At 49.7% G+C, this 138254-nt stretch overlaps 3 protein-coding genes across 4 annotated transcripts; 1 reads left to right on the forward strand and 2 right to left on the reverse strand.

Annotated features, from left to right (window-relative positions):
- The first annotated feature begins 4703 nt into the window (after positions 1 to 4703).
- Kif21b (kinesin family member 21B) lies at positions 4704 to 51339 on the forward strand. Its single transcript, XM_051147488.1, has 35 exons — positions 4704 to 4832; positions 19132 to 19354; positions 19674 to 19856; positions 21850 to 21999; positions 22092 to 22226; positions 22574 to 22744; positions 23034 to 23149; positions 24072 to 24267; positions 26191 to 26380; positions 27321 to 27384; positions 27479 to 27697; positions 28092 to 28173; positions 28554 to 28671; positions 29392 to 29583; positions 31584 to 31783; positions 34140 to 34247; positions 34841 to 34909; positions 35761 to 35993; positions 36163 to 36310; positions 36550 to 36744; positions 36862 to 36963; positions 38021 to 38186; positions 38369 to 38420; positions 38606 to 38663; positions 38954 to 39159; positions 39240 to 39317; positions 41601 to 41714; positions 43694 to 43732; positions 45781 to 45917; positions 46837 to 47017; positions 48090 to 48254; positions 48505 to 48622; positions 49238 to 49408; positions 49818 to 50017; positions 51036 to 51339. Exons 1-35 carry the CDS (start codon positions 4792 to 4794, stop codon positions 51088 to 51090), a joined length of 4875 nt encoding a protein of 1624 aa, XP_051003445.1. The 5' UTR covers positions 4704 to 4791; the 3' UTR covers positions 51091 to 51339.
- A 5831-nt stretch (positions 51340 to 57170) lies between these two features.
- Positions 57171 to 94483, reverse strand: LOC127190953 (maestro heat-like repeat-containing protein family member 7). Its single transcript, XM_051148212.1, has 22 exons — positions 94396 to 94483; positions 90852 to 90916; positions 90368 to 90490; positions 90176 to 90255; positions 89680 to 89809; positions 88887 to 88973; positions 82709 to 82816; positions 82111 to 82246; positions 81128 to 81216; positions 79840 to 79989; positions 76092 to 76246; positions 66673 to 66817; positions 66046 to 66209; positions 65503 to 65649; positions 65308 to 65422; positions 62628 to 62768; positions 61904 to 62080; positions 61410 to 61568; positions 60247 to 60348; positions 58650 to 58752; positions 58082 to 58141; positions 57171 to 57442 (listed from the first exon to the last, which is right to left on the reverse strand). Exons 1-22 carry the CDS (start codon positions 94481 to 94483, stop codon positions 57291 to 57293), a joined length of 2676 nt encoding a protein of 891 aa, XP_051004169.1. The 3' UTR covers positions 57171 to 57290.
- A 3636-nt stretch (positions 94484 to 98119) lies between these two features.
- On the reverse strand, positions 98120 to 117971 carry Inava (innate immunity activator). 2 transcript variants are annotated; one of them, XM_051147489.1, is made up of 10 exons: positions 117773 to 117971; positions 111396 to 111547; positions 110672 to 110796; positions 109817 to 109933; positions 108765 to 108987; positions 104450 to 104503; positions 103446 to 103656; positions 103029 to 103202; positions 99505 to 100189; positions 98120 to 98283 (listed from the first exon to the last, which is right to left on the reverse strand). In XM_051147489.1, exons 1-10 carry the CDS (start codon positions 117931 to 117933, stop codon positions 98191 to 98193), a joined length of 1995 nt encoding a protein of 664 aa, XP_051003446.1. In that variant the 5' UTR covers positions 117934 to 117971; the 3' UTR covers positions 98120 to 98190. The 2 variants fall into 2 exon arrangements, with proteins under 2 accessions (XP_051003446.1, XP_051003447.1); XM_051147490.1 differs by lacking the exon at positions 117773 to 117971 and adding an exon at positions 114068 to 114217.
- Between the last annotated feature and the right edge of the window lie 20283 nt (positions 117972 to 138254).

A 138254-nucleotide genomic window follows, 5' to 3' on the forward strand; every position in this document is an offset into this window, starting at 1 on the left:
TGACAATTCAGCCTCAGACCAAAGTCCTGTCAGGACTATAAGCTCATGACAGTCTAATTGCAGATGTTTAGCCTTGGGGTCTTTATCACGCTGCCTTGTAGCCTACCCCAGGACAGCACAGCAACCAATATCCAATCTTGCAACTCAGCTACTACTTTACTGTACTATGCAACTTTGGACAAGGCTCTTTACCTCTCGAGGCCTCAGATTCTTCACTTGAAAATAAGATGGCTGAACAATGTGACCCCAGGATTCTTTTTAAGTCTAGGACTTAGTGACATAGAGAATTGCCACATCAATACTGTTAGAAGGCACAGCAAAATAGAAGGGTCATCGTGTTTAAGACCCAAGTACAAGCCAGGTGCAATGGTGCACATGTGTTATCCCAGCACTTGGGAAGCAGAGGCAGACGGATCTCTGTGAATTCAAGGCCAGCCTGATCTATGAAGTGGGTTCAGGACAGCCAAGACTTACACAAGGAAACCCTGTCTCAAAAAACAAAAACAAAATAAAACAAAGCAAAGCAAAACAAAACAAAACAAAAAACATGTGCAATCAGGTAATGATGGCACACACCTTGAATCCCAGGACTCAGAAGGCAGAGGCAGGTGGATCTCTGAGTTCAGGGCCAACTTGGTCTACATAGTGAGTTCCAGAACAGCCCAGGCTCCACAGAGAAATTCTGTCTCCAAACAACAACAACAAACAAACAAACCATGTACATTGGGGTGTGCTGTAATCTCAGTGCTCTGGAGGCTGAGGCAGGGGTATCATGACTTTTAATGCTAGCCTGTGCTTCATGGAAAGACTGTTTTTAAAAAAAAGAAAGAAAAACAGAAACACGTCTGAGATTATGTAGAGCATTAATTAAATCCTAATTATTATCTGAAGCAAAAAACAGAGTGTGTTTTAAGACTGATGGATGTTTGAAAGCCACGGGCAGCTCTCTGCCTTCCTTGCTATTTATAACAGACTGGGGTTTCCTCTGCGGCTGAGTCTGTCTCCTCCTAAACACAGGAAGTGAGGTTCAGTCCATGCTTGCACTCAGATCTCTTGAGTCTGCAGCTCAGTGGACCTTTCCTGGGGGCCTGGGCTTCCTGCTGGTGGTGAGGCCTGGGTCCTGTCTCTGGCTGGACACTGGAGGCTGTAGCTGGACATCTGCTGAAGGACAGGCCTGCTCCCATGGAAGCAAGCACAGGCGCTGGGGTGGGCCTCAGGTCTTTTGCTTACGCACCATCTTCATTTACACACAGGCTTGTTTAGATTGTGTGATGCTGTCACCCAGAGCCAACCCTGAAGGAGGTGGGGGTTTGGGGGGGAGGGGGTAAGACTCAAGTTCAGACCACCTTTGGGGACATTCCTGGGTAACTACAGGGATCCCTTCAGTATTTTTTATTTGTTTCTGGAGCATGGCTGTTAAAAAGTGGAATGTGTCTAAGAGAGCTCAGGCCAGATGGCTGCCCTAAGTCACTGCTGGAGTATTTTAACTACAGTTGCGTGGGAGCTTCCTGACTTGGAGGGGGCTCCCCACACCCCCCTTAGGTTCCCATCTGCCCAGACGCCCACAGCTCCTGTCAGAAGACATGATGGAGGACTTAAGACTCTGGAGGGAAGGAGCTCAGCTCAGAATAGGAGTTGGAGCTTACGCTGCAGTCCAGTTAGGGGCTCAGGGCCAACTCTCCCTTCTCTCTCTCTCTCTCTCTCTCTCTCTCTCTCTCTCTCTCTCTCTCTCTCTCTCTCTCTCTCTCTGTATGTGTGTGTGTGTGTGCATACATCATTGAGGGGCTGCATGTGTGTGTGTGTGTGTGTGTGTGTGTGTGTGTGAAGCATGGAGGGCTGCATATAGTAGCTGATCCCCAGAAATGTTATGGGTGTGTACCAGCTGTGTGTGTGTGTGTGTGTGTGTGTGTGTGTGTGTGTGTGTGTGTAAAGCATTGAGGGACTGAATATACCTACAGTAGCTTATTCTCAAAAACATCATGGGTGTGTACCAGCTGTGTGTGTGTGTGTGTGTATGTGTGAAGCATGGAGGGCTGCATATAGTAGCTGATCCTCAGAAATGTCATGGGTGTGTACCAGCTGTGTGTGTGTGAAGCATGGGGGGGCTGCATACAGTAGCTGATCCTGAGAAACGTCAGGGTTTAGGAAGGAGAGAAGAAAAGGGGAGCAGCTGGGAAGAGGTAGGAGGTGGAAACACAGCAAAGAAACAGCAGTCGCTGACGCTGGATAGAGCTCAGAGGGGAAGAGATTGTCTTAGGCTTTCTGTGACCTAATCTAAATCTCTCCAAACTGCAGCTTAAGCCTCGTTCTCACCTTGGATCCCCAGATGACCTCAGCCCAGTTAGTCTCTCACTGCTGAACAGCAGAGCCTAGGAGCCTGGACCTCAGCCACCCAGCTGCTATTTGGTGGTCCAGGAGGGAGCTGCTGAAGAGGGTGGGATAACTAGAACCCTGAAACCCTAATGGTTAGGAGGCTGGGGTCTGCAGCCTGTGTGCCTTCTTGCTCACCCCAGCTGGACACCCTGCACGCACGTCAGGGGATGCAGAGGGGACAGCTCTGGAGGCATTTCCCAGCAATGGAAGTATGAGTCAGAAAGGTCACCTTCTGTTGGAAGTCTGAGCAGACTTATGGCAAACAGGAAACCCGAGTTAAGTACCAAAGAAGTCCAGGGATGGGTAGGAGGGACAGCGTTTTGGTAAAATGCAGAACATTATCATCCAGGAGGGCTAAGCTCCTGTGGCACCTTCAGGCAAAGTGGGGCCAGTCCGGCTCCCTTCCCCACAGGCACTCCCTTAGAGATGATGGGAAGGCGCACGGTGAGTTCAGATCCTTTGCCTGTTGCCTAAGAGACTAGTTCCCCATTGCAAAATTGAAAAAGAACACTAGAGCCTCGCTCCTAAGGTTAGGAAGGTGAGCAAGAACATAAACGTAACACACCTGCTAGCACCACTCACCTCTCCACATCCTACTCATTGTTGGAAGACAGGGAGGGTCTCGATTCCTCAACATCCTGCCTCTGGCTCGAAGAGTTGTGATTCACTGGCTTCCGGTTTCAGATATTAATATTGATAAACTATGTAGAATCCCATCAGGAGCCACCAATCACTCTGGGGACATGGCTCTCCTCCAGTTTGCTATGAGGGTAGAACCCATGTATTGACACGACTTTGAAATTTTCTTTACAAATTATCCCAGAGGTCTGGGCTCCTGGGTGGAGCAGTCACAGATGAGGGGGGGGGGCAGGGAATGACGGCACCAAGAACTGGATCCTCAAGACCCTAACACACACCCTTGCCAAAATCTCTCACATGGTTTCATCATCTGAGGCTGATGCAAGAAGCCCGGAGTCACACTCCCCTGCCTCCCCCTCCCCCAGAGGTCTCTCCATCCACATCTTGAGCTGCAGCTGGGTCCTCCTCTTGGGCCTTTTCCAGAGGAAGGAGCTGGGTGAAGCCAGTGAAGGGAGGGCAGCTGGTGAGGGGCCCTGTGAATGGCCCTAATGTTGGGAGTTTGGGGGGCAAGGAGGAGTGGGGGATCAGAAGCAGGGGTGCGGGGGGTGGGGGGGAAAGCTGGGGTGAACTGGTCTCCTCCTGTCTCAAGGCCCTGTGTTGAAGTCTCCAGGGCTAGCCCTTCTCCTTTATATAAATTTGTGATGGAAGCTGCTGGGTTTCTCCTTCTCCTTCCCACGTTGCTATCCAGCCTCTCCCAGGTGTCTTCATTCCCAGGTGCCCCTTTGTTCCTAGTATTTCCGAGACAACTGTGGCCTCCCACATTGACCCTCTGCCCACACTGTCACAAAGCAGCATGTGAACCAGGCCCAGTGGGTCACCTGTGGGTCATAAAGGTCAGTGGGATCCTTATCTAGTAGGGAAAGACTGAGCTGGTCAGCCATCAAAGCAAAAGACAATGGAGGTGGGGAAATTTACTTAGACATTAACAAGAATCCCCTTCAATAAAGGTTGGCGGGTTTACAGGAATAAATGCAGAAGGGATACTTTCCTGGCTTTTTCAAATTGCAAATCGCTCATCTCTGTGGGATGCTCTGAGGTGCAGCACACTGTCCGGAGGCCAGGGTTCTTACCCATGCCTACCCACAGATTCGCTGTGTGACCTTGGACTGTTCCTCTTCGGTCCCATTCCTCATTTAGGAAAGGAAGGTCCCACTGAGACTGAGGTACCATGACTTCGAGGGCCGTAGTTCCCGAATGCTGTATTTCCCAGCGACAGTCCACCATGCCACTCCCGCCTTCACCCACTAGCCCTCCAATCCTACCCGCCCCTCCCAGCAACCCGATGGACGTGAGCCAAGAGGTCCCTTTAAAGGCTCAAGTCCCGCCTCTGCTGTTCGTTGGGGCTTTTTATTGGCGGCTTCATGGAGGGGCGGGACCCTGAGCGGCTTCGAGGGGCTGGGGGTGGGTCGTGAGACGGCTCGGCCCCCGCCCCCTTTGTTCGCGCTGCGGCGGGAGGTGGCGGCCCCGGGTGGGAGGTGTGTGCGCGCGTGTGCCGCGCTGTAGGGAGCTGCGGGTCTCACCGCCTGCTGTCAGCTAGCTCAGCACCTCCGCGCGATGGCTGGAGGCCACTCGCGGGACCAGCCCTGTGGGGCCGGCCGCGGGTGAGCCCCTCTGCCGCCTTCTGCGAGCATGTCACCTCCAGCCTGCGAGGTCGCTTTTGCTAGCCTTGCCTGTGCCTCCGCCTCCCGCAGCCGCAGCCGCAGCCGCAGCCGCTGCCTGGAGCAGTGGCCCCCGGACCCCCGCCCCTGATCTGCGCTCAGACCCTGGTGCCAGAGGACCATGGCTGGCCAGGGCGACTGCTGCGTCAAAGTGGCCGTCAGGTGAGGGCCGATGGTGGGGAAGGGGAGTGCGAGGAGGGGACTCGAGCTTTGTCTCGCGTGGACTCCGGGCGGGGGGCGCGGGCACTGCTCGAACTGGAGCCTGCAGTCCAGGAGGAGGGGCGACGCGCGCTGGCCCGGCTGCCGCAGGGGAGAGGCGGCCCGGCGGACTGATGGAAGGTGGCTTTGTTTGGGTGGTAATTTCTAGCCCCTCTTGGGAGCCCTTAATGATCAGAATATCGAATAAACAAGGAAATCCGGTATTTCACACCCAGCCCTGGCCCAGGCCGGAGCGTCTGTGTGTTTCCTCTTCGCCTCCCCCATGAGGTCGCTGTCTCATTCTGGGGTATAGGAGGGAATCCTCCCCCACCCCCACCATCTACCCTAGTTAGCTAGTTCTGTGCTCTTGATCCAGCTCACCATCCTGGCAGCGGGTACTACAGACAAAGATCGGTTGTGGGACCCGTGAAAGGGTTGGAATGGTGCCTTGGCCTTCCACAGGGTGCCAATGGCTTTTGGAGAGAACCCCGCTAGTCCTGCCCCCAAAAGGAGACAGAGCTAGGGGAGGGAGGAAAAGGTGTATCTGAGAGACTAACCCCGAAGGGGTGTCAGGGTGTGACATGACCTGGATGCTACATTCACAGGCACAGAGGTGAAACTGAGCGAAGGGGAAGGGCCCCTAGGTTTATCTGGGTCCCCTTGCTGGTATCTGTAAGCACTAGAAGTGATCTGGCAGACACTAGGAGGGGAGAGGACATGACTGGGTGGCTTCTTTTTCCAGGAGCACACAGGTGCAGGGACAGGAAATGCTATGCTACAAAGTTAAGCAAACCTCTGTTCTTTGTGGTGGGTGGAGGTGCCATCCATTGGTTCTCCTGATTTGGTTCTGGGGTTTTCTCTTTGAAAAAGACTTACTGGGAGAGTACCAGTGTAGGAGCCGGTCGCCACCTTGGGGATGCACAGAGGACCGTACATCTCTGTTCCAGCCTTGTGGAGCAGGGGAAGGCCCAGTCAAAGTCTAGGGTGGGTCTCCGAGACAAATGTCAAAATCCCCTGGGTCAGAGATGACCCAGATTCCAGGGATCCTGGGAAGTGGATTCTAGACAAGATCAGAGAAATCAATCGATGGAATAGGTCCCCTCTTCCTACCCCAGGGCGGATGCACCCTGCCCCCACCTGACCAACTGTGCAACCCAGAGAGAAAGCATTGAGATTTAAGTATATGGCTCAGGTGTAGAGGGAGAGAGCATGAGGGCCGCCAGCCCAGCATCTCCTACAGCACTGAGCACAGCACTTGTGCATGCTCTCCCTGGCACGGAGCAGCCTGAGACAAAGAGGAGCCCTCCTGCAGGTGCCTGGTGGGCTGGTGGGGGCGGAGCCGACCTGCTACTGAGGCTGACATTGCAGCGGGAACCCTTGGAGGTCGAGGGGGGAGCGGGGAAGAGCATGGTGGGGGTGGGAGGGAGTGAGATATGTAAATATGGCATCTACAGCAGATGGGGAGAGGACAGCTACCTACCATAAAAAGAAAACAGAGCTCTAACCCTCAAACCAGTGTGAACCAGGACTGACAGGGCAGATGGGGTACCCTATCCATGGGGGGGGGCTTTCCCTTAGACTCCATTTTGCAAGAGCCAAACAAAAGGCTTTCCCCTCGATTCAGACTCTCCAGTCTGGGCCTGGCGTGGTAAAGTATGGGATTCCCACTCCAAGATCTTAGGGGCATGGGCACCTAGAGTAAGGGGAATGCTGGTGTTCCTTTCCTGCAATCACCGTCAGGAGGGCCCCCTATCACAGAGAAGGGATGCTGCCTGCCCTCTGCACCCGGGTCTTTGGGGGTGTTCGTCCCAATCAGAGTCACCTGTGTAGATGAAGTTGCGGGAGAAATTGAACATCTGAAGAACTAGCCTTTCCAAGGGCTCCAAGAAGGTGACAGCCCCGCCCACTCACCCGGGTCTGGCTCTTGATCAGCCTGCCCCGGCACACGCCAGACCTCAATGGGCAGCAGGCCGCGCAAGGCAGACAATGCCTGGCCAGAACCCAGGTTCTAATCAGAGAGCTGAGGGTGGGACTGGACTGGGAAAGGGAGCAGATGGTGCCAGGGATGTGCTTTAAGGGGAATTCTCCTTGGTTTAGGATCTCTTTCCATACCCCACCTCCAGAAATCACTGGTGCCACTGAAGTGACTGGGTTTGGGGCTACAATCAATGGCTTAGGTATGAAGAGCAAGGGTTTGGGAGCTGTCTTCCTGACTGCCTGGAAGGCCTTTCCTGTCTTGTCTGCTTTCTGAAGTCCCATGAGAATCACTTAGGGTGAGCGCTGGGATCTGGCCCTGTGGACAGGGAGTGAGACAGAGCTCATCAGGGGTGTGTATTGGAAGAGGCCCCACAATGCTAGAAAGGGGGGAGGGGGGGCTCATGGCTTGTAACCAGGATGGAGATAAAGCTGCCAGTGTACAGTGCTGCTTGGAGGCCTGGACTCCTAGGGTCAGAAAGAGGGAACTTTCAGCATGTGGGGGACAAGGTCAGGTGTGAGCAAGGCCCCTAAATCCTCACTGTGGTCTCCCCCCCCCCCCCCCCGCCACTAGGTAGAGTCAGACCCATCTGTCCCTGAACCCAGGCCAGCCAACCTCACAGTAAAGATTCCCAATCAGCCCCTCCGCCTGCTGATCCTTTTAGCCATTAATCTCTGTGCTCTAAAGGCTGGACCGGCCTTTACCTGGGGTAAGGGAAAAAGGTGTCCAATGAAGCCAGAGAGGGAGGAGGCTGAGCTGTAAGCACCATGCAGCAGAAACAGAGGGCTGACAAGTGGAGGACATAGGAGGAGGAGCCAAAAAAAAAAAAAAAAATGCAAGTTGGCAAAGTTGAAACTGGGGAAGGAAGCCAAGCCACTCGGAGAGTTTATTCAAGACCCTTTGGAGCCCCCAGCTCTGAGCCCCACCATAAGGAGAGTCTTTGCTGTTGCTGAGCCCCTTCCCTTTATCTCTGCCTGACTTTGCTCAGCTTCCTTCCTTTAGAGTGCTGGGGAGGGGGAGGTGCCTTGGCCAGCCCCACAACCAGCCAGGGACCCAGGGGACGATGCTAGATTCTACCCCTGCCCTCTTCTAGCTGGTATCTCTCTCTCTCCAGCTGCTTCCCAAGTATTAGGCTTCTCTTAAATCTTGGTCAACGACGGCCTAAAATTTTAATCAAGACTTGGTCAGGAAGGGTAGGGAATAAAGACTGAAGAAGCGGTGGTGTGGCTATGTTGAGGGGGGTGGCAATGTCGGGGTGCCTTCAGGGTTCCAAAGCCTTGAGCAGTGCTTAGTTCACCGCCAGCTGTGTCCTGTGCTGTGCCAATTTATAGATCTGGAAAACTGAGCCCTCTATGGGCTGCGTGGAGACTTGAGAATCTTGGTAGTGGCCTCCTGTTTCAGAAACAGGGCCTATAACATCAGAAGGAAGTGGAGTGTAGTAACCACAGGCCCCGGAAGTCGGCCCCCTCCGCTACCCAGCCAGCCTGCTTGATTGGACCTTAGCTTTTGAAAACAGCCCAAGCAGAGGTAGGGTGGGGCTGGAGCCAGGACACTAACAGAAGTGACACAAACCTGACGCCTTTACTCTTAAAGCTCTGGGGACAAAGGGCAGGGCTAAGCCCCTGTAATTGTCTACCAGGTGGGTCATGTGGCCCCTTCCCTTGGCTCTTTCTGGACCCCATTTTACCCACTGGAGAATGAGAACACTTGGCTGGTTCTGATCTGCTCCTTGTGCAGCGAAGTGCTGAACATAAGGCCCTTGCAGGGAACAAAATGCAACAAGGCTCCTGGGGCAACCCAAATCCCTATGTTAAGTGCGCTTAAGAGATGCCTCTCTAGTTTAAGTGATAGTAACTATTTAGTAAAAATGAATTCATTTCAGCCCATCTATTCATCGCGGAAGCATGCTGTAGTGGAAAAGAAAACTGTGACCAAATACCATAATTGCTTGAATTTTTGCTTAGTGCTGGGCACTGTGCCTGTGCTCAGCTGACCAAATAATTGATGCTACTCTCATGAGCACACACAGGGGAGCAGGGATGGGAAAGACTGGATTCTGAACTCAGGGCGCCCTCCTCCCAAAGCACGTGTTTACCAGACATCCCTAATCTGCCCCCTTCTCGGTCCAGCTGCTAACTGGCTGAGCGCGGTGGTCTCTGGCCTTCAGTTTCTTCGGATGCTTTATTGCCCTGGCCTGTTGTGGCGGTGAAAGGGGGTGTGGGAGATACGTACAGTGCCGTGCAGATGTGTGGCATGGCGAAGGGTGACTGTTCTCCAAGTTTTTGCCTTAGCAGTTGCTGGGCGTAGCTGCCTGTCACCACCTTGGCCAGAGCTCCCAGGTTCTTGCTGTTTTCTTTTGTGTGGGAGAAGCTCCTGTTCCCCTATTCTTAGGTCCCTGAGGCTGCCTGCCACCTGCCTGAGCCCCACCTTGCCACTCTCAAGGCAAGGATGTTCTTGCAGTGGTTCCTAATGTTGCAACCTGTTAAGACAGTCCCTCGTGTGGTGGTGAACCCCCAATCATAAATTTACTTTCATTGCTACTCCATTAACTTGCCACTGTTATGAATGGTATTGTAAGTGTGTGTTTTCTGGTGATTTGTGTGTGTGTGTGTGTGTCTGGGGGTGGGGTGGGGGGAGGGGGTTGTGACCCATAGGTTGAGAACCACTATGGGCTAGCCAGTCAAGTCAAAGGCAGGGCCCCAGGTGTCCTGAGTCTCCAGGCTTCTCGCACTATCCTCTGGACATCCGTGCCTTAAGGACATTAGGAAAGCTGTGTCTCCTGCCCGCCACCTTGGAACAGCTGGAGCTAACTCTGCCAATTAGCTGCCTCAGCTCAGATTGGGGGATGGGAGGCTCTGAGGGGCTGTGAAGCCATAGAGCAGGTGGGAGCCTAGTGGCTGCATTGTCCTGGTCTTTGGTGTGGGCTCTCTCTCTCTCTCTCTCTCTCTCTCTCTCTCTCTCTCTCTCTCTCTCTCCCCCCCCCCCCCGCCGCCCCTGTCTCCCTCCCTCCCTCCCTCTCTCCCCCTCCTCCTTCTCTTTTGGTTTTTCAAGACAGGGTTTCTCTGTGTAGCCTTGGCTGTCCTGGATTTGCTTTGTAGACCAGACTAGCCTGGAACTCCCAGAGACCCGCCTCTGCCTCCCCAAGTGCTGGGATTACAGACGTTTTCTTTTACCTCCAGCTTCTCTAGGGTACGGAAAGGAGATAGGGCTATGGTCCCTATCTCCGAATGCCTGGCTTTCTGCCTTGGTGGCATGGCAGTAGGACAAACTACCTGTCCTTTCTCTAGTCTGAGCTGCCCTATTTCTGTGAGGTGCACCCCATCAAAGAGCCAGCTGCCTGCAGGCTTGCAATAGGGAATGGCAACATGGCCAGTGTGGCGGAGGGAGCCCCACCGCCCTCCATCCCAGCCAGCCAGCCAGCTGCCTGTTGCTTGGCATTCCTCAGCTGGGGAGTGTCCCCTGGGCCCAGCCCCTACTGAGCTCCCCACCACCACCAGATGCAGATGCCGGCACAGCTCTGGGATCTGGGCTAAGCCTGATGCTACAGTGTCTCTTGTCTCTTGGGAGGTCATGGAAAACCCCTACCAGATGCCCAAAGATGGGGGTGGGACAGAGAAAGCTGAGATGAGCTGCATTTCGCTGAGCTGGCCTTGCCCTTTCTCACAGGCTCCAAAAACAGAGGAGTCAGACCCAGTCCCATCTCAGGAAGCGCCTGGGCCTTCTCACAGCCTGGCAGCTTGGGGTTCCCTCCCCCAGACAGGGCTAGCCTTCTCCCAGGCTCCTGCTCTCTGGCTTCTGACATCTCACTCATCGGCTTGCTGCCTCCACCCCTGCCTTCTGTCAGTTCTTCTGGGGTGGGCTCCTGATGCTGAGGACATGGACAAGGTTCTCCTCAGGTGCCTCAGAGCAGGTGCCTTCCCCTGTTTCTGCCTCTGAGTGTGACTCAGAACTCAGTGGCTCTGGGATTAACTGAAAGTAATGCTGAGGACATCCCCCTTGGAGGGGGTGGGGCTTGAGTCCTAGACACCCCCAGTGCCCCCTTAGGATTGTGTGGAGGTCGTGCCCCTCCCCATAATTTCAGAGGCAGAAGTCAGGCAGTGTTGACCCTTTTCACCAGGTCTTCATAAACCCATGCCCTTTGGCCCCACAATACAAAGCCTTCTTGTTTGAGGGTGCAGAGCCAGCCTGATCTTCTTCCAGAGGGCAACCACAGGAGGGCTGGCCTTCAGAAGACTATGAAGAGCCAGAGGAGGTTCCTATAGGCAAATTGTTATCTACTGGTTGTCATTGGGTCCTGGTGACTCTGCTCCTACTTCTGCTGGGCTTTCCCTCGCTCTGCTGAAAAGTCAGTATCCTGAATTAGATCTTGCCACCCTGGCGGAGAGAAGACCAGATCCTGTGGGAAGATGCCCTCGTCTGGCCTAAGTCAGCTAAAAGCCCAGGGCGTCTGAAAGCCAGACTCCCCTGAGAGAGCAAGGATTTTTCCTTCTTCCCCAGAGCTGGCAGGTTGCCAGGCTGCCTGGGGGGGGGGGGTAGGTGGGGAGAAAGAGAGAGAGAGAGAGAGAGAGAGTTGGGAGGGTGTGCTACAAAGGGCAAAGGAAGCCTGCTTTCTACAAATGGCCCAGCTCAGCCTCCTTAGCTACAAAGTAGTGAGAATGCCTTCCCTGAAGGCAGGTAGGCAGCTGCTGGTGGGATCAGCAGGGATTCTAAAGGGATCCTGTCCCTCCAGCCTGACCCCTCTGGCCCTGTCTAGGGGTGGCCTGGTGACTGTAGCAGGATTGGGCACAAATGAGGCTCATTTGAATTTTGTCTGCATCGTTATAGATTGTGGGAGTCTGGGTTTGTGAAATGTCACCTTCAGAGTTTCAGTAAAGTGGGACATGTGTCCCCTGCTTCATAGTGTTGTCACAACATATTACCTGTGCTTAAGCGCACTTGGCGCCCAGGTTTACCGTTTCAGTAGAGTCCTCAGATGAGGCTAGGGCGTGGGAGAAGGCAGGAAGGATGGCAAGCCTGCTACCCCCAAGGAATGATTTCCGACTCTCTCAGGCTTGCCTTTCCAGGATTTAATAATCTTTACAGGCAGGAAGTCCTTTCTTTTTGCTAGCTTATCTAGATCCCTCCGGCTGTAGCTGAGTTCCTCTTTGATCTTGCCCAGTCACTGATGAGGAAGAGCTGGTCCTTGGTAGTTCACATGGCATAGTACAGTGGCTCTGTATGAAGGGCTGACTGGAGACCATGAGGCTCCTGTGTCCTGTCTGTGCCCCTTGCATACATACACACAGCATGGAGGTGAGCATGGCAGCTGGGTCATCACTCTGCCTCACCACCTGTGGTTGGGACTAGGCATTCAGGTTCAGGCTGGGCATGAGGAGGGAGCCAGTGGGTCTAAGGGGCCTTTGGTTTTTACCAATCTTGGATACAGCACTGCCAGAGGCTGGTGATAGGCTCCTATATAGCTCCTCTGGAGCTCTCCCACCAGCCCCCAAGGGTGCTTTTCCAAGGTCTGAGAAAGGACGTCTTATAACAAAACAGGCATGCTTTTAGCCCCCATGAAACTCCTACGAAAGGATGTTAATTATTTTGGCCCTCTGAGGGGGGTATCTCTAGTTCTGAGGCTTGGGAGTAGGTCTGGGGAGAGAGTGTCTCTTGGTCTAGAAGTTCCTCAGGTGCAAATCTTATACAAGTGGGTGTTTGTGTGCATGCTAATTTGCTCAAGCCTCTGGAAAAGATGGTCTTGTTCCTTATTAGCCAAATGACCTTGAGCCTAGTGGATAGGATAGAGATAAAACTGCCCCATCGTAAACTGAATGATATAATTTGACCACCTACCATGTGCAGCGTGACTGATGGCATCCAGCAAGAAGCTGTCTTGCCCCTAGGTGGGTGGTTAGTCCTTTACTGAAGTTTAGTACTGGGTGAAATGGGGTCCAGGTAAAAGGCCCAGCAATCAGGAGTCAGACTCAGTCTCATCTTTCTGAAGCTTCTAAGGACCAGAGGAGAAGGCTCAGCTTGTAAAAGTGCTTGCTGCCAAGCCTGATAAATTCAATCCCCAGACCCGCATAATGGAAGAAATAAAATGATTCCGGTGGCTTTCACATGTGCACCCTGCCATACATGCACCTACACCCATGTATACTACATGCATGCATGCATACATACACACACAAACATAAATGTTAATTTCTTTTTTCTTGTTGTTGTTAGTGTTTGTGTTTTGTTTTTTCGAGACAGGGTCTCTTTGTGTAGCCTTGGCTGTCCTGGGCTCGCTTTGTAGACCAGGCTGGCCTCGAACTCACAGCGATCCGCCTGCTTCTGCCTGGGATTAAAGGCCTGCACCACCACAGCCTGGCTTTTGTATTTTCTTTTTTCTTTTTTTTTTTAATTTAAAGTTTCTGAGCCTGGAACGGCTCTTGGTTATTTTAATGTCACCTCTTGTTACTTCTTATCAGCAAAAAGTCTTTTTAAGTGTAAAAAGTTAAACCTTTGGGAGGCCTTGGCTGAAGACTTGGGAAAAGAGTAGGTTAAGAACTCTGGGAGATTCCTAGCCTCTAGCTGAAGTCAAGGGACTAGTTTTTAAAAAAAAAAAAAAAAAAAAGCACAGCCGACTCCTAGGAGCCCAAGGTCACTGGGTGGAGCTTCCGGGAGGGGTGGTGGTTGGCCGCCATTGTATGATGTCACTAGAAGCCCTAGGGTGAGGCTCCTCCTAAATTTTGAGGGTGGCTCTGGGGTCCCAGGCACGTGCCCGATTCACCTAGGTATTACCCTTTGCATTGAGCGTGTTTTGCCCCGGGGCAATCTCTCTGCACCTCCCCCACCCCAGTTTGCCCCTACGTTGCGTCCTCTGCCCTTCGCTTCCGCCCTGTCCTGCTCCTGATGAGCCAAGGAACCGCTGAGCTCAGCTCTTCCCGAGGCCCTGGGCTCCGGCTGTCTGCCTTTGTCCCGCCTCGCCCGCCTTTAAGTCTCTCTGCTGCGGCTCAGCTCTGCGGGGGTGGGGACAGCCGCCCACATCACGCCAGCCACTGCTCGTTTGTGAGCGGAGGAAGTGCAGCGACCTCAACCACCGTGCCAGATCCTGCCTCTGAAAAGCCTTGGCTGCACCGCCCTGCCTGCCATTTGCCAAATGGCGAATAGGCTGGCTCTGTTCTGCGAGATTCCGGGGGCTTTTCGGAGAATGGCCCGCGGACCTCCCTCCCTACAGGGCGGAGAGAAAGGAAGGAGAAATGGTCTGCAGTGAGATTCACACTGTCCCTGGGCAGAAATGTCACATGATCATTAGGCTGCAAGCCTTTATTGATAATAATAGGCAACCGGGCTGCAGGGCATAGTTTGCCAATTTAATTGTTTTAAATGTTGCATTTTTCCACTCCCAGATTTTTTTTTATCTTTGGATATATTCTAATCATACAGTAATGGGTTTCACTAAGCCTGTCTCGTGTACTTTGATCTTACACCCACCTCTTTTTCATGCTTCTGTTTCCTCCAGAATTCTGGTCTCCTCTTCCCTTCAAGTCTTATTTTTAAGTTCAAATACTACATATACAGGAAAACGTGATTAGGGTTTCCTGGGCCCAACTTAGCAACTCTTGGATCTTTCAGCCCATTTCCTGCGAATGACATGATTCATTCTTGGCAATGACACAATAGTATTTCATTGTGTATATGTACATTTTCTTTTAGCTGTTGATCTACTGATGAGCACCTAGGCTGATTGCCATAACTTGGCCATTCTGAAAAGCTCTGTAGTAAACATGGATGTGCAGGCATCTCTGTGGTCTGCATTTGATTCCTTCTGGAATATACCTAGGAGTGGCATATCCAGATTGTAAGCTAGTCTGTCTTGATCAACTGAGTTTTTTAAAAAATTCTTCTTCTTCTTCTTCTTCTTCTTCTTATTATTATTATTTTTATTTATTTATTCATTTTTAGATACCAATTGTAGCCCCCTCCCTCCTCTCCTCCTGGTCCCACATTCCCTCCCTCTTTCCATATGCCCATTCCCCTACCCCTCAGAAAAGGGGAGCCCCCCTACTCATCCCAGCACATCAAGTCTCATCAGGACTGGGCATATCCTCTACCACCCCTGCCAGGGGGAAGTGATCAAAAAGCAGGCAAGAAAGTCCTTGTGAGGAACAGCCCCCACTCCCTTTACTAGGGGACCCACATGAAGACCAAGCTGCCCATCCAGTACATATGAGTAGGGGGTCCTAGGTCCAGTCCATTCATGGTCTTTGGTTGGTGTTTCAGTCTCCACAAGTCCCCACCCCTGAGCCCTGGGCCCAGGTTAGTTGGCTCGTCAACTGAATCCTTCTTGCCTTCACATGTGCTTAGGGTACACACCCCACTTGCCTCTCTCCAGTCCTGGCCTGGCTGGTAGCTCCCAGGGCCCATGGTACAGTTGGAAAACCTGGCCACTGACCCCTCTTTCATGCCGCTGGGAAGACTACAGTTTTTAGCGGTTTCCATCTGTGCCCACACTGCTATAAAGAGAAGCTTCTCTCTTCTGCAGGTCGCTGCTACTTTGAGGACAATCCACAGAAGGGACATCATACAGAATGGGACCAGTGGAAGAAGGTGCTAGAAGGGAGGGTAATGCTGTTCTTAAAAAGCTAAAACTTTATAGATCTATATAACCCAAGTGTAGGCTGAGCCTTGGGCATTGAGAGGCAAGAAAGAGTCTCCTGTCTCTGGCCTGTTAGGCTGAGGGTTCAAAATCTCCACCAGGCACCAGAGATGAGCTCAGCTGTCACAGGACAGTGTGCCCTCTAGGGCAGGGCAGCCCAGTTCCTGGGTTGGCACTGCCTGGACATGTGGCACTCAGTCCAGCTTTGACAGTGGGAGGAAGTCGCTAGCAATGTGGGGGGTGGAGTTTAGGGGGCAGAGGAAGCAGCGAGAGAGGTAGGAGAGTGCCAGAGCGCCTGTGGCCTCAACCTGACCAGAGACCAATGACAGCCTTGTTGTGACTTAGCTGTGGTTCCTGCTGGGAAGTGGGAATCCATATCCTAGCTCATCTACCACAAAGGTAAAGTAATGGTGGGTGTTGGCTGGCCCACTACCCACACATGGGAACATCTGTGAGATCCTCATTCTTGGCTTGCACCCACAGCAGCTCATTATCCACACACACTCTCCCTTGTCCAGATCATTTGTTCTAAGAGTTAGTGACTCACCCAGAGCCTATGTCTTCTGTCTCCCGTCCCCCTCCCCTCTCCCCACCCCCCACCCCTGAGTGAATCTCCTCACAAATTGCATCCTGGTGTTTTGAATAGACTACAAGAGGCTAGATGACTTTCTGATACAGAACCCCTCATATCAGAATGTGTGGGACCAAAAGAAGAATCCCAGGGAGACCCTTATAACTCGTGGTACCTAAAGCCCTAGCTGACCCTCTGTACCCCATCCTAAACTGCTCTCTTCCCCCCCCCCCCCCCCCCCCCCCCCCCCCCCCGTCTCTCTCAGGTGGATTTTTATTTGTTTGTTTTTCGAGACAGCGTTTCTCTGTGTAACCTTGGCTGTCCTGGACTTACTTTGTAGACCAGGCTGGCCGTGAACTCACAGCGATCCGCCTGCCTCTGCCTCCACCTCCCGAGTGCTGGGATTAAAGGCGTGCGCCACCACCCCACCACCTGGTCACTCTCTTCTTTTTTTATTTAAATTTAAACTATTTATATAAAACCCCATCTGCATATCTGTCTATCTGTCTGTCTGTCTGTCTATGTGGAGGTGTCAGAACGTCTGGAACTGGAATTACAGACAGTTATGAGCTGCATTGTGGGTGCTGGGGATTGAGCCTCAGTCCTCTGGAAGAGCAGCAAGTGCTTCTTTTAACCACTAAGCCATCTCTCCAGCCCCTTCCACCCTCTCCTCTGCTGCCCCCTTAGAAGCTCTGGGGACTGGCTACTGAAGACTTGGGAGGGCTCTGACAGGAGGCCTGCTCCCTCTGTCTCCAGGGATGTTGATTCAATCTTCTCCAATCGCCGGCATTGCCATCTGCCTGCAGTAATTAAATGGTATTTGAACTGGATCCAGAAATCCCATCACGGGCTGCCACGTGGTGGGAGGGTGTCTTCAGGAGCTCATACTTGTCTACATAGTTGAAGGGTCCTCCTAGGCTGCTGCAATGTGCACTCACGTGCTCTGGGAGGAAGCATCCAGTTTTAGGCCGCACAGGCCCAGGGCAGAGCCAAAGCTACAATTCCTATGCTATGCCATGCCTCACTCTCTGCAGCTGCCTGTGCTCTCTCCCGGGGTGTCTGAGACTTTCCTCCACTCCCCAAACCCTGGTCCTTAGAAGCAGTGCGTGTACTGCTGGGCTATGGAAGGGCTAGTGCATTTAGCCTGCCTGGGCTTGGAATAGCTCCTTATTGTCTGAGTCTCTGATGACACCATCCCAGTCTCCTTATCTGTCAATAGAAAGACCCCCTGGGGCTTGTTGTGGGGTCAGGAGTTAAGATGCGTCAGTGCACAGGCATTACCTGACATGCCATGAGTTCTGTGTGTGTCAGCTGCCATGGTGGTTAGGGCGGAAGTGGTAGTCAGGGTAAGGAGCCTGCTGGCCCTGAAATCTGAGGTGTGGGGAGTGTGGGGAGAAGTTTCTGGTCTAGAGGTCCAGAGAGAACAAATAAGAATTAGTTTGCCGTTTCTGTCAGGAACCAGTTCAGGAACAGGTGACAGACTGGGAAGCTGGGCTCTCATCTTGGTATGGCTCTCCCCACCCCCACCCCCAAAACAAGGTTTCTCTGTGTAACCTTGGCTGTCCTGGACTTGCTTTGTAGACCAGGCTGGCCTTGAACTCCCAGAGATCAGCCTGCCTCTCTGCCTCCCGAGTGCTGGGATTAAAGGCATGCGCCATCAGGCCCAGCTTGGTATAGCTCTTAACAGAGAGCCACTCACTAAAATGACTGTTTGCTCCTCCAAGAAAACACTCCTAAAGAAAGCCAGACCCCCACATATGGGTAGAGACTGAGTGCCCGCCCCCCACACACCTGCCTGTCCCCAGTCCTTGTGTCCATAGCAGAGTTACAGCAACAGGCTTGGGAGCTCCTCACTCAGCTGAGAGCTCTGAGTAGGTCTTCGGGGGTTGAGTCAACTGGGACAAGGACAAGATGGTGATTACAGGCACTGGGCTCTGCAGCTAGGTGCCTCTAGGTCTTCAGTGGGTGCTGGCCCCTCTTCTTCCTTTCTTCTCTTGGTAAATGTTGGCTGAGGAAGAGGGGCTTGACAAGTAGCTCATTGTAAGTGCACAGCCTATTGGGCCACTTGTGTGAGCCCATGGCAGTAGAGCCTACCCCCGCTCTTCTTTAGGATGGATATTAGAAGGGCGCTTTCTACCAGTCTCTGCACGCACATGCTTACCAGTTCAGGCTTGGTTGCCATGGCAACCTCATCATGGTGATGCAGCTTAGAGAAGGGAATGGGGTGGGGGTGGGGGTGGGGGGGGGTGGCTGGATGGAGACAGTTCTGCCCATGGCTGGCTCCCCACTCGATACTGACACCACTTCTCCCTCTACATAGGGATCCCTCCCCTAAGCCAGGATCTGGGATGTGAGTCAAACCCGTGGCTGGCTCCATGTCCCCTCTCACTGCCTTGGCAGGGTACTTTTCACTTGACCTAGGCTGCCCTGGTTGTATTTGGTTTTGGCCTCTCAGTCTTGGAAAGAACCAAAACTTGGGTCTGAGAGTGACACCAGGCCCTGGCACCTAGGCTGGTGCATTGAAGACCTTCACAGCCTCCACAGGCCATAGCAGAGGTTCTGGACTTCTCCCAGAGGATTGTGGTCCAGAGCTGTGGAGAGTTACCTGGCCTGCCCTCTCCCCAACCTTGGCCCTAAGCTTTATCGCTCCAGAGTAGATACTGACTTCTGGGCCTCTAGGGGCGGGGCTGAGGGGGAAGTGCCTTCGCTCAGGGTTGGCCCCTTCACTCTCCTCTGTGCAACTTTGGGCTAGCCACTGACACATTCTCAGCCCCATCTGTACAACCAGCCAACAGATACCCTGAAGGTTTACAGTGAAGATCCCATGAATTAGTTTAGTTTATATAGAACGTACTTAACATACATTCTGGGCACCAAGAGCCCAATCAATGTTAGCAACTACTGGTTTGGGCAATACTCATGCACATTATTGAAACTGTTCCCTGGGGCTTCCTACCTTCCTTCTTTCCTTCCTTCCTTCCTTCCTTCCTTCCTTCCTTCCTTCCTTCCTTCCTTTCCTGGCTTGTGGAGTAAAGAGAAACAAGGCTGATCCACCCACGTGGACCTGACGCAGGGCTCTCTCCACCCTGGGCAGGATCCGGCCCCAGCTATCAAAGGAGAAGATTGAAGGCTGTCACATCTGCACCTCCGTTACCCCTGGGGAGCCCCAGGTCCTGCTGGGGAAGGACAAGGCCTTCACCTATGACTTTGTCTTTGACCTGGACACCTGGCAGGAGCAGATCTATTCGACCTGTGTGAGCAAGCTCATCGAAGGCTGCTTCGAGGGCTATAACGCCACAGTACTGGCCTATGGACAGGTAAGCCACCCCTACCCCCAACCGGTGAGCCTCTCAGCCTCAGTCCTCCCTGCACCCAGGCCAGGAGATAAGCCCAACAGAGAGAGAGGGCAGTTAGACAACTGGCAGTTAGTCAAAACAGCTGGGCTGTTTTGTCTGGCACCTGAGTTGTGGCTGCATGGCTGGTTAGCATTCTCATCGAACTCTGCAGAGTATGGCTCTGGGGTAGAAAAGGGTAACTGGAATGGGGGTGATGGGTGACAGGATTTGGTCCAGCCAAGACTTGCTGGCTCCCCAGAGGGTACTGGTTACCCCCTGCACTCTGTCTTTGTCAATGCAGACAGGGGCTGGGAAGACATATACTATGGGCACTGGCTTCGACACAGTGACATCAGAAGAGGAGCAGGGCATCATCCCAAGAGCCATTGCACACCTCTTCAGGGGCATTGACGAACGCAAGCGGCGGGCACAGGAGCAGGGTGTGACTGGGCCTGAGTTCAAAGTCAGCGCCCAATTCCTGGAGGTACCGTGGCCTTGGAGGGTGGTCGGGAGGAAATTATGTTGGACCATAGGACCATGAAAGCTGGAACCCCCACTAGTCCAAAAAAAAAGAACCGTGGGAACTCTGGAGACAGCTATAGGAGATGAACTCCCTGCTGCTGGGAGTATCCAAGCAAGGGCTAGAGGAACACTTGGTGAGGGTAGCTGAAGTGTTTCCTGCTTCAGAGGGGGCTTAAGATTTCCTCAGACTGTCTGATTCTGGCTCTGACCTAGGGCAGATCATGTCACCACTCTGAACTTCTTCTGCAAAGTGGGCTTGACATCTCTCTTTCCTTAGGGGTTAGTGAGTCTGGCCTGGAAGCCTGTACCTGGCACATGGTAGGAACCCTGCCTCTGTCTCTGACCTCTGGCCCTCATCAGGCCCTTCCTCTGTCACCATGCATCTACCTGTATCTTTTGTATTGAGATATGTCCTGGCCTTTCAGTATAACAGGGTCTCCAGCAGGGGCTTTCCTTCATCTCTGGTCCTCCAGCTTTGAGAGGAACCAGCCTATGCTGTGCATCCATGAGCTTTGGGGAGTACATGATGGGACCTATTCCTATAAATATATGCTCTACCCTGGAGATGGCCTTCCTGGGGGAACGGTCCAGGAAGGTGGTCCACTTTGGTACTCACAGGAACCTGACTAGGCTCTTCTGGAACGTGTGGCTGGGCAGTTCAGATTTCCAACATCTAGTGTCCTCTACCAAGGAGCCCCACTCTGGTGGTGTGTTTCATGAGTTTGGAGCCACCTGCTCTCTTACCTCCTGACCTTGATGCTTTTTCTGGATCTTGTTGGTCCTCATAGGGATGGATGGGGCTGGGCTTGTCCCTGTGTGCCGCCCCAGTGTCTTTCCTGTGCACCCATGGCTGCTGCTTTCCCTATAAGGGATCCATATGTTAGTCCTTCAGGTTACACCTGTGTATATGTGCACATGTGTATATACATGTATGATTGTGTACATGTGCGTGAGTATGCGTGTGTGTACACGAATGTGTGCATGTGTGTGTATATATGCTTGTGTGCATGAGCGTATGTGTTTCTAGCTGTCTGTGCATCATTGAGCTTTTCTGTGTTTTCTTCCCTTTGCCATCCTGTTGCCATGGAGAACTTCAAAGAGCATGCTAGTAAATCCAGGCCAAAGGGGGAAGCACAAGGGGTTAACTGATGCAGTGTGTCTACACCAATACAAGACATACAGACACCATGGCACTGTCTCCACCATCTCTTCCTTCTGTTTCCTCTTCCCCTTCCTGTGAGGTATTTTTGTCCTCTTAAGGCCATCAAAGCCTCGGATGTCTGAGGAGGGCTGCAGTGCCCCTCTTCCTGACTCCGTAGGACTCTTTTGGCTGCCCTTCTGCCACTCTGCCCGCCCTCCAGCCTTTGACAACACAGCCTCTCACCAGTTGAATTTTCCTACAGTTCCAATCTTCTAATCATGGGAATCCCCTTGGCAGACACCATCTGAAATGGGCTGGCCACTCCTTGCCACAGTACCCATTCTTGCTCCCCCTGCTCCTGAGCATGGAGCAAGGCATGCAGCCATTCTTCCCCCATCTGAAGATGCCATCCCTTCTATGTCAGGTGCCACAGTGGTCAGAGCAACAGAGCTCAGGGCACGGTCTCTCTGGTCTCTTAGAGATTTACCTTCCTTCATAGCTTTGTGCCATCCCTTCTAGCTTGGCAATATAACAAGATCCTCCCAATGCAGGCTCATGGCTTCCCCATCCATTAACACCTGGGACCTGCATCCCTTTGACCTTGTCCTCAGCCTCCCTTTGGTGCTGAGAGATGCTGGATACTGTTTCTCGGGGAGTAGAACAGCATGTGCAGCCTCAGGGTGGCACTGCCGAGGAGGATCAGGGCTCAGCAAGTTAAACTCCAGGGCTTGTTCCCACTTTATCAAATTGAGAAGTCCTCGGGCCTCTGGGCCATGTACCGCATGAACCCAGCCATGGTTTTCTTCCATCCCAGCTCTACAATGAAGAGATCCTTGACCTGTTTGACAGCACCCGTGACCCCGATGCTCGCCATCGCAGGTCTAACATCAAGATCCACGAGGATGCCAATGGTGGCATCTATACCACAGGTGTCACTTCTCGCCTCATCAACTCCCAGGAGGAGGTGAGCATCTTTTATACATGGGCATCCTTCCTTAAAGGCCAGAGCCCTACAGCGCCTGCATCCTGACTCCTTTCCTCTGCACTTGTTCCCAGCTGACTCAGTGCCTGAAGCAGGGAGCCCTGTCACGCACCACAGCCAGCACCCAGATGAATGTACAGAGCTCCCGGTCCCATGCCATCTTCACCATCCACCTGTGCCAGATGCGCGTGTGTGCCCAGCCTGACCTGGTGAGGTGCTCTTGGGGGCCCAAGAGCTACATGCTCTAGGGGTATCCTAGGGACGGGATGAGTGAATGGAGGGGGGCTAAGCTAGAGCTCCAGAGGTGGGGCCTGCCTCTACCACTCAATTTTCCTTTATTTTTCTTCAGCCCCTCACCCCATCTCCGCAATGGGGTAATGGTCATTGATCATGTATGCGCGAGTACAGTGTTTGCCCTCGGGTGCACTGCCCACATGAGGGGTTGCTACTGTGAAGCCTATCCTCCCTCTTGGGGATGGTAGTGCTGTGAGGTGGGAGGCTAGCAGAGGAAGAGGAGGCAGGGCATGGATGAGCCAGATGTTACCTTCTACTGCAGGTGACTGAGACGGTGACCGGGCTTCCAGATGGAGCAGCCCCCACAAGCACTGAGTATGAAACCCTCACTGCTAAGTTCCACTTTGTGGACTTGGCAGGCTCCGAGCGGCTGAAGCGGACAGGGGCCACCGGCGAACGGGCCAAAGAGGGCATCTCCATCAACTGTGGTCTGGTAGGCACACTGGAGAGTCACCAGCCTCAGGAACCAGTCAGCAAGGCCCAGACAGGCTATATGCTTCAATGACCACCTTTGGGGTTCTTCTAGGTGCTGACTGGAGCACCCAGAGTCACTCCTGTTGGCTCCTCCCTCCTTCCTTCACCCTCGGGCCTCAGTTTATCATATCAGTCTCTAAACCCACCCAGGGGCCTGAGTGCTGCTGGTGAAAAGGGTATAGATGGCTGGGGACTGTGGCCACTGCCTTCTGCGTATGACTCTTGAGCGCAGGCTCTTTCTCCCACAGCTGGCCTTGGGCAATGTGATCAGCGCCTTGGGGGACCAAAGCAAGAAAGTAGTGCATGTGCCCTACAGGGACTCCAAGCTCACCCGGCTGCTCCAGGACTCTCTTGGGGGCAACAGGTATCTGATGACCAATGTCCAGGAGGGGTGGGGAAGTTCCTGGATGGAGAATGCTGACCTGAGCTTAGGGCCTGAGTCCCCAGGAAAGCGGGGGATGGGGGGGCTTCTTAGCCTAGGCTGCAGACTCTGTTTGTAAGCAATCAGGAGCCACTGACTTCCTTTGCCAACTCAGAGCACAGACAATTAGACTGAAGGCAAGGAAGTGAGGAACCTTGAGGGGTTCAGTGACTTGTGGCTAGGTAGACTCAATTTTATTGTTCCTCAGCAGTGAGAGACAATCCTAGAGGAAGCCATATAGCCCAATGAGACAAGAAATGGGAAATGCCAGGCCAACAGAGAGGTCATACTTCTCTGCCATACTTTCATCTCCAGGCAGAGTATTCTGCAGCTAGGCATCTCCCCTTATTGACTGATTTCAAGAGTTTCCCTCTGGGCTGGAGAGATGGCTCAGAGGTTAAGAGCACTGACTGCTGTTCTAATGGTCCTGAGTTCAATTCCCAGCAACCACATGGTGGCTCATAACCATCTATTATGAGATCCAGTGCCCTCTTTTGGCCTTCGGGTATATGTGTAGGCAGAACATTGTACACATAATACATGAATAAATATTTTTAAAAATTTTTTTATTAATTTATTCTTGTTACATCTCAATGGTTATCCCATCCCTTGTATCCTCCCATTCTTCCCTCCCTCCCATGAATAAATCTTAAAAAAAAAAAAAAAAGTTTCCCTCTGTTATTATAGAAGCTCTTAGCCAGGTGGTCCAGCATCCTACATTCCAGTTTCTAGGTGCTTTAAGCATTAAATTGCATGGGGCTCGGGGCAGGGGGCTCGGAAGAAGGTCAGCATGAAACAAACCCCCTGCTTTGGAACAGTGCCCTGGGTCTGGCTTTGTCCTCACTCAGCCTGGTTGCACTCTTAGCCAGACCATCATGATCGCCTGTGTGAGCCCCTCGGATCGGGACTTCATGGAGACGCTTAACACGCTCAAATATGCCAACCGGGCTCGCAACATTAAAAACAAGGTGGTGGTGAACCAGGACAAGACCAGCCAGCAGATCAGTGCACTGCGAGCTGAGATTGCACGCCTTCAGATGGAATTGATGGAGTACAAAGCGGTGAGCACTGCCAAACTCCCTCAGGCACTCCAATGAGGAGCTGACGCCCTGCTCCACACCCTGCCCTATAGCATCCCGCGACCAGGTCCTGAGTGGGCCTCCCACCTTCCCAGCACCCAACCATCCCCATGTCTTCTAGACATTACTGTGCATCAGATGTGGTTCCCAGTGCTGAGGTTTTTTTTGCCAAATCCAGTTCAGGCTAAGCTGTCTAGGTTTAAAATGCAAAGTCTAAGAATTAGAACACCCTGGCTTTCCAGCATGTGTGTTTGATCAAGGGAAGGTGCCTCCTGGGGCCTTTTATGTCCACTGAATGTACTGTGTTGGACTGGGTGAGATCATTCCACTATGGTGGAGTCACTGACAGTGGGAACACATGAGTTGCCCAGCGTGCTCCACGGCTGAGGAGTCAGCCCACTTGTTTGGGTGGTCAGGTAGGGAGGGCTTCACACAAGGGGCCATTCTTTTGGATTTTGAAAAACAAATGGGATATCAGCAGAAGGAGGCTGGCCGGCAGGCATTCTGGGTAGATAGTAAGCCGTAGAAAATAAAACAGAAAGGAGAAAAACAGGTGGTTTGAGGGGCATGTCTAATTCTGAATAGCCAAGGCGGACGTCACCCACTGGTGGCCCATAGTCTGAATCTGGCACACAGATGGGTGGGTTTGTACTTGGTTTCAGAAGAATGCAACTTATTTGACAAGTCTTCTGAGTGTCAAGAAGGAAGTCTCAACTTGTGTGGAAAAATTTGTCTCTACCAACAACTGGCAGGAGTGAGTAGCAATGTCATGGTTTATAACATGAAGAAATTTCGTAATTCAAACACAAACGAACTGCACATTTATAGTCACATTCTGTTTGTAAGCAATCAGGAGCCACTGACTTCCTTTGCCAACTCAGAACACAGACAATTAGACTGAAGGCAAGGAAGTGAAGGCAAACTGCACTGCTGAGACTTTACCCTTATAACAGTCTCTCTTCTTTGACTAAGCAGGGACTATAGCAACATCTGTGGGCAAAAATCGAGGAAGATTTAAAAAGGTGAAATTCATTAGTTTGCAATATTTAACTTTTTATTTATACGTCAGACAACTCTGTAAGCCCAGTGTCTTGGTGATGGTTCCCAGTTTTTTTTTTTTCAGCTTTAAGGTAGACAGTTTTGCTTTGTTTTGTTTTTTGGTTTTTCAAGACAGGGTTTCTCTGTGTAGCCTTGGATGTCCTGGGCTCACTTTGTAGACCAGGCTGGCCTCGAACTCACAGCAATCCACCTGCCTCTGCCTCCCGAGTGCTGGGATTAAAGGCGTGGGCTACCACTGTCTGGGTTAAGGTAGACAGTTAAACACTGCAGAACTATCAAGCACAGAGAAGCCCTGTCTTGGAAAAAAAAAAAAAGTGGTGTTCTTTTTTAGACTATCTGTGGCTTTTCTCCACTCCACTCCCCACCACTCCCTGTTGTCTTACACCCATGTATGCTGATTACCAGGCCCAGGTAGGGCTTTGTCACTTGGTTAGCACTCCAGGACAATGAAAGTGATTGATGGAAAGGTAAGTCAAAAATTTGGACTTTTATTTTTGTTATTGTCAGGGAGCGAATGGTTTTATATGTTTGTTTTTGTTTTGTTTTTGAGAGGAGACTTATTGTGTGGTCCAGGTTGGCCTGGAGCTTACTTTGCCCAGGCTGACCTTGGATTTGTGACCCTCGTGCATCAAACTTCCAGGCACTCAGATTATAAGCAGTGAGCCCGCAGCGGGCCCTCAGCCAGCCCCCATGTCCAGAGCTGTGTAAGGTGTTTGAGCCTTATAAGGAAACCTAGAGAAAGAGAGAGACCAGAAGTGCCACCGTGCCCCGGAAGAGGATTGTCACTGTTCCCCTTCTGTGAGATTTAGCACCTGACCACTGCCCCCCTGCCTGTCTCCATGCCAGGGCAAGCGGGTAATTGGGGAGGACGGTGCGGAGGGCTACAGTGACCTGTTTCGGGAGAATGCCATGCTACAGAAGGAGAATGGGGCACTGCGGCTCCGAGTGAAGGCCATGCAGGAGGCCATTGATGCCATCAACAACCGGGTCACGCAGCTCATGAGCCAGGAGGCTAACCTGCTTCTGGCCAAGGCTGGTAAGTTGGAGTACAGCCGATTAGCTTGGAGCAACAGCATATCTCCTTCCCCTTGGTGTTAAGCAGCTTCTAGCAGCCAGCCAATGTACAGATTAGTTTGTTTCTGCATTTCCCCAACAATTTAGCATGACACACACACACAGCCTCCTTCTTAGGCATGTAAGAGACACACAGTACATTAGGCAGTGGGTGAAAATCCCCTCAGCAGGCTCTCCACTCACATCCTCTCTGCTTCCAGAAGGGTCCTTTCTGAGCAGCCGAGTGTGTGTTTTCCCACACTCTCTCAGTACATTTGTTTCGGCCATAAACACATTTGGATATATCATGTGTACGTGTGTGAATATGCATTGCATTTTCTGTATATGAGATCATACTTTCTATTTTATGACTTCCTTTTTCTCATTTAGCATCGTGTCTTATAAATCTCTGTATTCAAAACCACTTAATTTTTAAACAACTACACGCTGCTCCATATGTGATGCTGAATAATTTATTGAACAGCTTTTATTGATGGGTGTTTACATTGTTTCCAATTTCACGTCATTACCTAACCATGCTTGGATATAATAACCATGATTAGGTTCAAGTATTTCCTTCACATAAATTTCCTTATGTAAAGCCCTGGGTGAGCAACCACTCTGGAAGCACATGCAAGGCCACCAGTCTTAGAGCCGTGGCCCCAGTCCGTGTTGCTGTCACATTTTTAAAATTATTTATTTATTTATTATGTATACAGTGCTCTGCCTGCTTGTACCCCTGCAGGCCAGAAGAGAGCATCAGATAAAATTGTAGATGGTTATGAACCATCATGTGGTTGCTGGGAATTGAACTCAGGACCTCTGCAAGAGCAGACAGTGCTTTTAACCTCTGAGTCATCTCTCCAGCCCTGTCACGTTTTTTTGTTGTTCTTTTTTTGTACCTGTCTGTCTTCTCCGTCCAGGTGATAGCAATGAGGCCATTGGTACTCTGCTCCAGAACTACATCCGGGAGATTGAGGAGCTGCGGTAAGCCTTGTTACAAGTGAGAAGTCAGGATAGCTTTGGCCATGCCCATTTTACGTGCCTCACCTGACCCCGCCCACTCACTTTGTCCACACAGAACCAAGCTCCTGGAGAGTGAGGCCATGAATGAGTCCCTCCGCAGAAGCCTCTCGAGGGCTTCAGCTCGGAATCCCTACTCCCTGGGAGCATCTCCCGCAGGTCCAGCCTTCGGGGGCAGCCCGGGCAGCACCATGGAAGATGCTTCTGAAGTGATCCGCAGGGCCAAACAGGACCTGGAGCGGCTGAAAAAGAAAGAGGTCAGGCAGCGGAGAAAGAGGTGAGTGCAGTGTCACCACCTCCCGGCTATAGCCAGAACATTCCAAGGTGGATACCCTCCAACACCCATCATCTGGGAAGACTACCCCCCCCAACCCCCATGTTCAGGGAGGACTGCCCCTGGGCCATCACCAGTAATGTCTGGGAATTTCTCAAGTATTTACTCAATCTGGAGGAAAGATACTTATCCTACCTTCTCTTGTGTGCTTTTCGGGCAAGGTTAATCCCAGGAGATAGAGCAGGAGTCGGGGTGGGGTGGGGTAGGGTGGGGTGGGGTACAGGGTGGATGCTGGAGAAGAATCGCTGGTTCTCAACAAAATAGGAACCTAGTCCTACCACCACTGCCACCCTGTAGTGTTGGTCCCTAATCTGGCTCATTTTCATTCCATGAGCAGCCCAGACAAAGAAGCCTTCAAGAAGCGGGCAAAACTCCAACAGGAAAACAGTGAGGAGACTGATGAAAATGAGGCTGAGGAGGTGAGGACCTCCCCTGGCCTTCCTCACCTTGGGTTCACCAGCATGTCCCTGTTGGGGTAGAGACCCCATCAATGTTATAGGGGGGATGGGAAGCAGGAGTTGCTTTTTAATTGGTCCTTGAGTTTCTTGATAATGCTTACTTGTTACCATGGTGATCTCCATCCCTAGGGCCTTTGCCTCATCCTAAATGGATGCCAGTTAGACTGAGCATCTTCTACAAGGGCTGTGCCCAGGCTACTAGGAGTGGTCTTCCCAGAGGGGAGGGTACAGTTGGCCCCCACCCCTGCTGACACCCCTAAGGTCTTGCATATGGCCCCGTCTCTGCATCGGGGCTCCCATCTCACTAGGCAGGTACAGTCCTAATGGTGCTTTCTGCCTAGGAGGAGGAAGAGCGAGATGAGAGCGGCTGTGAGGAGGAGGAAGGGCGTGAGGATGAGGATGAAGACTCAGGCAGTGAAGAGAGCCTGGTAGACTCAGACTCCGACCCTGAGGAAAAGGGTACGTTGGCTAGGGCTGGCCAGATGAGTTGCTGTGGCCAGTCCCCATGGTGGGACTGTCGATCAGAACTGGGCTCCCAAGAAGCAATTCAAATGGATCTGGGTGGGGTCAGACTGCCTGTCTAGGCATGGCTGAGTCCTGTAGGAGAAGCCAACAAAAATAACAGTAATGACAAATGGTAGGAAGCTCTTAGCTCTCCTTATGCACCCACCACTGTGCTTAGTTTGACCCTTCACAAGGCTTGATGGACCCAGTGCTCACTATTACCTTATGCAAAGCCATTAGGTTCCCCTGAGTCAGCACTGACCATGTTCAGAGCGGTTCCCGGCCCACTTTGGGGGATTCGGAGACAGGTGTTGAATGACTTTGGCTGGTGCCAAGACCCTCTTCTCTGTGTGGAGACATCTGTCATCTCTGCCCTGTTGTCATCTCTCACCCACAGCCCTACAAGGTGTTCTGAGGCGCTTTACCCTCCTCCACCCGAGCAGGGTCCCATGCCAGCAGGCATGGTGATGGAGGTTTATAGACACGCTCCTGAGCCCCACTGTGCATTTCTGAGGCTGCTCATTAAAAGTATGGCCTCACCTGGCAGCACTCCGCCTACCTTCCTGGTCACTGCTGACCAAAGGATGCCCCCAGCCCTGCCCCCGAACCGGCCAGTCTGCTCCTTAGCCCCTGCACCTGGCATGGGGCTGAGTCTGGCTCTGTCTGGCCCCACAGAAGTGAACTTCCAGGCGGACCTGGCGGACCTGACCTGCGAGATTGAGATCAAACAGAAACTGATTGACGAGCTGGAAAACAGCCAGCGGCGGCTGCAGACGCTCAAGCACCAGTACGAGGAGAAGCTCATCCTGCTCCAGAACAAGATCCGGGACACACAGCTGGAGCGCGACCGTGTGCTGCAGAACCTCAGTGAGGCCTGCGCCATGGTGCATCTCTGTCTTGACCCCGTGTCCCGTCAAAAGACACCGTAGTTCTGATAACGCCTGACCTCCTGTGCAGGGACTTCTGAGGGACACGCTGTGGCCTTTGGCCTATAGTTAAAAAGTTCTTGTGTCTAACCCATTTTCTCTGCTACTTTTGCTTTCAAATGACATTTAGGGTGTGTGTATGTGTGTGTGTGCATGTGTGTATATGTGTGTGCGTGTGTGTGTGTGTGCGTGTGTGTGTGTGTGTGTGTGTGTGTGTATGCACTCATGTGACATAGATCTCATGTAGAGGTCGGAGGACAACTTGCAGAAGAATTCTGTTCTCTCCACCATCTGGGTGCCAGGGATTGAGTGTTGATCGTCAGGTTTGGCAGCGAGTGCCTTTATCTGATGAGCCGTCTTGACAGCTCCCCCAGCCCTTTTATGAGACAGAGACAGAGTCTTGCTGTGTAGCCTGGGCTGGCCTCAAACTCGTGCCAGTCTTTCTGCCCCAGCCTCCCTAGTGGATAGACAGGGGTGCCACTATGCCTCTCTCTCTCTCTCTCTCTCTCTCTCTCTCTCTCTCTCTCTCTCTCTCTTTCTCTCTCTCTCTGTGTGTGTGTGTGTCTGTCTCCCCCCCTTCATCTTATAGATTAAAATCTTTAATCTTTATCCTTTGTCTCCCTGGGTAAGTGACTAAGATATCCGCTTCCCACTATATTCAGTTTCTAAGACTTCTCAAAATGTGCCTCCTCCTCCTGCTCTGTAGCCTACTCAGCCAGTGATTCATTTCCTCATCCACTTACTCAGCAAATGTTAGCTGAGTGTCTTTTAGAGAGCAGGTGTTATTCCAGGGACTAGAGTTGTTTTTAGTGTATAAAGTCCCTCTCTTGGAGTGCACACTCTCGGGGCGAGGTGGCAGAATGAAGTACGCAGAATTGCTAGTAGGGATGGAACCCCTAAGTTGATTTTTTGTTTTTGTTTTTTGTTTTGTTTTTTAATACAGCAAGGAAAGGAAATAGGAAGCCTAGGGTGGGGGCAGACTGGGGAGGGCACTGAAGGCTATATAGACAAGGTGACTTTGGAGTAAGGCTTGAAAGAGGTGGTGCATCACAAGAGCAGAACTAGCAATGGAAAGAACATTCCAGACAGAGGGAATGAAAGCTGTTAAGGCCCTGAGGCAACCACGTGCCCAGCACCTTGGGTGGAACAACATCTAGACTAGTCACAGAAGGGTCATGTCTCTCAGGGAATGGTGTGTGCCTGCTGTTGTGATATGCTGCCTTTTTGTTGTTGTTGTTGTTGTTTTTGAGACAGGGTTTCTCTGTGTAGCCTTGACTGTCCTGGACTCGCTTTGTAGACCAGGCTGGCCTTGAACTCACAGAGATCTGCCTGCCTCTCCCTCCCAAGTGCTGGGATTAAAGGTGTGCACCACCACTGCCACCCTGCTTGAAATCATTTTTAAAACATCGTTTTTGCTATTGTATGGGAGGATGAATGTGGAAGCTAGACCACTTAGGGGGCAGATTGCATGGGTGGTAAGCTGTGGTCAGGGTCAGGTACCCAAGATGATGTGTAGACAGGAGCCATCGAGGATACAGGAGCCGTGTCTCAGGATGGGAGCCTCTGGACCGGAGGTGGAGTAAGAGGTTCAAGTCAGCTTGGTCTCGGACCTGCTCAGTGGGGATGTCTGTTCGCAGTTCAGGTGGGAAGCGTCTGGGTGAGGGGCCAGCGTATGCCTTCTGCTGCACACATCTGGCACCACCTTTCCAGAAAAACCAAAGTCTCAGTCTGAAAACACGATTGAGCGATTGAATGTGCGAGCAGGAAAGGACCTAGGGCAGCGGCTGAACCCACATCCTCATTGTTCAAGTGAAGAAGTAGGCTCAGGTGTGGGGTCAGCTGTAAAATCAGAACCCAGCACCTGTCCTCCCAGTGAGCCCGCATTGAGTGGGGGCCATGTGGCACGTGCCTCTCTCTGACACGGCTTTTTGCTGTTCTCAGGCACTATGGAGTGCTACACGGAAGAGAAGGCCAACAAGATAAAGGCAGATTATGAGAAGAGGCTGCGGGAGATGAACCGGGACCTACAGAAGCTACAGGCTGCTCAAAAGGAACATGCCAGGCTGCTCAAGAACCAGTCCCGCTACGAAAGAGAGCTGAAGAAGCTGCAGGCAGAGGTAGCTGAGATGAAAAAGGCCAAGGTAGGCAAAGGGTATGTGGAGTGCGGACTAGGGGCCTATGCTGTGTCTTAGAACCCATATTCTGAGTAAATACTATCACTGCCATCAAGTGTGCATCTTCCACTGATCACACAGTATCCCCCTGTCCCAGCCATGCACATCTGCCTAGTAACCTTATCCTGGTACTGGGTTCATTGCAGGTACCATGCTCAATGCTGCCCCCTGTGTTGAGAAGCTGTACTACACAAGGAAGCCTTGAAGCCTCGTTTGGTAGAGCCCTTGCCTCTAATCATAGTTATAATTATACATATAATCATGGCCAGCTCTTAGCTAGGCATATTACATGATTGGTTACATAGGAAAGGAGAGTGCCATTCCTGTTGTGTTCCTGGAGATTTGAGGGTAGGAGAAGGCAATTCCTGCTGCTAGGACGTATTACTGGGATGCAAATTCTGCCTTTGGTGTGTGTTCCTGGTGGCTATGGGCTTTTCTACCTTGCCATAACCCACAGGGCACAGTCTGCAAAATCTGAGCGCTCACTCTCCCCCCCCCCCTCGATCTCTCGTTTTTCGAGACAGGGTTTCTCTGTGTAGCCTTGGCTGTCCTGGACTCATTTTGTAGACCAGGCTGGCCTCTAACTCACAGCGATCTGCCTGCCTCTGCCTCCTGAGTGCTGGGATTAAAGGTGTGCGCCACCGCGCCTGGCCAGGATCTGCTCTCTTGATGTCAGTGGCTCGGGTCTGAAACTTTTGGTATCTGGTTTCTGTAGAACCTTGCTCTGTGTATATACTCCATCACCTTTGGACCTTCCGGCCACGGTCCTTAGCGTCTGGTATCTCCCAGCTCTCCACAGCCCTGGCCTAATCTCTGGGCTAGCCCCCTAACAAAGCCTGGCAAAGGTGGTAGCCCCAGCAAGCTGAGTCCCTTGGGGATGGAAAAGGAGCCATTAGTAACTATGTCTTTACTGTTGTCCATTGATGCTAACCATTGAACACAGGAAAGAGGCACAGGAAATGGAACTGTACCTGGGCAGGCTCTGTCCCCAAGCAGGTCCAGGGCCTCCATCCACTGATGAAGAAGTCCCCTACTTGCTGTGATCAGTCCAGCATGGCCCCAGAGAGCCCCATTTTCACTTTCTACTTCAGTGCCTCCACTCTGTAAGACATGATGCCATTGACAGTAACCAGACATGGGATTCAAACACCCACAGAATCCCCTGGGCCCCTGGAACCCTTTGGTAATGCAAAGAGAGGGCCCAGCTGTCTGTAATTCACTGTGACCCCCGGGGCTTCTACAGGTACTACTGAGGCAACCTTGACACACTTGCCTTTGTTTGTCCCCTATTGTCCATCTGTCTATGCACCGCCCCCCAACTTCTTCCTGGTGCCTCTTGTGAGTAGTCCTGACCTCTCCTTAGCCAGCCCCTCATCTCAAGGGGCTATGACAGTGGAAAACCTCACAAGGGAACACTCTCATGGGGTTCTGAAACTTGGAAAAAGAGCCAAAATCCCAAGACGTGGTCCAAAAGGCCGAGGAATCTATAGCTGTGCATGCTGTTCCCCTTAGACTCGGAGGCCCTTCTTCTAGGGCCAAGTCTGTCTACTGGACAGCACTCTTGTGAAGAACCTGGGGTTATCCCAGGGGTGCCCTAGCAGGGCTAGAAAGAGGATCCGCTAAACTGCAAACAGAGTCTGTGTCATGCGGATCTTAACAGGATGAGGGCCACAGCTTCAGGGTCCCCTGGCAGGGCAATGGTGTCTCAGTACTGAGGCCCATTTCAGCCTCAGTCCTGTGCCTAGAGTGCACTCACTCACCGCCCCGGAAGGATGGATGCAGCGACAGGTGCAGGTTAAACAGATGGGCCTGGAGCTGGGCGTGAGATGACCCGGGCTCCGAGTCTCAGAACTGCAGAGCATTTCTAGCCATTCTAGCTGCAGCATTGCTGCCAGCCATTCCCAGCTCTGAGACTGCTAGTCATTTTGTCTCAAAGTCTCATTCTTTTTTTTTTTTTAATTTTTATTTTTTATAAATTAGAAGAGATGTCTTTCTCATAAGAGCGTCATAAGGACAGAGCCTGCCATGCATTGTGTCACTGTCACTATGAGATTGGCCCTGGAACCTCAGCCAGGCTAAGGATGGTGGCTTTTAGTAGGCCTGGGGTAGACTTTAAGTGGTAAGGCCACTTCTTTAACAACTTGTCAAGGTATGGTAGCTCCTGAGGATGAGTGGGAAGGAAACTGTATCTTTCCGACCTCCAAAGTCAGTGCTGCCTAGAAGGCTGCACCCTCGACCTGTGTCCTCACAACCAGCCTGAGAAGAGGCACATGGGCCGCTCCTGCCCAGCCCTCCTCACTGCCAGTTGCCTCTGCCATCCCAGGTGGCCCTCATGAAGCAGATGCGTGAGGAACAGCAGCGGCGACGCCTGGTGGAGACCAAGAGGAACAGGGAGATTGCCCAGCTCAAGAAGGAGCAACGGAGGCAGGAGGTGAGAGCCCTGTGGAGCTTCCAGGCCTTCCCCCATCACCTACCCCCCTTCCTCCAGTTCCTCCTGTTCCAAGTGACTACAGCCATGCTTGGAGCAGAGTGCAGCCTATTAGAAAGGCAGAGCCATGGAAATAACTTGCATCCAGAGAAGGGCATGAATTTGGCCAAGGTCACTAGGAAAACCAAACACATGGAACTTCAGGCCCAGGAATAGCCTAGGAAAACTGAGCATCATAGACCTGGTTTGTGTTCATGATAGAAGAGAAGAGAAGGCCAAGAGGATGTCCTTGTGGGTACCATCTTACTTACAGTTTGACTGGGTGAGACTTACCCCACACAAGAAAATCTTGGGCTTTTGGCTTCAGAGCTGCCCAGCCTGTCCCCAGTCCTGTCTGGACAGAAAGTGGTGATGCACACCTTTACTCCAGGCACTCAGGAGGCAGAGGCAGGTGGATCTCTGAGCTCAAAGCCAACCTGGTCTACAGAGTGAGTTCCAGGACAGCCAGGGATATACAGAGAAACCCTGTCTTTAACCTCCACCTCCAAAAAAGAGTGTTCGTGGTGGCTGGATGTGGCCCAACACCTTTCTTTCAGTTTCAGATACGGGCCCTGGAGTCTCAGAAACGCCAGCAGGAAATGGTCCTGAGGAGGAAAACCCAGGAGGTGAGTGCTCTCAGCGGGCAGGCTGGATGTAGGGCTTGCCCTGGCTCCAAGTTGCTCTGGAGAAAGGGGAGGGGGTGGGGGGAACAATAGCAGCCCATGCCACTTGTGGCCTGGCCCTCTTTTCATTCAGTAAGCACAGCTGTGCCAATTTTTGTAGCAGCCTGTGAGAAATGACTTCTCAAACAGGGAGCCCAGCCTAAAAGGCAGAATAATAATCCTATCTTTAGTGCCTAGCTAGTTATTTTTTAAAAAAGAGCAAAATCGAGCCAAAAAAAAAAAAAAAAAAAAAAAAGAGCAAAATCGAGCAAAAAAAAAAAAAAAGAGCAAAAAGGGCTAGAGAGGTGGCCCAGTCAGTAAATTACCCCCTACATAAACATGAAGACCTGTGTTTGAAGCCCCAGAACCCACATTAAAAACTAGGGCATGGGAGAGACAGGTGGATCCCAGAGCTTGCCGGCAGCCAGTCTTAACTAATTGGTGGGCTCTAGGGTAATTGAAAGACAGAATGTCAAGGGGAAAGTAGTAGAGCACAGTGCTTGATGTTCACCTCTGACCTCCACACACTTGGGAACACGTGTACATGCATAGCCAGATGCATACATGCATACACACCCATAAAATACGTGAGAGGGGGGTCAGGGGGGAGAGACATGGACAGAGACAGAGAGTCATGTTTATTTTACATTGTAGACTTCTTAGCCCTTGACAGCCCTAAGCTCAGGCCTGCACAGATCTGCCTCTATTCTCCCCCACCACCCTCAAGCCACGTTTTCCTGACTCTCTGGGCTTTCTTGCTCACTGGGTCCCCCTCTTCTCATCCTCACTTCCCCTCCACCCCGACCCCCACCCAGGTTTCTGCACTGAGACGCTTGGCAAAGCCCATGTCTGAGCGAGTGGCCGGGCGTGTAGGATTGAAACCCCCCAATTTGGATTCTGGGGCTGAGGTGTCTGCCAGCACCACCTCGTCGGAGGCTGAATCGGGAGCTCGCTCTGTCTCCAGCATAGTGCGTCAGTGGAACCGAAAAATCAACCACTTCCTGGGGGACCATCCTGCAGCCACTGTCAATGGCACTCGCCCAGCCAGGTGAGCAGTATGAGTGGTGTGGGTGGGCAGGACCAGAGTGAGGGAGGTGTGAAGGTTAAGGAAGCTTCTCTGCTGCCTGGGCTGTCTGAGTCAGGCTCCGTGAGGGAGCTCAGTAGAACTGCAGAGGTTCAGAGTAGTCACCCAGAGCCCCTTTGCCTCTGCCTCCCAGGAAGAAGTTCCAAAAGAAAGGAGCCAGCCAAAGCTTCAGTAAGGCAGCAAGACTCAAATGGCAGTCCCTGGAACGGAGGATCATCGACATCGTCATGCAGAGGATGACCATTGTCAACCTGGAGGCTGATATGGAGCGCCTCATAAAGGTGCGACCTCCCTGCCCATCTCTCCCACCCAGCTCTCCACATGTCCAGTCACTGCCCACATCTCTGGCTCCTCCCTCTTTCCCCTATCTCCAACCCTCCGCTCCGCATGCGTGTTCTGACCTCTGGCCGATCCCGCACAGGTGGGTGGCTTGGTGTAGATGCTGTGGGCCTGTGCCTGAGATGCTTCCTCCATCACTCTCCTCCTAACCCAATTCCTGTCCCCACCCCACCCCCACCAGAAAAGGGAGGAGCTCTTCCTCCTACAGGAGACACTGCGGAGAAAGCGGGAGCGCCTGCAGGCTGAGAGCCCAGAGGAGGAGAAGGGACTGCAGGAGCTGTCTGAGGAGATCGAAGTGTTGGCAGCCAATATCGACTACATCAATGACAGCATCACTGACTGCCAAGCTACCATCGTGCAGCTGGAAGAAACCAAGGTGCCCACAGGACCCAGCCTGCCTGGCTGGGGGGGGGGGGGGGTAGCAATGAGCGGGCTTTCGCAGCCCTGTGTGATTGGGTTTCTGTTTTTTTTTTTTTTTTTCGGTCTCCTAAAGGAGGAGCTGGACTCAACGGACACGTCGGTGGTCATTAGCTCCTGCTCTCTGGCTGAAGCCCGCCTCTTGCTGGACAACTTCCTCAAAGCATCCATTGACAAGGTGAGCTGGCAGCTCCCCTGGGACAGGGCACGTATCACATACCCTTGGAGGGTGAAGCCCATGGGTTTGGCTCCTTCCCTCCTGCGTCATTCACAGGCTGGGACAAGCTACTGAACCTGCAAGCCTCAGGTTCTGTGGCTATAAAACCAGACCGTTGACAATACAGGGCCTGTAGCTGGTTGTGTGGAATGCTGCACGTTAAGGGGCTTGGTGTACTACAGAGCTTCAATTAAAGGAGGACCAGGCCCAGGCCCATCCACAGCAGGACTAGGCTTGGGTCTGTTGGTGGTAGAGGGAGAAGTGTGTGTCCATCAGGGATTGGGGAGCAGGAACAACGTTACATTCCACCCCACTCCACCCCTTACCTACTAGAACACCTGGAGTCTTTGGGCCCCCTCCTTAATCAGTGGCCGAAGAATATGTTTCCTTCTGTCCTGGAGTCTGATCTCTGGGATAGACACCAGCCAGTGTACATATAATTAACTGGAAAGAGGTTGGGAGGCCACCCTGCCCGACTCTTAGCTAGACCCCAAGTGGCTTCTCAGTGTCGCTTTGTGTCTTAGGGGACTGTATTAGTGTGTGATGGTTGCCATGGCAAAATGTTGCAGACTGGGCGGCTGATGCAACAGGGATTTACCAAGTCTAAGATCCAGGCATCAGCAGTGTGTTTTTTTTTCTGAATCCTCTCTCCATGGTAGTGTCCTTCCCATGTCTTCAAATGCTCTTCCCTCTATGTGGCTTGTCATGATCTATTATTATAAGGACATCAGTCATATTGTATTAGGGGCCATCCTTATGGCCTCATGTCACCCTGATTCCCACTCTAAAGGACCTGTCTCCTAGTAGAGTCACATTTTGAGGTAACATGGATTGGGATTTCTACATATGAATGAGGGATCATAACATGGGTTGGGGCTTCTGCATATGAGTGAAGAGTCGCAAGTCCACCCATAACAGAGCATACGCTAAGTCACTAATATGTGTATAGGAGTCTATGGGCTACAGCATCAACTGCAGGCCAGGAAGGGTAAACCCAAGCCTTGCTCTTTGCCTCCAGGGACTACAGGTAGCACAGAAGGAAGCCCAGATTCGACTGCTGGAAGGACGCCTAAAGCAAACAGACATGACAGGCGCTGCCCAGAACCACCTGCTCCTGGATGCTTTGCGTGAGAAGGCTGAGGCACACCCTGAGCTGCAGGCCCTCATCTACAATGTGCAGCATGGTATGCCTAGGTGTGGGGAAGGCCCTCTGGGCTCCCAAAGCTCCCCTGCCTCAGGCTCCTCTCAGAAGCCTTGGTCTGATCCTAGTGGGTGAGATGCTAGAGACTGGCTGTGTCCCCTTTCCCCATACTCTGATAGGAACTCTCAACCTCCTTCTTCCTTCTTTCTTCACTCCCTCTCTCAGAGAATGGCTATGCGAGCACAGATGAGGAAGTTTCAGAGTTCTCTGAGGGGAGGTGAGTTTTCAAGTAGGGAGTCAGTGGCTGCCTCACAGCATGTGCCTGAGGGGTGGAGGAGGGGTTGCCACAGGGCCCCAGGGCTGAGCTTGGGTTTGCAGGCTCTTTGGGGACTCATCTGTCTAAGTTCTAGAGAGATCCAGTTTAATTATCAGGGTCCTAAGTATTCTTGCCTTCCTCCTCAGCTTTTCGCAGCCATTTACCATGAAAGGTTCCACTAGCCATGATGACTTCAAGTTCAAGGTAAGCTCTGCTGGAAAGCGGGCTTAGCAGGGCCAGCCTCTCACAGCCTGATCCCTATAACTGTAGTTCTCCCCCCCTTGCCCATCCCAAATGGAGTTGCCAAGAAGGATCTTGCCTGGAATCCGGGGGTGGTGGGAACTGGAATTTGCTATGTAGACCAGGCTTTCTTTTTTGCTTGAATCTCAGGCTCCTGTGGGCCTAGGGTTGCACGTCTGTGTCATTAGGCCCAACTCTCACTTTCCATTTATGGTCAGTCCATCGGTTGGGCAGATTGGTTCTTTGTTTCCTAGGGTGAGCCCAGGCTATCTGCACAAATGAAGGCTGTGTCTGCGGAGTGTCTGGGACCCCCACTGGATAGCTCCACCAAAAACATCACCAAGTCCCTGGCCTCCCTCGTTGAGATCAAAGAGGATGGAGTGGGCTTCTCTATCCGGGACCCCTACTACCGCGACAAGGTCTCGCGCACCGTCAGCCTGCCCACCCGGGGCAGCACTTTGTAAGGAGTGGGATCCAGGTGCATGGGGCTAAGAGGGGCAGAAAGTTAGGTCTCAGATTCACTGGACCCTTCTTTTCTAGCCCTCGGCAGTCTCGAGGTGGCACAGACACATCCCCTCTCACCCGAAGGAAGTCTTATGACCGGGGACAGCCCATGAGGTAAGAACGTCTTTTAGAGTCTGCTCCGGAGTTACTGCCAGCCCAGGCCACACGTGCATGAATGGCTGTGAGATTCCTCTCTGTGGACCATCATACACACTTGCAAATATGGCCTAGTTGGCCTCAATCATTCAGCTTTGCCATGAGCCCTCGCCTACGCCATCTCCACGAGGCTCCTGAAAGCATATAGCTAAGCCATGAGCTGAAAACTCCCAACATTGCACTTCACCTAGATGGCTGGCAGCAGCTTTGACTGGTGTTGTCCTAATGTGCCTTGGCCCTTTTTGTGACTTCAAATCCTTGGTAGTTTCCACTCTTTCAAAGGCTTCCTCCTATGAAGGGAGATGGAACTATCATGTAGACATCTCCTGCTAGTCAGACACACAGGGACCCAGCTCTGTAGAGTTCCCACATATATGACCCTTTATGGCCCCATGGTCATACACTTAACCTTAAGAGGTTTGGTGGTCTTCCCAGCTAAATAATGAGGCATTTGGGGCCTCAGAGTGACCATCACAGCCTGCTTTGGTGAGAGGCAAGAAAAAAGCCTGCTCTTGAGCCCCCGCCTTCCCTCGTCACCAAAGCAGATGCCCATAGCACTGGCTTGCATGTGGTCAATGGAGAGGAGTTGAGGGGACGAACGCCTGTACACTTGTACCCTGATGGACTTATCTGTGAACTCAGAGAACATGCTGAAGCTGTGGTCTGAGGATTTAGCTAAACTCATGGTACTGACCCGTGAGGCAAGTGTAATGGCAGCTTTCCAAAGAGAGGAGTGAGCAGGCTGTCAAGGTCATAGACTCTTCCTCAAAGGAACTGTCCATTCCCATGGCTCACAGGTGCATGTTCTGAACACTGAATCGGTGAATCAGAGCCACTGGTCTTAGGGAAGATGGATGCCCAGGTTCCTGTGACGAGCTGGTCATGTTTTAAATGACGTCAGCATCACCTTGTTTTATGTCTGTCTCTATTTAAAGACACCTTGGTCATTGTATACCATTGATTGTTAGTATTGAGCGCAACCACAGCAATGTAACTCAGGCTCCAACAAGGCTTGTCTGATCTTCCCCAGTTTTCTAAGGCTTAGCAGCATCGGAGAGCACTGTCGCACTATGCTACAATTAGGCACGGTAGCCAGAAATAGAAGCAGAAGGGTCATTGCAAAGTCGAGGCCAGCCTGATCTACATAGTGAGTTCTGGGTCAGCCAGGGCTACACAGTGAGATCATGGGTCAGAACAAACAGAGGTCAAAACCATCGTTAACAAGCCCAATGACACAGTAATAAGTAAAGGCAGGGAGAAAGGCATCCACAGGGCACTTGATTCCAAGACCAGGGTGGAAACGGCCTCAGCTGGTAGCACGCATTTGCGTTACTCAAACTCTTCATAGCTCGATGTAAGCCCGAGGATCACACAGAAAATGACCAGGAGCAGTGATTGTGGGGTGACAGACAAATTTCAAAGTAGGTAGATCTCCAAATACACTGTGAGGATGTGATTTTTTTTTTTTGCGGGAGAGGGATTGGTTTGGTTTGGTTTTTCCTTTTGTTTTGTTTTTTTTTTCTAGACAAGGTCTCTCTGTGTTAGCCTTGGCTGTCCTGGACTTTGTTTGTAGACCAGGCTGGCCTCGAACTCACAGTGATCCACCTGCCTCTGCTTCCCAAGGGCTGGGATTAAAGGTGTGCGCCACCACGCCCAGTTGGTTTGGTTTTTCAAGACAGGGTTTCCCTGTGTAGCCTTGGCTGTCCTGGACTCGCTTTGTAGACCAGGCTGGCCTCGAATTCACAGAAATCCTCCTGCTGCCCTGCCTCCCCGAGTGCTGGGATTACAGGAATGTGCCACCGCACCTGGCTATGAGGATGTAATTGTAAGAAGAACATCTGTGGGGTGAAGAGATGGCTCTGGGGTTAAGAACACTGGCTGCTCTTCAGTGGACCTGGGTTCAACTCCCAGCTCTCACAGGGGCTCACAACTCCCTGTAACTCCTGTTCTAGGGTGTTTGATTTCCTCTTCTGGCCTCCTCAGGCACTGCACACACATTGTACACTGATGTAAATGCAGGCAGAGCGCCCACACACATAAAATAATAAAATACATTTTTAAAAGAGCAGCTTCTAGGATCTTGACTTGGGAAGGAATTCTAAGGTCACTATGCAGCAGGCCCTGTCCTCTCGGGTTGGGGGGGCAGGGCAGGGGGAGGGGTTCAGAAGCTGGAAGCTCAGGACTAGGTGCACTTAGGAGCACGGGTGTCATCACTGATGACTCTCTGTCCTTGTTTACCAGATCCGCAGACATGGGATTCACACCTCCATCATCACCTCCCACCCGGCCCCGCAATGACCGCAACGTCTTCTCTCGTCTCACCAGCAATCAGAGCCAGGGGTCAGCACTGGACAAGTAAGAGCAGGCCCAGGGAGAGCCAAGGAGAACACTGGGGCTGGGAGGGAGCCTGTGGGGGCAGGCAAACTGGGCGGACTCGCTCCAGCCCATCCTGTTCCAACTCCCCTTGAGCCATGAGGCTCTGATATTCTCATCTCTTCTGTACTGACCAAGGGTCTCTCCTTCCCCGCCTCAAGCATGCTGGGATGTCAGGAAAGGAAAAGAGGGCAGTTACCTCATAGGGTGGGACAGTCAGGAGTGGTGGCCATGTGGGTCAAGCATACCAGGGGGTATTCTAGCGTGCGTCTTCTGTCCACTTCTGTTGTCTTTGCTGTCCTCTGAAGCCCTTCCTTATGCTCCAACTACTGTCCTCCCTGATTGCAAAGGCTTTACACAAGGATCATCCTTGTCCCCAGTGGACAGAGACCTCCGAGTGATGCCCTGAGGTGTAAGTACAGGTGGCAGGCTCGGCTCCACCTGCACTCTCAGCTCCTGTTGTTATGCTGTGGTTGTCATGGGGGTCATTCTGTTCACAGCCATCCCTGTATTCAGAAGGTGCTCAACCTTGTTTTTCACTCTGCTGTATATACATGATTCCATGCGAACTGTCAATCAGCCCGAGAAGTGTCTGCCCTCCCTGGTTGGCATAAGAATGTGGTCCAAAGCAGAGCCCACGGGCTTTTGCTTAGAAAGTGGCCCAGAATCTGGGGCCGCTGACTCTTAACTAGCTAACCCTGACAGTGGGACTTCTCCTTGGGGGAGGACCCCATCATTCCTGGTCTCATCTCCGTGCTCCCCAAAGCCCACTGTGACCATCTTCAGTTCTGTAGTTCCCCCAAAGGACTCCTCTCTTTTCCCCTAAAACATTTTCTGCCACAAGAAGCAATGATGTTGTGACCTTCAGGGGAGCCTAAGTTATAGACTGCTTGTCATTGCACCCAGTACGCACTCTGCCCTGCCCCTCACATAACTATCCCCTTCTGCCTCAAAATGCTGCTCCCAGGATGCAGGTCAGCATCCTGGACATTGTATTTCGACAAACTTACTTCAGCTCATCTCCTACAAAAGGAGCGGTGTACACGCCTGGCCCTCCCTCGTGCCATGCAGTTGACTTAAGTGGTCACTTTGTTCATTACTTAGTTCTTTCTGTTTGTATGTTTTGTTTTTGAAACAGGGTCTTGTCATGTATCTAGACTAGTCTCGAGCCTTTCTCCTTCTCCTTTAGCTTCCTGAGTGCTGGGATTACAGGCATGTGCTGCTACGGCCAGCTTAAATTTGTCCTCTTTCCTCTCCTCTTCGCTCCGCTCCTCTCCTCTCCTCTTCTCCTTTCCTCTCCTCTCTCCTCCTCCTCCTTCTTCTCCTTCTCTTTCTCTCTCTCTCTCTCTCTCTCTCTCTCTCTCTCTCTCTCTCTCTCTCTCTCCCTCTCCCTCTCTCCCTCTCTCTCCCACCTCCCTGACCATCCTAAACCTGGTCTACAGTCTACAGACTTTGATCCTATCCAGTGGTCCAGTCTTGGGACCCACATGCAACACAGAGTTAGCTTCTAAGACATGGTCTCAGGGAGAGGAAAGAGCAGTGGGGCCTCCTTGTGGCCTTGGATGGGCTTGAGCATTGCTGGGGTGATGCAGCTGGCCCCAGCTTATGCAGTGGGCCAACCATAGAGCTTGGAACTAGCAAAGAGACCTGGAACCATCTCCCCAAGAGTGGGCTGGCCTCCCACACCTCCTGTGGCCCCCTCCTCACCCCTACCCTGCTAGCTGAGAGACCCCTTGGTGGTGGTCAACTGCTGGAGGACTCTCCCAGCTCCCAGGCCAGTCTGTCCCCACCCCAACCCCACCACACTCCTCAAAGGCCTTCTTCCCTGCCTCTCTTTGCCTTCCCCGAAGAGAATAACCACCCTCTGACCTCCCTGCGCTGTTGCTGCTGCCGCTACTACCTCTATTCCTATGTGTGTTTTCCTCTCTCCCCTAATCCAGCTAATTTTCTGCCCTTCCCAGGTCTGATGACAGCGACTCCTCTTTGTCGGAGGTCCTGAGGTACACACAGAATGTCTCTCGTGTTTGCTCCCCCTTCTTCCTCTCTCTTCTTTTTCTCTTTGCCTCATGCTGCACCAGCCCCCTCCTGCCTGTACACCTGTCCTCAGCATGCAGCCCCTCCTCTCCTAGCCCCTGCCTCTTCCACATCTGTGTCCCACCTGAGACCCATACTTGCCCCATGGTTCCTTCCTCTCATGGTGACCCCATGGCCTCAGTCTATGCCATGCCTGGCTAGAGCGAAGGGCTTGCGGTGGGGGGAGGGAGGGTGCAGTTGCTTGTGGCTAGCTCTGTTCTCTTCTCCCTCCTGCCCTGGGCAAAATGGGGAGGGACATGGAGGCCTGGGTTGGGCTGGAGTGGAAGCACAGCTTCTTAGGAGGTCCTGTGAAGGCGTCTTACCACGAGGCCTGCTAGTCATTGGCTATGGTGGCTGCGCTTGCAGTTCTTGTAACTTAGCTTGTGTTGGTGGATGAGTCTTGCAAACTTCAGCTCTGAGGGGGGCACCAAGGGAAGCAATGCCCTTGCTTGTATCTCTTAGCATGTAGTGTGTGGGTGTCTCCCTTCCCTTCTGCCCATGGGGACAAGCAGAGGCTGGCACACCACACACACACACACACACACACAGAGAGAGAGAGAGAGAGAGAGAGAGAGACAGAGAGAGACAGAGAGAGACAGAGAGACAGAGAGAGACAGAGAGAGAGACAGAGAGAGAGGGGGGTGAGCCTTGGGACCCTGGCAGTAGAAGGCTCTCTTTTAAGGAGCTCCCTCTAGCGTTCCACGCATGCTCTCTGCTCACCACACGCTGCCTGCCCTGTGGTTAGTGCCGCTGCTTGATCCTATGGTGCAGCAGTGAGGCCTTGCCAACAGATGTTATCTGTAATACACCAGCCTTTTCAGAGTGCAGACTCCTTTCCATACAGTTTCACGGCGGTCCGGCCTAACTCAGCCCAAGCTGACATCACAAGCCGGGAGCAAAAGCAGCTCCGGGAGCTATTTCTGAATGTGCTTATCTGGCAAGTGGGCATGCCTGACTAGTATCCTGGTGTTGTACCTGGCAAGTCTGCCAGGGTTGTGCAAGAGTGCTACGAGTGGGACAGCAGTCACCTTGGTAAACCCCCCCAGCCATTGCGCCACTGTCAGCAATAGTGTTCTTCTTTGAAGAGCTCAAATGTGGTTGTAGATGTAACCTGGCTGGGTCTCTTCCCAAAAGACCTTCCTGAGAGAAACAAAGTCATCCCCACAATCCCAAGAGCTAGATAGAGCAAAATCCTCATGCTTACTTGGCTCAGCCTTATTCCTGCTCCCAGAGTGCTATGCAGAGCAAGCAGGTGCCATTCCAGGTCTAGCCTGACTGGTTCAAGCCCCAGCTGGGCTGCAGTCCCCTGAGGTGATCTATCCCCTGAGGGTTTTTAGAGTTTTTTGTTTGTTTCTTTCTTGGTTGGTTGGTGTTTAACAAGGTTTTCCTGTATGTGCCAGTCTGGCCTGGAGCTTCTTATATAGACCAGCCTGGCCTCAAATTCATAGCAATCCTCCTGCTTGAGCCTACCAAGTGCTGGGAAGTGTAGGTGTCCGTCTGCCTCACTTCTGGAAGGCGGCAGCCCCAGCACGCTGGCTGGCAAATGAAGTGTGAGGAGGGTGATGGCCTGGCCATCCTTCGCTCTCTCTTTCGGCCCCCCACCCGCCCACCATTTTTGATTGCCAAAGAAGCCTATAGGCTGATGGAAGCTGCAGAGGCTAGTTCTAGCACTTGGGCCTCCGCCTTGCCCCAGCAGAGCTAGCTGCATGCTTGTGTCTAGCTTCAAGTTAGATCGGCTCTCCCCACCCTGCTCCTTCCAGTGTGCCTGCCATGGGCTTCTCCTGCAGCAGTAAGGGCGGCAACCCTAGCTTTTTCTGGCTCTCAGACATTGGTGGAGTTTTGCTAGCAGCCCCGGAATCCCTCATTACTCATTGTCCCCTCTCAGCCCAGACCCCTCTCTTACATGTGCCTCAGTCGGCCTGGCCACAGTCTCCTTGGCTGACTGGTACATCTTCTCTCCCTCTCTCCTGGGAAGGGGCAGCATCACCCCCATTGGAGGAGTAAAGGGAGCACGGACGGCCCCATTGCAGTGTGTCTCCATGGCCGAGGGCCATACCAAGCCCATCCTCTGCCTGGATGCCACCGATGAGTTGCTTTTCACAGGGTCCAAAGGTGCGTGGAGACTTGTGGGGGCCAGCGGGGTTAGGTATTCTAGCCCATTTCACTTTCTTTTTCCCAAGTGGGCTGTGAAGGGTACAGCATACAGAGTTCCCCAAGAGATGACGCTGTGAGGACGCTGTGAGGAGAACTTGCTTACCTCTCTCATCTTTTGCCTTGGCTCAGGGTTCCCACCCACCCCACCCCTGGCCGAGCCTTCCCTTCCATGTGATCCTGGTAGCTCTACCACAATCCCCGCGCCCCCTCCAGGCCGCCTTTAGACATTTTGAGAAGCTTCTCTGAAATTACAACATCTCAACTCTCTTCCCCAATATCACCCAGCACCCATGTTGTCTGTGCTGTTGCAGCCATGCAGTTCCTCTGGTCTGAGCAGCACGAGTTCACAGTCCTACAACTGACTCCCAAACACACACACACACACACACACACACACACACACACACACACACACACACAAAGCTAAAGATTTGACCAGAAGAAAGAACAAGTTCACAGCAGAGTGCACAGTAGGAGCCTGTGTGTGCATATGTGAATATGTATACATGTATATATGGCATGTACACATTTATATACACATACAATTGAGGTGTGATTGATTGACTCAATCTGTGTTGCTTGTTACTTGGCCATTTAATAAGCAGTAGGCTTGGAGGCATTTTCTTTCAGCCCAGGACACCTCAGCAATGTCTAGAGAATTGGCTGTCATTTCAAGCCCTCAGCCCCTTCTCTGTCTCCCGAGTTTTTATGATATTGTACACATATACATGCTTTCCTCCCAGACTTGGAGTTCTGAAATGTCTCTCTAACTTCCCACACTACACATGACTTCCTACTCTCCTTTCAGGGGAGCTTCCCAGCCCACCCCACAACTGACGCCACCTCCTCCTCATAGTCATTTCCCTGTCTCTGGCAGACCGTAGCTGCAAGATGTGGAACCTGGTAACAGGGCAGGAGATCGCAGCTCTCAAGGGCCACCCCAACAACGTGGTGTCTATCAAATACTGCAGCCACTCGGGGCTGGTGTTCTCTGTGTCCAGCTCCTACATCAAGGTGTGGGACATCCGAGACTCAGCCAAGTGCATTCGGACACTCACGTAAGTACCCTCCCACTATGTCCATCTGTGAGAAGAGTGCTTCCCCGCTCACGTGACCACTAAGCACAGCACAGCCTTCTTAGGTCCTTACTAGCCCATAGAGTTGCTTTGACTCCAGGGGAACATGGTAGCTTGGGGATCAGTTTCTGAACAGCAGGTTGGGGAGCTTTTGGCCTACTTGGCTAAAGGCAGGCCTGCACCTTTGTCTCAGTCCTCCAAGAGCTACCATTTGCGATGGACTGCCTATGTCCCAATGAGTTCAAAAGCCAGCAGGTGGCAGCAGCCTCCAAAGCCAGACCAGCCACCTGCCTCACAAATGCGCCACCTAGCATGGTCCTGCGTGTCAGGACACAAACCCTCCCGAAGTCAGGTTTTGTCCTTATGTGTGTGTTATAAGCCACAAATTGTTCCGTTTGAGAGTTGAAAAGCAAGCACAGAGGATGTTTAGGGCTGTGAAACTTATTCTGCATGAGGCAGAGGGAATGTCACACATCTGCCTGGACCTATAGAATGTAGAACACCCAGAATGAGCCCCACTGTACACAATGAGCTTGGGTGACGATGTGTCATGTTTGCCTGTTGTAGCAGAGACTGTGCTGTGGGGGGTTGGCAATGGGGGAGGCTTACATGCTGGGAAGCAAAGAGGTGTATGCGGAAACTCTGCCTTCCACTCAATTTTGCTATGAACCTAAAGCTCCTCCTCGTCCTCCTCCTCCTCTTCTTCTTCTTCTTCTCCTATGAAGTCTTGGGTGGGGAGTGGGTAGTACACAAAATGAGACTGAGTAAATGGAAGCTCAGAGAAGTTAAGTGATTTCGACTTGAGCCAGATTCAGGGCCCGTCCCTTGCAGTCAAACCCATCCGCACACACCAACAGACCATAGAGACATGTTGGGTAGAGTGTAGCTCTCCCATTGGCCCTGCTTCTAGGGGAAGCTATTTTGCCTGGATAGGGAAGGCGTCCTGGAAGAAGTGGCTTTTTCCAGCTGACCTGAATGAAGTTTATTTGTTTCCTGGCCTATATGGATAGATCCTTCTGACCTTTAGCTTTGATTTTACCCCCCTTCTGGGTAGGTCCTCAGGCCAGGTGATCTCAGGAGATGCTTGTGTAGCCACACCCACCCGCGCCATCACCAGTGCCCAGGGGGAGCATCAGATTAACCAGATGGCCCTCAGCCCCTCAGGCACCATGCTGTACGTTGCCTCTGGCAATGCTGTCCGCATCTGGGAGCTCAACAGGTCAGTGAAATAGCTTGAGAAGTGGCCCAGGGAAGGTCCACAGGCCTCTGCATGGGATGACCCGCCCCGGGATGGGCAGGACCTAGACTGTGCCTCCAGTCCCAATTTTATGAGCTTGTCCCTAGCCTCTGTAAGCCTTGGTCCTTGATCTTGTTTTGAAGGGGAGAAAGAGGAGACTGGCCAGGCCTGTCTATTCCAGGTCAGATTCCCTCCAACCCACTGTCCCCGGCTGGGCCTCTCCTCACTGCAGGTTCCAGCCCATTGGCAAACTGACCGGCCACATTGGCCCAGTAATGTGTCTGACAGTCACCCAGACTTCCAACCAGCATGACCTCGTGGTAACTGGCTCCAAGGACCACTACGTGAAGGTACTTACAGCTAACTGCCTTGACACCACCTGGGGCCACCTCTGCTCTGAGGCCCCAATGGTGCTGTTCTGTTCTCACTATTTTTCCATTTCTACCTTTACCCTCTGTGACCTGGGGAACACATAGTACACAACAAGACTTCTGGGAACCGCTGCTGGAGAGGGCATCTCAGAGAAGACAGGAAGATAGATGTTTGTAGACAGTCAAGGGCATAGAATTATTCTGTAAATGGTGATAAATTAACAACCTAAATGTGTGAAGATTGCAGGTAGACCCTCTGAACAAAGCAACCATTAAAATGGTAAATGGGGTGGAGGGGGCGTGGGTACAAAGTCTACAAAACCCACTCATTTGATTGGCTCTCTATGGATATACTTTGTGTGGCCAGAGAGTAGAAAGAAGCCAGTAAAAGGAGATGGAGGTGGTGGGACTATGGCATGTTCTTCCCAGGGTGTTCAAGCCCCGCCCCCGAGCATGCCCCTCTCTGGGCCCTGCCCCTCCCACGCTGTTCAAGCCCCGCCCCCGAGCATGCCCCTCTCTGGGCCCTGCCCCTCCCACGCTGTTCAAGCCCCGCCCCGAGCATGCCCCTCTCTGGGCTCTGCCCCTCCTCTGCAGATGTTCCAGCTGGGCGACTGCGTGGTAGGCACCATTGGCCCAACCCACAACTTTGAGCCCCCTCACTATGATGGTATCGAATGCCTGGCCATCCAAGGAGACATACTGTTCAGTGGCTCCAGGGACAACGGCATCAAGAAGTGGGACCTGGAACAGCAGGAGCTCATTCAGGTTCGGGGAAGGGAGGGGAGGAATGAGCCAGGGCACGTCCCTCCCTCCTTGCTCCCCCACCACAGACCTTAGCAGAGCCCCTCCAAGACTGCCTGCTGTCCAGCCCCCACCCTCCTCCTCTCCCTGTGGCCTATGGTTATGGCACTGGGGCTGTCTGCACAGACTTAGGGCTCTGAATGTGGGAACTGGGCAGATGAACCCTCTCTGGGCTTTTGAGTCCCTGGGCACAGCATAGCTCAGCCTGGCTCCTGGAAGTGATAAGTTCTGTCTGCATAATAGCTATAGATGCCAGGAGCCAGGTGGTATCCCTTCACTGCTAGCAAGAGGGATGGATATGTGTGCTCCTTGCCCCGCCCCTCTCCGGGGGTGGGGCGGTGCAGGCACCTCATCATCCCTGAACCTCCCACAGCAAATCCCCAATGCTCACAAGGATTGGGTGTGTGCCCTGGCCTTTGTTCCTGGCCGGCCCATGCTGCTGAGCGCCTGCCGGGCAGGCTTCATCAAAGTCTGGAATGTGGATAACTTCACCCCCATTGGTGAGATCAAGGGCCATGACAGCCCCATCAATGCCATCTGCACCAACAGCAAGCACATCTTCACGGCTTCCAGGTGGGTGCTAGGCAGAGAGAGCCACTTTGCTCCCATCCCCCTTGCTAGAGCTCGGGGTTCTGCAGCTGTCCCCACAGATCCGATTCATGGAGCAGAACCCCACAGGGCTCTCCTCTGTGCTTATCCACTGAGCACTAAGCACCCAGCACCCAATGTCCTGGATGCTGCACTAGGCAGGGGATTAGGGGGCCCCTGGGCCCCAAACCAGGTCTTGCCCTCCCAGTGATCCCAACCAGTCTCTCTCCTGGGCAGGAGCTACGACCGCCCTGCCACTCCCAAACTTCTGTTCCCCCTGTGCAGGCAATGCCAGGCCCCCAACCCCAGGGACACCACTCAGCTGGGTTTCTTCTTTTCTCTCCTTGTTTCCACCATGTCCCTCCTCTCCCCTCCCATCTCTTCCTACCTCTCCTCTATGCCTCTCTACCTCTTCCCCTCTCATAGTGACTGCCGGGTAAAGCTGTGGAATTACGTCCCAGGACTTACTCCCTGCCTTCCTCGCCGAGTCCTGGCCATAAAGGGCCGCGCCACCACCCTGCCCTGACCCTCCCCGGCCTTCCCTGTGTCTTCTCTCATTCTTCCCCTTCTTGCCTTCTCCTGTCTTTCCCCCCACCTCGATCTGAGCTGCTTCTTCACGGTATGAGATTGTTTTACTCTTGGCCTTCTTATTCTCCCTCCGTGCCTTGCTTGACCCAACAGATTGCCCTGCCTGCCCCTCTTGCAAGCATGAGCTGCGGGAAAGAACCCTAGGTAGCAGAGAGCAGAGGGGAGGCATTCAGGCCTGGACAAAACAAAACAAGAAAGTCCTGCAGGGTCTTGAGACGATAACCCAGGCCCTCCCTTTGCCTGGTACCTTTCCCTGTGTGCTCCCCACTGCTCCTAAGCTGTATCTGCTGTAGCCCAGCCATATGTGAGGGAGGTGGGGAATCTGCCCAGCCTTTACTTTTGGGGGCAGCCAGCTGGGCTCACATTGGCAGCTGAGCACCCTCCTCCTGTCCTCCCCCCCCCCCACCACCACCAGTGACCTGACAGTGAAGTTCTGGAGCATGCGGCGGCTACCAGCAGCCCACCCTTGAAGCTGGGACCGAGTTTGGCCAGACCTCAGACCCAGCAGCCTACACAGCATGGACAGGAAGCTGTGGCCTGACCAGATCAGACCAGCCAGATGTACTGAGGACAGAGGGTGTGGCCCTGCTCTTGCTCTGCTTCTCTTGTCCCCTCTGTCCCTCCCCTGCCTCCTATGAAAGGGGAGGCAGAGGAGGGAATCAAGCTGTGAAGCCAAAGGGCATGATCCCCCCACCCCACCCCTCCACTGCCCCCATCACCTGCTCCCTGCCCTTCTCCCAACTGGCCACATGGCCTCCTGTGGAGCCAACCCTGCCCTTCTTCCAGGCTCTCAGCCTAGGCTGAGACTGAGGGAGAAGCAGGTTCCAGACCCCACCCATCTATCTTCCAGTAAGCTAGCCTCTTCCAGTGTCCCCACCGCCACTGGAGCCACTGCACCTGCCTCTGAGCCCACCAAGGTAGTTCTCAGGTAACCATGGAAACCAGATGTAAGCAGCTGAGTCCTGCAGCTGACCCTAAAACCCAACAGCCACCAAGAACCAATCCCAAGGGGGCCCAGTCATTCCTTGAAGTCCCCTTCTGCTGGAGTCTCTCAGTGGAGCTGTTTAAACAGTTCCTCTGGGGAGAAGGTCAGCGATACTGCAGTTATTTAATTTATTGATTTACTTTTATTTTTATGTTTTGCTGTTGCCTCCTGGAAAACTGACTTGAAGTTTCTTCCCCTTTTCTTCCCTCCGTCCTTGGCGGAGGTCTTCTCTCTGGCACTCCAAGGCGCCCCTGACTCTGCTCGCTCTGCAAACGAGGGAGAGCTCTCCTCCACCCTTTGCAGCTCTGGCCATTGCCCTCGTGCTGCCCACCCCGGCATATCTTCTAGTATAGGCCAGGTCTCTAGGCAGCCTGATGCCACAGTGCCTTCCTCCATCCTGAGGCCTGGCATCATGCTGGGCAGCCTTATGCCTGCCATGCCCGCAGCCCACATGTGTCTTCTACTTCTGGGCCTTGTGCCCCCAACCCCTGAAGGTCAGAGACTGCACCCCAACAGCCCAGGACCAGGAAACCCATGCTCTCCAGAGTCCTGTGTGGTCCAGTGGGATGTAGCGTGGTGGAATGCCCACTAGGCTTGACTAGTAAGACTACCAGGTACTTTGCCCAAACCCCTCTCCCCAGCCAATTATGTTTCCATCCCATGGGGACAGGATACCTCCTCAGCTTCTTTTCCTTTAGTTTTTCTAGAAACAGGTTTTCAAGCCTTAAAATCAGACTGGGCCAGAGGCCCTCCCTTTTAGATTAACGTGAGGAGGTACTGAGTCTGTCCTTGCTTCTTCCCCTGGTGCTGTGGGCTCAGCTGCTGGGATGAGGTGGAGCCAGTGTCTGGCGCCCCCTACTGGAACAACTCTGAATTTATAGGACTTGGCCTTGAGAGGGGCTTCCCCACCCTTGAGCTGGTCCATAGTCTATTGCTTCGCTGATCTTGTGTTTCCTGGTCTCATTCCGGGAGCGGCGAACCCCAGCTCCACTCAGAGAACTTGCAGACTTTGGAGAGCTAGCGTAGCGCATCTGCACTTTTAGCTCTTCTACGGCGGGTACGTTGGTGCCTGTCCACGTGGCCCTGGGATGGGAAAGTTAGGGCCTGTGGACGCTGCGGCCTTCTCTGAGCCATCCCAGAGCTGTGTCTGAGGCTGAGACTGAGAAGATTGTCCTGCTTATCGGTGGCCCTTTTGGGACATGGTGTTAAGTCTGGGTAAGTGGATATTCAGAGCGGCGCGCCTAGAAAGTGGGTCAGCTGGAACCTGGACAAGTCTGTCTGCAATGACCAGAGACCCTCCTTCCTCTGTTCATCCTGGGAGTGTTAAGAAATGTCTTTAGCACTCAGATGTGACCACATCTTCTCCTTTACCCATCTCCACCTGAACGGAAAGCCTGAATCTTACACCCTGTAAGAAAACCTAGAACCCATCTGCATGACTGTTTACAAACTACAGAAAAAAATGTAAGATTTATGTCCCGACCCCATGGGCTGGGCTACCCCAGCCTGGGGTACCTGTACTGTATAGCTGCAAGGCCAGTTCTTGTACCAAGTGTGTGGTCTTACAGCCCCGCGAGAGGTGCTCACCGTCACTGCCCCTTCTGCCGTTTCTGATGGGTCACTACCTCATGGCGGGGCTGCTATGCTGTCCCAGCAAGTGTCATTGACTAAACTTGAAATACTTCGGAGCTCTGAGCGCATCGTCCCCGAGCCATTCTGAGCTGTGTTCTGGGAATGTGGGAGCCCCTGTCCACTCTTCCACGGGTGTCCAAGGTTCATAGTCAGGGGCAGGACCCCCCAGCTCCACTCGTTGCACAAACGTCCTAAGTGTTAAAAGCACAAACTAGTTGTGATTTGAGCACAATAGCAGGTGTCTGGGTAGATGGTACGGGCAAACTTGGGCCTAGGTGATTTCTCCCAGATGGGCTGAGTCTCAAATTAGTCTAGGGATGTCATGCCTGTAGCTGACTCAGCCATGCACTTCTGGGACTTGTCATACTTACTTCTTGCGACCATCTTGAGACTTGAGGCCCAGGCCACATCTGTATACTGTGGGGCCCTCCCTCGACCCGCACACCCCAAGCTTTTAAAAACCCGAGTATAGCTGTACCTCACCATACTGAGCCCGAAGAGCCTGGACCCAGACTCCCATCTCCTGAGCTAACCCCCATATCCATGCTTCCAAAGCTGGTTGGCTTCCATCTGGATGAACAGTGTCTACTGTCCCCACTCTCTTAGTCCTCCTACGTACAATTCTGGGCCAGGACCCATTCCAGTATTAACCAACTCAGTGTTTGCTCTTGTTGGAAAGACGACTCTACAGCAGCCAGCTCCTGGAAGGCTATGCTTGGAGCAGCTTTTCGAGACTGTCCAAAGGAGGGGAGAGAAAGCAAAGACCAAGAGGCTGACCCAGCCCAGCCCTTCATGTGGTCGGTCAGAGTGCCACCACCAGCCACTTGAAAAGGGACAGCTATGGATTAGGAAGTGGCCTCCCAGCCCTGCCCCAGCTGCAGGCTTGCAGTGGTCTGAGGCTGTGTGGCGTGGTAGGCAAAGGGCAGTTTAAAGCACAAAACCACACAGGGAAGATGCTGGGGTGTTTGTGAGCCTCTCATTGTGGCTGTATCCCAGGCGGGAAGCTGATGTCAAGTCGGAGACGGTGAATCTCTGCCTTGCCCTCTCCCAGTTCTTGGAGGCCTCCCCTGGAGTCTGGGCTGGGTACAGGCACGCCCTCTTAGCTGTGCCTGGTATGTTTGTGTGGGCAGGATCGATCTGCCCTGTAGGGGCACTGAATTCCTTCCCTTCATGTGGCCCAAACTTGGGACGCCTGTCCCTTTGTCCTTTCAAACAAGAAACTTCTTCCTGCGGCTTCCTTTGCTGAGCTCAGCGGCCAGTACTCCCACAGGCTTTCCTGATTCGAGCCCAGCCGTCCCCACCCTCCTCCTGACTCCCGGGTCTTCACTGCTCGTTATGTGCGAGAACAGAATCTGCAAGGTACAAGGACCGTTCTGTTTCTTTGACATCATCGTTCTGTCCCTGTGCCCACCCTTCTCCATCTCCAGCACCCAGCTGACCTCCTTTTGCCTCCTCCCTGCCACCTTCAATCCTGAGTCCTAAAGGCTTGGTCAGAAAGTGGGAGGCCGGTGGTGGTGCTGCTGCTGCTGCGAGTCAGAAAAAGACCGCTGAAGTCTTGGTGCCCTGCCCTGCCCTGCCCTGCCCTGCCCCGCCACCAGCTCTTACAGCTGCCATTGCCCCTGCCCAGGCTGCAGGGTCTCATTTGGCTCATGTGCTCTCCTGTGACGTGGTAGCACAAGGTGTGTATATGTTTTGTACCTCTGCTGATGACTGTACATAGTGTATGAAAGTTATTTAAGCCTCATGCTGTACATTTCTGTTCTGCGATTGGATGTGTGTGTTCTGAGAACTTGTCATAAATAAAACCCGAATGACCATTGTCCACACAAGTGTGCCTAGCAGGCTGTTGGCCTGTGACTGGTGGTTCTTTCTTAGGGGTGGGGTGTTATGTAGGGGCAGGTGTATGGTGCTGGCCTTTATGACTGGGCCCCATGGGCTTAGGGTTTAGGGTACCTTCTCCTTCCAACCCTCCATGTGGCCTGCAGGGTGCAAGGCAGAGACAGTTGTTCAAGAAAAGGTACTAGCTTTGAGTCCACCCTCCACAGGTACTGCTCAGTGCATTCTTCGCTAGACAGTCCCTATCCCTGGTAATAGGTGATGGTTTCTATATGGAATTAGAACAGTCACGAATTGGGAGTGACTCTCAGGGCAGGGCTGGGATTTGATCAGCCTGCCCCACCAAAGGCCCCGCTTTCCTTCATTAACACAATGCATGCTTTCTCTAAGACTTGGGGCTCCCTATGTGTGGTACATACTGGACATGTTTTGTTTCACTTACAGAGAGAAGACAGAAATGTAAATATACTGAAATATTCATATACAAAACCCTATCTCTAAATAAATAAATACATTTAAAGATTTATTTTATTTTTAAATGCGTGTGTGTTCTACACATATGTGTGTGAGTATCCATGCCTGTGTATGTGCATATGGAGGCCTCAGTCATACCCCACCTTGTTTATGTATTTGTATTTTAATTATTTTTAATTATTTATTTATTTTTATTTATTGGTTTTATGGAACAGGGTTTCTCTGTGTAGTCTTGGCTGTCCTAGACTCGCTTTGTAGACCAGGCTAGCCTCAAACTCACAGAGATCTACATGTCTCTGCCTCCCAAGTGCTAGGATTAAAGGCGTGCACTACCACACCAGGCTATTTTTTATTTCTTGAGATAGGATCTCACTATGTAGACCAGGCTGACCTCAAACACACTGAGCCGTGCCTGCCTCTGCCTCCTGAGTGTTGAGGTTAAAGGCGTGTGCTGCCACCCCTGGCTTCCACCTTATTTGAGACAGGGCTCATTGAATTAACACCTTGCTGATTCAGTCTGACCAGGAAGCCCCGGGGATCCCCCTGTCTCTGCCTCTGTAGTGCTTGGGTTACACGTATGCACACCCTCCCCCTCCCCCCCCCAGGCCCCACAAGTATGATGAGGGGACACCTAGTATTGGAGGGCTTAATCCCAAAGCCTGTTACTAGATGTTTTGTTTGAGGCAAGACAGGTGGGCATGTCAATGCCTGAGCCTGTGACGCCGGGCTTCTTCACAGTGATGGCTGTGAGGAGCCTGGGTTTGTCTGAAGAAATTAGCTTGTTGTTCTGCCAGATTTTACCAGCGGCTGAAGGTGAGGATAAGAGACAGGGTGCTGAGGGGAGAGGGGCTATAGGAGCCACAGGGGACCCCCAAATAGGCCCCTCCTCACCTCAAGAACCCAATGTCGGGCAGATCTCAGTAAGAATGATTGCAACAGGGGCATGAGGATGAGCAGGCACTGTCCCCTTATCATGGCAGGGGAAGGACACATGTGGCTCTTTGGCAGAACAGTGACTATTATTCTGCCCCGGTCACTATTTGGGCAGTGCCCAGGTGCAGCCATGGTGCTGCATTTATAGAGTGATCCTACCTACCACAGTTGACCACACTCTCTGTGAGCTCGCAAAACAAACACCAAAAAAAAAAAAAAACCCCTAAGTTCCCTGCTTCAACTAGCCAGAGGGTACACTGCCGTCTGTCAGTAAGAACACTTCCCTACCACTAGAAGAGTTCAAAACAAGCCCAGGCTACACAGCAAGACAGTATCTTGCTATGGTTGGGTATAGCGAGTCACACACCTACAAGCCCAGCACTCAGGAGTCCTGAGTTTGAGGCCCAGCCTGGCCACATGGCAAGACTTTGTATAATGTATAAAACCAAAACCAACAACTGCCCATACAAATGAACTCTAGATATCTCATGAGTCTAATACGGTGTAGGCTGTAATTCAAGTTGGTTCAAAGAAAACCACCTAAGGTCACGTGGCTCGATGACATTGGGCATGAGACAGCAGAGCAGAGAAACCCCTCAGCCTGACCCAAACAGTTTCTGCATACAAGTCAGCTCATTGCCACAAATTGACATCCAACTCCACAAAAAGAAAAAAAAAAAAAAGTTCGCTTTCTCTTTTTATTGGCCGAGTTCTACAGGAACACACCACATCCAGTGCAGGACTCAGGGGGGGTAGCCTATGGTCACGGTGTTGGTGGTGAGCCTTTGTCTTGGACCCTAGCATGTGGGCTCAGCAGTGTCTCCTTCGGAACCTGCTCATCCAGGGACAGGAGGAAGGGGTCTTAGCCCGTACCGCCTTCTCCATGGCTTCTAGGATGTATAAAGTCTGCACGGTGAGGCAACTGACCATGGGGTCAGAGTCTCTCTGCATGTACCTGAAGGCTGTAACAGATACAGGGGGTGGAACAGTGAACAGAAAAGTGACTGGGTTGGGCAAGAGGGCCCCGGCATCACTTGGAAGAACAAGGCGAACTCTCATCTTGTACAATATAAAATTTCTTCTACAAGTCCATGCTACTCAGTACACTCAAGACCCCAAACTTACCCCAGGCTCAGGGAGACACAAGACAGGCTGGTCTTTTGGTCCTCCCACGTCCCTCCCTAGCTCTGGCCTCCTCCTCCATTCTGTGTGAAGTCCTCTGACATCGCCCCCCCTCCCCAGGGAGAACTGCAACCCAAGACAGTCACACCGGGGGATGGGGGAGTGAATGAAATGTGGGAAGGAGAGAGAGAGAATGACAGAGAAAGAGAGAGAGAGACTGACAGAGACAGAGAGACACTGCCCTAGGCTTGCTTTGTACAGACAGAGAGACAGAGACAGTGACCTAGACTTGCTTTGTAGACCAGGCTGGCCTCAAACTCACAGCGCTCCGCCTGCCTCTGCCTCCTGAGTGCTGGGATTAAAGGCGTGTGCCACCACCTCCCGGCTCAGCGTGATGGTTCTTATGAACCCTCCTGCCTTCATTTCCAACCCACTTCTCTGATAAGATTCGAGCACGAGGCAATGAGGTGACCGCTCACCTGCATATTCTGCTTCACTTTCCTGTTTCTCGGCCCTGTCAAGGATGCGGAGGATCTGACCTACAGGGGCACACAAGGCATTCAGTGGCCTCACAAGGGGCTGGCCGGCCCTACCTAAAGTCTTTACCCCGTCCCTTTATCTGTCTTTCTCACCCTTGATTACCAGCCTTAGGGCTGGATTTGCTCCGATTCTGCGAAGGGCTCTAAGCAATTGGACCAAGTAAAGGCATAAATAAACTCCCCTCCAAAGATGCTTGTCCAAGGCGTGGCAGGAGGTAGTGCCCACCTGTCTTTGAATGTCCTCCATTAGGGACCACGCACAGGCCTGACGCTCCACCCTTTGGGAGCTATGCTGCCCGGCTTTCTTAGGAGTTGCCCATTCTGCTAATAACATTCTCCCCAATCAGGCGCTCCTCGTGGTGAAGGGGAGCAGATGGAGGACAGTACCAGGGACTCTATAATTACCTTGGGTCCTGTAATTAACTCCTCACATGCCCAGCCCTCCATCGGTTTGAAAAACCCAACTTCAAGGAGACAGTGGCTCCACGAAGGTAGAGGCCTGGCATACCTGTAAACCACACAGCCACCTGGCGGATGGAGGCCTGCAGGCTCTTGAAGAGAGCCACACTCTGCTTGAGAAACCACAGCGCCCTCCTCCTTTCCTGCTTCAGCTGAAAGAAGCAGCGTCAGATGACACAGCTGAAGGGGTGCGCTGCCCAATTCTCCTGCCTCTTAGACAATCTAAGCAGGGCGGTAGACGGAAAAGATCCCAACTGCAAAACACTTGCTTTCAGAACTCAGCTTGCTGGGTGTGGTGGCGCTTGCCTTTAATCCCAGCACTTGGGAGGCAGAGGCAGGCAGATCTCTTTGAGTTCGAGACCAGCCTGCTCTACTAAGTGATTCCAGGACAGCCAAGGCTACACAGAGAAACCCTGTCTCAAAAAAACAAACAAACAAACAAAATTCACCCAACTTCTGAAACCTTATTTCTGCCACGAAGCTTTCCTAGATTGACCAAGCCAAGGGAATGGAGAGGTATACAAAGTGCCCCCATACACTGAGTCCTCAATTCTACTGGTGTCTAGGTTTACTTGCCCCCATAGTCTCAGGCATTTGAATACTTAATCTCCAATTGATGGCACTCTTGGGAAGGTTTAGAAGGTGTGGCCTAGCTGGAAGTGTGTCACTGGAGGCAGGCTTTGAGGGTTTAAAGACTTGTGACCCTACCCACATCTACCCAATGGACAGGACATTCTCCACAGTTGAGTGGAGAGTGGGGACTGACTTTCACACGAACTCTGGTGCCCTATATTTGACCACATCCCCTGGATGAGAAGGCCTGGAGGCAGAGGAAGGATAGCAGGCCTCCAAGAAGAGACTTGATATCCTATGAGCATATACAGGGGGAGGAGGTCCCCCTCAGTCACAGTCATAGGGGAAGGGAATAGGGGGAGAGTGGGAGGGAGGGAGGAATGGGGTGATACAAGGGATGGGATAACAATTGAGATGTAATATGAATAGATTAATAAAATATATATATATATATATATATATATATATATATATAATAAAATAAAAAGTGAAAAAAAAAAAAAAAGACAGGCCATTCTGAGTTTGCTCTCTCTGCTCCATGGCTTGAGATGTGAGCCCTCAGATTCCTGCTGCTGCTGCCATACCTTCCCTCCACCACTGTGGACTCTAAACCTTTGGAACTGTCAGCTCAACTAAACTCTCCGGTGGTGTTTAATCATAGCAATAGAAAAGGAATGAATACACTAAGCATTACCCATTTCCCATCCCTCCCCCCATGAAGATGACCCCTCTTCCGGTCATTGGGGAAGGCGGTCATCTTTCTTCAAGCCTAAGCTGGCCCAAATGCCCTGCCTTTGTATTAGAAAGTGCATTTCTCTCCCTGACCCTTTGCCAAAGCACTCAAGAGATTACCAACCAATGTACCTAGCTCTCCAGGAGAGGCAGAAAGCACTGGGGGTGAGGGGGATGGGGCGGGGCAGATGCTCTGTTGAGTAAGTGATGCATAATGGCTGCTAACCCCAGCTACAGGGAGGAGACTGAGTCAGATGGCTTAGGGCTGGGGTGGGGGTGGGATGGGGTCAAGGGCTGGCTCCCTTGCACAGGGCAGAGTGAAGAGTTAGCTGCTGGCTTACCAGGGCACTGAGGATGGTAAATGCGTCACTCTTGGCGAAGACCCTTTTGAGTTTGGACCAGCCCAGGATGGCAGCTATGTTGCAGAGGCTGAGCCTGCAGACCTGGGGAGATAAGAGGCTCAGCACATGAGATTCTGTGAATGAGGTTGGGCAAAGGTGCAGAGGGGCCCTGGAGGAAGACAGGTAGCAGCTTATTTGGCCTTGGTGGAACCTGCAGGGATCCAGGCTTAGGAGAAAGGTGGAACCTGACCAGGCATCTGGCTCTACTGAAAACCTCTTATTTTCCCATGAGGAAGTCAAAGTGACACTTCTAATGTTGACTCTCTATAGCACACCCTTTGGCCCCATGGCTTTCCAGCCCCAAAGCAGACTCCCTGAAAACAAATGTCTCCAAAGTCTATTTTTTAAACTCTTCTCCCCCATCAAGACATGCTTTTGCTATGTAGCCTAGGCTAGCCTCAAATCAGCACGTTAAGCTCCTGAGTGCTGGGTTCACAGAAGTATACCACCTCACCCAGGTCCTTCAGTGTCTTAGGTCCCCATCTGGGTGGTCCCTGCTCTACAGCAAGGTTGTCTTGGCTAGAATATCACTGACTTCCTCAGGAGAGACCCATCCTTTCTGTCATGTGCTCAGCAGCATCCTTGGATGTAGCTAAGATATCTCCTGTTACAAATCAAGTCAGCAGTTTTCAAGTGTTTAGTGGCAGTGCATTCTTCCAGGCTCTTGTACCCAGGGCTTGGCCCATCAAAGGCCAGGTCTCTCTGCTCTGCCCAGCATTCAGCTCCTGACTGGAGCTCTCTCACTCTGGGAGCCCCCACCTCCCCTCACTGGTAAGACAAGAGCAGAAAATAGTTTAGAGAAAGACCACATGGCCAAGGCAAAGCAGCAGAGAGAGGAGCTGGTGCCACCATGAGACTTCCTACATCAGAATTTGCATGCCCACAAATGTCTACCGGGAGTTAGTGGCTAGCTAGGTCTAACTGGAGCTGGGGGAGACACAGTACAACAGCCAACCATCTCACTGAACTTCTCCAGCATCCAAAGTCTAGTGGGCCCCCTCGGTGTCACACAATCCTGTCACAGCCCTGTCCAAGGGCTTACCATGTTCTGTATTAACTTCCAGCGAGAACTGAATGCCAGGCTCCACCGTCCGGCTTCTCACCTCCACCACGTCGGCATTTGTGTCCCTCAGGTGCAACACAAGGAGGACCAGCAGGTTGAGGATCTGGTGCTTCAAGGGAAAGATGAGCGTCATCCTTGAGACCTTAGCCAGGATACTTGCGTAGATCTTGAAGGTTATCAGGCGCAGCTGCTCTGACTCCTGGGGTAAGAAGATACACTCTTGGGAAGACACAGACACCTCTGTACCTGCACTGGTCACCCAGGTCAGAAGAACCCCAAGTTCAGCTCCCACCAACCAGGTTCCTGCGCACGTGCCCCCTCCCCATATACTTTGACTGTTCATTGGCACAGCTCTGTTCACTGCGCTACTCTCAGCTGCCCTTCTCTTTTGACTATTATAAAGCACAAATAAAGATGCGCTCAGTCCACACACACCCCTAAGAACACTACTGGGGTCAATGAAAGGCCTTCTCCATTGTGTCACAGCCACCTAGGGCAGGGGAGCAAAACTTCTCAACCCCTTTGGGGCTTTACCTCCTCAAAGAAGTGTGCCAAAGTGAAAGTCAGCTGAAGGAGGAAAAGGGAGGCCTGAGACCAGGTGAGGTCCTTGAGGATGCGCTGCAGCATGAGGAAGGCCTCCATCACCAGGTCACTGTTGGAGGAGTAGCAGCAGCTCAGCACACAGGGCTGCAGGATCTGGAGGTGCTTTATCTGCAGAGTGACAGCCGCCCAAAAGTACGGTCGGGAAACTTTTCCTACCAATCCCGCCCCTCAGGTAGACCACTGGGGCACAAGCTCTTATGCTTTTCACCCTGGAATGGCCCCCAGACTGGATCGTGGTCAAACCAGGCTACCAAAAAGGGACCTGACCAGGAGCCTTCTGCACTCTATGAGCAGAGGTCAGAAGACAGTTTTTTTCTGTCTACTACACCATAAATTCCCCTCCTCATTGCTTTCCTTGCTTCCTGACAATGCCAAGCTCCAGGGACCTGGATAGTATTATGTCTGGGACTCTGGAATTGGCTGGGCCTATTCTCTGAAGTGACTTATGGATGGACCTCTTCCAGGATCTTTCCTGGGTGGGAGGAAGCATGAATGATTCAAATCCACCCAGATCCTGTGCTTGGAGGACTGGCCGCCAGAGGACCTGTACTCTAACTCCAAGAGTATTGTCACTCTATAACTGGCCACACTGTCTCTCTCGATCCATCTATACTTTCTCCGGGTGACATGTCCTCGGCCCCTATCCCATTTTTACCGTGTTCTTGTGCTTTGTGAAGACTTCTGTGATCTGCAGGAATAGGTGTGCTATGGCTAGGTCCTCACACTTGAACCAATTTGCCATAATGTTGGTGGCAACTTCATCCACAACATCTGCCACATCTGGACAGTGGAACAGCTGGCAAGAGCAAGCCAAGAATAACAAAGATAGGCAAGGGGACAATTCTGGATTCTGTCTTGTTAGTAAAAGAACGTTCTTAGGGCCCTGGTCAAAGCTTAAACGACAAGTTCACACCCAGGCATCCATTCGTGGTGCAAGTCTTCCTTGCGCATCTTTGAAAAGGGACGATGGGCGACAGAGATAACTGCACGTAGCAGTCGCCAATCCTGACGCTTTAGTTGGGGAGCCTTTAAAGACGTGATTACGAGCTGCCCGGAGAATAGTTCAAAGAAAACACCAACGTGCCACAGACTACAAAGCATCGTGAATGCGAGTTTACAAAGGAGGCAGACCTTGAAATAGACTTGAAGATACAGAGAACTTCAAGGAGTCCAAGTCTTTAGATACGAAGACAAATAATTCAATAGGATAATGGGCAAAAGACATGGAAAGGATTCGCAGAAGACAGAGGACCGTGCATGCCTGTGTGTATGTGTTTGTGTGTGTACGTATGCGTGTGCAAGTGCATGTGTGTGTGTGTGTGTGTGCGTGTGTGTGTGTGTGCGTGTGTGTTATCATGTGGACCTCAAGGCAAAGATTTTTTTTTTTGTTCTTGCCAGGTCACCAGTCAGATATACCATAATTTACAGATATACAGAATTTGCTAGCTGAGCAAATCTCTTAAATTCTCTGAGCCTAAGTTTTCTCCTCTACAAAGTGAGAATTAAAGCACCTGGACTCAGTTTCTTAAGTACTCTGAAATAAAGCACACAGCCCTGTCTGTTTTAAAGTCTACTGCCTGTGGATGGAGTTTAACAATGAGCAAGGGGTTATAAGAGACTGTAAAATGTTCCCGAGTGTTCATACCTACGGTTTCTCACCTGTAGATCTGGACCTACTTTCTTAGCTGGTACCTAAGTCCCTTTAGTTCCCCGCTTTAAGCTCCCCTCCAGCTGCGGAGAATGGGTCTCACCCATCTCTCTACCTGAAAGCCCTACGCCAAACAGGCTAACCCACTCCATCCTGTGCTCCTGTAAGGAGAGCAGCTGAGCGAGTGCTTATGTGAGTGTCTACTCATTTCAGCTGGGCGTCAGCATTTGAGGGAGCTCCTAGAGTGTTCCTCAGGACCAGCTGTTTCTAGACCACAGCTATAAACTAGGGAGGGAGCTTACCACCAAACTAATGCCTGAACCTATGCCAGAGCAATTCTGAAGAGCAAAGGCACCCAGAAGCAGGAGGAGGTGGTGTGGGGTTCCATACCCACCTGAGCAGCAGTTCTCAAGCTGTGGGTCCAGACCCCTTTGGGGGTCATAGTTGACTAAGGACCCAACTGTCTGCCCTTTGATTACACCAATGTCCAAGACCCACTCCTGAATGCATCCCCAGCTAGTCAGGCAGGCCTCTGCATCCTCCAAGAGAATCCTTAACCTACTCGGCAAGCATCTGCTAGCATCTTAGGATGAAGAGCACTGTTTATATCTTAGTATTATTGCTATCATATTATATTGTCAGCATTCAAAAGCAACCCACTTTTTTTTTCTTTTGTTTGAGGTGGATTAAAGCCAGTGAAATGGATCAGTAGATAAAGGTGCTAGCTGCCAAGACTGAGACCCGAGTTTCGTCCCTGAGACCCACATAGTGGAAGGTCAGAGCTGACTTTTGCCTATTATCCCTGACCTCCACATGTGTGCCCCCCCCACACACAAACAAGCAAACAAACAAGCAAATAAATGTAATAACTTTTATAATCAGGTAGCTTGAATTTTTAAAGAAGCTAACTGATCTCAAAAGCCTACCCAATCCTTGCATCAGGGAAGCACTTGGGCCTCTGTATCAAAAGCCATGGAGGCCACTCTCGCTTTTGAGACTCACACTTCCACATATTACAGTCAATAGGCAAGGCAATAATCTAGAATACAGGAAAGGTTTTGCATAGAGGTGTTTATTACGGTATTGTTTATACTCTGTCAAATTAGAAACAGAATATTCCATCAACACTTGTCGCAATGAAACCCATTTCCTTATAGACTGACCAAAACCCAATTAAAAAAAAAAAAAAAAAAAAAAAGCAATGAAAAGAGCCAGACATAGAATATCAGAGAATGATTTCAACCTTACACACACACACACACACACACACCCTACCTTCATACAAGCAAAAGCATGAAAGTGGCTCCCTTTAGGCACTGTAAAAATTAACGGTGCTATACAATTTATACACATCTCTTAATTTTCTACACATTTTCCCCTGTCCAATGTCTGAATTATAGAGTGAATCAGGGCAGCTAGTCAAAGCTGAAGTCAATGACGAGCAAAAATTGATGCTGCACAAAATCGAGGCAGAGTCAAAGCCTTGGGACTGAGGAAGCTAATAGCATATGACTCAAAGGAAGCCAGTAAAGAAGTCTTCCCCGTGTGGCCCAGCCCATCTGTGGCAAGGATAGACCAGGCCACTTGGCTCTCTGGAAGCCTTCTGGGGGAGGGGAGGGGTCCCCTGGGTACAGTTGCTTCCCATGGCACTGTCTCCACTGCCTTCTGCCCACCCTTCTCCGCTCACCTCTGTCAGGAACACCAGGGCTGTGAAGTAATTGGCACATTCTGGGTCCTGGAGGGTCCTAATGAGGAAGCTGAAGACGGGGCGATTGTGCCAGCAGTTCTTTACCACCAGGGATCTGAGAGAGCAATAGGGTGCTCACAGTGAGACCCAGGCCACAGGAGAAGGTCTTCCACCCTGGGACTGGATGCAGCTCACCTGGCCAGCAGAGTAATTCCATCATAGTGTCTTTCAGGGCTGACAAGCAGTTCCCAGACCCCTTGTGTCTGAATATAAGTCATGTGGTCTGTGTAACCAGAGGTGCGCATTAAGGTCTTCAAGGCCTCTACGGAAGAACTGAGGACAGAGCAGGAAGCAGGGAGTTATTGCCAGCCATGCCCTCCTAACCCCACATGGGACTCCTATCCTGTGGGTTATAAACCTAGCCATGGAACTTTTACAAACCAAGTACATTTCCACGCCCCCGACCCTAAACCCTCCCCCCTCCCCCCACTCCCACCCCCCACTGCTCCTCCACCACCCCCCACCCCCGCCACCATCCTCCCTCTCTCCTCCAAAAAGACAGCCACTTTCAAGAATCTTTTCAAGAAAGCCTAGGAAGGCTTCTTGACTCCATGTGTAAGTAATAAAGTTAAGGGTGGAGGGTGTGAAAAGCGCCAGGTTAGTGAGGTTGCCAAGGCGCTTGATGCCCACACTAGCACCCTAGCACACTGGCCCAGGGCCCCACAGTATGTCACAGGGTCCACATACTCAGTTTCATGCAGGTTATCTGGGCCAGCAGTGTTCCCTTCAATCACCAGAGAAGAGATTCGGAAAAGTAGGGCCACGAACAGGGAGGCGAAGAAAGTCTGCACCTCGGACTGCTGGCTGGGCACTAGCAACAGCTCATGGATGGCCCTGGTGGCCTGGAGTGAAGAGGGGTGCAGGGTGTTGTCGTCATCTTTATTATCACCCGGAGTCCCTATCACCTCGCTAGGCCTGCCCGACGGAAGTCGCTCATGTTGCCAGCAAGTGGAGCCTGAGCATCAGCCAGGCTGCTTCTCGAACCCTTTATGCGCTCTTACGGCTCTGCTTTAGCCTCTCAGTGTCCTTGAGCATTCGGTCAGGCCTGGGGTGTTTGCCTCACTCCACTGCATCTCCACACCCCCCTACCCCGCCCCCCAGAGACAGAATCTGGTTCTTCTGTTCCAGGAGAGTCAATTGGCTGAAAGCCCTCCTTTTAACCCAGCCTGGAGACTCTGCTGTTAGAATGCCCAAGTAAACGCGGGCCCCCTAAATGGCACTACTTCAGAGCGCTCCAACCAGCCCAGCAGACACCCCAGCGTGCTTCCTTCCCAGCGCCCAGCCCCTCCACCTGCCCCTCCGTACAATCAGCCTTGAGATCTCTGTTTTGTGGCCAGTCTCCCGGCCCTTCGGTGCCTGGGGTGAAATTAGCTTCTGCAGCAGATAACTCATGATCATTTCGTAGCCTTTTGGAAAGGAAGCCAGGATCCCCCAGGATCTGTGTGTCCCTCTGTAGAGTCAGAAAGCCACCAACAGTTAGTTACAGGCAACCCACCTTCCTCTGTTCTACAGTGCTTTCTGGAAGGATCTTTACCTTCTTAGCCCCGTCCCAGCTCCCTGCTTCCATCCTTCCCTTCCGGGTCTCCTCGTCTTTATCCGGTCATTTCTCTTTTAAAAATTTTCCTATAGCCGGGCGTGGTGGCGCACGCCTTTAATCCCAACACTCGGGAGGCAGAGGCAGATGGGTCGCTGTGAGTTCGAGGCCATCCTGGTCTACAAAGTGAGTCCAGGATGGCCAAGGCTACACAGAGAAACCCTGTCTCGAAAAACCAAAAATAAATAAATAAATAAAATTTAAAAAAAAATAAAAAATTTCCCACTATTTTATCATCTCTAGACCTCACCATTCTCTGTTACATTGCATATAGGCAAACTAGGAAAATGTTCACTTAGCCTATGGGCCTGAAAACACGTAATACCAAGGCTTGTTGAGTGCCCTTGAGTGCATCAGGTCAGGTCCCTACCCTGTGGCCACGTCTAAGCCCGCCTTACTCCCACCAACACTGCATCTGGGACTGGGGATACAGCTCAGTTGATTGCATGCTTGCCCGGTATACATGATCCCGGCCAGGTCCAGTCCACCTCACTGCATGAGCTTGGTGTGGTGGGCCACACTCATAATACCAGCACTTCAGAGGTGGAAGCGGGAAGTTCAGGAGCTCATGGTCATCCTCAACCAAATAGGTAGTTTGAGGTCAGCTTGAGCTACACGAGACCCTAACCCCACCCACATACAGAGAGAGAGAGAGAGAGAGAGAGAGAGAGAGAGAGAGAGAGAGAGAGAGAGAGAGAGGAGAGAGGAGAGAGAGAGGGAGAGAGAGAGAGAGAGGGGCGAGGCGAGAGGAGAGAGAGGGGAGAGAGAGAGGAGAGAGAGAGAGAGAAGGGAAAATCTTCCAAACTCCTCCATCCTAGAAAGCCCAGTGCAATCAGGTGACTTGAGGCCCAGCTGGTGGCTTCCCTTCACAGCACCCATTCAGTCCCACGCTCCACAGTGTCCTCTCTAAGTCACACTTGCACAGATGTCTTTAGTTTTCTTCACCTTGCCTATCTTTCCATATCCAGATCTGACGAAACCACGTGTAAAACAAAAGTAAATGCCTGAAAAAATATTTTCTACAAACGACTTAGTAAAGTTCTAATCAACCCTGTTTAATACCTTCCAGAAGTCTCCTGGGACTTTTTGAAACATGAGAAGAGGCAGGAGTAGCCGGGCATGGTGGCGCACGCCTTTAATCCCAGCACTTGGGAGGCAGAGGCAGGTGGATCACTGTGAGTTTGAGGCCAGCCTGGTCTACAAAACAAGTCCAGAACAGCCAGGCCTGTACAGAAAAACCTTGTCTCAAAAAACCAAAAACCAAAAACCAAAAACCAAAACCAAACCAAACAAACAAACAAAAACAAAAACAAAAAAGAGGCAGGAGTAATGTCACAAGCCTTTAATCCCAGCAATCAGGAGGCAGAATCAGGTGGATCTCAGTGAGTTCGAGACCAGCCTAGTCTATATAGTACATTCTGGAGCAAACAGAGTAGACCTTGTCTCAGAAGAGAGAGAGAGAGAGAGAGAGAGAGAGAGAGAGACAGAGAGACAGAGAGAAAGATCAGATGAGAATAATTAAATGAAAGAAAGATGATTAAGAGACAAAGGATGAGCTGGAGGTGGTGGTGCACGCCTTTAAGCCCAGCACTTGGGAGGCCGAGGTAGGAGAACCACTGTGAGTTTGAGTCCAGCCTGGTCTACAAAGAGAGTCCAGGACAGCCAAGGCTATACAGAGAGACCCTGTCTTGAAAAAAACAAAAACAAAAAAGAGAAAAGGGATGACTCATCTGATAAAGGTACTCACCATAAAAACTTGACAAATTTGATGTCTATCCCCAGGACTCACAAGGTGAAAGGAGAAACTGACTCCTGCAAGCTATTCTCTGGCCTTCACACATACTAAATAAACACTCACACATGCAAGCATGTACACACACACACACACACACACACACACACACACACACACACACACACTAAACACAGAGAGGAGAATTTCATTGCTGGCAACATAGCCAGGAACCATGCATGCAGAAAGGGCCTATGGCAAGCAAGTGAGCTTCTGTTGGCAGCCCACTGTTTTTGCATAGCCTGCTATGGGTTTGCCCTAGTGCAGCCAGGCCCCAGTGACTTTGTCTTATATGCCTTTCCATGCTTGTCATTGCTGTATCTCTCATCTATCTAGTATGGCAGAGACCCTCACTGTGTACTGTTTGCTGGGTATTTATCCACTTGGTTAAGTAGATTTCCTGCAAATCAAATTGAAGATGTACTTCCAGGTAATAATGTTTAGAGGAATGATTGATGATTTCATAATTCCTGATAATGACTTTATAGAATTCCTGATTTGATTCAGATGACTTTAAACCCTTCTGCAGAATAGCAGCAACTGCTGAGAGTCTGTGAATCTTCACACGTCACTGACACATAAACTGCACTAGGAAGAACAGGCTTGAGACAGATTTACGACCTAAGTAAACATTCCTCTAGGTTAGAAATGAAGTCATTGGGTCACAGTGTGTACCGTGATAAGATGAGCCATAAACAGAAAATAGATAATTAACTAATTGTGGAACCATAGACAGAAATATTATTCTGAACTTATAAGAAACTATTGGAACTAAGAGATAGCTGCAAAATGTTTAGTCAGGTTCAAGCCTTAATGGAAAAACAAACAATAATCCTGCTGTGCCCTCCCCACCCCGACCTTGTTAACCTTAAACCTTGACAACTTATGATATAAAAAAGCTGTTATTCTGAATTCACAATAAACTTATGTAATGAAGATATAGATAAAAAATGTTTGGTTTTGGGCTGGAGAGATGGCTCAGAGGTTAAGAGCACTGACTGCTCCTCCAGAGGTCCTGAGTTCAATTCCTGAAACCACATGGTAGCTCACAACCATCTATAATGTGATCTAATGCCCTCTTCTGCCCTGCAGGTGTACATGCAGGCAGAGCACTAATATACGTATTAATAAATAAATAAATCTTTTCAAATGTTTGGTTTTAATAGAGAAACATGTAATAAATAATCCTGATTACTGTAACTCCCTCTGTGTTAACACCCTCTCTGTTTCTGTGATAATTACTTTTACGGCCATGAGGTAACTTTTTTCTGATGTACAGAGCTTTGCTTTAGAGAGTATACAAGCCTACGACAATAATAACAGTTGTTAGAGCCGGTTCATTAGAACTTTCTCTACTCATCAAACTCATGTGAGTGTGTCTATCTGTGGTATGTGTATGAGAGCCTGCTTGTCAGAGCCTTGCTCTATCCACCAACACCATATATATATATATATGTATATATATATACATACACATATATGATGCTGTAGTTGGTTGAAGATTGTGAGACCTACTCCATCCCCCAGATGTGTCTGTATATGTGCGAGTAATTGGTTGGAGTTAGAGCTTTGCTCCATCCACCATCCATCAAATATGTGTCTGTCTGTCTAATTGGTTGTCTGTCTGTATGAATGTATATAAGCCTGCATGTCTGTATGTCTGACTGTCTGTATGTATACTTGAAGTGTTGGAGCTGCTCGAGCTTTCTCCATGCTGCCAGTTTCTGGCTCCCTTCCCCATCCCTTTCCCTTGAGTTTCTCACCACAACCAGAAGATAGGATAGCTAGAGCCATCAGCTCTGACCACTAAAGAGTTAAAGAGAATTCAGAGCTTCTAGCCAGCTTCTGGCTCCCCAGAAGCCAGGAGCCATTACCTTTTGGCCCCCTTTTGTCTATCTGTGTCCGGCTTCAGTTCACTCTGGTGCCAAAGCCAGTCTTTGGCACAACATGTGCTCTAGAGACAAAGGCAAAGTAAAGAATGGCTGCCCAATGGCAGTTAGACCCACAGCCACTTCCGAACAGCCACAGTGGAGAGCAAGAGTCAGAGGTCAGGCTTCCCAAGGTTGGAAAACAACAAGATGTCAACCTACGAATTTCACAGAAAGACTTTTGTTTAAGGAGGACTTCATGAATGGACAAATGTCTGGTTTGAGGGCCAGAATCTTACTGGAGAATAAACTAAAGGGCAGACTTCAAGAGAGAGGAAAAATCACTTCACAAGGAAAGTATGGAATGCAAAGAAGGCAGGGCTGGAGAGATGCCTCAGGGGGTAAGAGTGCTACCTACTTTTCCAAAGGTTCTGAGTTCAATTCCCAGAAACCACATGGTGGTTCACAGCCATCTGTAATGTGATCTGGTGCCCTCTTCTGGCCTGCAGGTGTACATGCAGGCAGAGCACTGTATACATAATAATAAATAAATCTGAGGTGGTAAATCTAAACACGGTGTCAGCACAAGAATGTTGGCACCACAACACCAGCAAGAACACTGAGGGCAAATAGCAACAGAATGGGCAAGAATAATCACATAATGAAATATTATAAAACAATCTAAGGGGCCAATACCTAGCTTTGACAGATTGGATAAAGCCTAGCAACATGATATCAAGAACTTAACAGATCAAATAAATATAAAGATAAGTACATTCATATGTAGAGAATTTACTAATACATTTTAAACAGTCTTGTATAATAATTTTGCATGTAGTAGAAAACACATTTTATTTCAAATGTCCATTCAACACATAAGAAAATTGATAACCAAATCTTATTAGTCTGTACACATCAAAAATCTGAATTTAAAAAGGTTTAAAAATCATGTTCCCCAATCATTATTTTAAAATTGCTAAAGATCTGTACAAGTATGTCATTGGACATTTGGTGAAATTTAAAGTTGATTCTTGGTTTGGGGTGGGTTTTTTTGTTTGTTTGTTTGTTTTTGGTTTTTGGTTTGTTTTTTTTTTTTTGGTTTTTGGTTGGTTTTGTTTTGTTTTTCGAGACAGGGTTTTTCTGTGTAGCCCTGGCTGTCCTGGAACTCTCTTGGTAGACCAGGCTGGCCTTGAACTCATAGAGATCCACCTGCCTCTGCCTCCCAAGTGCTGGGATTAAAGGCGTGCTCCATCACACCTGGTTTGGGGGTATTTTTGTTTGTTTTGTTGTTTGTTTGTTTAAATTAGCAGTATAAAATAGAAACTTCCTTGTCATAATAAGAACATTTATTAGAAATTAATAACAAGTGATTTTAGTTTCTGTTGTCTACCAAAAATGAGCAAGCCTACTCTAGTCTAGCTCCCACTGATTAAAACTACAAACACAAAGATCTTTCATCAACCTGTTCTCAGTGGCTAACAGATACACAGACAGAAATTAGTGAAGATACAGAAGCCTTGAATAACAATATCAACTATCTCAATCTAACTTATAAAACTTTAATTGGATTAGATTCTGAAAAATTAATAAAAAGGAGACAGGTTGGAGAACGAAGGTGGAATGTGGAAAGCTGATGTACTGAGAGTAGGCACCCCAGATTTTATTTTATTTTTTCTCTTTCATCTCCCAACTTCGACCTACATATGACCCCAGAGCAAAACTGTGCACCAGACACAGGCAACAGAACCTCTTGGTGAAATTCTGTGTCCCTGAGCAGTGGGGAAATGGGTCCCAATGAGTCAGACAGCATGAGTAGGTCTTTGTCCATTCTCATCCCAAACCCTGTCTAGATGATTAACAGAGCTGCCCAGCGGAAGCCACAGGCTGAACACAAAAATATGTGCTTGGTAGGTAGGGAAAGGAAGACATCTGGACTGTTGTTGAGGGTTTGTTCTATTGTTTTACCTTGTGCTTGTGGTTCTGGGGATCAATTGCCAGGGCTTGTACAACCCTCAGAAGGCCTCACCGACTTGACCACAGCCTAGACCTCCCTTTTATTGTCACTGTTGTTTTCTGGCTCCTCCCTCTCTCTCCCTCTCTCTCCTTTCTCTCTCTCCTTTCTCCTTTCTCTCTCTCTCTCTCTCTCTCTCTCTCTCTCTCTCTCTCTCTCTCTCTCTCCTTTCTCTCTCTCTCTCTCTCTCTCTCTCTCTCTCCTCCTCCTCTCTCTCCTCCTCTCTCCTCTCTCTCTCTCTCTCTCTCTCTCTCTCTCTCTCTCTCTCTCTCTCCCTGGTAACTGTGCTATGTATCAACAAAGAGAACATAAAAGACCTGGGAAAAGATCCTTCAGAGGCAGCAAGTGAGGGATGCCCTGGCCCTGCATGTAAGCCAACACAAACCCCACTGTCACTCTCAAGTTGCTCAGGTGTAGAATGAGGCTGAAATAATCCTGAGACAAAGGAAGCTATGTGAGAAAGACACAGAACCGTCAGCCCAGAGTTTTATATTCAGTGAAAATAATCTTTTAAGAAGAAGGTAAAATATGAAACAGTCTCATATGAAGGAAAACTAAGGGAAATGGCTACCAAAAGATATGTTCTTGGTGAAATTTTAATAAAAAGTTTTAAGTTGCAGAGAAGTTTTATTATAGGGAAGTAGAAACTTCAATTATAAAAAGCAACCGAAATAGTAAATATTTTCCTCTTAGTTTAAAAAATACGCATGATTGTTGAAAATAAAAACTTTTGGCAGTTTCCTCAATATATGTAAATATGAGGTAAATGACAGCTATCATACGAAGCAAGGAAGCCAAAGGAAGCTGTTGGAAGATCTTCCCTTTCTTTCTTTCTTTCTTTCTTTCTTTCTTTCTTTCTGTCTGTCTGTCTTTTTTTTTTTTTTCTTTTCCAAGACAGGGTTTCTCTGTGTAGTCCTGGCTGTCCTAGACTTGCTTTGTAGACCAGGCTGGCCTCGAGCTCACAGCGATCTGCCTGTCTCCTGAGTGTCTTTTCTTAAAGTTATAGATATTAGCTATTAACAGACATCAATGTGGTCATATAAATTCTTAAAGGTAAAATCTACTTCAATGGATGTATGAGTAAAGAAAAATGGAATATATGAAAGCATTCAAGTAATTAAAAAAGATGCAGAAAATCAGGGTATAGATATACAAAACAGACAGATAGAAAAAAAAATCAAAATGGTGCATAAATCCAAATAAACAACTAATTACATTAATTGTAAATGGTCTAAATATGCAAATTAAAAGTTAGGGATTTTCAGATTGGATAAAAAACATGATCTAGCATTATGATAAAGTGTTTGACCAATAAGCATGAATCTCTATGGTCAATCCCCACTATCATAAAACAAAAACAAAAACAAAACAAAACACAAACACATACAACAACCAAACACCCAAATGATATAACTACATGCTACATAAAAGAAACTTATTTTAGATCTATTATTTACATATTAGTTAATATGTGTTAGATATATATTAGTTAAAATAAAAGAACAGAAGAACAAATGGGTCTTAGTCTAAAAGGCACAATTTGCTCTAGTTACAGGGCAATAAAGAAAAACCACACAATCATTTTAATAGATACAATAAAAAGATTTAACTGAATTTAATTCTTGTTTGTGATAAACACTCTCAACAAACTACAAATATAAAGAAACTTTCTTTTTTATTTTTAGAATGCTTTATCTTTTTTAAATTTCTGTTGGGGGTTGGAGAGATGGCTTAGCAGTTTAGGGCGCATCATGCACAAGAAGAGGACCCAAGTTCAGTTCCCAGTAGTAACACCAGACAGCTTCACAAAAACCTAGAACTTCAGTTCCAGGAAACCTGACACCCTCTTCTGGCTTCTATGGGCACTGTGCTGAAAAGGTGGCTCAGCAGTTAAAAGCACTGGCTGCTCTTTCTGAATACCTTGGTTCAATGCCCAGCACCCACATGGCAGCTTACAACCTCCAGTTCTATAGAACCCAACACCTTCTTCTGGCCTTTGTTGGTACCAGGCATGCACATGGTGCTCAGACATGAATGCAGACAAAATGCACACATGCGTGCACACACACACACACACATTTTGTGTGTGTGTGTGTGTGTGTGTGTGTGTGTGTATACACATATATGACAACTTGTGGGAATCTGCTTTTCCTTATACCATGTGGGTCCCAGGGTTTGAACTTGGGTCATCAGACTTAGCAGCAGCACTTTTATCTGCTAAGCCATTCACATATTATACGGTTGTAGGTACAGGACACTCTAGAAAAGGCAAAATGATGGGGATAGAAGACAGGCCAGTGCTTGAAAAACAAAAACCAAAGCAAAACAAAACACAGACCAGTGGCTGCCAGCAGCTGAGAGTACAGAAGGGGCTGGCCCTGGAAAGGTAGAACAAGGGAGCTGAGGAGAGTGATCATGAACAAACATCATGGCTGTACATGACTATACATTTAGAGAATTCAAATAACTATATATCAGAAAGGTAAATTTGGTATTAACTGCCTTACAACATATGATCAAGAAGCCATTACAATTTTGCTTAATAAAGGGTTTTGACTTAGGAAATTCTGTAATAAAACATTAAATGAAAAACCACACAAATTGGCAAATACCGTATGGGCTTAGCTATATATATTGTAATTTCTATATTATATATTATTACACATATATTATATACATATATATGTATATGCAATACATATATTATATATTAATAGGGGTTTTTTTTTTTTTTTTTTGGTTTGGTTTTTTAAGACAGTTTCTCTGTGTAGCCTTGGCTGTCCTAGACTGGCCTCAACCTCACAGTGATCCACCTGCTCCTGCCTCCCAAGTGCTGGGATTAAAGGCTTAAAGGCGTGCACCACCACACCTGGCTTTATAAATAGTTTTTTAAAATGCTGCTTTCAGAAGGCAGACAAATTATAAATCATACCCAAATGATAACAGAAAGTGCTATCAGCCGAAATTTAATACATTTTTTTTTTGTTTTGCCTTTTCTAAATTTTACGTGCTTCCAAGATTTTCTACAGTAAAGCATGCATATAGCTCTTAGAACCACTCTGCTCAGAGTAAACAAAAAAATATTCAATATTCTATATGTTGTAAGAATAAGCCAGGGGCTGGAGAGATTCATTTGCAGCCCGCATAAAAAGTCACGTGCGGCAGCACACATCTGTGACCCCAGCACTGGGGAGGTAGAGAGCCAGGTCCTTGGAGCCTGGTGACAAGCTCACCGAGCTGAACTGGTGAGCTTTAAGTTCAGTGAGAAAATTTGTGTCAGAAAAATAAAGGCGAAGCATGGCTGAGGAAGATGCACGACGTCATCACTAGCCTTCACACGCATGTGTACAGATCTGCACACGTGTGCAGACATATGTGAACATGTACGTGCACACACAAATAAGCTATTTAAAAGGACAACCAGCGGCTTGTAAGTTTGTAGCAGACAGGGTGGCTCACTTCTGTGACGGGTCCTTTATCTTGAATAGAGTCAGGATAACCTCATCTGTGTAGGACTGGACCAGCAGCTGGAAGATGATCTTTATGGTGCTCTGGGCCTCTCTCTCGGTGACTCTGTCTATGTCGTTGTAAATTAAGTGGATGATTTCTGGCACCTGGAAGAACAGGAGGGAGGTTTTTTTTTTCCCTGGACTGTAACACCAGCTGGGCCAGAGTCACAGGTCACTGTTTTAAAGTGTGGTTGCTGCAGACTGTATAGTGCCTAGTGTCAGGTCCAAGTCCTGACGTCTGACCATCTCTGTCCTGCTGCACCCTGCCCTGGCCAGCTGCTCCCATTGTGGACCTGTGGCCCCCAGACTTTCCAAAGGGCAGATAGAAAGCAGCCATGGAGGGCTCTGCCGTGCCTGGAAAGCATGGCATGAAGAATGAGACTTGGGAAATAGAAGCCAAGAGCATATGGTCATTGCCTTAAAAGACCGCCTTCCTTGCCTGGCATACGGAGCAGAGACTGCTGCACTCTGCATGGCATGGACTCTGGGGTTACCATACCTCTTGGATTTGAATGTCACTTCCAAGATTACTACCTGGGTGACTCGGAGGAAGACTTCCATCTTCCCTGTCTTTTGTGTCCTCGCTTAGAAAGCAAGAGGGACCATTTTATCTGCCTCAGCATCTGCACAGGTGCGTTGGCTAGAACATGGCTTCTCAACCTGTGGGTCGAGACCCCTCTGGTGATCCAATGGCTCTTTCACAAGGGTCACATTACATTAGTGACAGTAGCAAAATTACGAATATGAAGTAGCAATTAAAATAATTTTATGGTGGGGAGTGAGGGGGGCTCACCACAACGTGAGAAACTGTTAAAGGGTCACAACATTAGGGAGGTTGAGATCCACTGGACTAGAACATCACCTGTCATACCTTTCCTTATTCCTCGTGTTTATTCTCTCTCTCTCTCTCTCTCTCTCTCTCTCTCTCTCTCTCTCTCTCTCTCCCTCTTCCCCCCCCCCCCCCCCCCCCCGGCTAAAAGCAAAGGATCCCCTGATGCTGGAACTACAAGTGAGTTTGAGCTGCCCCACATGGGTGCTGGGAACTGAACTTGGGTCCTCTGGAAGAGCAGTATGTGCTCTTAAGCACAGAGCCATCTCTTCAGCTTGATCTTAATTGTTTTTCAGTAATCCATTTGCAAATAAAAAGCTCTCAGCCGGGCGTGGTGGCGCACGCCTTTAGTCCCAGCACTTGGGAGGCAGAGGCAGGCGGGTCACTGTGAGTTCGAGGCCAGCCTGGTCTACAAAGTGAGTCCAGGATGGCCAAGGCTACAGAGAGAAACCCTGTCTCGAAAAACCAAAAAAAAAAAAAAAAAAAAAAACAAAAACAAAAAAACAAAAAACAAAAAACAAAAACAAAGCAAAAAGCAAAAAAAAAGCTCTGTTTAAAGAACCTGGCGGTGGTGGTGCACACCTTAATCCTAGTACTTGGAGGCAGATTGTTGTGAGTTCAAGGCCAGCCTGGTCTTCAAAGCAAGTCCAGAATAGTCAAGGTTACACAGAGAAACCTTGTCTCAAAAAGCAAAACAAAACAAAACAAAACAAAAAACAAAAAAGAACCTGTCTATCTCAAAAGTCTGAGTAAGATTGTGATGCATTCTCATCTCTTCCTTACACCATGACCCAAGGACCCAATCAATGCCTGAGTGTAACAGGAGAAAAATGATAAAAAACGGAGAACTGCTTCTCTGCAGGACGCAGAGGATGGAACACAAGCCAGTGGCAAATCTGGAATGGCATTCTCAGGACTGCTTCTAAGACGGGTGACAAGTGCCTCACCCTTTCCCCCTTGCATAGCTCCAACGTACATTATTGACTTCTGATTAAGCAGTGACCATGTTGCTTACAGAGGAGTCTAGCTGCCACAAGGCTCACTAGAATGGCTGAGCAGTTGGCCCCAGAGGCCCCTTCAGCTCTACAGGCCTGTCAGTGGTCTGCTTTGAGGCAAATGACCAGATGCTTCTGCAGGCCAGAGAGCTACAATAGAAACAAGAAAGCCAGTAGGCCCCTCTAAAGAGATGTGGTGAGCAAGAGAGAAGGTTGCAGGGGGGGGGGGGGGGGGGGGGGGGAGGGTCAAGCCATTCAAATGACAATGGGACTATCAACTCCTAAGATCTTTTAAAAAATGATTTAATAACCACAACAGCTGGAGTGAAACTGTCTTGTCTTACTTTTATCGAGAGCAGTCCTCCCTCTGACAGAGGGGTCTCTGCATTCCACTCCTATTTGTGGCCATATCTTCTAAGTGTTTATCTCCGTTAAACACACAGCCAGCTCCTGCCCTGTGGTTTCCCGACTTCGTGATGGCAGGAAAGCAACGCACATTCCTTAAAACAAGACTCTGAACTAACTTTCATCTTCTCTGGGGAGATGATATGTGTGTGGAACAGCATTCTGCCGATGTTGGGCGGTGGCAGGGAGCTACAGGTTTGTTAGCCTCCAGAGAACAAGAGGAGACGGCCAACACTACAGTGTGCTGCTAAGCCAGGCTGTTTGGTGGGCTAGGGGTGTTCTCAGCTCCCACTATTTTCAGTGAGATGATGATGATGTCAAGGAGCATCTACAGATACCCAGATTGTTAAGGTATGAGTCAGAAACACCCCCAATGAGCCAGGCTGTGGTGATGTACGCCTTTAATCCCAGCACTCAGGAGGCAGAGGCAGACTGATCTCTGAGTTTGAGGCCAGCCTGGTCTACAAAGTGAGTTCCAGGACAGCCAAGGCTACACAGAGAAACCCTGTCTCAAAACAGAAATGCCCCCAATGGCCTCAGGCTTTGCACTTGTTGCTCAGCTCGTGGCACTATTTGGGGAGACTGAGGAACCTTTAGGGACCTAGCTAGTGAAGAGAGAGTGCTAGGGGCAGGCCTCTGAAGGCAGCAACCTGGGCCCTGGCTCCTGGCAACTGCCATTGGAACAGTCTCCTCCAGCACGAGTGCTGCCATGTACTGAGACTCTCTACCATGTCTTCCTTGTCATGGTGGACTGAGGCTCTCTGAAACTGTAAACCAAAACACCTCACCCCACCCCACCCCTTTTGACTTCTCAAGACAAGGTCTTTCTGTGTAGCCTTGGCTGTCCTGGAACTCACTCTGTAGACCAGGCTGGCCTCAAACTCATAGAGATCTGCCTGTTTTTATGCTAGCACTTAAGCCAGAGTTCTGGGATTAAAGGTGTGCACCACCATGACCTGGCTACATTTCCCTGTTAAAGTTGTTTCTGTCAAGCATTTGGTTGGTCACTAATACCTATAACTGTATCTACCTTTTTCATCAGCTATGTCCACCTGTCATCAACCAATCCCGCCTACATGAAAGAACCACTGCACACATCACAGCACACACACATGCACACGCATACACACATACACATTTACAGTTTCTGGAAGAGAAGGGATGACCAAGGTCTCTTCTGGTCCTGTGAGGCCATGGTACTCTTTACTATATCTTTGATCTGGTTCTTGCCTTCCTAGTAGAGATGGGGGCCTGGTCATCACTACTTCATTCTTACACACACACACACACACACACACACACACAAACACACTACCTTTTGCACTATTGCAAAAACAACTTGCTATATAGGCTCTTCTCTCTGGGGCTAAGGGACTTTGGATTCCTCAGGCTCAAGCTGATAGGAAATAAAACAAGACCCCAAAACAGAGCAGAAGGTCACTGAAGCAATGACTCCCCCAAAAGCCTACCTTGGCAACTTCTGGAAGAGGGTACTTCAGGATCATCTTTAACATCTTAGCGGCGGCAAGGACATCCTCCCTGATGTTACTGGTCATGGCCTCCATGGCCACCAAGACCACATCAGCTCTCTCCTCAGGGGTCAGGAATTTCCTGAAGAACTGAGAGAAGAGAGGAGCCCTTCATTCCAGCATCCCACTTGAAGACTGCCTCAAAGCATCCAGCATCCACAAAGACCCAAAATGCGGGGTTCAGCACTGTGAATCATCTCCAGAGAGCCACCAACTCTCATGTCCCCAGGAAACAGCAATAGTCCAGACAATGTGACACAGAGGACGATGCCAAAGGACCTTCATTTCTAAGCTTGATGTGCAGTGAGATGAGGCCACTGGAAACATGTCCTATGCCTAGTGACTTTACAGAATTCCAGAGCAAGTGGAAAGCCAGCCATGCCTCTGACAGAAATCTGCACATGTGATGTTTATTGCAGGCAACATGGGTACCAGCCTGTATGTGGCTCCATGGTTGAGATCTAGGGAGGAGATGCTCCATGCCTTTACCCTTTGGGTATTCACCATTATCCCAGATAGGGAAGGAGGAAGGTGCTGTGAAGGAAAATGCTAATAATGGCTGTAGGCAGGGCACTGGAACTAGCTGGAAAGACTGAAAGGGTCTTCCTGGCATCCACTCCTGAAGAGAATGGGTAGCAGGCTCCAGCAATGAGGTGGACTACATGAAGGCTGCGGTGGGAAGGACCTCTGTGTGAGTACAACGCCCTGCATGGAAGACTGGAGCCAGCAGTCTGAATAAGAAGACTGAATAAGGGCAAGGCAGGAACCAGACCACAGAGGTCCTTGTGGACCAGCTGAGGAGGACAATGAGGAGTTTGCATACAGTCTGAAGGGAGCGTTATGAGGCCTGGATTTTAGAAACATTTTCCTGAATGAATGAGAGCTGGCTGGAAATGAAGTATTCAGTAAGAGGCTGTTGTAGTCACCCGGCAAGAAGTGATAGGGGACTCAGAGTAAGCGAAGCGAGGCTGCAGCAGGGTGGACAGACTGAAGTGCTATTGAGGAGGCAGAGCAGTCAGGGGTGCTATGGAGTTGCATGTGAGGAGGAAGGACCAAAGGGTGCTTCCTGTATATCTGACTGAGGTGATCTGGGTTAGCCTCCTGTCCCTGAGAATTTGGACTCTGTAAACACTCCCATTTGTGGGGATTATTACGTCTATAATCTACTACCCAGCATCCTCTCTCTCTCCCGCTCTGGGCATCCCACACACGTGGGCATCTGAGTTACCAGTGTGAGGTTCTGCATGTTGGCCAGCCAGTTTCCACGGAAATGCTTCTGCAAGTTTTTCAGGATGCTCTCTGTCCTGGACCTGACACCTCCAATCCAAAAACAGCAAGTAAGGGGTGAGGGCTTAAGAGAGAAAATGAACCACGTCCCATCTCTCTTCCAACCCCCTGAGAGCAGTAGAGACAAGCGGACAAAACAGTATTAACCCAAAGGAGTGGAGGGAGTGAAAGGTGAAGGGAGGATGTGGGTTGGGGCTCACGCTGGCCCCTGTTACTGCCCTGTGGACTGAGTCATTCCTGTGTGCTTAGCAGAGTGCACCCACCAAATCATAAGAAGCTAGGGTCTCTGAAACTGCTGTTGGGGGAGTTTGCAAATTCCCTGGTACCCATATGATTGTGGCTGTTTGAAACAGAAGGGCTAGGTTAAAAAAAAAAAAATCCCCACAGTTGGAGGCTGGAGAAATGGCTCAGCAGTTAAGAACACTGGCTCCTCTTCCTGAGTTCAATTCCCAGGTGGCTCACAGCCATCTATAATGAGATCTGGTGCCCTCTTCTGGTGTGCATGTTCAGGTGTACAGGCAAGCAGAATATTGTATTCATAATAAGTAAGTAAATAAATCTTTTTTTAAAAATTTCCACAGTCCTTCCCCCAAGAAAAGATGCTTACTTCCCTAGTGTTGTGCATATGGCTGGGATGGGGAATACTGAGGGTCCAAGTGGACCTCATAAGTGACTTCAAGCTTAGATGCTCCTCCCAAGAAGGTCACTGAAAAGGGCATAGAGATAGGGCTGGCATTTATCCGAGTAAAGTTTCCAGATTTGATCAATTGATGACCTGGTCTCTAGGCATCGTGGCATATCATGCCACATCTCAGAGGCCCCTGCTAGAGGGGCCAAGATTTTATGGCATGCCTGAAACAATGCAGGTATCCACTGAATCCATGGATCCAGCTGCGAGCGGCCACCCGAGCGCAGGTCACTTACTTCTCTGGAGCCCAAGGATGGTGAACACGTAATACAGGGCTTCTAATGCACTTGCGCAGATGTCTTGGCTGGGATTCAGGCAGAAGAGGCTGAAGGTGGCTATCAGCTTCCCCGTGATGGAGAATGATGTCATGTGCTGACAGGAAGCAGAAATGGTTACCTCTTTTCATCCTGGGGAGGAGGGGCTTCTCCCGCCTAAGGTCACCCACACCAAACTGCTTCCTTCTGCATCCCTTTATTATTGCCTCTGTGTGTCCCACCCCTTCCTACCCCTACACTGTCCTGGCTTAAAAAAACCTCCCTTGCCAACACAAAATGAAGAGCCAGAGCCCTGAAACATATTACTCAGTGGGTCTCCATCCACCTGTTATAAGCCAAGGATCCCAACCAGGCTCATCAAAGCTTATTAAACCCCAGGACAAACCAAAGCCTCTTGGTCATCCGGGACCTAAATAAACATGGATGCAGAGAAGTGGTACGTACTCTGACTACCTCTCCTCCAGCTGCCCCTGCAGAACCTTAGGGGGCTCAACCAGTGCCCCTGCCCCGAGAAGCAAGGCATGCTGGGTCAGCCTTGCACTATTCAGGAAATACTCACGGACACATCAGAGAAATGACAAATAAACCTCAGCAGTCGGGAAATAGTGCCCAAGGCTCGGATCTGCACATGCACTTTGTCTGACAGCTTTAACCAAGGTAAGATGATCTGCAGAAGGCACAGAGAGACACATCATCATGGCGGTGGAGCAGGGCCCCCTTCCTAGCTTGTCCCGTGTCTACAGCTGACAGAAAGATGAGCAGGAGGAAGCTATAGTGGGCACTAGAGGAGTACTGGACCCGTGAACTTGGTAAGGCAAGTTCTTAGTCACTCAGTCTGTTCCCTTCTGAGTGAGTCTCTTCACACAGGAAATGCTTCAAAAGAGAGTGAGGTACACCTTCAAGGACAAGGAGGAACAGGAGGAAGCAGAAGTTGGAGACATCTCAACAGCATATATAATAACCCCGACCCTAGGCCAGGCTCAGGAGTGAAGTGCTCTCTGAGGGATGAACTCAGAGCCAGTGGTTTCTAGGGCTCGATAATAATGTGCTTCCAGTAAGGATTCTGTGGACAAGAACTCACATCCTCCTCCGGCTGTCCAGTGAGGTGCCATTTTTACTGTTATTTTAGGTTGAGTTCCCACCAGTGGGGAGGGACCTTTGTGCTGGTTGGTTGCTCATTTTTGAAAAGTTGGATCTGGGATCAGAGCTGAGGAACAGCTCCCCACTCACCCTATCATAGAGAGTCATGTGAAAAGAGGGATAGCCTGGGCAGCAGTGGCTCACGTCTTTAATCCCAGCATTTAGGAGGTAATGTGAGGCAAATCTTCAAGTTCAAGGCCAGCCTGGTGTATAGAGTGCATTCAGGACAACCAGGGCTACACAGGGAAACCCTGTCTTGAAAAAACAAAAAGGAAGAAAGAAAGAAAGGAGAAAGAGAAAAGAAAAGAAAAAACAGAATGTGTAAGGAAAAGAAACAAACAAATAAAAATGGAACTGTGTCTCAGTGATTTAGCATTTTCCTGAGGACCTGTGTTCAATATCACGAATTAGGGAGAATAGAAGAGAGGGGGCAGGGAAGAGAGAGGAAGAGGAGAGAAGAGCGGAGAGAGAGAGAGAGAGAGAGAGAGAGAGAGAGAGAGAGAGCGCCACTCATACCTGGTATCCAGACATGTCACAGATGTATACTAAAAATCTAGAATTAAGCTGTGCTGGTTAGCTCACACAGGTAACCCTAGCATTCAGGAGATAGAGGTAGGAGGACTGCTGTGAGTCCAAGGCAGCCCTAAGCTTTATTTCTTCATGTGCAATGACTCAAGTTTGTAGTGTTTATAACAATAGGGTCTTACCATCAAGGCTGCTGAGTAACCAAGAGCAACGGCAGCAGACTGTATTGTTGAGGGGTCTGTGGCTGTGCCCTTGACCAACAACCTGAAGGAAGGAAACTCACACCTGGCACTAAGATTTTTGTTTGACAGCCTATGGTGTCTGGTAGAGGTATTATCCCTCTGCATAGGGGAGCTCGGCTTAAATTCTTTATATATGGTTTTTATGTAGCTTTCTTCCCAAAAAAAAATCATATTATTCTACTGTTCAAAGTCAAATTAAAATAAATTGTGTCACATTACATTACCATAATTTTATAGGAAAAAATTTCTAAACAAGGTGGCAAATATAATCCAAATTTTGTTGCATATAAAATAACTCATTTTCTGGCCATCTTACTAAAAGTAATCTATAGATTCAATTGCAATTATAGTCAAAATTCCAACACAATTCTTTACAGACCTTGAAAGGATAGTTCTTAATTTTGTATAGAAAAACAAAAACAAACAAACAAAGGATGGTTAAAACAATCTTGTACAGTAAAAGAACTGCTGGAAGTATCACCATCCCTGATTTCAAGTTGTACTACAGAGATATAGTAATAAAAACTACCTGGTATTGGTATAAAAACAGACCCATTGTTCAGTGGAATCAAATTGAAGACCCAGAGATAAATCCATACCCCTATGGATACCTGATTTTTTTTTTTTTTTTTTTTAGTGATAAAGCCTGAAATACACACTAGAAAAAGGCAGCATATTCAACAAATGATGTTGGACTACCTAGATGTCTGCATGTGTAGAAGAATGCAAATAGATTCATATTTATCATCCTGCACAAAACTCAAGTCTAAGTGGATCAAAGACCTCAACATAAAACCAGAGACACTGAACCTGAGAGAAGGGAAAGTGAGGGAGAACCTTGAGCTCATTGGCATAAGCGATGACTTTCTGAACAGAACGCCAGACACTAACATCAAGAATTAATAAATTGGACCTTATGAAACCGAAAATCTTCAGTAAGGCAAAGGACACTGCCAATAGGACAAAATGGCAGCCTATACAATGGGAAAATATTTTTTACCAACTTCATATCTGATAAAGGATTAATATCCAAAATATATAAAGAACTCAAGAAACTAGATATTAAAAAAACACAAATAATCCAATTAAAAATGGAGTACAGATCTAAACAGAGAATTCCCAATAGAGGAATCTCAAAGTGGCTGAGAAACATTTAAAGAAATGTACAACATCCTTAACCATTAGGGAAATGCAAATCAAAACTACTTAGAGATTCCATCTTACACCTATCAGAATGGCTAAGATCAATAAAATATAAGTGAAAGCTCACACTGATGAGCATGTGGAGCAAGGAAAACAACCCTGCATTGCTGGTGGGAGTGGAAACTTATACAGCCGCTATGGAAATCAATATGGTGGTTCCTCAGAAAATTGAGAATCAATCTACCTTAAGATCCAGCTATACCACTCTTGGATGTATACTTAAAAAAGGTTTCATCCTACTACAAGGGCACTTGTTCAGCCATGTTCATGGCAGCTTTTTTTTTTTTTTTATAATAGCAAGAAACTGGAAACAACCTAGAAGTCCCTCAATAAAGAATGGATAAATGTAGTATTACTCAGCTATTAACAAAAATGACATCATGAAATTGGCAGGCAAATGGATAGAATGAGGGGAAAAAAAAACATCTTGAGTGAGGTAACCCAGACCCAGAAAGACAAATATGGTATGTATTCACTTATACATGGATATTAGCTGTTAAGTAAATAATAAGCAAGCTACAATCCATAGATCCAGAGACGTTAGGTAAAGATGAGGGACAGTCTGAGGAGGTAGTTCATAGATCTCCCTGGGAAGAGTAAATAGAATAGATTTTTTTTTTTTCAAGACAAGGCCTCTCTTGTAGCCTTGGCTGTCCTGGAACTTGTTTAGTAAAGAGGCTGGTCTTGCCCTCAGAGACCCACATACCTCTGCCTCCCGAGTGCTGGGATTAAAGGTGTGTGCCACATCCTCTAGCTAGAATAGATTTTATGTGTGGACTGAACGCAGATGGGGATGTGAACAGGAAAGATCGGAGCCAGGGGAGATGGGATGGAGGGAGAGGGTGTAGAAGGAGACTGCTGGAGTTGAGGGATATTTGTAGGGTGGGGTGGAAACTTCTGGCATCTATGAAGGTGATCCTAATGAGGAATCCTAGTAGCAAGGGATTCAGAGTCTCAACTGACCATCTCTTATAACTGGGCAAGGCTTCCAGTGGTGGGTCTATGCTGCATTCAATTGAGTTGTTGGCCTAGAGGGTTCCGTGGAACTCCCCAAACAACCCAGGCTGAGGCTAAGATAAAGAGTTGTTCTCCACAGACTGACAGCAGGGCTCCGGTGCTAAGGATAACATCCACATGACTCACAGGAAACAGAGAAATCAAGCTGGTGCCTACATTCTAGTCTCTTTAGTGTGGGAAGGTAATATGTAGGCTACCAAAGAGAAACGTGGACACCAACCCAGCCACAAAACCTTTGACCTACGATCTCTCCTGCCTACAAAACATGCTAGGGCAATGGTGGCACAGAATGTGTGGGAGTAACCAACCAATTTGTGATTTGCCTTAAGGCCCACTCTACGAGAAGGAACTAAAACTGGGTAACCAAGAACCAGAGACTAGATAGCCTGAAGACCTAGTGTAAAACCAAACATGTCTGGCAAAAAAACATAACAAAAAACAAAACAAAACCAAAAAACAAAAAGCAAGCAAGAAAACAAAAAACAAAACAAAAACAAGAAAACAAAAGAAACTAATATGATTCCTAATGATAGTCTGCTCTCCTCATAGATCAATGCCTCACCCAGTCATCATCAGACAGGGCTCCTCTGGCAGCAGATGGGATCTGATGCAGACACCCACAGCCAGACATTATGCAGAGATAAGAGTCTAAAAGGGATGTCTCCATCAAATGCCTCCCCTCGTCGTTCAGGGGACCCCACAGAAGAAGGGGCAGAAAGACTGTAAGAGCCAGCAGGGATGAAGGTGCGTATGAGCTCACAGAGACTGAAGCAGCAAGCACAGGGCCTGCATGGGTCTACACCAGGTCCTCTGCATAGTTAGTCACAAGCTAGTTAGCATAGTATTTTATGGGACTCTTGACTATGAGAACATACAGATCTCCGACTTTTTTGCCTGTTCTTGGGACTCTTCCTACTGTTGGGTTACCATATCCAACTTTGATATAAAATGTTTTGCTTCGTCTTGTTGTATTTTATTCTGTCATGTTTGGCTTTTCTCTCTTAAGACACCTGTTCTTAAGAGACAGAAAGAGTGTGGGTCCTGAGGGGAGGAGAGATGGCAAGGAACTGAAAGGAGTGGAGAGGGGGGGGGGGGAAACTATGATCAGGATATATTGTATGAGAAACAAAATCTATTTTCAATTTTAAAAAGAGAGAAATAAAATGCAGGCAGGTATTTTGAAAAATTAATAAAAAATAAAAATAACCCATTTTTTAATGAAAGGTTGAAAACTTTTACATGGTGCTATTTTTGTTATTTTTATTATTGTATAGTGTATATAAATATATATTACATATATACTTAAGACAAAGTCCCCCTATTTAGCTCAAACTCATTACAATCCCCCTGCGTCTGTATTTCAGTGCTGTATTTATAGACATATACACTTCGCCTGGCACCATTTGTCTTCGGAGAACAAGAAGCCTAGTAATGAATCCTGAGGACTTCACCCTGACCAGGACTCAGCACCTCCCTTCCCCCATGAACTCCAGCGATAACAGAGGGTTTGTTATTGCGCTCACAATGAGGTGTCTATAAAGCACGGAAATGCCTCTCAGCAGACACAGCAGCAACAGTTCATTCAAAAGCACAATGTCACTCCCCCCGAATAAGAATAAATGTCTCGTCTGGTTGTAAGATACCTAGACACTCTTATCTCTTTACTTGTAGTCATACAGAATTTTATGCAAAATATCAGTAGTTTGCATAATCGTCAATAACCATTTTGCTCACGAATTTTATTTTCAAGGGACTCTTGGCTTTTTTCCTAATTCAAATGCATCCTCAGGAGGTCAAAATTTGTCAAAACAGAATATTTTAAATCAACTAAAGGTGGAGGGTGGGGGAGTGCTTTGTAATGCTTTGGGTCTCCTAGAGGTACTCATCAAAAAGTCAAAGAGCACTAAGGCACCAGCCAAGGGCAATACAGGCGGTAAACTTTAAACCCCTACCCAGATCTAGCCAATGGTCAGAACAGTCTCCACAGTTGAGTGGAGAGTGTGATATGACTTTCTCATGTACTCTGGTGCCTCACATTTGACCATGTCCCCTGGATGGGGAGACCTGGTGGCACTCAGAGGAAGGACAGCAGGTTACCAAGAAGAGACTTGATACACTATGAGCATATACAGGGGGAGGTAATCCCCCTCAGGAACAGTCATAGGGGAGGGGAATAAGGGGAAAAGGGGAGGGACGGAACAATGGGAGGACACAAGGGATGGGATAACCATTGAGATGTAACAAGAATAAATTAATAAAAAAAAAAAAGTCAAAGAGCAGCCTAAGGGTGAACACTGTTGGCCATTGCAGAGCAGTGACGCCAAGCAAAAATACACTAAGAAGAGTCAAGTGTAACCTGGATGTAACTATGATCACTGCTAATGTTCCAACAGGACCGGGTTCTAGACAGAAAAGAGTCTTGATGGCTAGGGTTCCTAAATGTTATCCTTAGAACATCTGGGGGACTGCATCCAGTGACACTCATGCATGCTCAGGCCAGAGAATTTTTGAACTGGAGGAACACCCAGATTCTCATCATATTCCTTTCCTACCTTACCTAGCATACAGCACAGGAAAGAGGGTGGGGTTCTGGCTTCTGCAGATACCTACCTCCATGAAGTTTTGCAGTATCAGCATGTTGGGGCTCATAGCTTCCATCACAAGAGCTTGTAGCATATCATCCAAGGCCTGGTTTGTCTGAGAAGTGAGGAGACATGGGCGTAAAATAGAATGACTGGCACATGCTTGCTTAACTTCCTGACAACACTCTTTCCACCTCTTCCACAGGGTGAAGAAACAGAGAGAGCCAGTGTGGTTGTGTTGTCTTTGTAGATGCTCACACACCTTAGTTTCCTTAGTATTGACCTTTCTTGGCCTTACTGAAGGTAGAGCCAGGCCCATCTCAAATAGCAGCCAATAGTGCAATACAAGCTGTAGGCACTTTTCCCCAACTAAGACAGCCCCTTAGGATGCTCAGCATTAGAGTCATTCTACCAGTTTTATCTTTGAAATTCTAAGAACTGAACCAAAGGCCTCTTGGATGCTAAGCACTTGCCTACTACCACTGAGTTATGTCACCAGCCCCAATTTTAAAACCAAATATCCTTGGGGAAATTTGTCAGTCCCTTTGCCAATTATTCTCTATAATCTATAGGTTTTGATGCTAGACTCTCTAAGACCATTTATGGTTAGCATGTGAGCTTCAGAGAGAATGGATACAGGCTGTGACCATTCCCTGGGAAGCCTAGATGACAGCAAGGAGAATGGAGACCATGGGGCCTTGGGCTCCTGAGGGAGGAGTCAGAGAAGGAGGAAGGCCAGGAAGTCAAGCCAACAAGAGGTGGTCCCCAAGACAAATTCATCCCCATGGAGTCCTTCGGCAAGAGACAGTTTTGGGGGTTACCTGTAAGTAGAGACTAGCGCTCTCCTTTCGGTCTAGGCTGGGCATGATGAGTGGCAGGGAGAATATGCTGGTGATGCTGGTGTTGACCAGATCCAGCTTCTGGCATAAGTGGAAAGGCGGCTTCACCTGACTTGGAGAAGTGGTGAATAACAAGGGATTTAGGGGGTCCTGTGTGAGGCTGAGGTATATTTTCAGAACCCTCTGGGGAAAACTGCTCTGCTACTCTCTGAGGCACAGAAAACTGTAGGCCACTTTCCAGTGACCCCTTGTCAGGGCAAGAGGACATCGATTATGGGGGCTTCCTACACTAGAGGTCCTAACAGATTCCCAAGAGTTCCCTCTCCCTGGTCCCACGATGTAGGCAGATGAAGTGGCAACCATAGACTTTGCCACCTTTATACTCCGGTCAAGTTCCCAAACTTTGCCTGTCCTCCCAACCCGCATGCTCTCAGGATCAGAGTCCCAGAGGCCAGGAGAGGGCCCACGGGGAAGAAACCTCAGGGCCACGATGCTGAGCATGGCTTGCTGACGCACATTATTGTCCAAGATCTCGGTGGATTCTTCCAAGATGAATGTCTGGAAAGACCAGGAAAGATGAGAATTTACCTCAAAGAGGAATGCCACCCTTAGGTTTAGGACTGTCACCTTCAAGCCAGAGTGATCAACTCAGAGCTGTGTCCTTTCTTACCTCAATTTTCTTGGCCAGAAGAGTTTTAGGATAGTAGTTATTCATGTTGCCATTTGCCTGGTCACGTACAAGACTGCTCAGGATTCCCACGGCATTCAGAAAACTGAGCTTGTCTGACTGGGACTGGGACAGAAGACAAAACGTATCTCAGGGCAGAACATGAAGCCTGCACCCCACACTATGCCCAGCCTCAACTCAACTAGACCAAAGTACGGATTATGCCCCAGCTCTAGAGCTCACTGGTATTTTGAGCCTTTGTAGCCTTTTGAGGTCAGTGGGACAAAGAGTCTACAAGGAAGATCCTTTAGACAGCAGGGGTACTGCCACCCTGTCTAGAGTCCTGGCGCCCAAGATGTCCCCAGCTCAAGAGCCACTAACAAGCTGACATTCAGGTGGCTCCAGGGCATAGGCTAGGGCAGCATGGACCTTCAGGTGTTCCCACTGGGCTCCTCAATTCTCAAAGAGTCTCAAAGAATTTCCTTACCATCTGTCCCGGTTCCATAAATTCCAGAACTAACTTATAGGCGTCCTTTTCTGATTGGCACAATCCTGAAAAGAGGTGTCATTGGAGGAGGTTAACTGGTTGTGTCGGGTGGGGCTAGGAAGGGATCAGCCCTCTTTCCCTCTCCCTCCACTGAGAGGACTAGAAAACCACTGAGGTGCAGCATGGGCATATGAGGCGCCTCTCATGTACACATGGAAGCCAGCATGGAAAACATTCAGGTGTAGACTTAAGAGACTTTCTGCATCAGACATGGCCACTGATGCAAGAATGGTTGGGAAGAGCGACACTTTTAAGTCACTCTCGGTGTCCCACAGATTCTAGGACTGTCCAACACTGGCTTTGAAACTCGATCGTGAATGGACTTTGCATCTCAAGTCAGCCTTGGGACTTGCCAACTAAGGGGAGATGCGTACAGCCTTAAGGGCATGCTGTAATGAGAAGCGAAGACGGAAGTTAGGAAAAGGGGCTAGGGAAAAAGCCTGATTATCCCACGTTGAGTCCAGAAGGGATAAGACAAAAGAGCTGAAGGCTATGGCCATGGCAGGAACAAAGCAGTGTAGATAATGGGCCTGAGTTCAGGTCTCTGCTGCCCTTTCATATCTTTTTGTGCCCCTGAAGACACAAGGTTCCAGTCAGGGCTTAGCCTCATGGCCTGCAGCAAATGAAACTCTTCATTCAACTTCCTCAGCTGTGCAATGGGAAAGATGGGCCTCCATGGCGTGGGGTTCAACAAACTAATCCAGGCAGAGGGGTCTTCAGTAAATGAACCCCCACTCCCACCTGTGGGCCCAGTTCTGGAGTGCACACCCATCATCCTGGCATTTGGAAGATAGAGAACAGAGATCCGGGAGTTCAAGGTTAGCCTCAGCTAATATCCGAGCCTCCAAGGCCAGCCTGGACTGCATAAGGAAATCTGTCTTTGAAACAACAGGAAAAACAAAAATCCTTCAAGTTGAGAAATGGAAACAATAACCCGGAGAGAGAAATGGTAGTTTCCTCAGAGGGAGGTGGATGCCCACAGGAAGCACTCAGGTCTGGTATCTATTTTGATCAACAGTGGAAATACATGATAGACAAGATGTGAGTATGAAAGCTAAAAAGAAGTCAAGATTTTTTTAGGGTTAGAAGTGTAACTCAGTGGTAGAGCGTTTGCCTAACATGCTGAAGGCCCTGGTACAACTATGTAGGTATAAGCTTACTCTGTAATTCAAACGTTGATTTCTGTATTCCCACCCCCAGCCCCACCCCCACTCCTGCCCATATCTGGTTATAATCCTTGTTTTGAGATATCTGTCTCAATGTAGTGTAAACCTTACTCCCCAACTGTCCCCTGGTATGCCAATAAAACAGCTTACAACCAATTGCTGAGGAGGGGAGAGAATAGGTCTGGCCTTCCTGCCAGCCAGGGGAGGAGGAGTTAGAAGAGGAAGAGAGGATGGAACCACAAGAGGGGTCCAGGGGACGTCAGGAGAGGAGCTGGATCAGGGAAAGCTACGAAGTGCAAGTATATCTGGGCTGTACCCTGAGAGGAAACCAGATTAGCTTAGAGGGTTAAGAATAGAGTAATAACTGCTTAGTTATTGCTCTGTGAAGCTTATTGAAAAATATGAGCCTCAATTATTTGTGTGATAGCAGAGCTAAGAGAGAAACTGTAAGACTGAGACCTTCAGAGTGATCTCGGAGTCCCTGGAGAGAAACGGAGTCCAATGTTGATGCAACACATACAGGAATTTTATTGAGTCAATGCGCATCGAGGTCTGACAAGCTCTTTCAAGCTGCCGACCTTGAAAAGCAGGCGCAAGTGCTTTGTATATCTTTTGCAAAAGCAGAATTTAGCAGGCTACCTAGGAGGGGTAAGTACATTCCAGGGGTAGGGGTAGTGGGATATCTTTAGATACAGCTGGACCCTCAGCATAGGCTGGCTGGCCTTGAATCAAGCTGGACCCTCAGCACAGGCTGGCTGGCTTTGAATCAAGCTAGACCCTACAAGGGGGCCAAATAGCTACAGGACACACATAGTGATTTGATAGTGATACCTTGGTTCAATATCAATATTGCTTCCTGGACCCTCCAAAACTAAGAAATAAACACAGTTTTAGAAAAATTACATTAATACAACTACTAAACAAAAAAATAATTAGGCATAGTGGCACACACCTGTAATCCAAGCACTTGGGAAGTAGGGCAGCTTTGGATTTGAGGCCACCCTGGGCTATAAAGTTGAGTTCTGAGCCTGCCTGAGCTACGTAGTAAAATCATGTCTCAAAAAGTAAAATTAGGTACAAAAACAAAACAAATAGGCACACACACATTTGTATTTCAGAGGCTGAGGAAGAACAATCAATGCAAGTGTGAGGCCAGTTTGATCTATTAAGTGAACTCTGAGCCAGCCTGCGCCACATAGCAAGACTTCGCCTCAAAGGGGAAAAAAATTGAATTTTTGGCCTGAGAAACTAGAAGGATTAGGTTGCCATTTGTTGATCTGTGGGAATCTAAAGGTGGTAATAGAGACAGGGTTCGGTTGGAAAATGGACCATGTTGATTTTGAGATGTCTTCTTGGCATCAAAATGAAGATATCAATAGGCTTTGAGTAGGGCGTGGTAGATAATTAGGAGGTTGAGACAGGAGAATCACAAGCTGGGGTTATTTAGCAAGAGTAGGTTTAGAAGAAGGAAAGGAGAAGGAAGAAGAGAGAGCAAGTTGGGGGGGGGGGTGCGGAAAGTCCAATAGAATAACATAGTAGATAAAGATGCTAGCGACCAGGTATGACAGCCTGAGTTCGAACCTGAGTAATGTAGCAAAACTCTGTCTAGAAGAAGAGGAAAAAGTGTGTGTGTGTGTGTGTGTGTGTGTGTGTGTGTGTGTGTGTGTGCGTGTGCGTGAGAGAGAGAGAGAGAGAGAGAGAAAGAGAGAGAGAGAGAGAGAGAGAGAGAGAGAGAGAGAGAGAGAGAGAGATGCCAACACAATAAAATGGGTAAAGATGCTAGCTACCAACTATGACAGCCTGAATTTGGTCTTCTAGACCCACATGGTGGAGAGAACCAACTCCTGTAAGTTGTCTTTTGACCTCTGCACATGCCATGTCATGCATGGACATTGTACACATGTACACACACACACACACCATAAATAAAGTAAAATTAAAATTTCAAGGACTGGGGGCATAAGAACTTGGAAGTTGGACACTGCTGGTCTGAACATCAGGTGTCAGTTAGGAGGCTGCTGGCCTGTAGGTGGTATGGAAAGACGGCTCTGGCTCCCCTGAACATCTAGTTGTCTGTAGGTGAGCTTTCAAATAGCTCAGACCACATCAGCGGCCAGCTCAGCTCCAGGCTTCTCAGGGAGGCAAGCCTGCAAAAGGGTCAGGCCTGTAGAGACTAGAGCTATGGAAGAGGCAGGTGGAAGCAAGCAGACGTGTGCCCTTTGCGTGACATCTCCAGCAAGGGGCCAGGCTACCATCACCACTTCCAAACTGCTGCAGTTAAGATGAGAGATAGCCCAGGCCTAGAGAAAACCGCCTACCTGATAAGCTTGGCTTTAAGATGACATCATAAAGTGACGGCTGAAATGTTATTCTGTTCAGATTTCTCTCCGCGGGCTGCGGATTCATTTGCACACCCAGGATAGGACCCAACAGCTTGCGATGACACCAGCAGTGAGGGCTGCTGAGAGTCTGGTCTTCTTAGCGATGCAGGATGCAGGTTTAACTTAGGGGAGGCTTCAGGAGGCAGCCTGACTGTGTACAAGAAAAGGACTGGGCTGGAGATAGCAGAGCGTTTGTTTAGCTTGTGTGTGGGGGGGGGCCCTCTAAATTTCTCCACAGCATGGGGGCAGATCCCCACAAACAACAGATCTGCAAGAAGTGACCAAACAGTGCCTATGCTGGGCCCCTGTGGTCAGCTTCCCCTGTTTCAGGGGAAGGTGCACAACCTCCTGAAAGGACCTTGATTCCTTATGGCTTATGCGGACATCTTCCATGCAAGGATCTCCAGTGGCAATCTCAGACTCAAGCTGGCTTCTGGGGACCTTTCCATCTATGGTTCTGGATGTCTTAAGGGCAAATTCTGAAGCTGCTGTTGGCAGAGAGGCTTCTTCTTGCCTGGGATTCATCGTCCCTGGGAGAGGAGCTAAGTGCTCCACATGGCTGCTCCTTCCAGGCATGGCCCAACAGAACCAGTCTGTGAACCAGAACTGAAAGAACCACTGCCCAACCAGTACCTCACACTGGCACTTTTCACAGCTGGCTGCTTAGAACTTTGCTTTAACCCCACCCCCACTCCCACCCACAACCTGTCTTGCCTCCTGGACAGATTATCATAGCAGAACCCTCTGATACTGGGTCAGGATTTTCCTGGAGTTGGAGGTGGGAGCTGGAGAGATGGCTCAACCGTTAAGTGTGCTGGCTGCTCTTCTGGAAAACCCAGATCCCATTACCAGCACCCTCACGGTACCTTACAGTAACTCCAGTTCAAGGATATCTGATGCCCTTTTCTAGCTGAAGTGGGTACTGCACACGCCTGGTGCACATGCAAGCGAAACAGTCATACTTTTTTTTTTTTTTTTTGGTCTAAAAATACATTTCCTTGGGCCTAACGGCTAAAAAGTGGCTAAAATACAAACTCAAATGCATGCCTAACATATATGAAATCCCAGGCTCCATCCCCAACACAGCAAAATAAAGTTCAAACTCACCACAAAGTAAGTTAAATCCAAAATCAAGTCCCTACTGGCCACAGTTGATCGTTAGCTTGATGTTCAGGTCTGCGCTAAGGAGATCCACAACTTCACTAGAGGCCCTGGAACTATCTTCTGTTCCCATACAACCTCCAGGCCTAACGAAGCGAAGCCAGACTCTTGAAGGCCAGGTTTCTACAGTCTCTAGGGCTGGGCACCCAGTGCAGGAGTGGAGCAGCCATCTGCCTGACCCTTTGTGACCTACCTCTTCCTTGATTGTGGAGAGGAACAGGCAAAACAGAGACCCCTTACCTGATGCTGGGCTACCTCAGTCTCAGGCCACAAGCTCTCCAGCTGTAGCCATAGCAGGTACTCTGCTCCCAGGTCCTGAGCACCCCCTACAGGGCAGCAGGGAAAATTGCAGCTCCCACCCACCCACCCTGGTGGAGAGAGGCACTGTGGCTCTTTGCAGAAACACAGAAGGGGTCTTACGGACAGTCCCTCCTCACCCAAGGAAAGTCTGTTTTTTCAGCCACAGGAAGAGTTTTTTCTTTTTTTTTTTTTTTTCCTCCTTCCCGATCCCCCAACCCCCACCCCGAGACAGGGTTTTTCTGTATAGCCTTGACTGTCCTGGACTTGCTTTGTAGACCAGACAGGCTTCGAACTCACAGCTATCTGCCTGCCTCTGCCTCCTGAGTGCTGGGATTAAAGGTATACAACACCACCACCTGGCCAAGAACGGTTTTCATAAGCCTCTTAAACACTGCTTGGCCTGGGCCATTCAAAACCAAAGATGAGGCAGTCACAAAGCCTCATCTTTTCTGAAGAAGTGACTTCCAAGCTCTCAGGCCCTGGAGACCTCAAAAAGCTGGGCTAGATTCCCTGTGGTCAGAGAAGCAGCTTGACTCTCCCTTTGCCACCCCACCTACTTCCTTGGGTCATGACCAGACCAGTTGGAAAGGCCAGACAGACATTTCAAGGAGATGGGCACAGCCTTAGTTCAAAAAACTCAGCACACACACACACAGAATCTTTCATCCTCAGCTGGACCAGTCAGACTTTATTGAAGAATGTGGCAGTTTCAGCCCTGCAGTTGAGGGCACTGCCACAGGGCAACCACATGAAAACAGCTGTTAGGGAAGACCAATAAGTTAATGTGAAGGACGCTGAGGTATCAGACGGACCAGCGCTCGGAAGTCGCCCAGCTCTGTGACTTAGGATCTAAGGCACTTAGGGATCCAGAGAATACACCGGGGTGGGGACATCTATATACCGGGGAGGGGGCTCAGAGGCCAGACAAACCAAGGCAGGGCATTCAAACCCGACGTGGAGAGGCTGGGACCACAGCGTGTGGCAAGAACACAGTGACAGAAATGCTCTGTGCATCCCGTCACGCCCCCTTAGCCTCTCAAGTTCCCGGCACTGCTCCTACCCGCAAGCCCAGTACAATGGCCACCCTGATTTCTCTCCAGCAGGAGAAACGTAGAAGTCAGGCATCAGTGCTTCTTTCAGTCTGGGGGAGAAGTGCTGGCGTGGGGAAGGCCACGCAAAATCACAACCACTACCTTCCTAGTTGCTCCTAGGCAAGATGCCTAAGTGGCCGTCCAACCCGGCAGCGAAGGATCAAACGTGTGAGTGCACCAATGGTCTGAGCACAGGCAGCTTCCTGGCTTGCCTGGCCTCAGGAGCTGGGACAACGAATTCCCGTTGTCTAAAGACAATCCTTCAGGAGTCATCGATGAGCTGCTCCAGATGTGAATGGACAAGGATTTTTCCCAGAGCAAGAAGCTGGCTGGATAGAAAACTGAAGGGGCCCGCCTCCTCACACCTCAAACAAGCCACAGAAGTGGTACTTAATATAGATTTTTTTTTCAAGGTGCTGGTTTTTAGGACTATGAAGATTTTAGAGGGCACAGTTGACAGCCAGCCTCACCACACCCAGAAGTGGTGGCTGTGTGGGTGAGGCGTTCCCCACTAACCAGCCCCGTAATGCAAGCCCCTGATTGGACGGTATAAGAGCAGCCTCAGACTCCAGGTTCAGTGGTCCGGGAGCTCACGGGTATGGAGAACAGTGGTGAGGATGCTAATGGAGATGTGTGGAGTCGGGAAAATATCAGAAGAGAAGGCTCCACCAGGCTATACTAGCCTCTCACCTGCTACTGGGTGTGCATCATAGAGCACATAAAGTGGGGGAGGAGAGTCCTGCCCAGCATGTGGGAAACAAGAGCCCTTGTTGAGAGAGTACCACATCCTGCCTCCAGCAGTAAAAGAGGGTCCAGAGCATCTGCAGAATCTCAAGGGGCCCTCTATGTCACTTGTCTGCATAAGGAGACAAATGCTGTCTATTAGCCCAGCGAGACCTTAAATCCAGAAGGCCAGACTCTGGGGGAAACGAAGCATAATCATATTATAGGAACCTTGAAGACAAATCACAGACATAAATCCTCAAGTCAGGACTTCTGAAAAACATGTGTTAAAAAAAGAAAAAAAAAGAAACCCAAAGGTTTGAGCTCGGAGTCATCGGCCTGCGATGAGGTGAGGAGAGACGAAAGAAGCACTTAAGGATGGGGGATGGGGGGTGTGTCTCAACCCCAGCTCCAATATACAAGTCTTTTCCAGCATTGGCCAAGGCTTCCAGAGGAGTTACACTTGGCTGATGATCTCTCCATTTTCAGGCACAAAGACTTGCACGGGGGCCCCATCTGGCGACCTCCGGAGTACACACACCGGGGGCACCTGTCCCAGGCAGAAGAGAGAGGAGAGGCAGGTAAGTAACCGGGTAGAAATGCTTAAAGACACAGACCATCAACAGTGAAGCCCTGCTGGTCTGCTCTGGCCCTCCAGGGGGATGATGCCCCAGGGTACCACCCCTGATCTGTTCACCACTCAGGGTTCTTTGGAGTGTACACGGACATACTGACCTCTTTCCCTGCCTTTCCTGGGCGGTCCCTGTCTGACAGGTTGGGATGGGCCAAGCCTAGACCAAAAGACAGGTCCAAGCTCGCAGGAAGGGAAAGGCACGTCAGCTGGAGGGTGTACAGCCTGGGACTGGGCCAGGGTGCTGCCCAGCCAGGGATGGCAGCTGCAACAGCCCAAAGAACTTGGGGGAGGGGAGAGGGCTGCAGCTGGGCTGCTGGGAATCTGGGGTCTCAAAGAAGCAGCCTGTTGGTAACTTCTAGAGTGTGTCCCCTGCAGAGGCTTCTGAATTAGGACCGGAGAATAAAGAAAGGATTCATGCCTACTACCTCACTCCCAGAATGAAGAAACGGGGCTTACAGAAACCAAGGCTGTCAGTGTTCTTAATCCGACTTACTTCCGCTACAACCTACCCCCTGGTCTCTGGGAGCCTCGGTGATGCAGCTATCACCGAGCCAGCGCTCTTGAGCATTGCTTTAAATCATTTTAGCCTCGTATCCACCCTATGAGTGGGGTCATTTACTCAGCCTGTAGTAAGCGGAAGCCTAAGAGTTAAGTAAACGGGGCCATACAGTTTAAGCGGGTCTGGGATTCGAACCTGGTACTCTAGCTCTTAACTATGAGACCATCTACTTCTCAGCTTCCCACTCAGCGGGCTGTTTTTTTACAAACCCTTTTTCCAGGTTCTCCCTTTGTCCTGGGCCTTCAAGTCAGGAAATTCCAGGGGCTAATTTGGGTTGCACATTTGGTTATGAGGAAGTTTATCTGTTTTGTGGATCATCTGTGAAGCCATTGGGGGGGGGGATCTCTCAGCTATCTGTGTTATCTGTGTGGATGATCTCTACTAGGACACATTCGTGTGTGCTCTTGCACTAGACACTAGACACAGCAGGAACAATTAAGAGGCACCCCAGAGAAGTCAGAAGTGCCTTCCAAAGCCAAGAAGACAGAATCTTTTTTTTTTTGGCCAGATTTTCCTAATTGGGGATTACACGGCCAGTAGTATGTTGGTTTAATGTCTTTCCCCAGGGAATGCTGTACCTGTGTCCGGGGTCCAGAGGCCCTCCCGAAGCTCTCCCTCCCAGGAGGCAGACTCCTGACGCGGAAAGCCCCTTGGCGGTCGAGTGAGTGGGGACGGCTGCTCCGGAGGCGTGCCCGTTCATGCCACCACTTGAGCTCCTCTGAGACGGCTGCCTTGCTGAGTCCCCGACCCGCAGGACTGTCCTTCAGTGAGGGCGTGCGCACAATGCGGCTATGGGAAGGCACCAGCCGCTGGTAGCGCAGGGGTGCACCTTCTTCGTCATAGGCAGCACCCAGGGCTGCACGGCACAGCTCCCACTCACTGGGCGGCAGGTGGCCCTCGGCCACCATCACATAGCGCCCCGTTGGGAAGTACCCAGGCGGCAGCAGAAGTTTAGGGTAGTGAGTGGCCAGTTCTCTGCCATAAGCTGGGCCCCAGGCCCCACGGTGACAAGGTGTCTCAGGAGGACAGAGGGGTCTTAGAAAGGAGATGTCTGGACTGCTGCTGCCGGGCGAGGTGGGATGGGAGATACTGGAGACATCAGAGCCGCTGTCTTCAGAGCAGGAGTGGCAGGCAGGGTGTGGCAGCGGGGGCTTGCTGGATGGAAAGCAGGAGTCTGGCACAGTCACCGTGTAATGAGTGGGGCGGCGGCGGGGAAAGGCGCTGCGCCCCCGGCCCTCCGCACCAGCTCGGAAGGAGTCCACCCTGAAGAGGAAAACGGTAAAGCACTGAGGAGGGGCCACAATGACCTTGGAGGCCAGTGTTATATCCCAAGGCCAAGGTAATGAACATGTGCTAGGTTTGACCGAGGTCAGATGTCCTCAGAACAGAGAACCCAGTCTTGTCCTAACGTGGAGAGGTTGCCTATTTCCTCCCTTCAAGCCATATTGCTATACTGTTCTTACACACACACACACACACACACACACACACACACACACACACACACACACACACACACACACGGCTCCTTCTAGCCTTTTCCACATCAAGATAAATTGATACCTGAGCCACAAAATCCAGGTCACAAATTCAATCCCTAGTCTGGCAAAAATAATTTGTGCATTTTCGATATGTAGGCTGATGTTTCTTAAATGATGTTATTTTATGTGCGTTGGTGTTTTGCCTGCACGTGTGTCTGTGTGAGGGTGTCAGATTCCCTGAGACTGGAGTTACAGACAGTTGTGAGCTGCCATGTGGGTGCTGGGAATTGAACCCCAATTCTCCAGAAGAGCAGCCAGTGCTCTTACCCACTGCGCCATCACTCCAGCACCCTTATGTTGATTTTCAGCCATCTAGGGAACACTGTATTCAGCAGCATTTCATACAGACTGTTTAGTTAGACATTGTCAAGCATCTAAGTTAAATGTGAAAAGCTTTCACGTGTTCTAGAGGGCAGGATCACGGAGGTCTAAAATCAAGCCCCTGCTCGGCTTATAATCTGGGTATGGGGCTGGGCTGTCCTTTAAATTTTTTACACAACGACATTGTTTATAAAGTGACCTTGGTAAGTCAATAAAATATAGGATCCACTGTTTTCCTTCTGAGCTGTTCAGTGCTACCTGATAAGGCTTTGGTGGTACCAGGTCACTATGACTGATGCTATCCTTTCATATTTCATTGACTCAAACTATTACCAGATAGGCCAGGCTTGGAAAGAAACATACAGACAATTTTCATTATCTAAAGGTTTAGCATTTGCCAACCTACCTACCAGACAGAGCTCTGGATGTCTGTGAGGGGGTTTCTATACTAGGTTAGTTAAAGTGAAAAGATCCAACCTAAATATGGTTGGCGTCTTCCCACAAGCCAGGGTCCTAGGGTGAATGAAAAGGACTGAGAGTGAACTGGGAGCCAGCATTCATTTGTCTGCACCCTGACTGCAGACACACTGTGACCAGCTGCCTCCTAATGGGCAGCACCTGGGACTGGGAGACAGACTAAAACCTTTGTTCCTTAGGTTGTATTTGTTGGGCACTTTGTCCCAGCACTGAATGAGGACATTCATGGCTACTTGGTGCAGCAGAGGATTTGGGTTACTTTAAATACATTGGTCCCCAGCAGAAGCTACTTGGTACGGTAGTATAAAGGGACAGACAACACCAGGGAGGCTGAGGCAGGAGGATGGTGAATTCTAGGCCAGGCTAGACTATATATGGAACTCTTACCTACAAACAAACAACAAAACCAAAAAAATACAGTTGAGGGCATGCAGAGTGCTTTTCTGTCATTCATGAGGTTACGGTCCTAGCTGTGGTCCACCATGAATAGAGCTAAATAGAAGTTCATGTACCAACGTCTTACTTCATCCTTTTTACTTCCTGTGGTATTATTTACTATGTGTGTGGGGGGGCATGTCACTTTATTATTATTGTTCGTTTGTTTGCTTGCTTGCTTATTTGTTTTGAGACAGGGTCTCTCAATGTTGTTCTGATGACTGTCCTGGGCTTTGCTATGCAGACTAGGCTGGCCTGGAATCACAGAGGACCACCTGCCTCCGTCTCCTGAGTGCTGGGATTAACCATACCTGGCTACTTTATATTCAAAATGGCCCAAGTGATGCTGAGATGCTCTCTGCAGTTTCTAAGCATAAGAACACTGTGGAATGCCTTATAGAGAGAGTAAGGCTGCTGGCCAACTTCATTCAGACTGAGTCACGTGTCACTGGGCATGGGCTCAGTGTCAGTGAAGCCACAGACACATTAATAAAGTGTCCTTCAAAGTAAACTGTCTTTAAACAGAAACTCATGCTCAACAAGAATATATACACCAATCAGCTAATGAGCAACACTGTCCTCAAAACCTGTATTTCCCCATAGGCTAGTGGTTCCCAACCTTCCCAGTACTTCATAACTGTAATTTTGTTACTGTTATTAATCGTAATGTATCTGTGTTCTCCCATGGTCTTACAAGACCCCTGTAAAAGGAGCATTCATGGGCTGGAGAGATGGCTCAGAGGTTAAGAGCACTGACTGCTCTTCCAGAGGTCCTGAGTTCAATTCCCAGCAACCACATGGTGGCTCACAACCCTCTATAATGTGATCTAATGGCCTCTTCTGGTGGATAGGTGTGCAGGCAAAGCACTGTATACATAATAAATAAATAAGTATTTTTTTTTAAAAATGGAGCATTCACGTTCCCCCCAAGAGGTCATGACCCACAGGTTGAGAACCGCTGCTATGGGCAGATTGTGTTTACAGCAAGGTCATAGATCATAACTACCATGAATAGTGAGAACCAACTGTACATCAACTGAAAGAGAATTGCACATTGTCAGTGACCGACAATAAACCAATATCCACCAGTGCAAGAAAACAGGGCAAGGTTGGAAATCTCAAGTCAAGTTGTGCGTCCTTCGTGGATGAGATGCTTTGGGCTCTGCTGAAGACCAGCCTCTTTGGAGAGGCTCCCCAGAGATGGATGCAAAAGAGCTCCCAAGGCACTGGCCATGTGTCACCCACCACTGGCCAGGGTGTCTCAGGTGTTCTGTGTAGTTTGGGATATGAATGGGAAGGCCCCCAAACCTCTGGGGCAACAGTCTTACCTCAGAGACTGCGACTGGCCCCTCCTGCCCTGCATCTCAGGGGTGGCTGGGGCACTGGTGCGGCCCTGCCGCTGGCCAGGAACACTTCGGATGGGGACCACATGGTAGGAGGCAGGATCCAGCAGCCACAGGCTGGAGGGGCTGGGCTGGTCCTGAGGAGTGGTGGCAGGACTGCTGCAAAGGGGTTAGAGGTAAGTCAGTGACAGCAACGTCTTTATTTAAAGACTCAAGAGACAGGGGTCCCCAAAGGGAGCAGTGCAATGTGTCAGCACCCCCAGCAAGCTACCAGTTCTCACACCTCTAGCATCACATGACTAAGGAGCGATCAGCTCCTTCACCCATATCCCCTGTCTGGGCCACCCTGGCATTTTCCATCTGTTCTGGGCTCTCCCCTACTCCCTTCCTCCCCAGCCTGACCTGGGCTCGCTACTGAGCTCAGAAGACTTCCTAGGCTTCTCATAGGGGTGGTCCAGGCTGGTCTCCTTCCACGGACTGTTTTGGATGGGGGCCCGTTCCAGGCCGCCAGATTCAGGTCCTGTTGGTTGCAGGCCCTCGAGGCTCTGGGGTGGGAGAGGCCGTGAAGGTGGTGCCGGGGACTCTGGGGGAGGTTTTGGCACTTGAGAGTCTTCTGCTGGAGTAGAAAAGACAGAGGCGGGGGAAACCGGCTTAGCAAGAACCTCCACAGCCCTTGCCTTGCTCTCTCTCTTCAACACCTTGACCTACTGCTCCAGGCCATAGCCCCAACCCCAGATAAGAAAAGCTGTTTCGTGCTTCTTCGGGAATCCCTCCCTCCCAGTCGTATTTTAATCTTATACCTGTGCCGTCTGTCCCTACCCCCACCCCACCCCCCTCCAGCTCCTCCACTTCCACTTTCTAGCATTTGCTCTGGGTGCCCGTCTGCAGCTGACTAGTTTACTTCCTCCTGCCTCACCTAAGTGCCCTGTTTCCTTATTGGCCTGGGCACACCCTGGGCACGCCTGCATCACCTTCTCAGTCCACTTTGACCCTGATGTTCTCAGTGTTTTTAAACGAGATCTTTAATCCACAGCCTTGTACTTCCTCCCCGATGCTACCTTTCAACCATGGCAATGGCTTTAAGTAGACCATTCACTCTCCCTAACAGGCTCCACCCAAAAGTATAACCTCACAGTGAAGGAGAGACACCCAGGGTTAATAGGCCCGCGAGAGCTCACCCCTTCCTCATCAAAAGGACCCATTGAAAGAGGAGCTCAGCACATCCCCTGCCCTCAATGGGGCATGTGCCTGGGCACACAGAAACTAACATCAGAGCTGAGAAAGGCCCTAGCTGGTACCCCTGCCTTCATTAGCACCCTGAACTTTCCAGTCCCACCGGGAGTCCTTTCTAGGAAACTCTGCAAATGCCCACAGTCTTGCCTGTGTCCCCAAACTGTCCATCTCACCTTCCTCCAGGAGTAGCCCATCAGACAGGGAGCTGTCATCTGAAGCACTGAGCTCTGGACCAATCAAAAGGGTGGGAAAGAGAAGTGAGTCGATAGCGTAGAGTCAGGCAACAGTGAGCAAACGCTGGCCCAGGTTTTGTCCTCTCCCAGGATAGCCACTGAATTCCCCCAAGAAATGGCCACCGATGTGTGAATGGGGAACTTATTCCTTAGATGTTAAAAAAAGGTTCACAAGCCAGGGGCTGGGAGACAGGAGATGCGATTGTAATCTTGGCTCTAACTTTAACCACACGACCTTGAATAGGCCTTTTCAATGCGCTGGACCACACAGTCTCCTGTCTGCCAACAAAAGCAGGGCTGGCAGGTAATAAAAGGGGAAAGCCAAGAGCCATTTTAGAAGGCACACAGAATGAGAAGCACCTTGCCAGTGTGTTTATAATCTTCAAACACCACAAACACAACGCAGTCCTGTGGTCTCAGATAGAAGAATTCCTATAGTAGCAAAGAGAGCAGTGGGGGCGGGAATCTGGGCTGTGGGGAGCAGGAGGGCAATGGAGCATGGCAGTTCCATGTCAAACAACAGCAGCTGTCACTCAGGAAATGAGGGGACCCTATATTTGCTTTTTGCCCCTGAACAGATGCAATGCTTTGGAGTTTGACGCTAAATCTGCATGACCCTGATGGAGCCCAGAAAACATTTCAAGTGTTTGAAAATGCAGGTGAGAAAAGATTAACATCGGCTAATATTTTTACTGTGCCAATATTTTCCTAAATATGTTGCATACACTAAGTCATGTGACCCCCCCATGACAGCTAAGGTAGATACATGCCCATGTAACCAAGCTTTACCCCACCCAGCAAGATAGTTTGGGTCAATCCACCGAAAAGGCTGCTGAAGAACTCACGCCCGGACAGTCTGGCTGGAGCTTGTACTCTGAGCCATGGCCCCTGATTAGCTCTCCTGTCAGCCAGCACAGGTCAGGTCATTACCAGAAAGTTCTAGGAACAAACAGTACCAACCACCCTGAAACCTACTATTAAGAGAGAGAGAGAGGCTGGCATGGCCGGGCAGTGGTGGCACACACCTTTAATCCCAGCACTCAGGAGTCAGTGGCTGGTGGATCTCTGAGTTAGACACCAGCCTGATCTACAGAGTGAGTTCCAGGACAGCCAGGTCTACACAGAAAAACCCTGTCTCAAAATAAATAAATAATAAATAAAGTTTAAAAAGAAATGAAAAAGGAAAAGGAGGGGTAGCTGGCAAATTTTGGCTCACAGACCAAATCTAGTTCACTAAATCCAGAGCTGACTTCACCAATGAAGTTGTATTGAGACACAACTCCCGATCTCGATGTCCGGCTGCCTTAGCACTAACACGGCAGGGTTGGTTGTGATAAGGCACTCTATAACCCACAAAGTGTAAAATTATTTGCTATCCAGATCTTTATGGAGAAAACTGTCATGGCAGTTCTTAGCCTCTGTGGCTGGGCTGCCCCAGTAGGCAGCTGAGACTTTGCAACAGCTAACCTTTGCTTTTGGGGTCCGTGGGAGAAACCCTCTTATTGAATTCTGGTTCTCTTGTGTCTTTTACCAAATCTTTAAAGATAAGCATCTTACTTTTTGCAAATGTCAAGTTGAAGAAATTATCCAAGTGCCATTCTCACAGGCCGCTAGGGCGATGCAGGTTTAAATAGTAGGTTTTGGTTAGAATGTCAAAGTCTGAGAAGAAAGACATTATTCCCTGTCACCTCTAACAGTCACACAAACAAGGCCATCACTTTGATGGGCTAATAGGTTCAATGCTATGAGGGACGTCTGGAGACAAGTTGACTTTGCAGGGGTAGAAACTGGCAGGACCAGCTGCCAAACACCAGTGGCTCCTGAAACGCTCATGGTCTCAGCCCTGTCCCAACTCAGTCCTGGCTCCTCCCTCCCCCGCCCGGGCCCCTCTCCTCCGTCTACTATGAGTCTCCCTGGGCAGCCATGGTAGAGATTTGAGTATGAAGCTAGACTTACAAAACTACACTGCCCAACAAATCAAGCCATACAGTATGAGGCTACCCCAATTCAAATTAAAAATCCAGTTCCTCGGTCACAGAGGCAGAGTTCAAACGTTCAGTAGCTACATGCAGCTAGCCACTACCGTGTCGGACATGGCACAGCATTTCCAGCACCATAGAGTTTCTATTAGACAGGGTTGCTCAAGACTGACACTGTCAGTCACCAAACACTGAGCAACCATTGCATTAAAGGAGTACAAGGGGATGGTTCTTGGGCTCGCTCATCATAAAAATTAGCTCAACACCTGACCGATCCTTGCCACCTGCAGAGAGCTAGCTAATTACCCTCACCTGGCTAATTACTTTCTCAAATTGAATAACCCTTGTGTGCAAAGGGGCTAGGTGGGGTTTCGTTTTGATTTTTTTTTTTTTTTTTTGGTTTGTTTGCTTATTTTTCCTTTTTAATTCAAAACACTCTCTAGCCTCAAACTAATTATTAATCTCTCTCAGCTTCCTCCTTTCCAGGTGAATACAACTGACAGAGGAGCCACAAAACAGGACTGACTAGTCCAGAACTATCTCCCAAGTCAGGACACTAGAACCCAGAACCTCAGGCCTGTCTGGAGGGCAGGGTGTGTGCTGGAGCCACAAAAGTCACTGGCTGTGCCAGCTGGTTCCCCTGCACTCTTCTTCTCTTGGACTAAAGGCCTTGAGAATTCTGGCCTTCTTCCCTCCTACACAGGGGTAAGCCAGAGCCCTAGGCAAGTCCTGGCCTGCTCCCCTACTTCCAACAAGGAGTGTCATCAGTCCCAATGGTGGCAGTAGTGACCTTCACATGCCCGGCTCCCAAAAGCCCTGCTCTGAGCAGAAGCTCCTGGCAAGGGGAGTGCCTACGGGCAAAGGAGCCTCTGAACGGTACATGCTCGAGAGAGACAAGAGGGATGGAGACTGACTGAGACAGGACACATCCCACCACTACTGGCTCCTTCAAGTACAGAGGTAGCCCTTGGGGACCACTATGCCTCAGCCAGCAGCTTCTTACCATACCCAGGGCCTGAGGGAAATGGAGAGCAGACAGAGAATACCTTTTTTTCTTAAGAGTCTTGGGGAGTGAGAGTGGTGTCCTGTACTGGGGCCAGAGCCACTGGAAGCAGACTAGGCCCCAGGTCAGTGTAATGGCCGCCAGGGTCTCCTGGTCAGCCACGACATGGAAGAACACATTGTTCCCTGGTACTCCAGACTTCCAAGGGTGACCTGACTGTTGTCTGTTCACACACTTCTTACTAGAGGTCACAGAAGCTGAAAGTGATGCCTGCCTGAGGAATGGAACATGGAGACCAGAGAGGACCTCCAGGCTTCCACTGTGTGTCCAGCCAGGGATGAGGAGCACAGCTGGGCAAGAACTAGATGACGTGCAGGAATAGACACTCGGGCATGGGGGTGGGGGGCTAGGGGGGGGGGGGGAGGCTGTTGCTCTCCAAGCTGAGCCTGAGGCTCTGACTCAAGGCTATGGTGAACAGCAGCTGGGCCCTAGCACCAGTTCCTTCAGACACAGCCAGGGCCAGGGCAAGAGATTTCAGGGAGCAGGGCTGAGCTGGGAGTGGGGAAAAAAACAAGTCCTGACCTGACAAGCAGGATTTGGGTCAGGGCAGAGGAAAAGAGTCACACCTCGGGGCTCAACAACACTCACCAGAAGCTCACCAGACTGGACACACAGAAGTTATTTCTGGCTGGCTCTGGTTCTGGGGTGCCCCACAGTCTCATTTCTGGGTCAGGGCTTAGGCACTAAACTACAAGAACGATTCAGCACCCTTGACCATGCCAGTTATAGACATAGAGGGGACTGTGGGGTTACAACTGATTTCAGACTAAATATCCATGAATAAATGGCACTGAACCCATCAGTAATTGGCTACCATAGCAACAGTTGCTGCCAAAAGATGCCTAATTTGAGCTAGAGGAAAGTGCATCACAGTAGTCTTTGGCTTGCTGCATTTCCCCCAGAAGATAATATTTGAGTTTGAACAAACCCTTGGATTATGGGCAAGCAGAGAATGCCTTCTGTCTATAAAGTTTTGTGGAAGTGATGCATTTTGGGTATGCAAAAGGAAGAAATGGAATGGAGACGTCTCCCAGGGCGGAGATGCCTTGGTGGGGTACTAAGGTAAGGAATGAGAGCTCTGTGTGGACCCAGGAAGGAGTACCCACAACGGCGCTAATGTGAAACAATTAACACAGGTACTAAGCCAAAACGCAGTGCTGGCCCTCCCACTAGAGCTGTGTGAGGCCTGTATGGCTCAGGACAGCGGGCTCACCTCTGCCCAGGGAGGGCACAGTGGTGGGAGGGGGCTCACTGTTCCTCCGCCGGTCGCCCAGGCAACGCTGAAGCTCCCGAAGCTTCTTCTCCTCCTGCAGAGCAGCGTGCTTCCGCTGCCGACGTGCCTGTCGGCTGAGGTTCTCCTCTGCACACAGCCTGCGAGCCGCCTCAGCGATCTGAAGCTGCAGAGCCAACTGGCGCTCCAGGCTGCTCAGGGGGTCCTGAAGGAGGGGTTGGCAGTGAGGGCCAAGAGGGTCCTTGGTGCTTGGGGGACGGAAGACTCCAAGCAGCTCTGACCCGGTGGTGATCAGACAGCAGTGTCCAGGGGACACACACAGCAAAGGGTGGATGGAGTGTTGGGAGGGGCCCAGAGCCAACTTGTCATCATGAAAAGTTGACTTGACTGTCCCACCTCAGCTAGCTGCTGTGCCAGGCAGGGAGAGGACTTAAATGGGACACTTTCCTTCCTGACCCCAAAGGACCAAACTCATTGGAATCTCTCTGAGGGGAAGGTCACCTAAGACTAGAGCCACCCTCCTCGCCCCTCCTTCCAAATAGGAGGAGAAAAGACAGGCTTCCTGCCACACCAACCAACCTACCTGAACAGGCAACTACCTCTTTGGGTTGGTTATTGGTATTATTATTATTATTTTATTTTATTTTATTTTTTGGTTTTTCAAGACAGGGTTTCTCTGTGTAGCCTTGGCTGTCCTGACTCACTTTGTAGACCAGGCAGGCCTCGAATTCACAGCGATCTACCAGCCTCTGCCTCCCGAGTGTTGGGATTACAGGTGTACACCACCACTCCTGGCTGGTTATTGGTATTCTTAATCCACTGCCGGCTGGGGCCAAGCCTAGTATCTTCCCTTGAGCTCCCAGCTCGCTCTTCAGCTGCTGAGATAGCAAGCTTACTCAGAGCCATCTAGACTACTCATGAGAAACTCAGCCAGCACCCACAATGGATGATGGAGATTGCCAAAGCCCTGGACTGCTTCCATAGCCAGCCTTTGAGGATAAGGCTCAGTGACCACCTCCGCTAGCCGTCCTCACCTCTCTGTGCAGGGCCCACTCATCCAGCTTGTACGCTGCTCCGATCCTGCGCCGGACCTTGGGGGCCTTCTCACCTGGCTTAAGGGGATACTCCACTGGCAAAGAACCAGTCAGCTCCTAGAAGGAAGCAGAGTCAAGTCAGGACCCTCTCCACTTGCCCAACCCTTGATCAACCATTTAAAACTTGCCATCAGCCCCACATTGCATGGGCCTGACACGCCAGAGGCTTCTGAAATGTCCAGGCCACTTGTACCCCCGCCCACCTCCTCCCATCATGTCACAGTTGTCTTTTTCTTTCTATCCTTTTTTCAAAAATATTTTTGATCTTTCTTTCTTTCTTTCTTTCTTTCTTTCTTTCTTATTGTGTATACAGTGCAGGTGTACATGCAGGCCAGAAGAAGGCATCAGATCTCATTATAGATGGTTGTAAGCCCCATGTGGTTGCTGGGAATTGAACTCAGGACCTCTGGAGGAGCAGTCAGTGCCCTTAACTTCTGAGCCATCTCTCCAGCCCTTTATTTCTATCCTTAAAGCGCACTGTGTTCTCTCCCTTCTGCCTTCTCATTCCCTCTAGTCACTTCCTCCAGAGGGCTACCCTTACCCCAGGAACAATTATCAAATGTGTTTTCATCTCTTTGGTCCCTCTGCAGCTCCTTATCCCGTCCTTTCCTGTACCCGGACCCCTGCTCAGAACTCATTCCCCTCTACGCAGTGTCCAGGTCAGACCCACATGAGAGAGACTCTAAGCTCAGACCTCAGTCTAATTTCCAATCCCCTCAAAGATGGCACTTCTCTAGTTCAGGGTTCCTCAACTGAACCCTAAGTTTGTGGGGACAGGGACTCTAGGGGCCTCACCGCCTCCCTCAGGCAGACTCTGCGAAGCTCCTCCAAGCAAGCCTCAAGCCTCGCTTCCAGGGCCCTCTGCTGCTTGCGCACTGCGTTGGTGAGCTCTTTCATTCGAGAGACAGGGCTGTCCGGGCCTGCAGGAAGACAAGGGACACTCACTCAGGAACGCTGAAGCAAGGCCTCCCTAGGACACTGTTGACCACCGCTAGGGGCGTACACACCCATACAGTCTCATGCTCACCCATAAATTATAGCCTAGCTGCTATGGTTTGTGTCACAACCATAAAAGATCATGTCTCTTGGCTGCCCCAAGGTCGGTATCATTATAGTTCAAAGGGAGAGCTGTCCCACCAGGTGATCTGTGTGGGTGAGGAACTCTCGATCAGAACTGCATCGTCTCCTCTTCTAACAAAATCAGGCCAGCCCAAACCCACAGGCCCAGGCTTAGTAGAGAGACAGAATATTAACACTAGCTGGAAAAAAGTTTAACGTCTTAGTAAGTGCTGGGGCTAAAGGCGGACAGCGCAGATCCCTGCTCCAGATAGGATGGAAACTCCTGCCTAGTGCCTCCCAGCAAGGAAAACTGCAGTTCCTTAAGGGGCCAGATCTTCCAATCGTGCCGCTCCTCCCCCACCCCTCCCCCACACAGCCCTTTGGGAATTTTAGCCAAAGGGCCTGGGGACTCACTCTGGAGTCAGGGACCAGGGCAGGGGAATTTCCTAGATCCACTCACCAGACTGCAGGATGATGCCACTGTCGCTGTCGCTGACCTCATCCTTACTACTCTCCATGATGAGTTTCTTGGAGGAGGGGGCACAGAGGAAGGAGGGGCTGTGCCGGCCCCAGCCTGGGCCAGGATGTATAGGTAGTCTGGAGTTTCCCCAGCTTTTAAGAGAAGATGAGAACAAAAAAAAAAAAAAAAAAAAATGCTCTATGAAGCCTCCTGTGGCTCAGTGCTCAGGGGAGGGGGGTGGGAGAGGATGGAAGAAGTGGCGGGGGGGGATGAAAGTGAGGAGTTTGTTTCAGGAATGATCTGGGGTAAGGGGCTCTCAGAGCACTCTCTCGGGTGGAGGAACATTCTGAGGGTGCAGCCTAGCTCTCTCCCCCTTCATTACATCTCCTCTCCTAGAAAATCCTGTGGGTTCAAAGGGGTGTGCACTGCACTGGTAGCTGTACAAAAAAACAGAGGCAAGAAGAAAAGGAGGAGTCAGGAGGGTGGGACAGGATGGCAAAGCAAGGAGAGGACGAGAGGATGTCTTCATGAGGTATGGCTCTCCTCAGCTTGAGAGCATGGGAGGCACGAGGAATGGCTTACTGTCCCACTGGTTGGAGGGAAAAACATGTCTGGACAGTGAGCATGAAGCCAAGACTAGTGTGGGCCCAAGGACCAGTGCACCATGTTGTCTGGAGCTGGTCATTCACCTGTAGGCCAGGGAAACAGGAAGTTGTATTTAATCCCAAATTACCAGTACACCTAAGAGACCTGCCCGCCCTACACTCCACGGTTAGGATGAAGGGGGTCTATTGGAATGCTACGAGCTGGTGGAGGCAATGGCAGCCTAAAGGACAGCATCTGCTTCTCTGTCTCCCTGTGGCTGGATGGCACTTTGGTGGTGTAGGTACAGCCCAGCACACGGCTCAACCAGACACCACCTGTGACCACCCCTATCTCTTTTCCAAACCCACGCCCTCCGTGGGATCCCAGCTGGCCAGGGGTGGCAGCTGTTGGCTAGCACAGGAGTGGGGAGGGGAGGGTGGAACCCAGGCGGAGGTCTGGAAGGAGAGGCCGGCCAGCCACCTCCTCACTGAGTCAGCCCATTGAGCAAGAGTCCAAGAGTCCTTCAGAGTTTCTGTCTGGGGCTCATCCTGCTGTCTCCACCCTTGCTGCAGTAAGGGGATCAGGGGGGCTTCTCTGCACCATAGACAACGGAGCAGAGCGGCAGAGAGGAGGAGATCCTCCTGTCCGCTAAGCATCCCCGCCCCCATGTCTGCCAACTGAGGCAGAAAGAAAGCTTTAACGACTAGGTAAACAGCACAGCTTATCAATGCACCGAGAGCAGCAGCGCTAACCGTGAAACGTGGCGTGTACTTTGTCCTCTCGGATTTCCATTTTCCAAGCAAGACTAGAGAAATGAATTTGAAAATAAGAGAAATGAAAGTTGATGCGGTGGCTTTAAAGCACACTGAAGACTGGCCACATAACCCCTGGACTGTCCCTCGCATCCTTACTCTTTCTACCCTAGAGAAGCAGGCAGCTGCACCTTCCTCCTACCCTCCCCAGATGAGGCACGATCATCTTAAACTAGGGAACAGGACCAAGACTCTATGTAGCAGGGCTGGCAGCTGCAGCCGTCTTGCTTTGGAAAGAGGGAGGAGGGAGGGGAAGCCATCAATTAGTCACACTCGTTAATTAATTATTAACCACTAAGAAGTTGCCTTGAAAGGCTGAAACAACTCAGGTTCTGCCTGGCAGTGGCGATGTATGCTGTGTATAGCGGGGGGGTGGGGGGGGGGGGGGGGGGGGGGGGGGGCTCAGACTGTTGCAGGCAAGAGGGGTGTTTGTTCTGAGGCTAAAGGGTGTCTTAGCGTGCCTTCCCCTTCAGTTTCTCTCTCCTCTAGGCTCTGGGATCCACAATGGACCCAATATAATGCAGGGTCAACTCTGGGCTCACATGCTGCTCAAAGGAGGGAAAAGAGCAAAGGCTCAGAGGCCCAGATTCCACACACAGTTGTGCAGCTTCCAGAGAAAAGTCTCTGCCTCCCTAGGCCCCACTTTGCCTCACAAGGACAGTAACAATTAGACAGGTCTAAGGCCTTCCCCAGCCCCTATGTCTGAATTAGGACTTTCTGGGCAGTATCAGGCTGAGAACCATACTCACACAGACACAGAACACAGATCTAACTTTACCCAGAGTCCACAGAGGCAGCCCAGGCCCCACCCAGGAGAGCTTGGGCCTAGGTGTGGGAGGTCTTACTTTAGATAAGGACAGTTCAGGTAACACTCCCACCCCCTCCCCAACTCAGGAGTCTCCATCTCACTGACCAGCCCAGACGCGCAACTCGCCTACTCCAAGCTGTCCCCAGAGAAAGACACGCTTAGAAGGAAGGAAGGAGGAAGGCCACCATACTTTCTCTCATGGTAGCCACTGGGTGTCCTCCCCATTACTAATACGTTCACAAAGCCAGGTCCTCTCTGTCCCAGTTCATCTCTGATGGAAATTCAGGTACGTTCATGGAGAAAGAGCCCCTGTTTCCAAACCCAGGAGGAGTCCCCTACTATCTCTGAGCCCAGATATGACCTTAGGGGTAAGAGAATGATAACCATGTCTGGCTGGGACTCCCTCCATTTCCTGGTCTGCCTGCAAGTCAACCCCAAAGATCGGCCCCTCCCAGCCCCACTCTCACCTGCTCCAGAGCTCACTCCAGATCAGGGAAGACTCCGGTTCCCAGATCAGGGCTTTGAGGCACCTCTCATGCCACCTCGGAGTCTCCCAGGTCACAAGCAGGCCACCTGGTGATCTTGCTCCCGGCAGGCAAGCTCTCTACGCTGCTGGCCTGGCCGTCCCTCTGGCTCTCCCTCTCCTCAGGTCCCCGCCTGCCTGTTGTCCCTCCCAGGCTGCCGGGCCAGGGGAACCAGGTTACTTGTTACAACTTGAGTCAGAGGGGAGGAGCAGGTGAGCAAGTCCTTCCCTGAACTAATCTGGCAGCTGGCAGTTGCCGGTAGGCAGCTCCTAGGCCTCTGCACTTCCGGGCCGAGGGGAGCAGGGAAAAGGGGCTCCCCATGAAAGAGAACCAAAAGGCAATAGAATCAAGTTTCCTTAGCCACAAAGAACCCGGATACAGTATGCTGAGCTATGAAATACTTCAGGGCCATCCTGTCCCGCATAGCTTCCCTCGTACCCCACTTTCTCTTTCTAGAAATTGAGGAATGTTAAGCGACCCCCCCCCCCGAAAAGTAAAAAAGTCACTGTCTGCAGGGGGCATTACCAGGAACCCACAGACTCCCAAGGGTCACTGCTTTCCTTACACAGAGCAATGGACCACAGTCAATCTTTCCCAGATTAGGATTTTAAAAACCTCAGCCTGACTTGGAGGTTGTGGCGGGCACCTGTAGCCACTTGCAGTCTCAGCTACCTATGATCTAAGGCAGGAGGATCACATGAGCCCATATAGACTGAGGACCAGCGTGGGCCATGGAGCACGATACGATCTGATCTCAACAGAAAACAAACAAACAAACAAACAAACAAACAAAAACGGAAGGACAAGACAGCTGTGAGCATCCCTAACTCACTGGTAGAGTACAAGCCAGGGCCTCAAAAAGAAACAAAACCAAATGCACAACAAAAACAGACCAGCATTGCTTTTGCAGAGACTAGAGAGTGCTAGAGATGGAGGACCAAACTGGGCTTTTTTTTTTTTTTTTTTAATCCCAGCAACATCAAGTGCATCACATCACATCTGTAATCTACTCCAACACCCAGCAAGGCTGTCCACGGGGCACTGGCCCAAACAGCCTAACCATCCCTTATTCCAAACAAGAGCCACAGTAGCCTCCAAGCCTCAGCCCACTCTCCAAGCGCAAAGGATCAGTCACTAAGATGGAAGTTGGTTCCTGCAAAGTCAGCCTCCAGGCCCCTCAGTCCACAAACCCTCAAGCAAAGGAAAACTTGCTCGGAGCACATTGCCGTGGAGTGTTGAGCAGAGCTGAGGCTGAGGGCTGCCTGCTCCCAGAGGCTAGAAGTGTATACAGCAGACTGGCCTGCATCTCTCAAGTCTTTGTCCCATCACCTTTCATTCTTCACCTCTTAAGACCCTGGTGCTCAATATACATCCAAGTTGCTCTTTCTCCCAGGCCCTACGAGTCCCGCCCTCTCGCTCCATGCCCTAGCTGGCTGCTAAGACTCTCCTGTGCAGAGCTCTGTCTCAGTCTGCCACCACCCTTCACCAATTCCTTCTATACACAAACCTCCCTCCCATACCTTCACATTCCCGAACACGCCCTTTCCAAACAATGCTAGCCCCAGAGTTGTACAGGCTGACCACCTCCTCCATGCAGAGGCCCAGGGGCCCTCTGAGGGGACAGTCCCTCCCCACTGTGGGGAGCATGCTCTCTGAACCTCCCAAAGAATGCACAGCCCAGCCCAGCCCAGTCCCTCCCCTTCCCCAGTCTTCCACAATACTTCAGTCCCTTCCCATCCCCCAACAGGTTTGCATGCTCTCCCAGTGTCTGAGAGGGGTTGACCCTGGGCTTAAGACGCCTTGGGCCCCCCTACCCACCCACCCCCAATTCCAACTGGGGACCATGGTAGAGTTTCTAGAAGTAGCTCATAGCTCAGTTTTTTAATGCATAAAATAAAGACCAGTTATGAAGCCCAATTATTCTGAAATGCAGTTCTGAAACCACAAAAAGGTAACATGGATACTTCGTTATTAACATTAAACAAGACATTTCAAACCGCCCGCTGACCGAAACCATTTACATATAACCGACCTCGTGGGAAAGTCACAGGTATTGTTTCTACTGCTGCAGCCTAAGGTGTAAGTTGTGGACCCAATTAAGAACTCTGGCCTCAGGTAACCCCATCTGAATTCAGGAACCAAAAAAAGTGAAATCAGGTTAAGGCCTGTTACACACCAGGACATAAATTACTTAAACTGTCTTCCAGGAAAAGCCTCCAGGCCTTCAGTAACGAATCTTACCGCCTGAAACCAGCTTTTCAAGAACAGACTTGAGCAGAAGCCAGCTCAGGGACATCACCAACTCAAACCCCCTCAAGCAGAATGTAACTCCCCCCAACCCAAAGAAATACGCAACCTGTAAAGAGGCAAGCCTGGCAGCCAACTGGCAACTTCCTCACCTCGCACTGATCAGGAAGAGTTTTGCTTATGCCCCCCCCACTCCCACCCACCCCCCACCCCCGCCTCCTTGCAGGTAAGCTGTACAATGGAGCTTGTCTTGCAGAAACCCAATGCTGGTACCGGCTTCTATTGAAGGTGGGTTAACAGGCTCACACCAATGGACTTACAAACCAACCTGCTTGCACTGATCCCTACTTTTAAAATACTCCAACTCCACATTTAGCATTCCCCAACCCAACAGAATCTCATCCTCCTGCCAAGGAAGCTGGGGAGAGACAATACCAAGGGGCACTCCTGGGGTCAATTGGAACCTGGAACCCAGCACCCAACTCTAGGAACCAGAAAGCTGACACTTTAAGTCCCAGAGCACTGGGCAGCCAGGAAGACCAACGACAGGTGAGGAAGTGGGGTTTTTTCTTGCTTAGCACTGGAACTCTATCTTGATGGGACGGCAGCCCTTCATGCCCAAACTCTTTCCACAGACCTGTTGTAACCAAACATATTCAACCCCCGCACCCATTCCCCGCTACCTCGACATTTCTTCTTTCAGGTTTCTCTAATACGGTAAAAGTCAACGTTTTTTAAACCAAGTCCTTCAACCTTAGCATCTCCACATCCCCAACAGCACCCGGCAAAGTACAGCTACCAGCATTCCCACAATTTTACTTAATGAATTAACAAATCAATGGCCAGCCTCGGGAGCCCACAGCTGGGAAAAGAAGGAAGGGAAATAAGTCGGGGACTCTCCCGGCAGGAGGGGTGGAAGACCATCCCCCGTAACTATTTTCTTTCTCCATTCTTCTCTCGGGCCACTGGGAAAGGTGTTCACCTCAACTGAGACAGGGTGGAGAACTCGGGCTAGCCGGGGATGCACCCTGAAATCAAACCTCTAAGGCTCTCCGTAAAAAACCCCTTTGTCCTGCCCCCCAGCCCCTCCCCCACTGCGCCCTCTCCTTCCTGGCCGGCCTGGGACTCCGGCTCCTTTTGTTTGCTTGCTTTCTGGCTTTCCGGAACCTGGCCAGGAGACCCACCGGCCTGAGGAAGGGGGCCGAAAGAGAAAGGTTGAGCCGTTGGAAACAGTGTTGGGGTAGAAATTCGGGAACTCTCGACCTCTTGGTAAAAGTACCTCTTTTCCCTGCAAGACCTCCTTTCCTGAAGATGAAGACCACGGCTCAGGAGCTCGATCCTACCCCCCTCCCCCAGTTCTCCCGCGCTTCGTTCACTAAGTTTCCGCCTTTTTCGCCTTACCTGTCCCACCGAGCTCTGGCGCCCAGCGCCTGCCCCTGTGCCCCCCGCGCCCGGCGCGCCTCTTCAAGACCTGTTGGTCCCGCCCATCTTCCCTCTTCCCAAGGCTCCCCCGGGCCTCCCCTCCCCGGAGGTATTTCATTTAACTTCGGCATTTGCAGCATCCCAAATGTTAAAGATCCCAAGACATCTGTCCCCTGGGGCATACCAAAGGCCCAGTGGAGAGAGGGGAAGATGCTACAAGGGATTCGAGATTCCGATCCAAGAGCGGGGCGGGGCCTCACGTTGAGATGGGTCAGTGCCAGCTCAAGTGTGCGCTCTGCGGGAGCAACAGCGCGAGGGGCGGCGCTGCCCCCTATCTCCCGCATTCGGGCAGCCGCTTGCAGGGACACCCCCAGCTAGGCTAGTTTCCAAAATCCGGGCGGGACAAGGCTCGGCTAGAGGTCTTAGGGCCGCCTTTCATCCCCTCGCTCAGGCCCGGCTGGAGGCAGTTTTCATTCCGGAGACCCCTGCGTGGAAGAAAGGAGGCGGCACGCCCCTCCCCTCCTCGCCTTATCCCTTCTTGCGGTGGGGACAGTGGCGCCATCGACCTAGGGTCGCTTATCCTCCTGCGGCCGTAGCCGCATACCTTTAGGGGCGGCCGGGAGAGCCCCGGGTGCAGAGAGGCTGGACATACACTCCTAGGCAGCGCCTCCTGCTGCTTGCGGCGTGCCGGCGAAATCATCCATTCATTCAAACTTGGGCTTTCCTCTTTTCCTTGGTTCTGTTTACATTTGTGCAGCCCTTGCCAGCGCCAAGCATGGAGGTTCTAAGTTCAGACTCCTTCACTGGAGAGTTCAAGCAAGTATAATTTCGAAGACCATGAACCAAGGATAGTAGAGGCCGACCCTACCTGAGAGCCCCCAAAGCCTGGCCAGAGGAGTGTGCTATCTTAAGGCGGACTTTGACAGACAGGATGTACAAGACATATTAGCAAAGGAACACAGCAGGTCCTAGGAGCTGTAGGGAATGTTAAGATAAAGTTGGAAAAGAGGCGGGAGGCTGCGACAAGCAGAGACCCATCCGGGAGCAGAGCGAGCAGTTGTGTGGAATTGTCTAGAAGGCTCACTCAAGCGCCAGTCAATTCTCGGTAGTCAGATCTGGGTTTACTTGTAACTGGTGTTGTTTGTTTGTTTTGTTTTGTTTTGTTTTTTCTACTGACTGGATGCCTTTTCCTGATGAGTGGATGAGCTAAGTTGACTGAAGAAACCTAAGAGAAAATATTAAGAGAAACAGACCTAGTAAGAGGTGGAGTCGGAGAAGTCACCAGAATGTGAACCCTGACAAGTGCGGAACCCACAGAGCATGGCTTATGGACGCACACACGAAGCCATTTAATAAGTCCCACCTACCCATGGAGGGAAGTCTGCTTTACTCACAATCCACTGATTTAAATATTAATCTCATCTTTAAAAAAAAAAAATCCTCACCACAACACCCAGAACAATGTTTGACCACTTATGCTGTGTTCTGCAGTCTAGCCAAGATGACAAAAATTAATCTTCACTTTCCTGAAGGCCACTGACCGCGGAGGTAAAGTGAGCAAGGCAATACATTAATCTTTGGGTAGGAGCAGAGGAGAGCAGAGCCTGGCTCTAAGGAAATCCGGAGTGTCATGACCTTTTGTTGTGTAACAATTTCCTCCAGACATTTGAGACATTCGACATTCCATACTGCAGGGAAGTTCCTTGCCTAAGAAGGTAAACAAGTCAAAACAGCTTCAGGAAGTCCCTGAAACTGACCAGGTTCACTAGGCTCCTCCATGCCAGAGTAAGCTATAAAAACTGAGGTTCCTTCTGAGACTAAAGGGAGCCCAGCTACAAAGAAAACTCTCTGACAAGCAAAACTGTAAAAACCCTAAGACCAGACCAGCTAGCTGCCTGGAAGAAACAGAAACCAACCAAGTTGCCTGGAAGAGGTTTAGACTAACGTACCTAAAAAGATACTCTCTAACCTGTTGAACAGCCTGTAAACTCTAGATTCCTGGCTTTGTGAGCTGTCTGCCATGCTAGGGGTGGGCTTTTGTGATGCAGCTTGTCTTTGAGCCATTTCTGCCCCTGTCAGCAACCCCAACACAACTCATTGGTTCACCAAATTGGACCTTAGTGGTACCCTTTACTTGGGCCTGTCTTGGGTTCCCTATCTGGCGTAAGTAGACATGTGTTGTATCTTCCCAGGAAAGGTTAGTCACACAGGCCGTCTGTGAGGGGCTAGGGTCTAAGCCTAGGTTATGGCAGTGAGTGGGAGTGGGCCACACGAGAGCTATGCAGGAGGTGGACCTGGCTTGAGTTGGTAACAGACTTCAGTGGGCAGCAAGGAGGGATGGAGTATGGAGTCCAGCGTTCCTGGCTTGAGAGCTCAGTTTAAGCTGCTTTTGTTTTAGAATATCAACGATCCTGTCCTGCCTGGTGAGCAGTAAGCTTTAAAGCCCAAGAAAAGGTAGAGGGAAAAAGTTGGGGAGCCCTTAGCATGATGATCTGAGAAAACTATAAAATGAGAAAAGACCCAAGAAGGGAAACATTGGGAACTTTTAGAACTAGGCAAAAGACACCTTTGGGGTTGCCACTATTATAAGTGATTGCTAATATTGATCATCAGCTTGACCAGGTCCAGACTCACCTAGGAAGAAACGAGTTGCTGTTCATGGCTGCCAGGGACTTTCTAGACTTTCTGCTTCCTGAGTGTGGGTGCAACTCGGCCACGTTCCTGCTGCCCTGTCTTCCTCTGATAAGGAATTATTACCCTCACACCCTTTTTTGTTTTATTTTGTTTTGTTTTGTTTTGAGACAGGGTTTCTTTGTGTAGCCCTGGCTGTCCTGGACTCGCTTTGTAGACCAGGCTGGCATTGAACTCACAGGGATCTGCCTGCCTCTGCCTCGTGAGTGCATGGCCACCACACCGGCCTTTTTTTTTTTTTTTTTTTTTTTTAACCAAACATTTATTTATTTATTATGTTTACAGTATTCTGCCTGCAAGCCAGAAGAGGGAACCAGATCTCATATAGATGGTTGTGAGCCACCATGTGGTTGCTGGGACCCTCAAACTCTTAGCCAAAATAAACAATTCCTTCTTGCTTTCTTTTGTCGGGTATCTTGCCACAACAGCTAGAAAAATAACTTAGAAAATTGGGACCAAGATGTGGGGGTGGGGCGGGGGTGGGGGGGTGGAAGCCATTGCTGTGATCAGGCTGACCATATGAACTGTAGGCTTGCTGGTTTTCAGGAGTAATATGGAAGAGTTTGCAGCTTCAAACTCCAGAAGCCATAGACTGGGAACGCTGTAAATAGAGCTTAGTGGGCCGTTTTGGTAGGAGTTAAAAAGGCCAGTGTGGTGGTTTGAGTCGGAATGCCCCTACAGACTCCTGTGTTTGAATACTTGGCCCACAGGGCATGGCACTATTAGGAGGTGTGGCCTTGTTTGAGTAGGTGTGGCCTTGTTGGAGGAAATGTGTCATTGTTGGGGGTGGGATTTGAGGTCTCCTATGCTTCAAGCTCTGCCCAGCGTGGGACATGGGCCCTTTCTGTTGCCTGTGGATCAAGATGTAGAACTCTCAGCTCCTTCCCCAGCACCATGTCTGCCTGCACGCCGCCATGCTTCCTACCACAATGTTAATGGACTAAACCTCTTGTAAGCCAGCCCTAGTAAAATGCTGTCCTTTATAAGAGTCACAGTGTCTCTTCACCATAACTAAGACAGCCAGAATGCTGAAAAGAACAGAACAGTGGAGGAGGTTTCCCAGGGGATCAAGGATTCCACCAGGAACAAGGCCCCAGGCCGCTGGAGTTATATTCTGTCAAAGAATCTGTCTTCATTCTGCCCGTGCCCTGAGGCTGAACTGAGAAGTGACTTGCTAACTTGTTTGATGGTAGAATTCCCAAGACAAGAGCATGCATTCGCCTGTGGCCTTCTCCCATTCAGGCTGCTCCTAGTGATCATTTGGATCTATCATGAGGATGAACAGAAACAAGAATGTAAAGTTTGCAAGGAAATATGTGTACACACTTAGAGTTATCCACAGGGAGTGTAAGAAAGCAGCAGTAACTGTTAAAAGGGTCAGCACCATTAAAAACACATTTTCTACCAAGTGCGGTGCTGCATACCTTTAACCTCAGCCCAGGCAGGTGAATCTCTGTGAGTTTCATGGCTGCTTCTCAAGCTGTCAGCGGAACTTTGTAACTTTATCCATACAATACTGAATTACCAGGCATAGAAGATGCAAGAATGAAGAGGTTCATGGAGGCTTGCACCAAAGTCCCTAAAAGCCAGTCAGCCAGGCAGGGTGTGGAAGGGTCGGAGTTCCTTGCAAGGAGGTCAAGACACTTTTGCACATGGCTGTAAAAGTGAGGCCCCAAGTTGCTTGCAGTGGAGCCTCAGGGGATGTTGGACATGACAAAGGCCATGGGAGTGATGGCTGTTCTTGGTTGTCAACTTGACTATATCTGGAATGAACTATAATCCAGAAATGAAGGGCACACCTGGGAGAGATGTTCTGCTTCACTGAAGTGTGTGAGTCCACTTCTAATCTTGACCTTTGAGGTAGGAAGACACACACCTTCAATCTGGATCTTAAGGCTGGAAGGGCCCACACCTTAAATCCAAATCTTGAGGTGAGAAGACACATTTAATATAGGCTATACCTTCTGTTGAAAGTCTACATTTGAACATAGAAGGAAATTTTTGCTGTTTGCCCTCGCCTTGCTAGCACACCCATTCCTTCACTGGCATTGGAACCTACTTCTTGGGATTCCAGCATATACAGAAGACTGGCTGAGACAGCCAACCTGGGACTGGTTCTTAGACTTTTCATCCACAACTAACCAATGTTAGATTAGCTAAACTGCACCCTGTAAATCATTCCAATTAATCATATCTATATCTATATGTCTATAGAGAGGGGGGAGTCCTTCCATAACTTCTATGATTCTAGAGAACCCTGACGAATACAGTGGGCCATCTGCCAAGAAGTAGAGCCAGCCCAGGAGAAAGAGAGAGAGACTATGTGTTTTATAGGCACAGAGAATGAAGAGGCAGGGTTAACCAAGCCCTATGGAATCCAGAGGTTCCATCAGGAGCCCCAGATGCCAGTCATGTTGCTACAGGATTTGATGTTTTCCCAGATTGGGTTTGGTCTTTCTTTGATTCCATCATTTCTTCCTATGACCCCATTCCTCACAGTTGGATATTCATTCCATGCAATTGTATATTGAAAATATATAATTTATTTTTATTTCAGTGGAACTCGAGAGTGCTTTGAATATCAGGAAAAAAACTGACTTTGAAACAGTGTTGGGAATGCTAAAGGTTATGGGGACTTTTGAAGTTAGACTAAACCCAGTTTTCATTGTAATATGGACCTGATCCTATGAGGATAAGGAACAGGTTATGGATTTATCATAATGTTTGTGTCAAGTTGACAAGAGGTAGACTTGTGATAGCTAATACTGTCAGCTTGGCAGGGTCTAGAATGATCTGTGAGGAAAACCTTTGGGGATATCTGTAGGGAGAGTCTAGATTGGCTTAACTGAGTTGGGAAGACATACCCTAAATTTGGCTGGTAGTATTCCATGAGCTGGGGTCTGCGGTTCCTTACTGTGGGTTCACTGTGGTCCAGTGATCTGTGGTCCACTACTTCACACTCCTGCCACTGCATCTTCCTCACTATGGTGGGCTGTATCCTCAAATTGGGAGCCAGAAACGCCTTTCTTAAGTTGCTGTTGTCAAGTATTTTATCACAGCAACAAGTATCTACAACTAGTCAGAATAGGATGGCTTACAAAACACAGATCTGCGGCCCAGCCCTGGCCCCACCACATACTCACCGATACCTTTCCTCTAGGTGAGAAGTAAAATCTTCTAAAGGTACCAACTCTGGGCAGAGGCAGGGATGGGAGTCTCTGGGCATCAGGAAAGTGATGAGATACACCGAGAACAGGAGTGCAAACGCTGTGTGTCCCGAGCATCGCATCACAGCATATCCTTAGGCAGTGACAGAACCTCAGCAGGGACGAGAGCTTTGGGCTCCAGATCGCCTGCATTGATGGAGTCTGAGATCCTATGTGTCTGCTGAGCATGAGGAACAAGAATCCTCAGCAGCCTGGAGCACTGAAGACATCAACCTTCCCTAAGCCTTTAGACTCTACATTTAAAATAACAGGGACCATTTCTTCCTTCCTAGGCATAAAAAAAATCAATACAATTTATATGTTCTGCCTCTTGAATAATTTACCCCCAAAGCTCATGTGTTGCAAAGCGGATATCCCAATTCAAACGTTGATGACTTTAAAGGTGGAGTCTTGGGTAGTAATCAGGATTAGTTGGAGTTTGTAGAAGGAATATCTTGTGTATTGTATGGATGTACCAATGTCAATTATGAATTTGATGGCCTGTAGCTTACGCAGGAAATAGGAAGTGTGGGACATCCTGTAGACAGAGGGATTCTGGGACAGAGCGAAGCAAGGAAGCTTCAGCCAGCAGGATGTGAGGAGGATGGAAGCGTGGTACCTGGGCTCAGGTATCCAGACACATGGCAAAATGTAGATTAGAACAAGTGGATTATTTTAAGTTAAGAGCTAGTCAGAGAAGAACCTAGAAATATGGCCTAGGCATTTGTATAATGCTTAATGCATCTCATAATTTCATATTCCAGGAGATTGGGACTGTGAGGAAAAAGCTCCCACAACATGAGGTCACGAAGGTGGGGCCCTCACTGTGATAATTGCCAGCTTTGGAGGCTGAAAAGTCTGCTTCTCTCATAGTGTGATGCCCTTATCCTGCTGCAGCAAATGAGGGTCCTTGCCACATACCAGCACCATGCTGTTTTGGTGCTCTTTGTTTGGGGATTTTGTTGTTGTTTTTGTTTTGTTTCATACACGGTCTCAGGATGTAGCTCTGGCTGGCATAGAACTTGCTATGTAAACAAGTCTGGCTTCCAGCTTAACAGAGATCTGCCTGCCTTTGCCTCCCAAGGGATTAAAGTTGTATATCACTACACCTGGCAGTATTTTGTTTGTTTAACTACTCAGTCTCAGAGTAATCAGCCGATTGGCCTAAGGTGGTTATGTTAGTTACTCTTCTCAGTGCTGGGAGAAGAACACCTGGCAGATGCAACTTATGGAAAGAAAGGGTTATTTGGGCTCACAGTGCAAGACAGTCTATTGCGGTAGAGAAGACGCCGGTGGTAGGAGCATCCACAGTGATAAAGCAGGTACTAGCTGGTACCCAGCCAGTCCCTTCTACTCTAATGCATTCAGGACCCCATGCCATGGAATGGAGCCATCCACACTTAGGATGAGACATCCCACTTAGTTAACCTAATCTAGAAGTCTTTGAGGGCAAAGACTTGCCCAGAGGCTTATTGCCATGGTGATTCTTAACCTCACCACAAGGGTCTGGGTTTGTAGGGTAAGGTTTGCTGTGCTACTGTTACCATCTGGCAGATGAGGAAACTAAGAGCCAGAGTGCACAACTACTAAGTTGGTTTAGAAGGTGAGGACCCAGCTTCTGTTGCTGTGGCTCGGCGCTTGTTGAAAACGTTAGATGCCAAAGGGACTGAGTGGTTAAGGAATAAAAAATGTCAGGTATAAGAATTCTGGCCCTCAAGCATCAAACTGTTTTGTTTATGGTCCTGCAACTCATTCTTGGCTTTGGTTTTGAGTTGGGGAAGGGAGATGAGATGACCCCAAAAGTAGATAGGGAACTCAATATGAAAATGCGGGCTGTCTTATAGGGCAGCCACCACAAATGCTATCACAAGAAAATACTTTTGTTTAAAAAAATAAAATAAAAGCTGGAAATACATTTTTTCATGAAAAAGGTTGGCTAGACATATTGAGTCATTTGGCTAAAACTCAAGCAGTTGGCTGGGGGGTGGTGGTGCACGCCTTTGATCCCAGCACTTGGGAGGCAAAGGTGGGTAGAACTCTTGAGTTCCAAGCCAGCCCAGTCTATATACACATTGGATTTCAAGACAGCCATGGATACACACAGAATCCCTGTCTCAAAAAACAAACAAAATCTCAAGCAGTTGAATAAATGTTTATCCCTTAGGCTGTGCTGCTGTCCATGTCACAGCAGAGGCCTTCCAAGCCTAGCACCCAGGAGCTTTGAACACTGTCAAAACCCAGGGCTGGAGAAGCAGTGAAGAAGCAGGAATTCTGGCATCAGAAACCCAAGTTCAGACCAGCAGGAAGTACATGGAAGGTGCAGACTAGAAGAGTCAGCTAAGCTCCATTCATTTTCTCTTCTTCCTGCTTGGCTGAAGAGGCAAAGGCTCTCTTGTAGTGGATGTACACATGGTTTTGTTTTGATCCCAAGTGTGGGATGGGGAACAGACTTGTGAGAGAACAGGTGATGTTTATCCATTGGAAGAGGAACCACCTCATGCAGGGGCTTGGTTTTTGCCAGCTGAAACACATCTTAGTACAGACTCTGAGAGGATATATATATGTGCGTGCATGGGTGTGTGTGTATGTATGCATGTATGCATGTATTTATATATGTGTGTATGTATGCATGTATTTATATATATGCCCAAAACAGGAGGCAGGGCTTTTTGGGTCTTGGTATTGTGTTGTTCGTTACTCCACTTTGAGACACTCCAAGAGAGAATCACTCCAGGGAAGGCTTCGAGGCTCTGGGTTCCAGCTGCTGCTCTGGGCGCTGGCTGCTGCTCCGGGTTCCGGCTGCTGTTTCAGGTTCCAGCAGCAACTTTGGTGGAATTGCTGGTCTGCTGAAATCCTACCAATTATGCCAGAGGAATTGCCCTGCTCCACCCCCCCCCACCCCCCACCCCCGGGAACTGAGTATAAAAATGGTCTCCATCTCCTGTTCCCATTAACCTCCTTTCTCTCCTATCTAGGGTAGGTGGGTTAGAAGGGAGGTGTAAGCATTAAAGAATCCCAAATAAAGTAGATTTGGAAAGGGTCAAAGCCCACACCCTCTTCTAGATGATGGGCTGTCTAGAAGGAGACTGGAAACTGACTTCTCACCCACCGGGCAGAAGTGGGCAGAGGGAGCTCTCACAGCCCTCTGGAAGCTGGGCCTGTCATCTGTACCTCAGCAGCCTCCTTCAGAGGGAGGACCACCCCCTAGGCCCTTTCTGTCTTGCCTTCAGAAGCTGTTCTGCTCTGTCCGTCCATCCTCAGGCCTGGTAGAGGAGGGAGCTCTCTCCATATTGTCTCCTCCTGGACGCTTAAGAGCCAGGTGAAGGAAGAGAGGCCATGGTTAGCCACCCAGACACTGTCCTATCATTGTCTTGGCAAGAAGCTCTCTGGAAACCCCAGAATGACTGGGCCAAGGCCTGCTTCCTCTTCTGACCGCATCCTGCAAGCTGGGGCAGGTCCCAGCAGGCATTGCCTGGAGACCTCTGCGGCTGTAGCTAGAACTCTTGATCCAAGCTGGGTTCCAGGAGGGTAGATAGCTCCATGAACTGCGAAGGACTGATTTGCAGGGCCAAGCCAGGGCCTTCCCTTGGCTGCCACAGGGACAAGAACTGAAAGTGGCCAGGACACTGAGTCTGAATTGCTGCTGAAGACTGGACAGGCCCAGCCCTGAGGTCATACCCCAGACTTGCATGAGACAGGCCACTCCCCCAGCACCCTCTGGCCATCGGTTCTGCTCTAGCTTCTAGATTTTTCTGAGTCCTCTCCAGGGCTCCTATTAGTCTTCTCTGGCATGTTTTTCCCCACCCTTTCTGCTTCCATCTTTCCTTTCCTCTCCAGCCCATCCGTCCTGGCCCTCTAGGCTTCTGTAGGACTTGAGAGGCCACAGACAAGTGTCCTTGTGCCTCTGTGTGGGTCACTGATCACTGACATATTTCCTGCTGTCCCTACTTAAGCTCATCCTCCCAGGCGAGAATGTTAGAAGGTGATACTTGCCACGAGTTCTGGCCACAGTTGGTCTGCATCCAAGGTCTTCTGTAGGTCTAAAACCACCCACAGGAGGTGATAGAAGTCATGGGGAGAGGACTGAGGGTCTATCCCAGCCTGGGACACCTCATTTCCTGTGTTCATGCTAATAGAGACTTGGACATCACCTAGCTTCCGTCCCCTTGAGAACCACCTGCCACCAAGCCCCATGGCTCCTCTGGAGCATTTCTGGAGGCCCAAAGAAGATTTGAAATTGTAAGGTAAGAGTGAATTGTGTTTCATTTTGTTCTGTTTTTAAGGTAAAACTAAATGCAGCAGTGGAGAGATAGATGTTAATCTGGGGCTGCATTCAACACAGGATCCCTGGACCCCAAGGATGTTTTGCTTTAAGCCTTCCACAGGCCCCTCAGGAAAAGTCTTTGGGTTCTTCAGGAAAACCTTGAAGTCAGCTACAATGAGGGACTCACTGGTCTTGTCTTGCCTGTTTCCTCCCTGGCAGTGGCAGTCCCCTCCAGGCCAGGGGACAGACCCAGGTCCCACCAGGGCTGCAAACTAATGACCGGCCCTCCCACATGTGTTTGTACGGCGTCAGGGTGCTTCTGGGCAGGCTTTGTAGACCAGGCTGGCCCTAAACTCACAGAGGTCTGCCTGCCTCTACCTCCCTGAGTGCTGGGATTACAGGCATTTGCGACCACACCAGGCTGCCCTGGAGGATTTTAAGACCCAGGTAAGCAGAGAGAGAGAGACTGTCAGCTGAAGGGGCATCAGGTTACCCTGGTCACTTGCCCTAAGGGGCAGCTCCATGGAACTTTCTAGTTAAAAGATCCAGTTTGAGGATTTAGCTCTTGTCTCTTCCTTCTGAGAAAATCTGATTGATTCCATGCTACTGAACTTTGGTGAGTGACCCTATCAGTCTGGTCTGCTGGGCTCAGTGTGGTAGCACCGGCCTACTCTGTAGAAAGCTACAGGAAATTATACCAGAGATTCTCAGTTTCTTCCTTTGTAAAGTACATGGGTTGGGATCCTCATTCTCCTGCCCACCTTTGTGGCCGTGACAGTGAGCCCACACACATAAAACACTTCTTCATTATGCTTTGCCCATAGTAATCATCCAATAAATGGTAGTGCTTTTTAAAGAGATGTTTTCTTACATATTTAGTCTACAAAAGCAATACCGCATTTTCTTCTTCCTCACTTCTAACCCTCAGGAAAACAATGCTTAGATTTCTGCATGGTTATATTTGTGAAGATCCAGACCTGTTTGCCAGTTACCATCTTCTACTTCCTGTGGCTTTGTGACTAGGCTGCTTCAAAAGGCCAGGCACCTCCTGTGTTGGGGGCCAAACCGGAGCTGTGGCTGGGTCCCCCAGCAACAAATTAATACCTAACATCTTTGGCAGCTCTTAAGGTCTCTTAGGTACGAGGAGAAAAGAGGAAGGTGGTTTTCACTGAGGTCGGACAGTAGCTGTCTACTTAGTGGAAATAGGCCATGTGTGACTTCCTCCTCCCCCTGTCTTCGAGCTCTGACCCCAACCCCTGCCCATCTCCAGTCCTCTGTGAGTTCACTTAGGTCAAAGCGGTGGTGGGGTCCTATTTGCTCATAGCCACATATACTAAAGAGTTCTAGTGGGGAGCTGCTGGTGAGAAAATGGGGCTTCAGGGAAAGGGTTCAATCTGTCTAATGAATTCCTCTCATGTAGACTTAGAAAAAAAATTTTTTTTTGAGAGAGAGACAAGGTCTTATGTAGCACAGGCTGGCCCTGAACTTGCTGAGTAGCAGAGGATAAATTTGAACTTCCAGCCTTTCTGCCTCTACCTCTGCAGTGCTTGGATTACAGGTGTGAACCATCATGCCTGGTAAATGGTCCTGGGACTCAACCCCAGGGCTCTGCACATGCGAGACAAGCCCTGTGCTGGCTGAACTACACCCCTAGCCCCAGACTTAGTGATTATTAATGCGGCCCTATATTTTCTTGTTGATACTAATTTTAATTTTAAAAAAAGGTTTTACGAAAGCAATATGCTAAATAAGTGTCTGGAGAAGGAGCATGGACAGGCAGGATGTTTGGAATACTTGAGCTTTAAGGGTTCAGGAAGTCCTTTGATCCAACCCCAAAGAAGTCTTCTGATCTATCCCAGTGTCAGGATAGAGGGCAGCAGGCTGTCAGTGTGGGGTGTGACACTTCAGCGGAGCTGTCATTGTGGAGACAGACGGTCCTCTCAGCTCAGGGTTCTCTCTGAGCTCTGGAAGGCCATATTTAAAAATAACATTTTAAGCCAGGTGCAATGGCGCACGCCTGTAACCCCAGCACTCAGGAGACAGAGGCAGGTGGATCTCTGTGAGTTCGAGGCCAGCCTGGTCAGTAGAGTAAGTTCCAGGACAGCTAGGGCTATTACACAGAGAAACCCTGCCTTGAACAGAAAAGTAAGTAAGCAAGCAAGTAAATAAATAAATAAAGGCTACAATTGCAATTTTATTTTATATGCATGGGTGTTTATGTGCCTAGTACCTGTGGAGGCCCGAAGAGGGTGTCAGATCTCTGGCACTAGAATTACAGATGCTCCTGAGCCTCCATGAGCTGCCATGTGGGTGTTGAGAATTGAGCCCAGGTTTTCTGCAAGAGCAATGAGTGCTCTTAACCTCTGAGCTGTCGCTCTAGCCTCTGGAAAGATATTTTGAACAGGGAGACAAAGTGTCCTTGGTCCACTTGTGACCTTCTATCCCACGGATACACTGATGAGTAACTCTCCAGAAACCCAGGAAACACACAAGAGACCAGTTCACAGTTTAGAATTCATCACATGAGTTTTAGTTTCAGTGGGATTTTTTTTCCTTTTACCCCAAGCTAAGGGCCAATAGGCTTCTATGTCCCTCTTCTGTTCTACTAACTCCGCATTTTCTGGTTTTTTTTTTTTTTTTTTTTTTTTTTTTTTTTTTTTTTGTGTGTGTGTGTGTGTGTGAATGAATGGATACTCAAATTATCAGCCATTGTTTTGTAGAAACATTGCTTTGTTTGCAGTCTGTTGCTTCAGTAGCCCCCATGGCCTTGCTTTCTGGAACATGGAATTACAAAGTAAGAGTCTCATTCACTCAGTGAGTTGTGAGAGACAATATCCAGAGCTGCCTAGCATGTGATGCCACTCATCAAATAGTCTGTTGTTTATTTCACTACTATTAATTGCAGCACATACAATGCTTACTGTGTTCGAGATAGTTCTAAATTCTCCACATAGGAACACATTTAACCTTCTAAGGTAGAAGATATCCCTGATTTATAAACGAGGATTGGGGGACAGAAGAGAATGGCTAATTTAGCCAGAGTCACAAGGCCGGTGAGATGCAGAGCCGAGGCTTGAACCCAGGCAGTGGCAGAAGGAGTTGTGAACGTCTGCGCGCTGTGCTGCTTTTCGAAGTGCTTTCCATGCGTTGTTTTCACCAGCCCACAGTCACTGCCGTGGACAGTTCTATCTTCTGTGTGATACTGTCACACAGACCAGCAAAGGGGAGGAGCCCAGGTGAGGGGCAGGCAGCAAGTGTCTGTTGGCTTTTGACACAAATGTCCCCTACCAGGGGAATAACCATGGTTATTATAGCAAAATCTCCCGAGTGACTTCACTGTCTAGGAAAGGAGGCATGGTTGGTCACACTGTGCTCTGGCCACAGAGACAAAGCTTTCAGAGTGACAGTTCTGAAATCTAGATTGAGACACAGGAAAAAAAAAAAAAAAACAGAGTGCTCTGCAAAAGAAAAGGCTAAACACGGGGCCTGGGGAGGTGGCTCAGAGGTTAAGAGCACTGGCTGCTCTTGCAGAGGTCCTGGGTTCAATTCTCAACACCCACAGGGCAGCTCAGGACCATCGGTAATTCTAGAGCCAGGACATCCGACACCCTCTTCTGACCTCCAAGCACCAAGCACACACACCGTGTATACACGTACATCTGCAGGCAAAACACCACACACATACAATAAGAAAATAAATCTAGAAAGAAAAAGCCAAACGGCACATGAGTGCAGCAGTGTAACGTGTGACCACACCCACACCGGAGAAGGTTTCTACAGAAGATGTACAAAAGGGAAAGTTGCTACAGTTAGAGCAGAAGCTCTTGAGCTATTTCAGTCTATCACAGCTTTATTTGTAGTAATAATACTTTTAGAGGTGGAGACTTGAGGAGATTGGGGGCACTTTGTTTAAAGGAGAGAACAAGGGGAAGGGAGGGGGGAGGGTTGATTTTGATCTGGTAAGCCAGTCACCCTGCTGTGGCGTCATGATTCTAAAATCTAGAGTAGGGGGTCCCCAACCAGACTCGTTTGGGGGAAGGGTGTGGAGTGGAGAGGGGAGTGTACACACATCATGGCGAACAGTCAGGAGAGCTGTTATGAATCACCCCTATCTATCACATCTCCCTGGGTCAAAACACACACACACACACACACACACACACACACACACACACACACACACACACCCTTAGGCTGTTAGAATCTCTAACATTATAGAACGTTTGCTTTAAGGGTCAAAAATGTGTAAGTACACTTCTAAAAGCCCAGCATGTGTAGGCTGAGGATCTTGAGATCAAGACTGAACTATATAAAAAGACTCTTTAAAAAAAATGAAAAATTTCACTTCCAGCTATGCGTCCAGGGTGAAATATGGCCTCTCTCTCCCAAACAGGGTCTTACTGTATAACTCAGAGCAGCCTTAAACTCATGATCCTCCTTGCCTCATCCTGGCTTCTGAGCATAAATAATTTTGTACAAGGATGCTTATCCTGAATTATTATATTATATGAGTTAAATTATATGAGTAAAACTTGAAAAGGTAGCTGAGCATGGTAGCACATCCCTACAATACCAGGGAAGCTGAGGCAGGCAGATCATGAGTTAGAGGCCAGCCTTGGCTACACAGAAACCTAATCTCAAAAAAAAAAAAAAAATATATGAGCAGTTTATATTATACTATAATATAACTTTAAAATTTTGTTTTAAAACAATATTTAAAGACACAATAAAAGGCAGCATTATTAAGAAAGGCAAACTGCAGACTAAACATGGGGATCACAGCATAATCCCAGCACTCAGACAGAGGCAGAAGAACCATGAATTCAAGGCTAGCCTGGGCTATAATGTGTATTGCATAGAGTAGCACGGTCAAGACTGTAATTTGGTGATAGAGAACTTGCCTAGCAAGGCTGGATGTCTTGGTTCTACACATACTTGTGTGCACAACAGACTTATGGTAGTTTATATAAATTTGCCCCAACTTAGGTAGAAAAGGAACTATATATGTTCTTTCTATAACTAACTATATATGTAGTATACACACAGACACACAGACACACAGACACACACACACACACACACACACACACAGAGAAGATAAAAAACATTAAGGAAAAGACTAATATGCTCTGTAATCTGTGATGGAATGATATGTCTTCATGTTTTTCTTTGCATTTCCCCTTTTTGTATTTTTTATTCTCTGAAAATTTTATACGACATGTATATAATGCATCGTTAATTATACCCATCTCTTCCACTCCTCCAGTTCTCTCTGGAGCCTCCCAACACATCTCTCTCCTAACTTCAGGCCCTCTTCTTTATAACCCACTGAGTCTAGTCAGTGCTGCCCATATACAGATGGGTCAGGCGGCATCCTCTGGGGCAAGGCTGGTCTACCCGCCCCCCCCCCAGGAAAAGTGACTCTTCCTTTCCTGCCAGCTGTCACCTGCCAATAGCTCCCCAGCTAGAGGGAGCTACTGGAGGCCCTAGCCCTCCATCCTAAAATCTTTAACTGACTTGATCTGGGCAGTTAACCACAGCTGCTACCAATTTGTCTACACAGCAGCCGTGTCCAGAGGATGGCGTGTCTCAGCACTTCCAGTCCCTTGGCTCTTTCACTCTCCTTGCTGTTCTGTGATCCTTACTGGGGAGGGTTGAAATAAATGTGTCATCTAAGGCTGGGTGGGTACTCAGTCATTTCTTCTCAGCCCTTTTTTTTTTTTTTTTTTTTTTTTTTGAGGAGAGAGGCTTTCTCTGTGTAGCTTTGGTGTTGTGGAACTCCGCCTTTATCTCAGAGATCCACCTACCTCTGCTTCTGAGTGCCGGGATTAAAGGCCTGCGCCTACACCTCCCAGCTTTGTTGTTTGTTTTGTTTGTTTCTGTAGTGATTGCTCATTAACTACCACCCACTGCAGCCAAAAGTTCCTTGACAAAGGGGAAAGGAGCACAAGTGTTTGAGCGTAAACCTAAGTATTCGGAAGGGAGTTTGAGCACATGACCACTTAGCATCACATCAGCAGGTCCTCTCCTTGGGTCTCTGACTTACCCATCCTTGGGGCTTGACCATGTTTTCAGTAGTGGGCATGAATTCTGTGGTGGCTTTTTTTGGTTGTCATCTTGACTACATCTGGAACAAACTATAGTCCAGAAACGGAGGCACACTTGTGAGCCCCCCCCCCCCCCCCCCCCCCCCCCCCGCTTGGTTTGAATGGACAAAACTAGCCAAAGTGCTAAAATCCTGTGAGGTTTTGTAAGCACATGCCTCAGGTGGAGTAACACAAGCATGCAAATTCTTTTTGATCTTAAAGACAATGGAGAGGGAGTGTGATCTTTGCTTTCTCCTTCCCTCCAAGTTACCAGAATCTCCTGATCTGGTCATCTGTTGTCCTGGTTGCTAAGTCTGGGGTCAGGGGTCAGGTGGGGTGTGTAAGTAGTTTCCTGTAGGGGCTTAGACTTGATAAAAATCCCACAAGTGTGATGCCTTCACAGCATCCAGGGTCCCTCTGCCCTCAGTGCGGAGGGAGCTGAGTCATATCACACACCACTAACATACACCCTGGCTCTACCAGCCTTCTGAACTCCCCAGATCACTCATCAGTCTGGGCCCTAGTTCCCACAATGTGCCCTGGAAACAGACCTGTAGGGTCGAGGGAGGTGAGGGAAAAGGTCGGAATTAGTCACAAAAGGCAAATTAAGAACGACACAGGGCCCATGTGCCAGCCTTTGCCTGGAGTTTCCCTCTCTCTTTCTCTCCCCTTCCCTCCCTGTCCTGCCCTTTTCACCCTCACCCCCCTGTGTCGTCATCCTCCTGCCCCAGTAACTCTAGCTTTTTACCTGCTAGGTTAGGGATCAGCCTGGGCCCAGATGTTGACCTTTTCGATTCCAGGGCAGCCCCACAGGTCCCTGCACAGTAAAAGGATGGGGAGGGACAGCAGGGCCTGGAACATGTTAACCGGAGGATGTGCTCTTAGGGAACACATCTGTCTGAAATACTATCACTTACAAAGCACTTTCAAGAACATCGTTTCCTTTGATCTGTGATAGAGCAGAGCAGATATGATCACCCCAGCTTCAGCTTAGAAGCCTGGGTGAGGGGCCCAGGGACAGACAACTGAATGTGACCATGGGGGAGCCAGGTCCTGGTCTAATTCTAGCTTCTTTGTATTGGGAGTATCAATAGATGCTAAAGACCCTTAACATGCTTGTAAATGCAGGGGAAAGGCTCTGTGGCACTCTTATTCTAACACAGACGTTGCTCACACTTATTGCATTTTCTTCTAGCCGTTCTCTGTGCCCTTTAATGAAGTATAACTATCATCAGACATAGAATGCAACATCATTTCTTTCACTCTTCACATTATGTCACATGATGACCTGGTCCCTGACATTTATCTAGTCATTTACCGGCCATTTATTTGGCAGTAGTAAACACTTGCTGCATGGGGACTATGCTCTAGGCACTGGGGACACAGCATGATATCAACTGAAAAATGCCTGTACTCATGGAGTACATATTCCTATCAGAGGGTTAAATATGCAAATAAAATATCTGGTGGTTCTATTAGTGAACAGCAAGGGGAAAGGGTAAGAAAGAACAAAAGACCAGGCAGTGATGGCGCACGCCTTTAATCCCAGCACTCAAGAAGCAGAGGCAAGTGGATCGCTGTAAGTTCGAGACCAGCCTGGTCTACAAAGTGAGTCCAGGACATCCAGGGCTATACAGAGAAACCCTGTCTGGAAAAACCAAAAACAAACAAACAAAAGAACAAAAGATAATGTTGATCCAAAGGATGGTGCTGCCTAATTTTATAGCAACTTGATACAAGCTCTGGGGTCTTTGGGGGTAAAATATTATTGTTGTTGTTTTTGAGACAGGGTTTCTCTGTATAGCTCTGGCTGTCCTGGAACTCACTTTGTAGACCAGGCTGCCCTCCAACTCAGAGAACCACCTACCTCTGCCTCCTAAGTGCTGGGATTAAAGGTGTGCACCACTCCCAGTGCTAAAAAAAAAAAAAAAAAAGAATCTTAATTGAGAAAAATACTCCCACTAGACTGACCTGTTGGCAAGCCTGTGGGAGTATCAATGAGTGATTGATATTTCAGGGCCCAGCTCAGGACAGGTGGTCCTGGATGGTATAAGAAATTAGACTGGGCAAGACACGAGGGCCAAACCAGTGAGCAGCATCCTCCATGACCTGTGCGTCAACCTTGGCCTCAGGCTCCTGCCCTGACTCCTCTCAGTGATGGACTGTGATGTGGAACTGTACACTGAAATAAACCCTTTCTTCCTCAAGTTGTTTTTGGGCATAGTGTTTTATCACAGCAATAAAACCCTAATTAAGAGACACGTAACATTTCCCCCCAACAAAACCAGTGCCGACAATCTTTCCATCCTTAGAATCAAAGTGTGGGGAGGTTATTTAACTTCTGAAATTTACTTTCTTCCTCTTGGAAACTTACCCATCAACATTTCCTGATTTCTCCTCGAATGACATCTTAAAATTTGCATTTTAGTCTCTCATAGTCATGAAAACATAGCATTACATTTTGAAATTTAGGGTTTTTTTCCTTCTAGGTTTAAGTCTTTAAAAACGTCTCTTACTTAGCAATCCATCTTTCATTGCTTAGGATTATTGAATTAGGAAAGAGTAGAAGTAAATAATTATACAGTTAAGGAGTCTGGACATTTAAAATATATATATATTTTATTAATTTATTCATATTACATCTCAATGGTTATCCCATCCCTTGTATCCTCCCATTTCTCCCTCCCTCCCATTCTCCCCTTATTCCCCTCCCCTATGACTGTGACTGAGGGGGATTTCCTCCCCCTGTATATGCTCATAGGGTATCAAGTCTCTTCTTGGTAGCCTGCTATCCTTCCTCTGAGTGCCACCAGGCCTTCCCATCCAGGGGACGTGATCAAATATGAGGCACCAGATTTCGGGAGTCTGGACATTTAAGGGATGGGAATATGTGTGTCTTTAAAGTTCTTGATGAAGATGGACAGCTGCTCACCATAAGGTTTTAGTTTGTTTGCCCTCCACAAGCTATTCTTAGCTCCTGCATCCATGCCTCATCTCCATCACCAGGATGTGGAAGCTCATTCTCCACAGAACAAGGAAAGGTTTCCAAGGAGCACTTGACAGCCCATCTGAGTGCTGCACCCCAAGACAGGGACCTGCTCTTCACACTGTGCACAGCTCTGTGCTGGGGGCAGAGGGGGTGGGGGGAGGGGCGGAATGTCAGTTTTCAGTAAGCATGGTGGGGGTAGGGCAGATAAAAACTTCCTGTGGGTTCTGAGTTCGAGAAGCCTTCTCTGTCTTTGTCTTCAGGGAGCTCAGCTGAGAAAGTGGAGATGCACCTAGAAGGCAGAGCTGTCCTAGCAGCCTAGAGCAACACCTGCTCTGTAAGCTTCGGTCTTGCCACACACACACCTTGATGAGGGTCAGCACCCCTGTCCCAACACCCCTGGGGCCTTCAACCCAGGAAGCAGTGACTGGTGAGGATAGGAAGGGCTATTATGGTATAGATTGAGCTCTCGGACTTGAAAGTGCCCAAAGCACATCTTGCTGGCTCAAGTGAGCCGTAGGCTGCAAGCCTTGTTGCTCACAGGACATGGAGGGTGACGTGCCGAGATGTTCTTTTTGACAACAGCAGCAGCAAGATGGAGTCAAGGTGGGTTGTGATGCTAAATATACCCCAAGCCAAGGGTCTTAGGTGCTAGCGAGAATGCAGTGGTGCTGGACAAGAAGAGGGCAAACAGCCTGAGAGAATGCCAGTCTTCAGACCCAACCTAGCACTGACCACCGGCGGTGTGGGTACTCCCCAACCCAGCCGGGATGTGCTTGCCAGGTGTTCCTGAGAGCTGCTCTGGTCAGGGAATCCCTTTCTCTCGATGATCAAAATGTTCCTAAGCCAAAATCCTCTCAAATACAAAGATTTACTTTCTGAGTCTTCCAGAAGCCACAGAGGATAAACCAGAGCCTGAAACGGTTAATTCCAAACATTTGTACCGGAAGGGCTCCCAAGAGCGTGAGGATGGGTAGGTGGGTGGGTGGGGGTGCTGGACCACATTTTAAAATCAAACTTACACATCTCTTCTTTGAAATGACACCTGGCAGGCAGATGCTGTACATCTTCCTCATCCCCCCCCCTTTCATCTTGCAACTTTCAAGATGTGAGATGTCCTTTAAAAGACAAATTCTCTCTCAGGTGCAGCTGGCCCTCCCCTGAAGTACCTAGACAACTGAGTTGAGTTTGGTCTGACCGTGTGACACACCTTCTGCCATCCATTTCA

This window comes from Acomys russatus, chromosome 6, assembly GCF_903995435.1.
Source record: "Acomys russatus chromosome 6, mAcoRus1.1, whole genome shotgun sequence".
Lineage (NCBI taxonomy): Eukaryota > Metazoa > Chordata > Mammalia > Rodentia > Muridae > Acomys > Acomys russatus.

Bases quoted from the DNA above. Each gene is read 5' to 3' on its own strand.
- Inava (XM_051147489.1), bottom strand. From the start codon at position 117,933: ATGCTGCAAATGCCGAAGTTAAATGAAATACCTCCGGGGAGGGGAGGC. The intron at 103,657-104,449 runs GTGAGATGGACA...CTACTCCAGCAG, and splicing joins TGGGCTACTCCTGGAGGAAG to AAGACTCTCAAGTGCCAAAA. The intron at 100,190-103,028 runs GTAAGACTGTTG...TTTCCTCTTCAG, and splicing joins GGCCAGTCGCAGTCTCTGAG to GGTGGACTCCTTCCGAGCTG.
- LOC127190953 (XM_051148212.1), bottom strand. From the start codon at position 94,483: ATGAATCCGCAGCCCGCGGAGAGAAATCTGAACAGAATAACATTTCAG. The intron at 65,423-65,502 runs GTGAGCTGCATC...TTGCTCTCTCAG, and splicing joins GGAATTACTCTGCTGGCCAG to ATCCCTGGTGGTAAAGAACT. The intron at 57,443-58,081 runs GTGAGCGGTCAC...TATCTGTTACAG, and splicing joins AAGTGAAGCAGAATATGCAG to CCTTCAGGTACATGCAGAGA.
- Kif21b (XM_051147488.1), top strand. From the start codon at position 4,792: ATGGCTGGCCAGGGCGACTGCTGCGTCAAAGTGGCCGTCAG. The intron at 19,355-19,673 runs GTAAGCCACCCC...TTGTCAATGCAG, and splicing joins CAGTACTGGCCTATGGACAG to ACAGGGGCTGGGAAGACATA. The intron at 48,623-49,237 runs GTACTTACAGCT...CCTCCTCTGCAG, and splicing joins CCAAGGACCACTACGTGAAG to ATGTTCCAGCTGGGCGACTG.